The sequence below is a fragment of the Rhinatrema bivittatum genome, chromosome 3, assembly GCF_901001135.1.
Source record: "Rhinatrema bivittatum chromosome 3, aRhiBiv1.1, whole genome shotgun sequence".
Classification (NCBI taxonomy): domain Eukaryota; kingdom Metazoa; phylum Chordata; class Amphibia; order Gymnophiona; family Rhinatrematidae; genus Rhinatrema; species Rhinatrema bivittatum.
In genome coordinates, this window is record NC_042617.1 from 263,750,313 (window position 1) to 263,894,491 (window position 144,179).

Sequence of the window (144,179 nt, forward strand, 5' to 3'; positions counted from 1 at the left end):
TATTGAGTCTAAGCTCGTAAATAAACCAGATAATGTGACTTTAGATTCGCTATGGTCTGGAATAGCTACCTTAGAAAAAGCTATTATTACTCTTTCAACAATGGTGAAAGGATTTCAGGAGCAATTCAATGTAGTAAATCCAATTGTTTTGGCTAATACAACAAAAATACAAGAAATGGACACACAAATTCATCAAATTAAACAGGTACAAACCGAATTAATTCAAGGGGACTCCAGGCTGGAAAAAAGAATGGAACATTTGGAAAATAACCTCAGATATAATAATCTGAGGTTAATCAATTTTCCTAAATGCAAGTTAATCTCACCCAAAGAACAGCTAAAAAACTTTTTTCAAGAAATATTATCTATCTCTACCGGAGAGACACCGAAGATCCAGAAAGCTTATTTTGTGACAAAACCTCAAAAAAAAAAGGAAAATGGTGTTGAGAAAGGAGAGTTAGATCATCAAGATAGACGCCCAGAGATTTCCTCGCCATTAGTAGATCTGATGGGCTTCCTAGAAACAACTCAGGAAGAACAAATCGAGGAAAGAGGAATTTTGCTAGCAAAATTTGCTGACTCAGAGGACAGAGATATGATATTAAGAGCTTACTACAGAAACAGAAATAAGCTGTATCTTGGAGGGAAGATCTGGGTTTTTCCAGATATAATAAAAACTACACAAAACCGTAGGAAGAAATTCCTATCGCTTTGTCCGAGAGCACGCCAAATTGGAGCCAAAATCATGATAAAATTTCCCTGTAAATGTATCTTGAATTTTGAAAATAATAGATATGTGTTTACGGAGCCTGACCAATTAGGAATTTTTTTAGATTCTAAAAGTGAATCTCCCCCGGTTCCATCGAGTAGTTCCGGTATAAATTAAGTAACCAACTACTCTCTGTTTAAGTGTTAAGATAAGTTTGGTAAATTCTGCTCTGTTTTACTATAATTTTGTTCTCCCAAATTGCATAGTTAAATCAGATAGTAGAAGGAAATTTACATGTTAACATATTTGTGAGTAGAAAGCTTATGGATATAATTTAATTGATGTTTGAAAATTTTTTCTTTTATTAGTGAATATCTGTATCTCCTTTAGCTGTAAAGTACTATCTGAAATTTATGGCATGAATATAATGCTGGTTATAAGTTTAAAAATTCAATAAAGAAAATTAAAAAAAAAACAAAAACAAAAAATCCTTGGTACATGTGCTTGCAATTCACAGATAGCAGTTACATACATTACAATCCTTAATTAATAATGGGGACTTCCAGTTCCCCATTTTGTGCACCTGAGCCACCATTACGAGGGCGGCTCCCTCCACTAACTTCTTTGCCCACGACGGAGGATTCTCAATAACTGCAATCCAAGCAGTTATGTACGGTATATCCTCAGGGCAACCCGGATTCCCTTCTCGTATAACTATATTCTGGACCCTTGTGGCCGTTTGGAAATTGAAAGTCCCTACCGGAGGCCAATTTACACACAAACTGGGCCACCTATGGGTGCATCGTTGAATCATTCCGGGTTTTGTACATTTACGTCTATCAAACACTTCACTATAGTGCTCCGTCATGACTTTTAATGGAGTCGAACCGCCCCTCCCATTAGGATAGAATTCACAGACAGAGGAGGGAAGGGAAGACGGATAGGTAAGGGGTCCGTCGGTACCTCCTGGCTGAGCTCGCCAAATGTAACCGTCTCTTTTTAGTCAGTAAGGAGGTCCAGACAACTGATCCGTAAAGATAGACTTTTATTGCCAGCAAGATGCAGCTAAGACAAAGGCTCAGTACAACTGCATGCCCCTCCCCTCCAGGAGCAGACTCTTATGCACTTTACAGTTCTTATCTTTTACACATGCGTTCTAAGCATTGCTGAGCAAGCATATTCCAGCTGAAGGGGCTACTGACCCCCTCCCTAGACACCCTGGAACTTTCGTGAAACTTCTCCCATGTTCTGCAGGAGAGGCTGCTGGGACTTGCAGTTCTGGAAAGAAATTCGCGAGTCTGCAGTAGTACAGCCCATCACATAATACATCCATTGTTCTAATCTAGGTTACAGCAGTGAAAGCTTATCAGAGAATAAGAACAGCGAAGCCAAAAAAATGAAAATGTGCAATGTGCTGACAGAGAGTTTCTCAATGTCCCAATTACAGCTGTATTGCAGACTGTAAGTAAACCCGTCATGAAGCAGGGAATTCTGGTACATGAAGTCCTTTGTCAGGTTGAAGCCTTCAGACCCCTTCAATTCCACCAGGCTGAAGTAGATGGTTCACGCACCGAAGCAGGGAGAGCAGGCCCTTGAGGAGCAAGTACCTGATCCCAGTAAGGCACCTGAAATAAAGCAGAGGGGCCCCCAAGGAGCGGGTACCCAGGTTAGTCAATACCCCAAAGGGCAGAGGGAGAGCTTCCAGTGACAGCACAGAAGCAGCAGAGTAGCTTAGATCAGCCGAGACCAATCCTTGCCAACTCAATAAGCTAGCAAACAAGTACAGGCTATATACCCGGATGGCGTGACGTCACTTGAGGGGGACGCCCCCAAGGTTCACGCCATTGCTGGAATAAAGATATGGGTAGTGCACACGCACCCTAGTAGGCCCTTGGGAGGAACATGGCGGGAGGCAATGCCATAGCCGTTCCGGGGACGCCGGAGAGGGAGGCTTGCAGACGCGGCGGTAGCCATTTTCCCAAGGTAAGCGGGAGGAGCTGATAAAGTAGCCAAGAACAAGGAGAGGCATACGGGGCAAAGCAGTCTAAGACCAACGGCCACAACAGGAGCAAGCAACTGAACAGCCAGGAATGACCTGATTGCCAAGGCAAGGCCTGGGGACAGGGCCTCGCTTTAAATACGGCTAATGAATGATGTCATCGGAATGCGTCTGAGCTGAGTTTCCTGCGCTTGGCCCTTTAAAGGCAGAGACTTCGTCCATGTACCCGCCTAGGGGTGGGGCCGTGGTGATGGATGACACGACGGGGGCTCCACTGAGAGGCCTGCGGCGTGGAAGAGGCCGAGGATGCCTGGGGAGAGCGTCGGGAGCTGGTGGCTGCGGTAAGGCTGGAACTGGTGGAGGGCAGCACGAGGTGAGCAGGCCCAGCCATGGCACCAACGCGGCCAGGAAGCGCAACACTGAGTTCAAAATGTTTTAAAACAATTTTTAAAAAGCAGACAAAAGCTTTTTCTAAACATTTATTAGATGTTTATCTAAAAAGAACCAATTTTCTCATGAACCTGTATTTTAATCTGGACTCCAGAACTTACTTTTAAATATAACTTTTTAAATAAACCTTTTCAAAGTTTTATTTTCACATGAATCTTACTTTAAACAAGACTTTTCCTGACTACTACCGTACTAACAAAACTTTGAATTTCTAAAGTTTAATAATTACTTCTGACCCACTTCCTGCCAAGTATGAACATGAATGTATATCTCTTTAAAAATTTTATGTGAGCCTCTTCAACTTATGCAAATTAAAAACGCAAGGTTTTTAAATCTTAAAATGGCCCTAAAACTTTTATTTTTAACCAAAAATAGTTTACAGGCAATACAACAGTAATTCCCTGATGTCACTAATGATGTCATTATAGGGTCCTAACTCCCCATGTACCAGGAACTTCTTTCCACAGAGTGCATAACTTTTTATCAATTACTTTTTATTTCATTTAAACCTTCATTCCTTGCAACAGCAAGTGGGCTGCAGATAGACTCAGAGCAGCAGCAGTGCTGGCATTTGCCTACTCTGGCTGGCTTCAGCACGTGTGTGTGTGTGTTTTTTTTTCTTTATTATTATTTTATTTTCCTGTGCCGGCAGTTCAGCGCGTCAGGAAACACATCGGGCACCTCACGAGGCGCATCGGGAGACCTGGAGCAGCCACAGCACTAAAAAATAGCTGTCTGTTCCGGGCCTGATGCGAGCCTTCCTCTTCACACACGCGACACAAGCCGCTTCTACTTCAAACGTGGCTCAAGCCGCCGAAATCGCTCTGCACACGCGGCCCCCCCCCCCCCCCCCCCCGCCCCCGCTTCTAAAAAAAACCCCCACAACGTGGTTCTTCAGCCACCGCCACTGATTTCATTCCTCTCATGACCCCTCCCCTCACTTTCAAATCGCAGCGCTCATACCACCGGAGACTCCTTTGCGGCCGCTGCACTGCAAAACGTGGCGTTCAGCCGTCCGAACTCTCGCCTTTTTCTATTTTACATCATCCTTCATTATTTCTCAGCCAGCCCTCACCCACACATAGCAAGGCTAGCTCCCAGACCCAAACAAAAACGAGTCAGTACCACAGGCCTACCAACCCCCCCACAGATGCAGGTAATTTTATTTATTATTTCCACCTATCTATATTTATAACAGATTTTACATGAAAAAGGACCTTTAAACAGTTTTTTTTATGTTAAAAGATTACAACAACATGTATATTATTTTTATATGTACTGCTATGGTGCCAATCACAGCAGTGCATGCGGAACAGACACGTGGAACCCATATGGCATATTGTAAAGTTATGAGGGCTTGGCCTTCAGAAAGCCACAAGTAAACTCAATTATAGTAAAGCTCTCTTACCAAAACAGCACTAATTGCCAGTATGCACATAGTAACAACCCTACGTATGAAAAGGCAATACGGCGAATATTACCCCAGGCCCTAAAACTCCAATACACATCCCATTAAGAAAACAAAATAAGCTAAACTGCTATAGATCATTACACAGAAATTACACACATCTAAAGAAACTGCACAGAAACTTCACTTTGGTCATATATGTAGAATACAGACATTCTCCAAATATACAATAAAGTGATCATAAAGTATAGACAGACATGTGCAGACAAAAACTGAACTAGAAACCACAAGGAGCCAGACTATGCAGTGCAACAAGGGAAAAACAGAAACAATACCCTTCCTCATAAAACATAATAAAATCAAGAAATAACACATCAATCATAATAGTAAACACATACTGTTAAAAAAAGAATACATATTTCAAATCAGCTGACAAATCATAACTCATAACTTTTTAAAAGTTCTGAAAAACCAATATTTCAAAACATTACACTTCAAACAGCACCAAATAAACAAGCAATATGAATAAAAAAATTACATGTTCTCCATACTTGGGAACTTTGATTTCCAGTCACCCTGAGATTGTTATGGATTAGAGAGGGAAGGGGGCTGCCACAAACTTTGTCCCTCAAATACACATGCTCTCTAAAACACATATGCACATTTTCACACTTGCACGCACTCTCTCAGATGTTATCTCACACACACACATACACACACACACACACTTGTTCTCTCTTCTCCCCTTCTGGAGCTCACAAGTAGCAGTAGAAAGTTCCACCTTCCACCCACACAGCCGATGAGACTCCTCTTTCTTCCTGAGTTGTGGGCTGAAGCAACTCCTTTTCCATTCTTCTGGCCATGCATGCCGGCACTGCTCCTACTCCTTATGGCTGCAGAGACTGTGCATCCTTCCCACCTGGGCAAGCCCATACAATATAATTTCCTTTAATGGGCCCGCCCAGGCAGGAAGAACAAGAAGGTACAATCGTCACAGTCCTGACACAACAGTGCTGCCCCCAAAACTATAGCATCCTAGGCAGCCCTGTACTCTATCCCACTCACACACTCCCATACCTTCTTGCTTCCTTTCTAATTCCCACCCAGTAGTGGCAAACATCACTACTGAGGCATGACTCCACTGACTTTCCTTGCTTACTTCTCGTCAACAACTGCTTGGGGCAAAGCAATCAGGGGAAGTCAATGGAGTCATACCTCAGTGGTGGTGTTTGGCTAACACCACCACTGAGGCATGACCCCACTGACCTACCTTGCCTTCTTTGCTTCAAAATTGCTTGGAGCAAAGCAGGCATGGGAGTTCAGTGGAATCATGTCTCAGTGGTGGTTTGGGGGGAAAAGGAGGTAGAGGAACTAAGTGGAATCATGCCTTGATGGTGAATTTGTGGAAAAGGAGGCAGAGGAAATCAGTGGAGTCATGCCTTAGTGGTGGTTTTGGATAACACCACCACTGAGATATGATTCCACTGACCTCCCCTGACTGTTTCCTCTCAACAAATGTTGGGAATGAAGCAGGCAGGGGCCAACATACACTGACTCGATTCACCTGCCTTTGCCTTACCAATATCACCAGGGCCAAAATGCTCTGACACAATCTGCTGTCTTGCCCTTACCATCATCAGATGGGCTAACATGCACTGATTTAATCTGCCTACCTGAAGACTTATCCCCATCCACAAATCTGGGGCCTTTTATTCCTTGCTGCCTCCTGACTCGTCGCCCTCTACCAAACAGCCCTGTCACTCCCTGTTGCCTCCTGACTTGTCCTCATCGATAAAACTAGGGCCTGTCACTCCCTGCTGCCTCCGACTTGTCTCCCTCCCCGCTGCCTCCACCTCCGCGCAAGTTATAAAATCCAGGGTTGGTGCACGCAAGGGGGTGCACAATTGTGCACCTTGTGTGCTCCAAGCCGCACAGCCTTCCCCCATTCCCTACCCCCCCACCCCACCTTCCCTTCCCCTACCTCCCCAGCCCTTTCCCCCCTACCTTTTCGTCTTCATGCATCCCAGGGCTTTACGCACGTCGCCGGGCCTTTTTAAAATAGGCCCTGCACGCGTAAATCTGGAGGATTTATGCGTGTAACCTTTTGAAAATCTGGCCCTTAATTTGTGACCTATCTTTAAAATCATCCATTGTACCTGAAGACTGGAAGATGGCCAATGTAACCCTGATATTTAAAAAGGGCTCCTGGGGTGATCCAGGAAACTATAGACTGGTGAGCCTAACTTCAGTGCCATGAAAATTCATGGAAACTTATAAAGAAAAAAATCATAAAATACTTAGATGTTTGCCTGACATGAAGGAATTTGATCTGCTGCAGAACTGGAGAAAAGATGTTTTAAATTATGTCTTAAAATGAAGTGGATGTATGTGGGACACATTGACACTAGTGTGACTGCAGTGCTCTTTCTGTGATTAACGTTAAACAATACACAGGATGAATACACTACAGTAGAACTATTTAAGTATTTTGCTCTGCTGACTTGCACAGTGCACGTACACGAACACACACAGAAAAAGCAAGAAATGTTAATACGATAATATGTGTGTGATTACACAGCCATATACTAGTAATAAATGTAGTAACATTAAATTAATCCACAAGTGGTTGGCTGTACCTGTGGTGGGGGCTGGCACAGACTGCTCTCTTTGTGACTGCACTGACTCTTGTACACACACAGACGAAGACACAGAGTTAAAACAGTCTTTTTATCTTGGGTGCTGTGGCACAGCTAGTAGTGCTGGTATTAGTTACTCAACACAACAACCCTGCCAACCCGGTGAGCAAAGACAACATTTTTGAATCACTACCGTGTCAATGTTGGATCCCACCCCCATTCTTTGAATGTTCTAAGTGTGGCTCTCTGAACCCTACCTGGTGGAGATATGTGGTATGCCAGGTGGTGAATCCAGCATCTATTAAGACTTGCCTAAGCTGTGTTACACTCTGTATCTCTGACTACTATTGGGACTGTAGCAAATGTCAGAGCAGTAACTCACTGCTGTCTCTGAATTGTCTCAGGTGTATTGCTTCTCACCCTGACTTGTGGGATTGCCGAAATGCAGTTTTGGTAACTTCCATCAAAGTAAACCTGCCTGGGTTGTGATTCCTCTAAAATGTCTCCTAAGTTGCAAATGCTGTGGTCTGCCAGCATGCGATTTGCTGAAGAAGTTCCCAGCCCTGATCCTTTGAAAATTTCAGTTTCTCTGAAAACCATAGCTAATACAGCCACAATGTGCCAAAAGGGATTTAAACTCTGTACCTGTAAGAGCAAATCCTGCTCCAGCTGCAGTATAGAAAGCCATCCCTGACACAGCTCTGCATTCTGTTTGCCCTTGTTGTCAAACTTGGAACCCTTCAACCTTTCCAGAATGTCTTCATTGTCATATGCCTATCGCTGCCAAATAGAGGTATAAAAAGTGTTTGCATGCAAACTCTCATCACATTGAGACCTGTTGTAATTGTGGAGCTTTAAAAAGCAGTTTCTGCTTGCATGCAAACTTCTGAGGAAGATCCCAGCCCAGTTTATATTGTTATATTTAACCATATTATACCTTGCTAAATCTCATCCTATACTATATCGCCATATATAACTCCCGGCTCTGCCAGTTTACTGTATTGCGTTTCTATGATTTCTTCAAATGTATTGCGTTGTTCCAAATGTAAACCGGAGTGAAGGCATGAGATGGGTAATACAAGGCTGAACAAGGAAGGTTAGACGAGAAGGCTGGACGAGGCAAGGCAGGTTGAGGCAAAGTTGGATGAAGCAAGGCAGGTTGAGGCAAGGCTGATGAAGGATCAGGAATGCAGGATACAGGAACCAGGCCCTTTCTTAAATAGGCCACTCATCCTGACATCATAGGAGGGCGTTGTGCAGCATTTCCTGACGCACATGCACACCTAAGGGATGGCAGCAGGAGCAGTGGCTTTTGTCATTTAGAGCAGGAGGCTGTGTGCTGACTCTGAAATGGGTCCAGCCATGTCAGAGGTGCGTGAGCTGGCTCGTGGGGCACTCCCATGAGCCGCCAAATGTAACAGTGCCCATCTCCAAAGCCATCCTGGGGAATCTCCATTGGAACTTGTTTTCTTGCTGGAGGGCTTGGAAGTTGGAGGCTGGCTCCCAAGAATTCTCTTTGGGTCCATAGTTTTTCTATGAGATTAGAGACTGTAATTGATGTTGGACCCTCTGGGAATCCAAGATCTCCTGGACTTCAAACTGGGTGTCCTCTTCTGTGGAGACTTTTGTGATATGGAGAGGCAGTTGGCCCGGACAAGACAGAATTGTAGATTTTAACAGAGATACATAGAAGACATCATGGATGCACAGAGATGGAGGTACTTTGAGTTTGTATGTTATTGGATCAAGTTGTCATTCAATGAGGAATGGACCTATGAATCACAGAGCAAATTTCAATGAGGGCATCTTCAATCACAGGTTTTTAGTGCTGAGCCAAACCAGACTTCCTGGGCGATGTTGAGGGGCTCGACGAGATTTTTTGTCTGCTTGTTTTTTAAACTGCTCTGCTGCTTGCTCTAGGAGGCGGTGTGTCTTCTGCCAAAGTTCCTGTAGTTCATGCCTCATCAGGTTAGCTGTCAGGCAAGTGACTGAAATCAGAACAGGTCTTGATGTATGGAGATGATGTCTGAATACTATATAAAAGGGTGATGATCCAGTGAAACTGTTTACATGGTTATTAGGGCAGAATTCAGCCCATGGAGAAAGAAGACCTAGTTTTCCTGCCACTGGTTCACAAAGGCTCATAGAAAGGCCTTAAGACTCTGATTCTCAGTTTGTCCATTGCTCTGGGGGTGGTAGGCTGAAGTAAGTCCAACATAATTCCAAATTTCCTGCACAAGCCTTTCCAGAAGCAGGCCATGAACTGTACTCCCCAGTCAGAGAATGTGAATAGGGAGTTTAGCTAGTTTTGGTGCTGATGGGAGGTCCAGAAGGGGCGTGAAGTGTGCCATCTTAGAAAATCTATCCACTACCACCCATATGAATGAATTTTAACTGTATTTGCCCTATTTACTATGTATGTTCTGAGTTCTATGTATCGCCGTTCAGGCAATTTTCTGTTCCTTGTAAACCGGTTTGATTTGTATTTAATGCAGGAAGATCGGTATATAAAAACCAAAAATAAATAAATAAATAAATATGAGTTGTTTTATGTACTGGTTTTCAACTATTACTATCTTGTTTTATGTATAACGCTATGGCGTATGTTATTTTGTCCTCTGTACACCGACGTGATATCTCTGATGAGCGGCGGTATATAAAAACCAATAAATAAATAAATATGTTGGTGTTGCCACCAGAGAGGGGAAGGTCAGGGATGAAGTCAGTGGCCAAGTGGGTCCAGGGTCTTTGGGGGCTGGCGGCGGCTGTAACAAACCCCAAGGTCAAGTTTTCACAATTTTATTCATGGCACATGGGGGACAGGACTCCATGAACTGTTTTACATCATTCTTCATTTGGGGCCACCAGTAATATCAGAAGATTAATTACAAGGTTCAATATCTGGGTGATTCACTAGGCGAGAGTCATACACCTACTGAAGAAACTTTTGATGTAGATGCTGAGGCACCATAGTCTTGCCAAGAGGGACTGTGAATTCGGCAGCAATTACAATCTTCACAGGGTTGATGATATGCCATGGAGACTCCTCAGAGTCCTCAGACTCAAAGAGTATGTGAGAGTCTCGACCCATCGGTTGTTCTCTGCAGAGCACTACCACAACTTAATTAAAAAAACAACAACCAGCAGGTTTGTCAGGAGTTCATCCTTTTCACCTGTGCTAGGTGTTCAAGGTTTTTATGATCTGTGTAGATGGTTACTGGGTGCTTATTTCCTTCCTACAGGTGTCACCATTCCTCTAAGGATAGCTTGACTGCTAGCAGCTCACAATCACCAATGGTATAGTTCTTCTTTGCCAGAGAAAATGTTTTTGAGAAATAGGAGCAGGTCACAAGAGTACCATTACAATTATGCTGCAAGAGGACAGCCCCTATCCCAAGGACAGCCCCTATCCCAGAATGAATGGCTTTCACAGGTCTGGGTGGTGTAGACAGGGATCAAGGGTAAACTCCTCTTTGAGATGCTCAAAAGCTCGACAACCTCGTCTGGGGTAGGAACCACATACTGCTAGATGGATCGTTGGTTTGAGGGGGTGCTGGATTTGGATGGCTAGACCCACACTTTACCCTTCCTCTTGTGAGGCATATTACAGAAAAAATATAGAGGAAACAGAAAAGATTTAGGAAATCGCAGACAAGCAGCAAAATGGCATCCTTTTACGTGGCCATCTTGGATCCATCCCTCCTACTAACCATGTTTTGATGATTATAGATTTTGAGTAATAGACAAACTAAGACTTAATTGAAGAGGTGGTAATTTAGATTTATTATTGCTTAGGCTTAAACATAGTTATATTTTTAAATTCAAAACTGTTGCTCCATTTGGTCTTAACCGGAAGATTGATTTTTCTATTTTTTTTTAAATAGTTTTTCAATATGATTTTTTATGAGCTATGATTATGAACTAGATTCATGCATGCATATTATATTTTTTTTTTGAATAAGTTATCTAATTTTTATAACAAGCCCCCTTATTTAATAGGTTTCCATACACACATTTTTAATTTTATTATTTTTAGTTACTGAATCATTTTTTTGTTTATTTTTTATATATTTTATTATTAGTATTTTTATTGCCTTGTTAAATATCATCTTAAGATTATTACAGTATTTCATTTCGTGTTTTGAATTTTTTGAGTGATGGACGTGCAATCATTATTTTTGTTGTCCTAATTTTTTTTGTCTGTTGTACATACTTTAATCACAGTTGATTTTACTTAAAATGGCCTTTAGAGCATTCATCACTCAACAGTGATTCGGGTTTAAATGTGGGTTTTGGAATGGATTAATTATTTATTATGTATAGGAGTAAACGTAGGCACACAGTTTCTTCCAAGCAAAGAACAATAAATATAAAAATAATGTTAGCTTTGCGCTGATCGAATTTTTAATTTAATATATAAATATTTATTTATTTTATTTTATGGGTTTTCTAGACCGTCGTTTAGTAAAAACTTTCACAACGGTTTACATAATTAAGAAAATAAATACAACATTTCAATATAAAATTACATATAAATACTTGAGAATAAGAAAATTAAACAAGGTTAAAAGTCTTACTAAAATGCTTCGTTAGCAAGATTAAGAATAAGATGATATAAAATAAAGTTAAAAATAGTACCAAAGGATAAGTTTAGAATTATAAATTAGCCAGTAATGCTATAAGCTCTCTAAAATAACCAGGTTTTAAAATTCTTTTTAAAAACTTTAAAATCCGCTTGCAATCTTAATTCAAGTGGCAACTCATTCCAATGTTTTGGGCCTTCTAGTGAGATTGCTGTCTCGCGCACTAGAGTTAACCTTGCTGAAGTAAGGCCAGCATTGTTTAGGTTGTTTTTTTAGTGGGGTAAGCAGGGACATGGGAATAGAATTAGTGATTGCACTTACACTCACTCTTAAAGTTAATATGAGCAATTTTAGAAGAAAAAAGGAATAGTGATCTTTGCAATCCCTCGCCATTACTAGTGTGCCGTATCATTTTTTTGTCTGATGTGCAGGGAGGGAGGAGGAATAGCCTAGTGGTTAGAGCAGTGGACTATGAACCAGGAGACCAGGGTTCAAGTCCTTGTTACCTTGGGCAAGTCACTTTACCCTCAATTGCCTCAGGTACAAAAATTTATATTGTAAGCCCTCTGGGGATAGAGAAATACCTACAGTACCTGAATGTAAACCAATGTCGGTATATAAAATAAATAAATCATGAAAAGATTTTTTTCATAAAATGTCAATCAATCAAAATGACGTAATGAAAGCAGGAAATGACATAGGATTGGTTTTACATCTCTTTAAATGTGTTGTGCTCGGAGGTGGACCCTTGTCCTGGGGCAGTGGAGGAGCACCTCCTAATAGGGATCAGGAGGCAACTGCCCCCAGGGGGCGGAGCACTGGAGGAGTCAGAGGCTAGGATGAGCTTCACCACTGGAAGCCCGAGGTCTCCCCGGGAGAAGCCCGTAGGGACCCGGGTCACTTGGACTTAGGTGGGCCTCGCAGGGTCTCCTGGGAGAGTAGAAGTCCGGCATGCCCACAGACACAGGGAGAGCACGATCGGGTTCAAGACTAGAGGTCCGATGGAGCAAGGAGGACCAGAACAGCGTAGGTGATGACAAGGCAAGGAACAGAGCCAGAATCTAGGGACGAGGTCAGGCAAGCAAAGATCAGAGTCCAGAGGTCAGTCCGTGGAATGGTCAACAAGGCCAGAGGTCAGATTCGAGAGAGCAGACGAGGTCGCAGGCTGAAATCAGGAGGCAGGCAGCGGGCAGGTCAAGGAACAAGCTGAGGTCTTGAGGCAGGCGGTAGGCAGGTCAAGGAACAGGCTGAGGTCAGTACCTGTTAGACAGTCCGGAGGTACTACCTGGGGAGACGAACAGACGAACACAGGAACAAGACGAGCAGGAACTAGGATGCAGGAATAGGACTGGAACAGAAGGATCCTGGAACAAGACTAGGAACAAGACAAGGGCAGGAACAAATGCAAAGGCAATCTCGCACACACGCTGACCCAATTGCCAAAGCAAGGAAGCATAGACAGGAACTTCCTTATATCGGGGGATTAATCAGGGCGCGCCGTGGCTAGCATCGGTGAGGACGTCGAACATCGGCGTGGGGCCTGGCGTGCAGTGGAAGGCCCGGCGACTGCCGCCACAGGACGCCGGGGCCTAGGGCTGGCAACCACCGCTAGGGAGGCCGACCCGGGACCTGCCATGGAACTGTGAAGGTGAGCAGGCCTGTGTGTGGGACAGCTGCGGACGGGGCGCATAACAGTACCCTCCCTTCTAGGCCTCCCCCTATGTGGCTGTGGTTTGTCGGTAGGTTCTATGAAAAGCCCTCAAAAGTTCTTTATCAAGGATGTTGTGTGATCGTTCCCACAAATTCTCCTTGACCCCACAACCCTCCCAGGCAAGGAGGTATTCCCACTTGCCTCGACGTAGCCATACGTCGCTCTCTTCATATTGCATTACTTCCTTTAAATATTTTTTAAACATCTCAAACGGTGACAACAACCTAGTCTTAGGAAAGTTAATTAAACGCAAATTCTTGTTTCTCATTATATTTTCTAGATTTTCTAACTCCCTATGGATAGAAATGCTATCTCTAATATGAGCGGATTCAGTATTTTCTAACAGTTTAATTTTAGATGTAATTTTTCCCATATCTTCTTTTAAAGCATTTACTTCCTTTATTTGTTGTTCTATCTGTGTTTTGTTTGAATTAACAGTAACTGACATAGACTCATTCAATTGTAAGACATTATTATTTACGCTTGACATCAATTTCCATAGATCTTGCAAAGTTATGTTATCAGGGGGGTTGATTGGCCACTGCTCAGGCCTCTTCAGCCCCCCTGTCTCACAACCTGTAACAGATATAGATTGTTGTTCACTTATCTTTATTCCTCCTGAAACTGCAAATCCACATCCAAAGGACTGACTATCAGCTTCTAGTTGTAAAAAGTCTTCCCGTAAGGATGTCTTAGGTTGAGGAGGAGAAGATGGTCCTTCACCAGGACTCAGGGAAGCTGAAAATTGCTCCCCTTTATTGTCCTCAGCTGGTGAAACGATCCGTTTAACCACGTGATCGTCCATAGGGCCCCTCGTTGTTATCGGTGACATTGGGAAGCTTTTGATTTTTCTTTTCCTCCCCATAGAAATTTGGGGATGAATAGACAACAAAGTTCAACCAATATCCACTCCGAAACACCTATCCCTCCAAGTGCCGAACTGTCCAGACTGCTCCGGACTAAGCCGGACCAAGCCGCACGCCCCTTTGGAGCGCGCGGCTTAGGTGCGCCGTCGGCAACGGTGCGCCGTCTGCTGCTTGATTTTTAAAGGCAGGCACTGCTGGATGATGTCACTTTACCCCGCCTCCTCTCGGGTTCTCAGCTGTTCCTCCGGTGCGATTTTACAAGGGACAGTCCTCTCACAGTGCTCGGTTCGTTTGGGGGCGTCTCTCTCTGCTTCTCACATCGCTCCCCAAGCTTTCCCGGGTCTGCCGCTTGATTTTTAAAGGCAGGCACTGCTGGATGATGCCACTTTACCCCGTCTCCTCTCGGGTTCTCAGCTGTTCCTCCGGTGCGATTTTACAAGGGGCAGTCCTCTCACAGTGCTCGGTTCGTTTGGGGGCGTCTGCTTCTCACACCGCTCCCCAAGCTTTCCCGGGTCTGCCGCTTGATTTTTAAAGGCAGGCATTGCTGGATGATGTCACTTTACCCCGCCTCCTCTCGGGTTCTCAGCTGTTCCTCCGGTGCGATTTTACAAGGGGCAGTCCTCTCACAGTGCTCGGTTCGTTTGGGGGCATCTCTCTCTGCTTCTCACACCGCTCCCCAAGCTTTCCCGGGTCTGCCGCTTGATTTTTAAAGGCAGGCACTGCTGGATGATGTCACTTTACCCCACCTCCTCTCGGGTTCTCAGCTGTTCCTCCGGTGCGATTTTACAAGGGGCAGTCCTCTCACAGTGCTCGGTTCGTTTGGGGGCGTCTCTCTCTGCTTCTCACACCGCTCCCCCCTCTAAATTCTCTTTAATGTATTCAGACATAGCCTGGGTCTTAGGCTGAGACAATGGGTAAGTTCTGCCTTTGGGAGGTATGGTGCCCGGCAGGAGTTCAATAGGACAGTTGAACTTACGTAACTGGGGCAGGGTATCCGCTTTCTGCTTAGAGAAAACGTCACTGAAGTCAGAATACTGTGGAGGCAAGCCAGGTAAGGTAACAGATTTGAGAACAGGCATTACAGGAGAAACTGAATGCAGACAAGACTTTTGGCATTTAGAGCCCCACTGCACCAACTGCAGGGATTGCCAATCGAACTGGGGTTCGTGGGTCTGGAGCCAGGGCAGCTCCAGGATAACTGGATGGGTTGAACGCTTCAAGACATAGAAAGACATCTCCTCTTCGTGGAGGGTACCCACGGTGAGATGGATGGCCACTGTCTGGTGAGTGATGAGACCGGGGAGATATTCTCCCTGGATGGAGGTGATACGAAGGCTGACTTCCAGTGGTAGGAGAGGTATATTCAAGAGTTTGACAATGTCATCCATAATGAAGCTGCCGCTCGCTCCGGTGTCAACGAGCGCAGTTGTAGCAAAGGTGTGGGCCTTGATGCCCAAAGAAACTGGAAGTAACAGTTGAGGGCCAGAAACAGTTGCGCCCAAGCTCGGGACCCCCGCTGGGCTCATGCTTTGCAGTTTCCCAGCCGGATGAGACAAAACTGCAAGCGATGTCCAGAAGTGCCACAGTAAAGGCTGACAAAGATGCTCAATCGGAGACAAGCGCCCACTATTCACCTCCATGGGTTCCACCGTGGAAGGAGGTGGGGTAGAGTTCTTCACTGGGTTGCTGGGTACGCTTGAGGTATGTGCTGAAGGAGGGCGTGGAACCTTTACTTCTAGGTGTCTCTGCCGGAGGCAATGATTGATCCTACCGGCAAGGGAGATCAGGTCTTCTAGAGACGTTGGAGACTCACGGACGGAGAGCTCATCTTTCAGAGCACAAGAAAGTCCATCTAGGAAGATGGCTTGCAGACAATCTTCTTGCCACCCAAGTTCTGTGGCCAAGGTACGAAACTCCACTGTATATTGGGAGAGGGTCCTCGACCCTTGACGGAGGAGGAGTAGACTATGGCTGGCAATAGCCAGACAACCTGGGTCTCCGAAGGTCTGCTTGAAGAGAGCAATGAAATCGGATAACTTGGAGAGGATGCAATCAGATCGTTCCCATAAGGGAGAACCCCATGCCAGAGCTTTCCCTTCCAAACGAGACAGAATGAAGGTTACCTTAGTAAGCTCCTTCAAAAACAATGAGGGTTGCAGTGCAAATTGCATAAAGCACTGATTAAGGAAACCATGACAGGAGCGTGGATCCCCATTATATCTGGGGGGTGCAGGAAGTGCCAAAGATGCTTTGGGAAGTATGGTAGCCAAAAGGCCCACAGGGTTGGCCATTGCTATATCTTGTAATTGGGAACGCAGTTCTTCCACCGAAGAAGCCAACGTCTCTAATGCTTGATGATGTTGTTTCACTGTGGCAGCCAATCCTGGTATGGCGCTGGAGGCGGGAGACTCCGCCTAGTCCATGGCCTTGGCAACCCGTTGCGCTTGGAGGTGGACTCTTGTCCTGGGGCAGTGGAGGAACACCTCCTGATAGGGATCAGGAGGCAACTGCCCCCAGGGGGCGGAGCACTGGAGGAGACAGAGGCTAGAATGAGCTTCACCACTGGAAGCCCGAGGTCCCCCTGGGAGAAGCCCGTAGGGACCCGGGCCGCTTGGACGAAGGTGGGCCTCACAGGGTCTCCTGGGAGAGTAGAAGTCCGGCGTGCCCACCGACACAGGGAGAGCACGATCGGGTTCGTGACTAGAGGTCCGATGGAGCAAGGAGGACCAGAACAGTGTAGGTGATGACAAGGCAAGGAACAGAGCCGGAATCTAGGGATGAGGTCAGGCGAGCAAAGGTCAGAGGTCAGTCCGTGGAATGGTCAACAAGGCAGAGGTCAGATATCGGAGAGCAGATGAGGTCACAGGCAGGCTGAAATCAGGAGGCAGGCAGCAGGCGGGCGGGTAGGTCAAGGAACAAGCTGAGGTCTAGAGGCAGGCAGGCAGGTCAAGGAACAGGCTGAGGTCAGTACCAGTTAGATAGTCCGGAGGTACTACCTGGGGAGACGTTCAGACGAATGCAGGAATTAGGATGCAGGAACAAGTCAAGAACAGGACTGGAACAGAAGGATCCTGGAACGAGACTAGGAACAAGACAAGCGCATGAACAAAAGCAAAGGCAATCTCGCATACAAGCCGACCCAATTGCCAAGGCAAGGAAGCACAGACAGGAACTTCCTTATATCGGGGGATCAATCAGGGTGCGCCACGGAGCCGAGGCCCGCCCTTGGCCCTACGATAGGCAGGGCGATCCGCGTGCGTAGAGGCGTGGCTAGCATCGGTGAGGACGCTGAACCTCGGTGTGGGGCCTGGCATGCAGTGGAAGGTCTGGCGACTGCCCTCACGGGACGCCGGGGCCTAGAGGAGGCCGACCCGGGACCTGCCATGGAACGGTGAAGGTGAGCAGGCCCGTGTGCGGGATGGCTGCGGACAGGGCACGTAACAAAATGCTGACATTCTTTTGAGCATTGTTTCAATCCCAATGCATAAGATTGTTAGTTGGCGTCAGCACAGGTGTTTTTTAAGGCAAATCATTGCTACCAATTAAAAAACTATAGTGATTTCAAAAAGACTTGCTTATATTTATTATATTTTTCATAATGCAGAGACGATGGACAAAGAGGTTGCATCATTGGAGTTAATGCCTTCGGTTATAAAATAGTTAAGCAGATGAGCATGATCACACAGATCTTTCATCGTATGTATTGTATAGCAGCTTTATAAGAATTCATAATTGTAAATGCTAGTTTTAATTAAGTTTGCATTTGGGATGCTTAAATGACCTTTTCATATGCAGCGTTCATAATCTAATTGGCTTAGATTAGTCTTTTCAAGATCGACGCATAATATATGAAATGATCTGGGTTTTGAAATAATATTGGAACTGGCGTTTAATAAATTATTTGCAAATGTTCTTAGTGTGTCAAGTCAATAGTTTATTCTATAGTTATTAAAAAAAAAAAAACCCAACCATCTTTGTTAATACGTATTGTGTCTTGCGAATTATGTGAGCCCCATGATTTCATTCTTTGCCACTTTTCAATTTTTCCCTTCGGCCGTGACTGAATAGAATGGTCAAGCTGATGAGCTTGATTGCACAGTAGTTTCATCGCATGCATAGCCTTTCATAAGAATTCATAATTGTGCATATTAGCTCTATAAGAGTTTGGATTTGGCACACTTAAATGAATATCCCATTTGTCATAATCTAATAGTCATGGATTAGTTTTTTCTTGAGTAGTGCGGATTATGTAAGATGATTGAGGTGTTTATTATTAAAGTAACAGATTGTATGAAGTTTATGCAGTAACGGAATGGAAATAAACTTTGTCTCTTCTTAACAATTTATCTTGCATCAAGAGCAATAGTTTTTTTTATGAATTAGTCACATTAACAAGGTACCTTTATCTTCATATTTGTAATGATAATTTATTTTTTTGGCATTCATTGAATCATACTTTATATACATGTCCATCTTTTTATTCCTTTTTGAATTCTATAATATGTGTTACTTTGTTATGAGTGATTTTAAATTTTGTATATATCATTCATTCGTTTTTAAGACTGTATGAGGACAGATTGTGCATTTTATATTTGTTTAATTATTTGTTTATGTATTATTTCTTTGATGTACATATTATTATCTAATGAATTTAATACTAATATTTTACAGCCCCTGATGCAGCCCCATGTGGGGGGCGAAATTTGGCTTCTACTGGTTCCAGTCTGGTCTTTTTCTGCCATCAGTTCTCTGTTTCTCTGTTTCAGTCCCAGCTTAGGAGGTGAATGGGAAATCACTGGCAGCTGGAAATTTGGGGCGAGAGGGATGGGACGGCAAGCCAAGTCCCTTTCTTGGGTCTGTTCTTGAAACTGTAGGTCTAGCCAAATGGCTAGACTGATTAGGCCCTCCCCGGTAGCCGGTTTATCCTTTAAGCACTCTGAAAGCCCTTGCCTGAAGATTGAAGTCAGATTGTCACTACTCCACTGAAATTCAGAGGCCAGGGTGTGGAAGTTCACTGTGTACTCCCCAACAGACTGAGAACCTTGTCTGATCTGCAGGAGTTCGGATGCCTTGGAAGCTTTGTGACCAGATTCATCAAAGAACTGCCAGAATTCTTGCAAGAAGTGGTTCAAATCTTGCAGATCATATCTTTTTCCCAGAGAGGTGAGGTCCATGCCAGGGCGGAGCTGCTTAGCAAAGATAGAATATAAGTCACCTTGACTCAATCAATGGGGAACAAAGGTGCGTATAAGTCCCTCATGAGAAGCTTCTAAGAAAACTAAAAAGTCATGGGATAGGAGGCGATGTCCTTTCGTGGATTACAAACTGGTTAAAAGACAGGAAACAGAGAGTAGGATTAAATGGTCAATTTTCTCAGTGGAAAAGGGTAAACAGAGAAACATAGAAATGACTGCAGAAGAAGACCAAACGGCCCATCTAGTCTGCCCAGCATCCTTTTTTTTTCTTCTTCTTTTTTCTCACTCCCACCTGTTACTCTTGGCTTCCAGTACCCTCCAGCCCTATTTCCCCTCCACCCCTATTTTCCCTCCACCCAACCACCAATGTAGAGAGCATCGCCGGATCTGCATCCAAGTGAACATCCAGCTCAATTAGGGGTAGCAACCTTTGCAACAAGCAGGCCACACCCCTGCCCCTGTCCACCCAGACTATACGATCCAGACTCCGTTGATTGTTGTCCACACTCGGATCCTCCCTTCCACACTCCCCCTGCCGATGAAGCAGAGAGCCATGTGTTGAAAGAGAAGTATCAGACTCTCTCCCTTGCCGAAGCAGAGAGCTACACTGGTCATGCATTGAAAGTAAAGCATTGGCCCAGCTACACCTTGCTTCCCTGTGAATACAATTTTTTTTTTTAATTTATCTTCCACATTACCTCTTGCCATTGAAGCCCAGAGCTATGATGGAGTCTCATCAACCTTGTGTATGTACACTGAACAAGGGTATTATCTCCAGGTAGTAGTGGAGTGCCTCAGGGATGTGTACTTGGATCGGTGCTTTTCAATATATATATATAAATGATCTGGAAAAGAATATAACGAGTGAGGTTATCAAATTTGCGGATGATACAAAATTATTCAGAGTAGTTAAATCACAAGCGGATTGTGATACGTTACAGGAGGACCTTGCAAGACTGGAAGATTGGGCATCCAAATGGCAGATGAAATTTAATGTGGACAAGTGCAAGGTGTTCCATATAGGGAAAAATAACCCTTGCTGTAGTTACACGATATTAGGTTCCATATTAGGAGCTACCACCCAGGAAAAAGATCTAGGCATCATAGTGGATAATACTTTAAAATTGTCAGCTCAGTGTGCTGCAGCAATCAAAAAAGCAAACAATGTTAGGAATTATTAGGAAGGGAATGGTTAATAAAACGGAAAATGCCATAATGCCTCTATATCGCTCCATGGTGAGACCGCACCTTGAATACTGTGTACAGTTCTGGTCGCCGCATCTCAAAAAAAATATAGTTGCGATGGAGAAGGTACAGAGAAGGGCAACGAAAATGATAAAGGGGATGGAACAGCTCCCCTATGAGGAAAGGCTGAAGAGGTTAGGGCTGTTCAGCTTGGAGAAGAGACAGCTGAGTGGGGATATGATAGAGGTCTTTAAAATCATGAGAGGTCTTGAACGAGTAGATGTAAAACGGTTATTTACACTTTAGAATAATAGAAGGACTAAGGGGCAATCCATGAAGTTAGCAAGTAGCACATTTAAGACTAATCAGAGAATTCTTTTTCACTCAACGCACAATAAAGCTCTGGAATTTGTTGCCAGAGGATGTGGTTAGTGTAGTTAGTGTAGCTGGGTTCAAAAAAGATTTGGATAAGTTCTTGGAGAAGTCCATTAACAGCTATTAATCAAGATTACTTAGGGAATAGCCACTGCATTTAATTGCATCAGTAGCATGGGATCTTCTTAGTGTTTGGGTAATTGCCAGGTTCTTGTGGCCTGGTTTGGCCTCTGTTGGAAACAGGATGCTGGGCTTGATGGACGCTTGGTCTGACCCAGCATGGCAATTTCTTATGTTCTTATATGTTCTTATGTTCTTACATCCAACATTGATTTAGGAAGCCTCTACATTTCACTGGATCTCCATCATACCTCGGTGGCAGAGACAAGTAGGATGGGAGTAGTAGGCTGTATCATGGGTGCTGAAGTGGAAGCTGGAGCAGTATAGGCAGCCATACCTTGGTGGTACCCAGTCATGGTTTTCAGCTGATCCTGCGACTGCTGAAGCTGATGGGCTAGCCCAACAATGGCAGAGGTCTGAGGTGAATCTGCCGAGCTCATGGCCTCAGCAAACTTTGAAGTATGGCATATATGTGAGCCTTTTGTGCTGTGGTGTAGTTGACACAGCCTGGTAGATGAATCTACGAGGCCTATGCTCGCAGCTGGTGAATGCCCCCTGTAGTGGGACAGGCTGGAGCTTCACCTATACCAGCTGCCTCCTCCGCAGGTTGAACCATTGGGTTCTGATAGCTGGCAGGTCTTAGTCAGGTCCCTAAGGGGATGGCTAGAGCAAGAGTCCAATGGCATGCTGAGGTCAGGGCAGAAAGTGGGCTAATGGAGTCGGAGACAGGTCAAGTTCAGGGCAGGCAGCAAACAAGGGTGGTCAGGTGTAGGTGGCAGGCAATCATGGTCAAGTCCGGGCAAGACATCAGATTCGAAAGTCAGGCCAAGGATGGATGAGGACACATGGAAGACACTAAATGTGATGGACAATACAAGGCAAGGTTGGACATGGCAAGGCTGGACAGACAAGACTGGATGAAGCAAAGCTAGATGAAAAATCAGGAATGCAGGACATAGGGACCAGGAACTCAAAGGCAACACACACTGCTAAGGCAGGAGCCCTATTTCTTAGGTGAGGTAGTACTGCGAGGCCCTTGCTTAAATAGGCTGGTCAGCCTGACTTCATAGGAGGCCACACCCACTCTGGAGCCTATATAAATTGTGCATATGCACATGTGCATACCTAAGGGACAGCGGCGGGAGTGGTGGCTGGTGACATCTTAGGCCATGCTGGGTAGCATTCAGAGCAGGAGGTGGTGTGCTGATCGTGGGATGGTTCTGGTCATGTTGGGGGTGAGTAAGGCGCTCACGGGACCCTCCTGTGAGCCACCGAATGTAACAGCTAGTACCTATCTGTTGCAACCACCATGGCAAATGGGACCCAGGAGGAGAGGGTCTTAAAGGAGGCTCTACTGTCACAGCTTTGCCTACTATGCAGTCTTCTCATGCCAAGGTTCCACTTGCTGAGCAACCTTCCTTTCACCAAGTGTCCTTAGCGAGCCTCGCTCAGAGCACTGGCAGTTACCGCCTTACTGGTTACACCATGCCTCAGCCACAGGCCTACTTAATCCAGCCTGCTCAATACCTCAGGGCCTTTTCATTGCTTTACCTTGGTTCTCTGACCCTGCACTTTTTCTTGGTTATCTTGTCTTGCAGCCTACCCAGGCCTTCTGCCTTGCTTTGTAGCCTGTCTTGGCCTTATGCCTTGCCGAGTGGTCTCTCTTGGCATCTTGACTTGGTCTGTGGCCTCTGACCTCCTTGCCTTGCTCTGTGTCCCCCTGGGCCTCTCTGCCTTAGCTTACGGCCTCCAGGCCTGCTAGATTCTCCTAGGCAGCCTTGTGCCTGTTATGTTTTGTAGGGTTTGGGTGGACCCTTGGACACTGTGGTAGCTGACCATGCCCACAGGGGGAAGTCCCGTGAGGGGCCACAGGTCAGGCTCAGCTCCAGACACACAAACATAGATTATATCTTTTATTAGACAGTTTATGAAGACACCAGAGGTGGCAGTAGTGAGTAGAAGATGGAGCCCAGCTGGGCTAGTATTCCTCAGGACGCTGGAACAGCAGCTTCTCCAGTAGCAGTGCTATAGGAAGAAGAACTGAGAAAATGAGTACACTGAGATATTCATAGAGTCCCCAGTATGGGGAAGCCCTGAAATAGGGAGAGCTGGCCCTTGAGGAGCGAGTATCAGATCCCTGGGCACAGAGACTCGTTGGCAAGTACTCACGCAGCAGTTCTCCATGGAAGATGGCACTGGTGCTGGAACGGAGGCAGGCCCTCGAGGAGCGAGTACCTGGTTCCAGGGAATCAGCTTTGAGGAGTAGATGGTAGTAGTACTCACAGATGGTGTCTGTAGCAAATTCTTCCAAGTAGAAGAGGAGATGGATACAGGCAACGAGTCAGGGAACATGGGCCCTCGAGGAGCGAGTACCGGTTCCTGATAGTGACCTGAAAGAAGCAGAGAGGCCCCCGAGGAGCGGGTACCTCGTTAACAGCAAAGAGTCCAAATAGAAGTTGGAGGCAGAGAAGCTGGGTATGGAGAGCGAATCCCATCCTTAGGAAATCCCTTGCTAACTCAAAGGCTAGCAATAAACAACAGGCTTAACTATCCGGGCAGCGTGATGTCATCACAGGGGGATGCCCCTGAGGTTCGCGCCATAGAGGAAATAAGAATGAGGGCCGCGCGGCGCACGCATCCTAAGGTACCAGAGGAGCATGGTGGGAGGCAGCGCCCAAGCCAGTCCGGGGACAGTGGAGAAGACGGCGGGCAGATGCTGCGGCAGCCAGACGTCCACAGGGAGCAGGAGGAGTCGCAGAAAAAGGCAGAGTGAAGTCGTCGGGCCGTGATGGCTGCAACAGTGCCCTGTTGGGCTTTCCTGAATTTTGTTGCCAGTTCTGTCCTTATCTAGGCTCTGTCCTTGTTCCATTCCATATTTGTCCAGTCCTTGTTCTGTCTTATGCTGCCTAGTCCAGTTCCTTTTCTGTTTCCCAGTGCTTGCTTTTGTCCCTGGTTCAGCCCTGTCTGTATTCAGCCCTTGCCTGCCCTCAATATTTGGCTCCAGCTCTCAGCCAGTCCCTGGTTACAGCCCCTAGCCTATGCTCTATATCCAGCTCCTGTCTGTACTCTATGCACAGCCCCAGTCTATGCTCTGTATCCAGCTCACAGCCAGTACCTGTGTTCAGCCTATTCCTCCTCTCAATTTCCAGCCTGTGCCTGACCTCAGTTTCTACCAGTGCCTGACTCCAGCTCCCAGCTTGCACAGATTCTCCTAGGCTATGTCTGCACCATGAAGTTCTGCTGGAGAGAAGTCATACTAGCACCCAGAACCCAAGGGATCAACCTGCGGGGAAGGGGGTTAGTTAGGCAGAAGACCAGCCCTAGTCTAGCCCTGCGGTCCTGCAGTGCTTCTGTGGGGGTACTATCTGAATCCAGCTCGCTGCCCCATGACACAACAGAAGTTTGTATTTTGTAGGCTGAAGGTTCTCTCATGATTGCTCTGGTCAGCCCTTGGGCCCTGTTGTATCGCACCTCCACGGCACTCTGTGGGGTGCTCATAGGGATTATGAGTCAGGTTTTAAGTGGCTAGCCTTTGTCTCCTATAAGGGAGAAGCCAGAGGAGAATGTTAGGATAGGCTTTGAGGTTGGACAGCACATTAGGGGATTAGGTTGGGTCCGAGCTTTCCTCCTAGGCAAGCAGGCCAGCTAGCGATGTGGGAGACCCATAGACAAGGTTAGTTGTGATATGGTGTTAGCAATGAATGCATTCCTACCTAGTAGCCAGCCCCGGGTGATGCAGCCTTCCTGGAAGTGGTCATGAATTTCTGACTGCGAGAAGATGTAAGCATCATGAGTGGATCCAGAAAACATGGGTATGACATCCAAGATGAAGCCCTTACCATCACAAACCACTTGCATATTAAGGGAATGGAAGCTCTTGTGGTTACGATAGGCAGCCTCATTTCTCCTTGGTGCCCTTATAGGCATGTGTATGCCCGGATGGAGGGAAAGTATGCCACTTGATAAAAATCCTGCATGATTTGTTCTTGCTGCCTTCTTCTCTGAGGGAAGGATATATACTGATGTGTTCTCCTTACTAAGGTGGCCAGGACCTGATTGATTCACATGGAGATGGTAGAATGGCTGTTGCTGGCTATGACCTCAAGAGAAGTTTGGAAGGTGCTGGTAGCAAAAAAGGTTAGGGCAGTGGTGATCTTGAAATGTTTTGGCAAGGCATGGCCTCTCTGGCTGGTGGTTTGTAGGTCTGGCTCTAATTGCTGGCATAGATGTATGGTTTCCTTTTTAAACCTGAAACTGCGCATGACTACCTCCTATGGCAGATCTAACTTCCGCCTTAAAGCCATGAGTACCCATGCAGTGATTAGAATCATTTTGAAAGGATAATCGAGGATCCAAGATGGCCAAACCTGCTGGTTGTGTGTGAGGCTGCTCCATGTGGGTTAATTTTTCTTTTGCCTTGACATGCCTCATTCAGCAAGAAAATGGCAGGCTAGGGAGAGAGAAGCCCTGCCGACTTTTTCTGCTATGATTTCCAGTCCGATGGACACCCATGTGCAGCGGAGAATGACAGGACCAGGAGTAATCTCACTGGGGAGTGTCCGGGAGGAAGTTGCACTCAATACCTCCCTTGAGCTATGTACCACACTGTCTCCCGAGGAACCCGCGGAGAGTAGGCCTCTTGCACAGTCCTGTGGGTCCATGGCACTTGATGGTGGTCAGACTCCAAGAGGGCAATGCGAGGCAGGAACATCAGAGCTGAATTTTGGACCTTCCTTGTTACTATTGGAAGCCAGGGAACAGCCCAGAAGCACTGTGCCTCAGTCGGCAGTTGGAGAAACGCAGGTACTGCCTGAGATTACAAGAATGGATCTGGTAAGACCATCAGTCATATCTTTGGACTCAATATGGGAGGCCATTCAATTATTGAATTCAAATATCTTTAATCAAATGGCCCCAGTTTATACTTGTTTGGATACCCACATAAAAAATGTGGAAAAAGAAGCTTTTATGCATAAGACTGCTATTGAGTTTTTGCAACAGGACTTTAATAACAAAGCGTTACTTCATGCTTCCATGATTAAGGACAATCAACTGTTGTCTGTAAGGTTGGAAAACATGGAAAACTCGATTAAGGGGAAAAATCTACGCTTTATCAACTTTCCCAGGGACCAGTTAATCCCTCGAAAGAAAATGTGGAATAAATATATGCTTGAAGTACTTAAAGTCCCTGAACAGGCATTACCATTAACATCAAGAATTTATTATATTCCTCCCTTCAAGAAAAAGGATTCCTTAGATTAGAAAGGGGTTCAAGTTCTTATTCCAACCGTGCCCTCACAGTTGAATCTTACAAATCTTACAGATATCCTGGAATCTACTCAAAAGGAATCGATTACTCCTGCCACACTAGTGGTCTCTTTTCTTCTTGAAGCTGACAAAGAATGGACATTAAGGATGTACTTTTATCATTGGACAGAAATGTTTTGGATTATAAAATTAGTATCTTTCCAGATTTATCCAGGATAACCCAGAAAAGCAGGACATAATTTCTATTAATGCGACCTAGGGTAACTGAGATGTATAGTTAAATGTATAGTAAATGTATTGTAAATGTATAGTAAAATATCAAGGCTTTTCCTATGTTTTTTTCCAGCCAAATCAGCTTTCCTCTTTTCTTTCAGATAAAAGTACACCTGTTACCAGCTCTTCTCCAATTGCAACTGAGTGAGTGATATGTTGGGTATTTAGGTCTGTTATAAGCATTGTATTGGTACTCCGCACAGCAGTTCTTTTTCCTTTCTGATTAGTCAGATTACAATATATCTGAGGTAGAGAGATAGGATCCTACATAGAGGACTGTGAGTTAGAACAGAGATATTGTTTTGTATTTCTTATTTTGTGCTGTGTTATAATGCCTGATTGGATTTGTATCTTTGATTTCATATCAAGATGTGTTTTTCTTGAAAATATTGCTAAACTTATAAACATTAAAGAAAGAAAGAATAATTTTGAAAGGACAGTATGACCCAGTGTCTGCTACTCTCCCTCCAAAGCCCCCCATGGCTCTTAAGGTCCCTATTTACTCAAATTTGTTCCTCTAAGGTCCAGTGGACTGCAGAAAGTTGCATGTAGCAACCTGATTGGCCCGGTCTATCCCCTGTACTCTGATGACGTTCCCGCGCAACTCTGGCTATCCCTGTTCCCACAATGAAGGAACAAGGCTTTCCCAGTATCCTCCAGTGGGTCCCAGTCTGCACCAGGAGGTCCTCCTTCCTACCCATTGGGTAGTTCTTGCTTCCACTTGGCAGGAGAAGCTGGCCTGGCAAATAGAAATTGGCTAATCAAATGTCTGGCAGCTGTGCATGTAAACCAGCTGTAGCAAATTTGCATGCATAAGTGTGTGCCCATCAATGCATAGGTCAATTTTAAAATAGTCATTAAGCGCATATGTATATAGTCATGTCCTTTCTTACATTTGTCCTGTAGCCCTTGCACGGGCATATATGTGCATACTTCACAGCCTTTAAAATGCACATTGATCGTGCTTGGCCCAGATACGCACATAACAGGGCCTTTTTACACGAGCAGTGCTTTTAAAATTTGGTCCATTGTGTATGGAGCGAGAGAGAGCACATAACTGTGTTTTGTGAAAAATTTAATGTTATGTCTACTTTATTATTTAAATCTATCTATCTAAATCACTGATAAAAGTTTGTTCCAGAGAAAAAGGATGTTTCTTAAGTTTACAAAAAATAAAAATGCAATTATTGGGAAATAAAGGTTTTTTTTAAACTAAATAAAACCTAGTTAATATTAACAAAATAAAGTATGTTTTTTTCAGAATTACTATGTATTATTTATTGGGCAATTTGGTTGGGGTCCAAAAGGATTCCAGAATTGCACTAATATTGATTTATAGTTTCCAAATGTCCCCCAAAGAATATTCATAGTAATTTTTTCATGACAGGCAGTTAAAGAGAGAAATCTTTCCCTGGAAAGAAGCAGAGGAGTTCTGCTCCAGAGGGTCAAAGGGAGAGAGGGGAGAGGGGGGGGGAGAGAGAGCAAGAGCAAGAAGAGCTCTTCTGGAGCCTGTAGAGGAGAGAAAAGAGTCATTTATGGCTGAAGCTCATTGCAGTACTAAAATCACCAGTGCATGAATCTCTGAGTATATTTAAACATAGAAAGAGCGTTCCTGATCTGTCAGTAGTCATGCTTCCATGGGAGAGGAGTGAGAAGCCAAAAGTACTCTGAGTGGCCAGGCCATGATCCACTATTTGATCTAAGAAATTGGGTTGGAAGTAAATGGAGATTGTGCTGTACAGGAACAGGACTTTTACCTACTTGTCTTGAATCTGATGTTTCACAAGAGACCGAGATTGATAACTGTAATTGTCCTGTTATCATAGAGGTGCAGGAGTAAAGGACTGAAATTTATTGCCAAATGTCATTCAAACTCTATTGAACTGGATTACAAAAAGAAAACAACAGATATATTGACTACATGCCTGCCTCCTGGTGAGAACATCAAGTCCATCTGTGGAGTTTTATTTAAGAAAAATTAGAAGTATATGGTTCCTCCCACTGAAGTGTAAACACCCTTGGGCACCAAATTATCTTGGGTATTGTCACGTGTGTAGACAGATGGTAAGGCTATTGGGGTTTCCACTTTTAAAGATGGTATAGAGATAGTTTGCACACCCAGAGTATCTTCACCAGAAAATAAATCAAAATAGATAAAATGATTTCAGAGGTACTTTTATAATTAAATTAAAATATTTTATTTTGCTGACATATGGATAATTTTCTAGGTTCTTCACTTCTAGAAACAAATGTAATCGTTGAACAAACAAACCTTTCAATAATTTCATTGAGAAATAATTTACTTCTTGTGCACAAAAACAATTTTCCATATGTGGCTCTCACTCTAATTCTTAACACAGTTTGAAATAGAAACTGGTTCCAGTACAAGGATTATTTCTTACTAAGATACTTTCAGATAAGTATTTTCTCAGTTGGTTACTTCATTATGAGAACAAATGTTGAATTTCAACTTTAATTTAAGAAATCTGATTGCTCTTCAGGCAATTCTGGAATTTTCCAGGTAAGTATTAACTTTTGGGGTAGAATTTAAAAGGATGCGCACAGGCATACATCTGCGCGTGCTACCTGGTGTGCACACATGTACGCCCGATTTCATAACTTGTGCTTGCAAGTTAAAAAATCAGGGGTCGGCGCGCGCAAGGGGGTGCACAATTGTGCACCTTGAGCTTGCCGAGCCGCGTTGCCTTCCCCTGTTCCCTCCTAGGCTGCTCCGAAATCAGAGCGGCCTCGGAGGGAACTTCCCTACCCCCCCCCCCCCCCCCCCCCCCCACCTTCCCTTCCCTTCTCCTATCTCCCCATGCACTTTCCCTCCTACCTTTTTTTTGTTTTCGTTTTTGTTCCAAAACTTACTTCAGCCCTGGGGCTGAAGTAAGTTGCTCACACCGGCAGTCAGCCGGCACGTGATCCCCGACACAGCGGCAAATGGCTGCTGTGCCAGGAGCCTCTGACCCCGCCCCTCCCTGTCCCCGGACCACACCGCATACACCCTGCCCCCTTCCCACCCCTTTAGTAAAGCCCCAGGACTTACATGCGTACCAGGGCTTTACACGTGTCACCGGGCCTTTTGAAAATAGGCCCGGCACGTGTAACCTTTTGAAAATCTGGCCCTTTATCTTTAACCTGTTTTAACTCAATGACTTTGACCTCATGTATGTCCATGTTTTTTGCACTAGTGCAATTTACCAAAATTATGTCACCGTTCATTGGTGTGCACTTATCTTTGATTGCTGGGCAATAATTTTTGAGAGTGCTGCTTGGGAATGCTGGGTAGAGAGTGCTGATGCAGGATTTATGTGAAGCTTTGGTGGCTTGTGATGGAGGAATAGCTCATGCTGCTTGATGGTGCAGACTGGACATGATCTACCACTCTTGACCATGAAGACTCAGAATACAGTGGTTCACCTACTACGCTATCTCAAACCAAATCAATAATAAAGACTGATTGCCTTACATTGCCAATTTTGCACAGTCTGCAATGTTGCTAGCATGTGTGTCTAAATGAGACTGGAGGTCTTGCTAATAGAAATCCAAAAATAATTATTTCAGCCCTATCTAAGGATGTTGGCTTTGAGAGAACTCACATAGTTAAGAAATATTTAACCTCTCTCTCTCTCTTTCTCACATTCCACACTTATTTTCCAATAAATTAAGGAACAAGTTGTAAGGATTCTATATTCCAAGTTATTTCAAAGATTATTTTCCTCTAAGGAAACAACACAGAGGTACCTTTATCTACAGGTGGAGTGTTCACAATCTGAAGTCTGTGGCACTTAATGGAAATTTTTTCTTTCTGAGGTAGAGTGTACTTCATTTAAATCAGCTTAGAATCAGACCATCAATCATCCACCTTTCTCATATCCAGTTATCTATCAAAGCTGGTAAAAACACCACGGATCAGCTATAGAAAATTAGACTTAATTTTAACTAATTCCTTACCTCGGAAAGGATTAGAATTACAATAAACACCACTTTCGCACACTGGGGTAGATTTAAAAAGAAGCACGCTGGCATACATGCGTGCGTGCTATCCAGTGCGTACACATGAAAGCCTGATTTTATAACATGCACGCACCTATGCGTGCATGTTATAAAATCAGGGGTCAGAGCGCGCAAGGGGTACACAATTGTGCACCTTGTGTGCGCTGCCGCCCACAGCCTTCACCCATTCCATCCCTTCCCCCTAATCTAACCTTCCCACCCCTTCCCCTAACCTATCCCCTCCTAGCTCTATCCTAACCCCCCAACTTTTGTTTTACCTTCTGCGCCTGCCTCCAGGCAGGCGCTGGTTGTACGCACCAGCAGCCTGCCAGCACGTGATCCCCTCCATCCTGGAACTTTATATATGTCACCGGGCCTTTATAAAATAGGCCCATCATGCGTAACCCCCCCTACATGTGTAAATCCTCTGACTCAGCCTTCACCTCAGATTTCCAACACAGTTCTCCCTCTGCAGTCTCCACATGTTTTCTAAAAAAATCCTCAGAAGAGATCCTTACTCCTCTGAAATCTTTTCAAGAAATAGTTCTCATCTACTAAAAAAAACCTTCTTATCCAGCAAGAAACCATTTAAAAACTCCTTGACTAAGGAACACAGTTTTCAAAAGAATTTTTAATATATTCAAAACATTCTATTAAGGCAAATAACTTCTCAAATCTTTCTGTGCTTTGCCTCAACTTGGTGTTGCTATGCAGACCTGATCACCCAGCTGCTTTGCATAGACACTAAGTTGGGCTAGCATTATTTTGGTGTTACCATGGCATTGTCTAAAGGATAGCAAAGAGTTTTCTTTTTTATCTCTCTCTCTGAGAGCTGCATGGAGCTTGATTTTACCACCTTTTAGATTGCCCATTAAAATGAATGGAAAAATGAAACTAATAAAAAAAACCTCCATTTGCACAGTTCAAAATCAAACCAAACTTTCAGGTTAGCTTCTAAATAAATGTAACAGTACTCATTTGTCTTTTCAATGCCATATTAGCTATTTTAACATTTTTACAGCTAATTATATTTTTAACTTACATAAACATTTTTCCCCAAACCAAAGATTAAATCCATATTTATATATCACATCACCTGGTGACCACCACCAGCAAACTTCAGTTTGACAGGTTTTAATTACTTCAATCACAGGGACCTCCTGCAAAAATGGGTGGGATATTCACTACTGACCCCAAACTCCAGATGTGATCAAATCACAAGCACACCTAATTCATACCAACACTTGCAAAATGTTAATTTTTATTAATAGGAAAAAGTGTATTAAATTTATTGGTTCCGGGTTCACCAGAGTGCTTCCCAGGGGCTGACACTCGGGTGGGAGCCTCTCTACATGCTCCCCTTTGGAAATGTCACATTTTTACACTTTTAAGGTCATTAGTTTAAGTTTATTAACTTTTAAACTTTAATTTTCCTACAGTTACTGTTTAGGTAGCCTCTTGCTGATGTCACTGCCCCACATCTGTGAGGACCCCTTGCCTGCCCTGTAATTGTGCCGGGGCTTTAATTACAGCCCTGATGCTGTACACTGGCTTAAGCTAGAAGTGGCAGCATTCCTAGCACTGCTGCTGCAGTAAGACACCAGATGCACTGAACAGCATTTATCTATTTAAAAAACAAACCTCATTGTGGCACTTCTTGGCTCTTTCTGGCTGCCAGGAGCTCCCCAGGATCCCATGGCCTCAGCAATACCCAGGCAAATATTTATTTACCCCATTATAGAAGGGTCTTGGAGATTATTCTCCCCCACTATGAACAAGAACCCCTGGTACCATCTCATATTTAAGAGTGAGACAAGGCTATAATCAAAATAATCTTTCTCTATGACTTTGCTAAGTTTTTCTCTCTTAGACAAAAACTATGGTTTAGTGGACATTCAATCCAGAAAATAAAGTCCATTAAACATCGCAGTCTCAGTCAAGTCATGTCATACATCCCTGGCAATGTTAGGAAAACCACTCCTAGGCACCTCCTCTGCTAATGTCTGCATTTCTAGATGCAGGTCTCTTAAATTCAGTAGAAACATAGAAACATAGAAATGACGGCAGAAGAAGACCAATCGGCCCATCCAGTATGCCCAGCAAGCTTCAACTAGATAAGCCTCTGACTGATGATTTTCTCAGATGGCAGCTCTATGTGACTCTTCCTTGCAAGGCAATGTTCCCCAACTTCCCACATAGACAAATCCTCTCCATAACCATTCTTGAAGAAATCCATTTTTGGACAGAAGAGTATAACCCTTCCCACAGACCTCTTCCTTGGATCTTCAGAATACCTCAGGAATGCCAAACTCTTTGATTCCAAGACAAGACTTTTCTAGTTCTGAAGCCCTGGGCACCCCGAACTTGGACTCCAACCACTTTCCCAGGATTGGAGGAGAGTGTACCTCCCTAGGATTTCTCTCTATGAAAGTAGCACCCCGAATAAGCCTATATCAAGAGGGTACAGGAGTTTTGTTAGAACATTTACAACTCCCACCTAGGAGTGGCAAGCATCTTTTACCACTCCTACTTTACTTTGACATCACATCAGGGTCTGATGAAACTCTGAGGCCTACTAGCATGGGACAATTTTGTGACACCCCCCCCCCCCCCCCCCCACCTTACACATAAAATGAGAGAAATTCCTTACTAGATCAGACCAGTTTTTCTTAAATGATTAAAGATTTTAAAAACATGATTAAAATCCTTGAATGGCTATTAATAATAGGGTTTGTAGTAGTAATTTGAGCACTGAGCAACTACTTATTCATGATTGTTTTGAAGTTGAATGTTAGGGAGGGCAATTTCTAAAAGCCATATAGTTGTTTAAATACTTGTTGCGATGCTGTTTGCAGCCGGAGCTACGGGCAGCCTCTTACCTTGTCTCCACCAGCCTGCCTGATGCCATGATTTGGCCCTGTGGCCTGGAGCCGCTGCCGATGTTCTCCCGCGGCCTGGAGGCCACCATCGTGCCGGCACGGCAGGAGCCGCGCCGGGGTTCTCCTTCGTGGCAGGAGACCGCCGCCGATGTTCCTTTGTGGCACTGGAGGCCGCCTTCTTTTTCAGCATGGCAGGGCTGTGCTGGCGTCCTGGAGCGGCAGGAGCCGCTGAGGTCATCATCCTTTTGCGGCTAGGAGGCCGCAGTCCCCGGACTCCCAGCAACCGCTTCACAGCTCGGAAGCCGCCTCCCTCGTTGGGGCCTGCCTGCGGCCCAATCTTCCTGCTCCAGTGTCTCAGCGGCAGCATGGCCGCTGTCCAGGGTCCTGCAGTCTTTCCTCTTAGGCACAGGGCTGCGCCTCTCTGCAGGCTTTAAAGGGCCAGCAAGGGAATGGTTCCTCTGGCTCCACCTGGATGACATCACATGGGTGTTTCCTGTCCAGCCCTACAAAAGGGCTCAGTTGCCATTCCAACTTCGCCTTCACAAGGAGCTAGTTCTTCTCCTGAAATCTTCATCTCCTGTTCCTGCCAGGTTTAATTTGTTCTTCGTGAGATCCCTCATCGTCGTCTGTTCCTGGTCTTTCCTGATGACTTGTCTTTCCTGATGTCTCCATTGTTCCAGTCCTGATGTCTCATGGTCCAGTCGTCTTGTCCTGATGTTCGTTCTGTCCAGATGTCTTCCTAGACTTCACCATGATCCATCCTAGCGTAGTCCGTGACCAGCCCGGCTGGGCTGAGTAGGGCGCGCTGCGGCCCAGTGGTCCGCGACCACCCCCGCTGGGGTGTTTAGGGCGCTGGTGGGTCTTATCCATCTAGCAGAGCCGAAGTTATCCGTGTTCCTTCCTGTCTCCTCCGGGGACCGGAGTCTTCTAGATGTCGTGCTTGCTCGTCCTGGCTGCCCTTCACTGTGTGTTCGAGGAGTTCGTCATGATGTCTGGGATCTTTGTTTTGGAGGCCCGTCTTGTAAATCGTCCTCCGATGTCTTGGACTCCGGCTATGCCAAGCCTCCGGAGGACAGTGCTCCAGTGGATAGTCTCAGGGCCGGTCTGGCCACTGCAGCCTCCCTTCCGGCTATGTGTGTTAGTGTGATATCCGAAGTTCTTGCCACCCTGAGTTTTATCATGATTTTAGCTTGTCTCTTCCTCATTTCAACTGAGTCCATCTGATCATCATCTGAGTCTCCAGTGTGGTCCACGACCAGCCTGGTTGGGCTGTGTAGGGCGCCTGAGGGACTTTGCTTGTTCTTCGTCTGAGTCCATCTGATCTTCATCTGAGTCTGTCTTCTTCATTAATGGCATCTTCAACAGAGTCGTCTTCACCATGTTCCAGTGTCTTCATCCGCCCTTGCCTCATGTCCAGCCTGCCGCCTCTGCCGTTACCCAGCGGCAGGTCCGAAAGGGCTTGGAGTGGTCGCAGGACTACTCAGAGACCAAACTTGCATGTTGGCCTCACCAAGGCTGTGCAGGTCGGCGGGGGCTTGGGCACATCTTCAGTTCCTGTCTCTCCCAGATGAGGCTCCGTTTCACCGCAAGGGCACTCACCACTCATTCCACAATGGGAAGCACCCCCTAGAGCTCCCTCCCTTCGTATCCAGAACAATACAGAGTTAATGGGTTGAAAGAAATGTCTGAAAATTGTCCACCATTTACCTGGCTAAAATTACATGTGAGATTCTACAACACTCATACTTTTAGCCACATTAGGCGTATGCATTCCTGGGGGCATGATTAGGTCACAGGAAGAAAATAATGCATGTAAATCAAAATTTTAAATCTATGAATGTTATTTTCCTTTCAAAAAGAGGTGAATTGTCAAAGGAACTCATGTGTAAGTAGCATATAACATAGCAATATTCAAAAGCCCAAATATGCATGTAAAAACTTTTAAAAATTCACCCCCATAGAGTGAATTTTCAAAGGAGTTACACATCTAAAAGTAGAAATTTTCAAAAGTCCATTTATCCGCATAGGACCTGATTGCTAAATAGATACTAGGGGCCTCATTTTCTAAAGTATCGCAGGCCTGCGATACTTTAGGAAATGAGGGGCGGGGGCCGAAACGAGGGGGGGGGCGGGCCTATGCTAGCCAGCAGCAATCGCACCATCGCGGTGCGATCGCTGCCGGTTTCGCACCCAATAGCGCCACCAAAGGAGGTGTAGCTATTGGGAGCGAAATAGGACGCGAAAAGGGCCTTACCTTTTCATCGTCTGCGGCGGCTTCACGGAGTCGGCCTCGGTGAAGCCCCGACTCCTCCTCTTCCGGGGCCGACTCCGCCCCCATTGTGGCATCGCACGCGAAAAGGAACATTTCATATGCGAAATGTCCCTTACCGCGTGCGATACATTTAGAAAATAAGGCCCTAGATCTCTATAAAATCTGCCAAGAAGTCTTATTTCTATAACAGGATTGCAACAGCAATGCATAACCCTAGAGAACTGTATTGGACTTTATGTAATATTTTAAATCCTCCTAATCACCTGCATGAAGCTCCACAAGTGGGAGGAACTGATTTTAATTTATAAGAAACTTTGGCTGCATTCTTTATTTAAAAAATCTCCAACTTATGCTCTAATTTCTCAAAAGATGTAGTACTGCCTGTAGATAATGTTTCCTCAGGTGAAATGAGATGAGACTAGTTTTCTATTGTTTCTCAATCTGAAGTTTTACTAATTATTTCTAGTTTAAACACCTCTAATTGTTCCCTGAACACTTTCCCTACTGCCCTTCTCAAAATTCTACATCAAGTTATTGCAGCCTTTATTGAAAAATATTGTTAACATCTCATTGCAGACGGGTAATCTGCCTGACTCCCTGAAGATGGAATCCATCAGACCTATATAAAGAAGTCAGATGCCAACCCTACTATCCTCTCTAATTATTGTCCCATCTCATCTCTGCCCTTTCTTGCTAAAGATATCGAGTCCACTGTCCTTCATCAATTATCAGAATTTCTCGATGAGCACGCAATACTTAATCAATACCAATTCGGTTTTGCAAATTTCACAATTCTGGGACCTTACACCTCTCAAGCTTTGACACGGTGAAGCGCAGCTTTGACTCTGGGAAAGATTATACACTCATACTCTTAGACATTTCATCTGCATTTGATACTGTAAATCATGGCATCTTACACTTTCTTGCCACCCTTGATATAACCAGGACCATACTGGCCTAGTTTAGGTCATGTCTTCTATACCATTCACAATAGATCAGAGTTAACAATGAGACTTCAGCTTGGTATCCTGTTGAGACTGGCATGTCTCAAGGAGCTTGTGGAATTAGAATAGAAAGACACTGTGGGGCAGATTTTAAAAGCTGCGCGTGGGAGCAAATTTGTTCGTGCAACACGGCGTGAACAAATCTACGCCTGATTTTATAACATGCGCGCACAGCCCCCGGATCGCCCACGCCCTGCCCCTTTTTGCAAGCCCCGGAACATACGCGCATCCCGGGGCTTGTGCGCGCCGCCGAGCCTATGCAAAATAGGCTTGGCGCGGCAGGGTGATTTTTTTAAGGGTTACGCGCATAACTCTTTTAAAATCCGCTCATGTTTTTGTAGGGTCTTAGGGTCTCCATCTAGGTCAGTTATGCAGAGAGTGATACAGTGGAATATATAATGCTAAGCTCAGCAGGTAGTTGATTATTTTTTTATTTTAAAACACACATTACATGCCCTTCCTACATTCAGGGCGAGGTACAATAAAATACACATAATAGGTAACAGTTAAAAGACAATGTTACAATAAAACTTAAAATTTGTTAGAAATATAGCACAAATTAGTATTGCTTTGCTGAAAAGTAGTTTTGTACACTGGATGAAATTAGGGTGAAAGAGGCCATGGAGATTATATGTTGCAGGCCTGATTCGAGAATGCTTTTTTGAATAGATATGTTTTTAGGGCTTTTTTAAAGAAAAGATTATTATAGTTGCTAAAGTTATTATAAGTTGCTAAGATCTGATTGTGAAATGTGTTGAAATAAAAGAAAAACAATGTTATTTTAGATCTGCACCTAGAGCTTTAGTCACAGTGAAAATTGCAGTGCTTGCTGTTTGCTATAATGAAAACATCACGAGATATAGCATTAGTTTTATTTAAGACATCCACCATGAGGTACCTCTCAAAATGGAGGACCTAAGTCCAAGTCACCTTAAAGCATGAAATGGCAGACGAGACCTAAAATGGAGGTTTAGCATTAGGGTATAGGTAGATGCGGCATCGTGTGACTGGGTGCAGATTTTAGGTTGATCCATGATTGGACCAAATGCATGGTAACAAATTAGAGTATGTAATGAAAGGAAACTCGTAATTTAAGAATAATGCAATGATTGATCATATAGGGCCTTATTTTCCAAGGCTATCTCAGGCTTGCGCTAACAGCGCAAGACTGCGATAGCTAGCAAAGGTAGCCCACACCTGCGCTACCTACATCGGGGCGGAGTCGGCCCCCGGAAGAGGAGGAGTCGGGGCGTCACCGGGGCTGATTCTGCGAGGATGGCGCGGACAGCGAAAAGGTAAGGGCCTTTTCACTGCCTATTTTGCGTCCAATAACTACACCTTCTATGGTGTAGTTATTGGACGCAATGCCGGCAGCGATCGCACCGTGGAGGTGCGATTCCTGCCGGCTAGCGCAGGACCGCCCCCCTGTTTCGGCCCCCCGCCCCTCATTACCGCAGTTTTCTAAAGTATCGCAGGCCTGCGATACTTTAGAAAATGAGGCCCATAATCTTTTAATGATGAATAAGAAGTATATTAGGGCCTGTCTGTGATTCTAAAGACAGAGCAACTTGCTATTGCCTTGTCGCATGGTCTGTTTTTTTTCTTTTACTAAAATCCACAATAGAGGAAGTGTTGGTTTCCTATCTGAATCTTTTTTATCGCTACATTATTAATTATAACTGTTCCTCTGTGGAGATTAAAAAAAAAACAGGGCTCTTTCAGCTGCTTTTAAGCTGCTTAGGTCTTTTTTGATCGGAAAATTCTACAATATGACTTCGCTGCTGCTTTATTCAATGTTTTTCTTACACTGCTATGCCGCCAATTAGACAACCTTGGCATGCACTTTAAGTTATATGTGGATGATATACAATTATTTTTTCCACTTTATTCCAACTGGGCTCTCACTTCACAATTCACTTCTCTCTGCCTTTCTACTTGGCTCACACATAACAGGTCGTCCCTTAATGTATTCAAAACTGAAATAATTATTCTCTCATTTTCCAAGTGACAACATTCCCTCCGCTCTGACCTTTCAGGGTAATTCCATACCCATTTCTGAGACATGGCGGAACCTAGGTGTCATAATTGACCCTGCTCTTTCAATGAGACCACACGTTAAAACCGTAGATTAGTCCTCATTAACAAGGTTTTGCATGTCACAACATCTCGGACCTTTCCTTAATCCAAATGATTTTTGCATTGTCTTGCAATCCCTTATTTTTTTCGAGGCTTGACGATTGTAACTCACATTATACCTGTCTTCCTCAAATAATGCTCAGGCCATTTCAAATGATTCAAAAATGCTACAACTTGGGTTATCACAGGGGCCAAAATACAGAATTTTATCACCCCCACCTTCACTACCTTCATTGGCTTCCAGTTTCAGCTCGTACTGAATGCAAGTTAGCTGTTACAATTCATTACCTTCTTCAGAATATTAAATCCCTTTGGACCATGGACATGCTGAAAGTCCATATGCCATCACGTTCTCTAAGGTCTGCCAATCAGAACTTCCTTGATATCCCCTCTCCTCGATTGACACACTTGGCAGAAACTCGTGAGAGAACATTTTTCTTGGCTGGCCCTAAATTGTGGAACTCACTACCAGCAAAGATTCACAACATTCCAGATTCAAGAGCCTTTAAAAAAGCTCTTAAAACATTTCTCTTTAAGCGAGCTTATAAATACAAGAGCTGACGTCTAATTTTCTCCCTCTATTATTTCTTTTTTTAGGCAGTTCCAGGGCCTTTTTTTCACAATTAGTTATTGAAATGTGCTTTTATGAATTTTATGAATATGTATTGCTGGTCTTACTGTCAGTTTTCAATTGTATATGTAACTTTTGTTCCCTGTCCTGAACTACCGGATGGCAGGGAACAAATAAAAAATAAGTAATATATACATTTTCAAAATCACTTTAAAGTATATATAATACTTTTTTTTAAATTATCTATTTATTTGAATTTTTCAAATTATACAGAACAAAGTTCAGAAATAATAACATTATAGATGAGGTTTTACATAGGAAATTTTTGAATTATAATAAAGAAACATACAATCCCCATTCTATATATGTATAATAATACAGGTAATTGAGAGGGGACAAATGTCTTATAAGCAGAATTGCAGGAAATACAATAAACTTATACAACCATTGCTTCAGAATGACTAGTGTTACTTATACTCTATGTCAACTTCCCCTTAAAGATTAATCAGAGTGAAACACACATAACTGTTCTGGCTCACCAAATCTATATCTTGAATTTTTATATACTATTGTACACATACATGGAAATCGCAATGTATACTTAGCTCCCTTAGCCAAAGTTTGTTCCCTCATTTCTAAAATTTTTTTCCTTTTGATTTGGGTAGCCTTTACAATATCAGGAAAAATTTTTTATAGGGTAGCCATAAAATTTCAGCGATTGATTACGGAAGAATGTTCTCAAAATTAAATCTCTTTCAGCGGATGTTGCAAGTTGTTGCATAGGCTCGGCGGCGCGCGCAAGCCCCGGGACTCTCCTGGGGGGGCGTGTCGGGGGACGTGTCGCGGCCAGCGTGTCATCGGGGGCGTTCCGGGGGTGGGGCCGTGGGTGTGGTTCCAGCCCATGGGCGTTCCGGGGGCATGGATGCGGCCTCCGGACCAGACCCCGGACCGGAACATGACGCACCGGCGCGCGCAAGTTATGCCTGCCTTGGGCAGGCCTAACTTTTGAAATAAAGGTGGGGGGGAATTAGTTAGGGCTGGGGTTAGTTACCAGCAGGTAGCTAGGGTTAGTTAGGGGAAGGAAAGGGAAGGTGGGGGGTGCCGGAAAGAAAGTTCACTCCAAGGCCGCTCCGATTTCAGAGCGGCCTCGGAGGAAATGGAGGCAGGCTGTGCGGCTTGGCGCATGCAGGCTGCCGATTTTGTGCAGCCTTGTGCTCGCCGACCCCAGATTTTAAAAGATACACACGACTATGCGCGTATCTTTTAAAATCTGGCGTACTTTTTAAAAATCTGCCCCATAATGTCGCTCTATCTTCCACTACTAATTCGTGGGATTTTTCCAGGATAGATGATAAATCAAACATGGCATCTTCCTTCTCTTTCTGTTCTCCATTATGTCTTACTCCAGTTGGTTGAGAAAAATAATAGATTTTTTCAATCTTTGGTAAATCTTGTTCTGGAAGTTTTAATACATTAAGAAGACAACTTCTAAAGAGCTTCCGATGTGCAAGTAATCTCATTTTGGGAAAATTAAGAATCCTTATTTTATTTCTTCTGATTAAATTCTCAAGGTTTTCCATCTTCGCCATTTGAATATTCTCTGACTTTATCAGATTTACTTGAATCTTTTCCATTTCCACAATTTTCTTTTCCATTCCATCCACAACAAATTCATTTTTTTCAATTATTCCTTCCAGAAGTTGATTCTTAGAAATACTCTCTCTAACCATAACTGTTAGGGATATTATTGCTTTTTCCATAGAAGAAATAGCCTTCAGAATATCCTTTATTGTTGCATTTGAAGAAATAGATTTGAGAGCTTCACAAATCATGTGAATCTCTCCCTCTCTTCCCTCTCTTTTCAGGGGGTCAGCTCCCATGGTAGCTCGCTGCGGTGCTTCATTGGTTAGGCCTCTGGAGCCTGATAACTCAGAGTTTACCGAGGGTAGTGTCTCACGTTCATTCCCTCTCTGAGATCCTACCTCTAGCAGTGTTGGCGTTTTCCCTTCCAGCAAGGTAGATATTATCGGTTCGAATTCTCTCCCCTCAGACGGGCGCGCTGGGACTCAGCGATGTTTCCAAGGCCAGGGGGCTTAGCGTCTGCTCTTCGCTAACTCCTCCAGCGGCCCCTCCCTCTGGCATCGACAACACTAGTCCAGCAAACGCTTCCTCAATCCGGGGTTGCCGCAAAAGTGAAACTGGAGTTGAGGTAATATCTTTCAGCTTTGCCTTTCGTTCGTGTGCGGCATTTCGACAAGGGAGTAATTGAATTTCAGGCAATATCTAGCAAAGCAAACAATTCTTCTCGGGAGCTCAGAGTTCTACCGTCCTTCCTCGGCGGCCATTTTGTCCCTCTAGGTCTGTATATAATACTTTTAAATGCATTTTACTCATGTTAGTTGGTTTTTAAAAATTGCTACAAAATATGCCATTGAATTGTCAATAGATTTTACCCGTGCTAAGTGCACTTAGGGGTAGATTTTAAAAGGTGCGCGTTGCATGTTATAAAATCGGGGGTCAGCACGCACAAGAGGGTGCACAATTGCGCACATTGGGCCAGATTTTCAAAGGGGTACGCGTATAAAATACGCATGTACCCCCAAAAACCTGCCCGAAGTTTCCCCTGCGTGCTCCGAGCCTATGTTCAGTAGGCTTGGCGGCGCGTGCAAGCCCCGGGATGCGCGTGTCGGGGGGTTGTGTCGCGGCAGCGCGTCATTTGGGGTCGGGGCCACGGGCGTGGTTCTGGCCCGGGGGCATTTCGGGGGCATGGCCGAGGCCTCTGAAACGGCTCCCGGGCTTGAGAATCGTGCGCCGGCGGCTGGCCCGGGGTGCGCAAGTTACGCCTGCCTCAGGCAGGCGTAACTTGTGTAACAAAGGGGGGTTTAGGTAGGGCTGGAGGGGTGGGTTAGGGAGGGGAAGGTGCGGGGGCGAGTGTAAGGGAAGTTCCCTCCGAGGCCGCTCCGATTTTGGTGCGGCCTTGGAGGGAACTGAGGCAGGGTGCGCGGCTCGGCGCACGCAGGCTGCCGATTTTGCACAGCCTTGCAAGCGCCGATCCCGGATTTTAATGGCTACGCGCGTATCTATTAAAATCCCGCGTACTCTTTTTTGTGCCTGGTGCACGATCAAAAGTATGTGTGTGTGTGCAAATTTGTAAAATCTACCCCCTTGTGTGCGCCGAGCCGCTCTGCCTTCCCCTGTTCCCTACCCCCACTCCACCTTCCCTTCCCCTACCTCCCCCGTCCTTTCCCCCTACCTTTTTCTTTTTTTTTCTTGTTTTCAAACTTACATCAGCCCTGGGGCTGAAGTAAGTTGCACACGCCGGCCAACTGCCGGCACGCGAGCCCCCACACAACGGCAAATGGCCGCTATGCCAGGAGCCTCTGACCCCACCCTGCCCCTGGACCGCCCCGCCCCTGGACTGCCCCGCCTCCTTCCCGCCCCTTTAGTAAAGCCCCGGGACTTACATGCGTCCCGGGGCTTTACGCGCATATGCCGGGCCTTTTGAAGATAGGCCCGGCGGGCGTAACCCTTTGAAAATCCGGCCCTTAATGTGGGTAAATGATTTTGAGAATTGCTACGACAGTGTGTTACATTTATATGAGTAACTCCTTTGAAAATGTACCTGTTAAAATCCAGTTTTATGCATGTAAACCTTTTGAAAATTATATCCAAAGTATCCATAGAAAAAATAGGTGGACATGACTGCAGATACTTTGTCCTTGTAGCAGTTTTCAAAGTGAAAGTATCGACATACTTTCAATTTATTATTTATTAGCATTTAAATCATACACATGAGTTAAAGCCAGGAAAATCAATGGATTACAATGAACAACCCCAAGAAGTAATCTAAGAAAAATAACAAAATTATAATATATTCCAAATCGCCATAATAAGGTGGGAGGGGGCTTAAAACTATGTAAAATAAAATATTACGATATGAGACATTGCCCAAACATTAATTCTAAATCCCCAGTACCCCACAAAGGTATAATAACAAAAAGGGAAATCCTTAAGTTATAGATGATTTATCCAAAAGAAATGACAAGATATGAACTGGGTCAGAAAAAATAAACTTATTACCCTGATATGCAATAATACATTTACAAGGAAACTTCAAAAAGAATGAAGCAAAGCAAGTGTATTCTGTTTAAGCTGCAAGAAAAGAGTCCTCATTTGGGTCTCCCTAGCTTCACTGGGGAATGTCTGAATCTTCTGACCACAGAAAAGTTCATCCTTGTACTTAAAGTACTGATTAAGAACCAAGTCCTTATCCTAATCTAAAGCAAAGGTTATATAATAGGTGTTGCTATAGTTGCAATATTATCATGACAATTTTGTAAAAAAAAAAAAAGGACAAATTACTATTAAAGGGGCAAACAGATCCAGGGCACTTTAGCAGGATTTTTCTTCTTATTGATATATAATAACACTTAGATAAATTAAACTCCTTATCTTGAGAAAACTGCAGGACTTCAACCATATACTTAAATAATTCATAAGCTGAAATAATCTAATCTTATGAAAATTCAGTAACCATACATTCCGAGATCTCATCATATTTTCCAGTGATTCAAGCTTGTTATGTAGAATCAAATTATCTTTAACATTAATCACTTCGTTGATTGCAATGTAGTAACCGTATTTGATAGGGATGCCACCTGAATTTCGATAGTCCCCACTCTGTGCTTCAGATTAGTTAATATGGACCAGGCTCCACTGGAAAAAAAACACAATTGAGAAATTGTTTGCGTTAAGGGGGATTTCAGTGTGTGCTACCACTCTCCAGATATCCTAAGAGTAATATGGGCTGGTTCAGACATAGGGGCAGATTTTCAAAGGGTTAGGCGCGTAACCCCCGAAAAGCTGCCCCGGGGCTTGCAAAAAGGGCAGGGCGTGGTGGGGCGTGGCCTGAGCCTCCAGGCACAGTGGCCATTTGCCGCTGTGGCCGGGATCGTGGGCCGGCCATTGGCCGGCGCGCGTAACTTCTTCAACAAAGGTAAGGGGGAGTTCTGGGTAGGGCTGGGGGGCGGGATAGGTAGGGGAAGGGAGGGGAAGGTGTGTGTGTGGGGGGGGGGGCGGGATGGAACGGAGGCAGGCTGAGCGGCTCGGCGCACGCAAGTTGCACAATTGTGCACCCCCTTGCGCGCGCCGACCCTGGATTTTATAACATATGCGCGCGGCTGCGCGCACATGTTATAAATTCAGGCGTAGATTTGTTCGCGACAGATTGCATGAACAAATCTGCACCCGCATACAGGTTTTAAAGTCTGCCCCATAGTGTCTTCTATCTCCAGCCTACCAGGCCCTGAGATGAGGATACAGCTTCTGGTACGAGGATCCCTTTTTATTGCTAACAGGATCACTTCCACTAACTGTACACAAAAAATTGATAATGCTATGCTTCACAGTCAATCAAGTTGGGAAGAGGGCAACATCTTGTTGTGGCGATTCTAAAAATAACCAAAAACAAATGTTAAATCACTATTGTCCACCACACCAGTCTCCAGGAAGGCACATCTCCCTGAATCCTTCAGCTGGGGGTACTTGCATATTAACAGTATTGCCTCACCACAGGAACCCTCCCGGATCTTAAAACATGGAATCCCTAACCCCTCTCCTAGTAGAGGGGGTAGGAGTAGAGGTGGGGGAGACTGCATGCTGGAGCTGAGGGAGACTTCAACAGCATCCACAATGAGACCACTTGAGGGAGAAAAACTGAGATGCTGTAAAAGAACATTCAGAGGTCCTCTTCCCGGCATAGATGTGGTAGGAGAAGCCTTTCCTTTCTTCTTCCTTCCCATGTCCAATGATCACAGTGAAATTCTTCTCCAGGGACACGTCCCTTTGGTGCATGGCTTTGGCTGCACGATTTTGTAGGCCTGGGCACCTCCTAGATAACATCACAAGGCTCCCCTCCTCCATATGGGCCCAAATGCGGGTGATGACTCCTTCAGTAGCAGCCCCCTGTACAGACATACTTTCACTATGAAACCTTGCACTAAGACTGTGGGAAAAAATTATCCATGAACTTTGCAGCAATGCAGGCAGTTTCAAAATTGTCCCATTACAGAGCAATCTGTCAAAAGTCTTAATAACATAGAGCTATAATATGCAGTATACCGATAATTTTACCACCTCAGGATATAAAAGTAAATGGAAAAGAAACGCTCCACAAGCAGCAAGCCAAGGGCCTCATTCACTAAGGGGTCAATTTTCAAACCCATGCACGTGCGTCCACGTGCGCGTAGTTCCCGGCACGTGCATATGGGCACAGCTATTTTTTTAACATGCGCGTGTCGGCATGCTCATGTTATAAAATATGATTTCCACGTGCACATACGCGCCAGATTTAAATGTCTACGTGCGCATGTGCGGGCGGTGGCCTTTCACACGTGCAACAGGAGGATTTTAAAAATATATAGCAGTGACACAATAGGGCCTTCCCCAGTTCCCTAACCACCCTTCCTACCTTTTCCCCTCTCCTCTCTCTCCTCTCCTCTCCTCTCCTCCCCAACCCCTAACCACTACCTAGCTAGGCTATTGTTTTTTTTTTGTTTTAAAACTTACTGCTCCTTCGGAGCAGAAGTATCTTCAGCCTGCCGGCTGGCTGCTGGCTCACGCTTCGCCGGCAAGGCCTAATGGCCGCTGTCCCAGTCAGCCCCTGCCCCGCCCCCACCCCTGCCCCACCCCTCCCTGCCCAGACCACGCCTCCCACCCGACCCCTTTGAGACAGGCCAGAACTTCTGCGTGTACTGGGAGATTTGCTCGTGTCTGGGCCATTTTTAAAATGTGCTCGGCATGCGCAGGGCCCAGCCACGCGCATATCCCCTGATTTTAGTGCTCAGCATTTTAGTGCATAAGCATTTTTCCCTTAGTAAATCAAGCCCCAAGAGAAGGAAATAAGTTTCAAGTAGAAATGTCTTTGGAACTGTTTAGCCAAATCTGAAGATCAAAAACAACAGAAAAAAATAGTGTTACTAAAGGAATAGATAGGAAAACTCTGTTGGCTACAGGAGACACCACAGCCCAGTGGCTGAGCTTAACAGAGTATTTCAAGCAGGAAATAAGGAGCACATGTAAGTGGGGCTTTCAAAAAGCTTAATATCATGCAAATGAAAATAATTTATTTTTACATAGCAAGCCTGGTTAGAGGTGTAGGAAATGAAAATAAGTCAAATTTAATTTTTTTTTTAGACTGGCAAGACTCCCACTTTAATGTAACAAGCTAACAAATACATTGTGCAGTGAATTAACCCACTCCATCACCATTCCATTATCATCATCATCATCTCTATAGCCAACAAGTATAGATTCTTAGGCAAAATGGAAGATAATACAGTTATTTTCTCAGAAAATGAATGTCATTCATTATTCATTGCTCCTAATGATAATCAAGCTAAGGGAACTAAAAGTAGTAAAAATATCCAAGGCACGCAACATTTTGATAGAAAAAAGGAGGATAGCAAGTCCCTATTCCGGGGGTTAAAAGTTTAGATCTATGAGTTATAATGAAATTATTTAAACTGGGTTAATATTGACAGCAATTTTCCTTCTGCCTTATGGAGCCTATGTGCTGAGTTTATGATTAAACCTAATGTCTGAGTAATAAATAGAAGCCTATACACTAAATATTACATTAAATACTTTTATGCTGTCATGAGCTACAAATTATAGGAGGTCATTTTAAAAGGAGTTATGCGTGTAAATGTAACATACTGTCATAGCAATCATTAAAAGCACGTTTATTCACTGTAAGTTGACCTATGTGTGTAAAATTCCACTTATACAAGTAAAGTGCATTTACACATGTAAAACTCAATTTATGCATGTAAATCCTTTTTAAAATTACCCCCTGTGAGGGCATGTTAAAGTGACACTCAATGACCTATGCACCAAAGTTTGCTTGCAATCACAAAAAAATTGATTTCAAAATAATCGTATATGATGTACAAGCATGCTACCATAAAAAGCTTGAATCAAGACAATAGTGAAAATATTCCACTATAGAATAAAGGCTTTTATTATACGTAAAGAGTCACCATCATACAGCGCCCTTGCGACTGGAGGCTTATGTGTGTAAGCTTTTACGAGTGCTGGGGCTTTATAATCATGAGTCACTTCTTATGTGCTCAAATAAGAGACTTTGGGCCTCATTTTCTAAACGGATCGCACGCGATAAGGGACGTTTCGCATGCGAAACGTCCCTTATGCGTGCAATACCAAAATGGGGGCGGAGTCGGCCCTGGAAGAGGAGGAGTCGGGGCGTCACCGGGGCCGACTTTGCGAAGATGCCATGGACGACGAAAAGGTAAGGCCCTTTTCGCGGCAGAGTTCGCGCCCAATAGCTACACCTTCTATGGTGGCGCTATTGGGTGCGAAACCGGCAGCGATCACACCGTGATGGTGCGATCACTGCCGGCTAGCGCAGGCCCGCCCCCCGTTTCGGCCCCCCGCCCCTCATTCCCTAAAGTATCGCAGGCCTGAGATGTCAAAAATGCAGCTGAACTTGAATCTTCTGCACTTGCCCTTTGAAATTGCAGATCAACAGTGCAGCAATATTAAATTCTTCCTTTGTGTCTACCGACACTGCAATGTTTCGAAGTGGTATATACTTCTTCTTCAGGGAACACAAAGCTGTAAGCTGCAAAAGGATAAATTGTTTGAAAAAGTGCGGTCAATATGCCATCGAGAGTAAATATTCATTGCGTCTTTGATGCCACAAGCTACCTGTCAGGTTTGCTTCCCGTGCTTCCTGTCAAGCAACGCTGACAGGTAGCTTGTGGCACCAAAGACGCAATGAATATTTACTCCCGATGGCATGTTGACCGCACTTTTTCAAACAATTTATCCTTTTGCAGCTTACAGCTTTGTGTTCCCTGAAGAAGAAGTATATACCACTTCGAAACATTGCAGTGTCGGTAGACACAAAGGAAGAAATTAATATCGCTGCACTGTTGATTTGTGATTTTAAAGGACAAGTGCAGAAGATTCAAGTTCAGCTGCATTTTTGACATCTCATTGCAAGATAAGTGCATCTCCATACAGCCCCTATCAACTGTTATAAAAAAAATAAGGGGGAATATACTAAATCTCAAAGTCTCTTATTTGAGCACATAAGAAGTGACCCATGATTATAAAACCCCAGCGCTTGTAAAAGCTTACACACATAAGCCTCCAGTCGCAAGGGCGCTGTATGATGGTCACTCTTTACGTATAATAAGAGCCTTTATTCTATAGCGGAATATTTTCACTATTGTCTTGATTCAAGCCTTTCCCGCTATTTTATGGGATAATTGTTATTACCATAAAAAGCTTAGCATGCCTACAATGAATCACAAAACAGAAATAAAAGACAAGTTAGCATGATGGATTGCACCTCCGTACCCCCCCCCCCCCCCCCAAACCTCTCTGATCATCATGAACCCCTCCAAGAAACTCCAACTCCTATATGAAAGTATACTCCCCCAACACGCTTGCCACCTCTCAAGAATATTGTTGGCAGGAGAAGCATGAGACTCCTCCTATTGGCACAGCTGCAGACTTTCGAACGATGCTGCTTATTGATACTTCATCATTAGGATGGGTTGAAACAGGGGTCAGGAATCAGCACTTTTTGTTGCAGGGTTCAGCCTTTATGGTCAGGGGGGACCAGAACCTCTTGGGGTATGGTCCTTGATGTTTTGGGGTACAGCATCTTGATAGGGATATTAGGAGTCTTGATGTGGGGAAGGGATTGGTCTTTTAGGAGAGGAGCAAGATTGATGGGTAGGTGGAAGATGAAATCTTTTATGATAATTTCTCATTTCACTTTGGGTTGGCTATCACATTGGATTCTGAGATGCAGTGTACAAGTAAAAGATTTAGTACATGCTCTAAGGCAGGTGTTACATTTTAGGATTTAGCAGCCACATGCGAAATACTGCATGGAGGACAACACACCATACTATTTCACACATGTCCACTAAATCCTAATTTGTATGTGCCATTGCTTAATTTACATGTAGGCACATGTAATTTTAACATATTGGGGGAGTAGTTTAGCAAATTTGCTAAGCAGTTAATATATAACATGGAATTTTGGGTACATGCTAAACATTCATAATATGGATGCTAAACTTTAAGAACATAAGAATTGCAATATTGTGTCAGACCAAAGGTCCATCAAGCCCTGTAACCTGTTTCCAACAGAGGCTAATAGAGATCTGCAGAAGGAAAAACATGTTTTCAGTTCGTTCATTCGGTTCATTGGGACCCATATTTGTTTCATTAGTTTCAATATGAAAAAAATAATTTCATTTGTTTTCTATTAAAAGCTAAGGAGGAAGCATTACAGTCTATTTTGGGCTTCAGAATAATATTTTTTATTTATTCTAATGAAAGTTGTGAGAAGAAATTATCAAAAGGGGGAAAGAACTGCAAGGTATTTAGAATGTGGCAAAAGTGGCATAAATAGTAGTCTAAGGCTCCACAAAGGGGCAAAGGGGTACCAGGCTTACAGGATTGGCAGGAGCTCTCTAAATCAATATGGGGCAGATTTTAAAAGCCCTACGTGCACTGAGCTTATTTGGCATAGACCTGGCGATGCGTGCAAGCCCCGGGACGCGCATATGTCCTGGGGCTTGAAAAAAGGGGCAGGGTACGGGCAGTCTGGGTGGGGCAGGGGCGTGGCCAGAGGCCTCCGTAGGGCCTCTAGGCCGGGGGATTTTGTGTTGGCACTCGGCTGACAGGCGCAACTTGCCAAACAAAGGTTAGGGGGGTTTAGGTAGGGCTGGGAGGCGGGTTAGGTAGGGAAAGGGAGGGGAAGGTGGGGGGTGTGGAAGGAAAGTTCCCTCCGAGGCTGCTCTGATTTCGGAGCGGCCTCAGAGGGAACAGGGAAAGCCATCGGGGCTACGCACGTGCAAGGTGCACAAGTGTGCACCCCCTTGTGCTCGCCGACCCCGGATTTTATAACATGCGTGCGGCTGTGCGCACATGTTATAAAATCGGGCGTAGATTTGTGCGCGCAACCCAGTGTAGGTACTAAAATCTGGCCCTAAGAGTAGAAAAAAAAGAGTAGAAAAAAGAGTAGAAAAAAAAAAAAAATGTACATATGTATATAATCCACGTATTATCTCCACCACCCCCTGTTTACCGACTCCTTGTTAAAAATTTATATTATTGTAAAGCTTGTTGCTAGGTTATGTTACATTGTGAACCGAGGTGATGTTTTGCAAACGTGCCTCGGTATATAAAAAACCCTTAAATAAATAAATAAAAATAGAGCAAGAGGAGGAAGAACACCCCAAGGTGCAAATAGAGGATGGCAGCCCAGCAATAGTGTCATGAACACTTGATGGCATCACAAGGGGAAAATGGCACCAAAAGTGGCATCAGCACCCTAAGACACCATGAAAGGGAACAAAGCAGAAAACATGGCAGGAAAAATTCCAAGGTACAGATAAAGGGACCAAGAATCAGAAAGAGTGATATCAAGATTTCAAAAGCATAGGAGAGGTACACAGCAGCACCCCAGATTGGCAAGAAGACCTCCAAATGTAAGAGCTGGAGTATGCCAGGATGGTATAGTGGCAGAAAGAATATAAGAACCCCCAAGGTATAAAATCTGCACATGACAGATTTGGGTCAGTACTACATTTAGGTAGCATGGCATGGGAGATACCAGTCATTCTGTTCAAGTATACAGACAACCGGAGAAGGGGATGCTTCTCCCTGTTGAGGTATGGCTGCACCTGGTTGATCCACCAGTCCAGAGGCATATATTTGTATCATGGAGTAAGCCAAGCTACACATGTCATGGGTACCCACATATGCAGTACAGTGTAACTGCAAATGGGCCATGAAAATCAGTTCTGGTTCATGGAGTGGTGTAGCAAGTGTACAGAACAACAGATAACCATGGCAAGAGCATGAGATGGCAAGAAAGTGAGTATCATAAAGGAAGAATGGTATGAAAAGCCGAGGAGTGTTTCTGTAAGTTTGAAAAGCAATGTATGGCTAGGGAAAGATGAAAAGTGGGCAAGTACTCTAGGAGAAGGGGATTTGGCAAGAAACTTGAACACAGCTGGAGCAATGGAGGAATCATTCTAAGGGACTAAGACCAGCTTGGAATGGCAGCTGCAGCTATGGAGCAGATGGTAGGCCCGGTAGAGGGACAAAATGGGCCATCTTTGAGAACCAATCTATTGTTACCCATATAATGGTATGGCCCTTAGATGATGGCAAATCCACGACAAAATCCGTAGACAGGTGGGTCCACGGTTCCTCAGGAGCTGGAAGTAGTTGCAGCAAACCCCAAGGTCCACCGACCGGGGGTTTTTGTTGAGCACAAGTGTTACAGGATTCAACATAAGCTTTAGCGTCAGAGACCATAGTGGGCCACCAGAAGAACCGCTGGAGCAGCGCCAAGGTTCGCGCTCATCCTGGGTGACCAGCAAACTTCGAATCATGTGCCCACTGGAGGACTCTTTCTCGGAGTTGTCGAGGCACAATAGTCTTCCCAGTAGGGACTGGGTGAGTTGCAGACAAGCAGATACAGGCTGGATCTATTATATGCCCGGGTTCTTCCAAAGTATCTTCTGGCTCAAATGAGCGAGATAAGGCATCTGCCCGGAGGTTTTTCCCAGCTGGATGGTAGCAAAGTACAAAGTTGAACCTGGAAAAGAATAATGCCCATCAGGCCTGGCGGGCCTGTGGAGACATTGGGCATGGCTCTAATGTTCCAGATTCTTGTGATCAGTTAACACGACAAACTTCTGTTATGCGCCCTCTAACCACGGGCACCATTCTTCAAGGGCCAGTTTAATGGCGAGCAACTCGCGATCTCCAATGCTATAATTTTGTTCTGTGGATGAGAACTGTTAGGATTTGTAAGTATGTGTGCCGAGGTGAGAGATGGTACCGCCCACAGGGAGGAGCCCTGTGAGCCTCACCGTCGGGAAGTGAGGTCTCAACGAACGTCAGACACAGCTGTGGAATAGAGTCTTTATTAGAGAGATAGAGAGGCACTGCCTGCGAAGCGGGGAGTGCAGGAGAAAGAGACAGAGTCTGTGCGATGGGGTATACCCAAGGGGAATACTTCTGTAGTGAAGATACAGCAATGGTCCGCGGAGCGGGGTACATCGATGAGGCTCCTCAGTAGAGATGATACAGTAGTGGTCCGTGGAGCAGGGCACACCAGTGAAGGGTCCTCAGAAGAGATGATATGGTAGTGGTCCACAGCACGGGGTACACCAATGAGGATCCTCACTTAGAGATGACAAGGTGGTGGTCCACAGTGCGGGGTACACCGATGAGGGTTCCTTACTTAGAGATGACACGTTAGTGGTCCACAGCACGGGGTACACAAATGAAGGTTCCTCACTAGAGATGGTGTGGTAGTGGTCCGTAGAGCGGAGGTACTCACAGTAGCGAAGGTTCCAGAAGAAGCCCCGGGGAAAGGGGCAAGCAGTAGTCCAAGGCAAAGGCCCTCTGAGGAGCGGATAGCCAGAATGTCTCACGCCAAAGTAGCAGGAACTGGAACTCCGTAGTGAGCAAAGCGGATTCAGCAATGAGGGAACTCGTTGCCAAGTCTTAGGTAGGCAGGGCCAGCCGCCTTAAATGTCCTGGAAGGATGACGTCATCCGGAGGGGACGCCTCCGAGGTTCCCGCCATGACGTGCTTAAGACTGGCCCGTGCATGCGCACACGCCTAGAGGATTCCGAGGGCAAGATGGTGGTCGGCAGCATCCGTGGCGCCAGGGAGGCAGTAGGCAGGCCGGCGATAGCTGGCAGAGGCCGCAAGTCTTCCCAACGGAGTCAACGCTGCAAAGAAGGAGGTGAGCAACAGTGGTCGCAGCCGTCTGCAACCGGCGGGCGTAACAAGAACTTGTGAGAGTAGAATGAACACGGGACTACGGATCCAGAAGCGGTGCATTGGCTCAAGACTGCCCCGGCCCCAATTGCGGAAGCGTCTACCTCAACCAGGAAGTGGCAGTTCAGGTCTGGGATGGAGACAGGAACCAGCTAAGAAAGCTTCTTTGAGGCGATGAAAGGCTGTAATAGCTTCCAGAGTCCAATTTCGAGTATCTTGGCCCTTGCGAGTCAATGCAGTCAGAAGGGCTGCCAAGGTTGAATAATGTGGAATAAAATGACAATAGTAATTTGAGAATCCTAATAATTGTTGTAGGGCCTTAAGCCCCACGGGCTGCGGCCAATCTTGGATTCCTCTGAGCTTGGCGGGATCCATAAAAAATCCTTGTTGCGAAATAATGTATCCGAGGAAAGGCAAACTGGATTTCTCAAACAAACATCCAATTTTGCGAATAAATGATTCTCACGGAGACGTTGAAGGACAGTATGAACATCGTCTGGAAAAGACGAGGATGTCAATAAGGTATGCCACAACCTTGGTATACAGTAGGTCTCTGATTAATAGCCGTTAATGGACTTCTCCTCCATGAACTTATCCAAACCTTTTTTAAACCCAGTTACACTAACTGCACTAACCACATCCTCTAGCAACAAATTCCAGAGCTTAATTGTGCGTTGAGTGAAAAAGAATTTTCTCTGATTAGTTTTAAAAGTGCTACTTGCTAACTTCATGGAGGGCCCCCCTAGTCCTATTATCTGAAACGGTAAATAACCGATTCTAATTTACCTGTTCTAGACCTCTCATAATCTTAAAGACCTCTGTAATATCCCCCTCAGCTGACTCTTCTCCAGGCTGAACAGCCCTAAGCTTTTTAGCCTTTCCTCCTAGAGGAGCTGTTCCATCCCCTTTATCATTTTGTTCGTGCTTCTCTGTATCTTCGCCATCACAACTATAATCTTTTTTTGAGATGTGGTGACCAGAATTGTATACAGTTAAGTACTCAAGGTACAGTCTCATCATGAAGCGATACAGAGATAATATGACATTTTCCGTTTTATTCATCATTCCCTTCTTAATAATTCCTAACATTCTATTTGCTTTTTTGACTGCTACAAAACAGAGGAAGTCTGTGGAGTCATGCCTCAATGGTGGCATTTCACAATCACCACCACTGGGCATGACTACTGAGATCCTCTACCTCCTTTTTCCCCAAAAGACACCACTGAGGCATGACTTTACAGAGTTCCTCTGCCTCCTTTTCCCCAAACACCACCACTAAGGCATGACTCCATCGACTTCCCCTGCTTGCTTCACCCCAAACAGTTTCTCAGGTATAACAGGCAAAGGAAGTTGGTGGAATTATGCTTCAGTGGTAGTGTTTGGCAAACACTACCACTGGAGCATATCTCCACTGACTTCCTCTGCCTGCTTTGCCACAATCACCACAACTGGGCTTTACTCCACTGTGATCCTCTGCCTCCATTGCTCAAAATACCACCAATGAAGCCTGACATATTCTGAATAAGCCTGTCTTACTCCAGTCATGAGTACTTAGCCTGACACTTCCAGCTGCAGCATCCCATGCTCCACCATATTCACTCAGACTGACATATCCTGCATAAAGCTGTCTTGTTCCAACCATGAGCACCATGGCCTGAAAATTCCAGCTGCAGTATCTTATGCTCCACCATTTCCTCTCAGGCCTGGCATTTCCTGCATAAGCCTATCTTGCTCCAGCTTTGAGCCATGGCCTTACACTTCCAGCTGCAACATCCCATACTCTACCACAGTGGTTCTCAACCTTTTTTTCTGTCAGGACTCACCTGACAGATGGTTCTCACATGCATGACACACTGACCCATGATCGTCACGGGGCTAGATGTAAAAGTACAGTTTGCATCCACGGGAACCCCCCTGACCCACAATAATGGATGTAAAGCAGAATTATGACATTCCCCATACAACTCACCCTACAAAAAGATATTCTGGTTCTGGTGTCATCATCAAACAGCAACTCAAACTCCTTCTACTTCCAGGCTCAATAGCCCTACTTATGAAAAGACAGCAGTTTACCACCAATGCATGTCCTCTTGAGAAAACACAACAAATAAAACTGATACAAATGCTTACATGCTAGTAAAATATCTCATCTCGGTAACAGACACAGAACCGACCTAACATACTCCCAGGATCTGTAGTAATGCACATAAACTAATCTGCACATAGTTACACCTATATTATGGAATACACTCAAACAGGAGCAACCCTATCTATGAAAAGGCAACACTACAAATATTAAATCAGGCCCTAAAAACCAATACACCTCTTATTAGGAAAACAGAACTAGCAAGCAGCTATAGATCCCCACACAGAAATAATTGTAAAATTATACTAATAAGCAGAATAAATGTTTCAAAACAGCTATGAACAGAATAACATCCAACAATTAAAAACTCATAAAAACTATTAAACATTCTCCAAACACCAATAAAATATTTCAAAAAAGTAGACATCACATAATATTAAATAATTAAAATGGCAGTCAATCAAGAAAAATAAACTTAAAAAGCCACCTTTACTTAACCCCTCCAGCAGCTCTCCTACTCCCCTTCCATGCAGGCCGTGGCACACACCAGAAGCAGCAGTAGAAGCTAAACTCTATACTCATGGTCCTCTTCCTTAGTGCCCATGTCTCTCACACACACACCATACCAGTCATGCCCCCATGACCAGTTTCTGTCTCTCACACCCAATCATCTCCCAGTCTTTGACACACACACACCAGTCACCTTCCTGAACAGTTTCTCTCATGCCATACACACACAGGCTTCCCACGGCCGTGTTCTACTTACATATATGGGCTTCTCACTCTCATAATCACTTTCTCTGTCTCTCATACACACACACACTCACCAGTCTCTCACTCCCATGCTTGTTCTCTCCACATGCACAGGCTTCTCATTCCCATAATCACTTTCTTTCTCTCATACACACACACATCAGTCACCTGAACTCTCTCATGCATACACACACAGGCTTCCCAATCCCATGTTCTCTTTCAGATATACAAGCTTCTCACTCCCATGCTGTGTCTCACACACACCCAGGTTTCTCACTCCCATGCTCACTCTTCACATGCACAGGCTTCTCATTCCCATAATCACTTTCTTTCTCTCTCTCTTTCTCACACACACACAAACACACACCAGCCACCTGATCTCTCTCATACATACACACACACACACACACACACACACACACACACACACAGGCTTCCCACTCCCATGTTCTCTTTCAGATATACAGGCTTCTCCCTCCCATGCTGTGCTTCACACACACCCAGGTTTCTCACTCCCATGCTCACTCTCTTCACGTGCACAGGCTTCTCATTACCATAATCACTTTATTTATTTATTTATTTGTTTATTTGTTTACTTATTTATTTATAGGTTTTTCTTTGCCGACATTCGTGAAGCACATCATACCAGCTTACATTGAACTGAAAAAGGAGGAAATACAATGAACAATAACATATCATAGTTAAAGGCAAACGGTGTAAAATATGATCAACATAAAAACATTATAAGATTATATATAATATCATAAAAACTGAATAGGTAGGGTGGAAAGTAGAAAGAAAGAGAAACTTTGTACAAAAAAACAATTTTATCTTTAACATTGAGAACGTGATACAGGGGTTGCAAAATGTAGAAATTCCAGGGGGATAAGGTGAGGGTACATATGGAAAAGGAGAAAGCGGGGAGGGTGAGGGGGCATAAGAGGAGAGGGGAGGAGTGAGGGCTGGCAGTGGGAGTATTAGAGAGGAATACACACACTTTGTTACACACACACCAGTCTCTGTTACACACACACCAGTCTCTCTCTCATTTCTATGCTCGCTCTCCACATGCACAGGCTTCTCATTCCCTGAATCACATTCTTGCTCTCACATTCACACACACCAGTCTCTTTCTCTCACACACACCGTCACCTTACCAACCAGTCTCTCTCTCTCATGCATGCACACACACACACAGGCTTCCCTCTCCCATGCTCTCTCTCACATAATCAGGCTTCTCACTCCCATGCTTTCTTTCACACCCCCCACCCCCTAACACCAGGCTTCTTACGCCCATGCTCTCTCATACTCAGATTTCTCACTTCCATGATTTTTCTCTCTCACACACACACATCAGTCACCTCCCTGACTAATGTCTCACACTCTCACATACACATCAGTCATCTCCCTGAGCAGTCACTTTCATTGTCTCTCACATATACACACACATCAGCTCTCTGACCAGTTTCTCTCAATCACACACATGCTCTCAATCACACACAGGCAGGCTGGCTGCTTCTTTCTCTTTCTCTCACTCACTTCCTCTCCCCCCCCCCCCAGCACAAATAGTAGCTCCAGCAGCCTCCTCCTCCAGCCCCCGCAGGCCAAGAAAGAAGAATCCCATCGGCCGCGGGAGGCTCATGCTGCTGTCTCCTTTCCCGATTACCGGCTGCTTCGATTGCTCGGGGGCCGATGCTGCTGCTGCCGCTGCTATTTTTCCATGCGGCACGGCTCTTTCTCCTTCCCGCGCACTGTGTATCACTTCCTGTTCCGGGTCACGGGGGGGGGGGGGGGGGCGCGGGAAGAAGAAAAGGCCAGCCGCAAGTGCCACTGCTTCTTCTACCACTGCTGCCATTCCCACTGGGCTTGAACGTGCTGATAGCCCGGTGGCAACGGCAGCAGGGAAGGAAGAGCAGCGGGAGAGACCGGGAGCACATGACACAACTGCCGGTGCTTGGCGACAACTGGTGTGTCGCGACACACTGGTGAAGCGCTGCTCTACCATATCCACTGAGTCCTAACATATCTTGCATAAGCCTGTCTTGTTCCAAACATAGCCTCTGTGGCCTGACACTTCCAGCTGTAGCATGCCATGCTCCACCATATCCACTGAGGTCTAATATATCCTGCATAAGTCTGTCTTACTCTAATTATAACTATTTTGTCCTGACATTTTCAGCTGCAGAATGCCGTGCTCCAACCATTACCATAGTGGCTTAACACTTCCAGCTGTAGCATGCTATGCGCCACCATTTCCATAATGCCTAACGTATCCTGCATAAGTCTGTCTTGCTCCAAACATAGCCACTGTGGCTTACACTTCCAGTTGCAGGATGCCATGCTCCAACTACCATATCAAAACCATGTTAGAGAAACTCATGATTCTTAATATTTTCCAATAAGCTTTGCAGTCCTTAAGAATGCTACATTTTCTACTTGCCTAGGTATTTCACAAATACTACATGGACCTCCATGGACCTCACTGAGTTGATCTGCCCTACCATTCAAGTTTTTAAAAAGTATTAATTAACACCACTTCTGCTGTCACTGCTCTTAGCCATTCTTGCTTACGCTTACGAATCGAGTTAGCAAGGGATTGATTGCAGGGATCATCTCGACCTGCTTCATTCTCCGCTGCTCTGCCTCTTCGAACTTACCAGCGATACCTGCTCCTTGATGGCCCCGCTCTCTCTTCTTCTTTTCAGATTGCTAAGATGGGATCCGGTACTCGCTCCTCGAGGGCCTTTGTCCCTGAACGCTCAGAAGACTCCCTATTGCCTGGAAGCGATCGCAGACGTGAACATTGTGAGTTTCTATTCCAGTTGCATATAGGAACTGGTACTCGCTTCTCGAGGGCCCATGTTCCTAGAACTCTGAAGATTCTCTTCTGTCTAAGACGCTATCGCAGGTACGGAGATCATGAGTTATTACAGATTGCAGATAGGAACCGGTACTCCTCCTCGAGGGCCAATGTTCCTAAAACTCTCCTCAGACTCTCTTCTATTTCAGAAGTTATTTCATATACAGATATTGTGAATTCTTATTTCAGTTTGCATATAGGAACCAGTATTCGCCTAGAGGCTCCTGTTCCTGAATATACTAACTATTCTCTATTGCCTAGAAACCATTACAGAGATAGATAACTGTGAGTCACCATCGCTCTCTCAGAGCTGTCCCTGGAACCAGGTACTCACTCCTCAAGGGCTTAACTCTCTCCAGCTACTGAGCCTTCTTATTAATCTATGTGAGTGTATCATCTACTTCTGGTTATGTATCCAGCATACCCTGTCTACTCACTATATATGAGTCTTTCTCTACAGGTCAGCAAACCCGGAGATAGCAGTTCCAGGATCTGAGGGACTTCAGCCCTGTCGGGCACATCAGCTCACTACTGCCACCTCTGGTGGTTCTACTACCTGTCTAATAAAGAACTAGCTGTGTCTGTCTCCATACTCCAGCCTAGTTGGTGGTCCCTCTCATGATATCCTCCTGAGGGTGCTGCCATCAGCCCAAGGATTCACCATTCTACATTAGAGTGCTCATCTCTCACACTTCAAGAGCTGAGTATAACAAACTGCTAACTTGCAGTCTACCCTCAACTGTTGCTAACATCTCCTTCCTCAGGAACTGTATCATAACCAATTGCTACTTCTTAGCAGGAACCATACAGATGGCCAACACCTCCCTTCAGGGGAACTCTCATTTATCCGGTTGCCACCCATAACTCTCGTATATCAGGTTACCACCCATAACAGATCCTCCCCTCTGGAAGAACAGATCTTATATGGTTGCTGACCTCTCCCCTCTGGGGGAGCAACTCTAATACAGCTCCTACAACAGATTGAAACTCTGCAGTCCTAACCTATAACAGATTGCTAACCCTAGCAGAGTCGCTAACAGATTGCTAGCTCCTCTCCTCTGGGGGAGCAAAGCTCAACAGGATTGCTATCTCCTTCCCTTGGGAGGAGCATACCTTAACAGACTGCCAACTCCTAGCAGAAACTCTAACAGATTGCTAACTCCGCCCTCCTGGCAGGGTGAGCGCCAACACTACTCCGTTGCCTCTCTCCAGACCCAGACCTCTGCATCGCCTGACTACTCCATTGCCTCTCTCCAGACCCAGACCTCTGCCTTGCCTAACTACATTTGACTTTCTCCATGATCAGACTTCAGCCTTCCTTGCCACTGCTTCCAGATTGCTGCCAGCCCTGACTCCAGATTGCTCTACGAAGCCTCTTCAGCCTATGTCCTGGACTTGGCCTATTCAGGTTTCGGCCTGCTCTTGCTCGGCACCCCCTGTCTGACTTTGTTCCTTTGGCGCCCAAGTCTCCGGGACATTACCTCGTCCAGTACCAGACTGTACCATCTCTCTACTGCTGTCTCTGGGATGACCTTGATTCCCCCATCGATGACAACATACGGAGGCCCACCTAAGTCCAGCCGGCCCCGGCATCGAAAGGCTCAACCCTCGTTCTCGGGGAGAACGAGGACTGGTATTGGTGAATGGATGGCCCGCACCATTTTTTAAGATGGTACCGGCCGTCAATTGCTCCTACCATGTGACAGAGGCTGGCCATTGGCACCGATAGCCCCTGTCACATGGTAAAGGTAAAGGGCCATCGGCGCCATTTTGATTACTGGCAGCCGATGGCCCAAGAGTGGGAGATCGCTCCCGGGACCCCCACTGGACCACCAGGAACTTTCAGCAAGTTTTTTGGAGGTCAGGAGAGTTGGGGGTTTGTAATTAATTAAGTTTGAAGGGTTGGGGCGGGATTCAGGTTTTGTTTCGGGGCAGTCGAAATAAAATCGGCCCGAACTGCGGGAAAATGAAATTTCAACGCGGCGGGCCGATAACGAAGGCCAAACCAAAAGGTTCGGCTGAATCACATCTCTAGTATTTGCTACCTTTACTGCACTAATGGTTGCTTACTCTGCCAGTGCTTTAGGTTTTACCATTTGCACTGCAACTTCTACAGGCACTGTAATGGTTGTACCCAATAGCTGCTGCCTGCCCTTTCCCTCTCCTCCCACACAAATGGTTCTGGCTGAGATACAGCTGCTGCTGGAATATCCTCCTCCCCAAATTTCAATTTATTGTGACTTAACGTTTACATGCCTGCCTCTCCTGTTGATGATTTGAAAAATCCCTCTTTTATTTGGTTGGGGGACTCACAGGGGTGGTTCTATAATGAGGCAGAGTGAGGAAGCCACTTCAGGCGGCAGAATTTGAGGTGGCAAAAAATGCCCCTCTCAGAAAGCCACTGCGGCATCTGCCTCACACTGCTGGCCCCTGACGCGGCTGCCTCACACTCATACTTGGGAACTCTCTGGATTTGGCCCGGAGACTCTGGAATTCTGAACGAATTGCTGGGTCTCAGCGCCAACACCCGAAAAACTCTGGGTGCCCTGCTGCAATGGGAAACGAAAATGAATGAAACTAATGACATAGTTTCATTCATGGGACTTGCTCATTTGTTTTTGGGGGGACAATGACTCAAACAAAAGGGGCATATTTGTCATGGTTTGGCCATTTGTTTTAGACAAATGCACATTCCTAGTGGCTAATCCAGGTCCCAAGTGTCTGGCAGAATCCCAAATAGTGATTAGATTCGATGCTGCTTATGCCAAGGGTTAAGGAATGGCTTTTCCAAGTCTACCTGGCTAATAATGTTTATGAACTTTCATCCAGGAACTTGTTCAAATCTTTTTTAAACCCAGCTACACTAACTGCCTTTACCACATGTTTGGCAATGAATTTCAGAGTTTATCTGTGCATTGAGTGAAAAATATGTTTTTCTGATTTATTTTAAATGTGCTACTTTAATTATTCCATTTATTTATTTTTACTTCATGGAATTTCCCCTAGTCTTTTTATTTTTTGAAAAGTAAACAACCTATTTCCATTTACCCATTCCACTCCACTCATGATTTTATAGACCTCTATCATATCTCCCCTCATCCATCTAATCTCCAAGCTTTAGCCTTTCCTCATAGGGGAGCTGTTCCATCATCTTTATCATTGCGGTTGCCATTGTCTGTATCTTTTCTAGTTCCATTATATCTTTTTTGAGATGTGGCGATCATAATTGTACATAGTATAGGTGCAGTCAGGCCATGGAGCTACAAAGAGGTTTTATGATATTCTCTGTGTTTTATTTTCCCTTCTTTTCCTAATAATTCCTAACATTCCGTTTGCTTTTTGGAATGCTGCCACACACTGAATGGAGAATGTCAGTCTATTTTCCATGATAATACTTAGATGCTTTTTCTGGGTGCTGACTCCATATATGAAACTTAATATCATGCATCTATAGTTTGGATTATTTTTCCCTACGTGAATCAATTTGCACGACTACATTAAATTTATCTGCCATTTGGATGCCCAGTCTCCCAGGTCCTCCTACAATTTCTTACAATCTGCTTGTGATTTAACAACTCAAAATAATTTGACATCTGCAAATCTGATTATCTCACTCATTCCTTGTTCCAGATCATTTATAAATACATTAAAAAGCACTGGCTCTTGGGGCATTGCACTGTTTAACTTCCTCCTTTGGGTTAACTGACCGTTTAGTCTTACTCTCTGCTTCCTATCTTTTAACCATTTTGAGATCCACAATAGGACATTAATGGCCTTCTATCCCATGAATTTTAATTTGCTCGTGAGTGTCTCATGGAAGACTTTATCAAATGCTTTCTGAAAATCCAGATACACTATATTCATTGGCTCATCATTATCTGCATGTTTATTAACTCCTTGAAAGAAATATAACAGATTAGTGAGGCAATCTGGATACATCTATGTTGCCTGTGACCTATTAAATCATGTCTGTCTTGTATGTGCTGCTGCGTTCATGGACCCTTGGGCCGAGGTAGGATTGGTAGGGTTCCTTCCTGCAGGTTCCCACCATCGACAGGCAGACCCAGACGAGGCAAGGGCCCAGCAGGAGCTTCACCTATATCAGCCCTTGTTCTCCGCAGACTGAGCCTTTGGATACTGGGGCTAGCAGTATTTAGGTGGGGTCTCTATGATGCCAGAAGAGGGATTGTAGGCAGGCAGATGTCAGGTAAGTCTGAGTTTCGGGCAAAGGTCAGAGGCAGGCAGCAATCAGGCATATCCGGAATCTGGAAGAGGTCAAAACCAAGGAATCCATCGGAGAGGAAGGACAGATAGGCAGGGCAGGTAGGTGAGGAGAAGAACAGGCAGGTAATGAGGAAGAAGCTGAAGAACTGAAGACAAGGACACTTGAACTGAAGAACCAAGGACAAGGACGCTGGAACTGAAGAACTGAAGACAAGGCCGCTGGAACTGAAGACAGGATGCTGGTTTAAACACGTTCTACTGAGGATTAGGTGGAGCTGTTGCTGAAGTAATGAGAGAATGCCGGCTGCAGCCTTTTATAGGCCTGGAGGAGTGATGTTATCATCTGGCACCTTCAGGGCTTTCTCGCCACTGACCCTTTAAATGGGGGAGCACTGAGCGTGCATGCTTAAGGAGAAGTGCATCAAGATGGTCCGGCAGTGTCCTGCTGTGAGTGAAGCCAGCAACGTGCTGCAGCATATGAGGAGGCAGCATCTGGTCGCAACAGAGCACAATGTCCAGCTGTGTGGGGGGCTGGAACCTGCAGGTCACATCAGAAGAGAAGACGTGATCCAGCCAGGGAGGGGAGTGCAGCAGTTTGCAAGGCCAGCCCGCGGACTACCAAACACAACAGGTATGAGTGCACATATGTAGGAATTTTAAATCTGCGCAATTACGAGCATACTATTTAAAATACACCTAATGTGCAAATGGGTGCTCCTAATTTATGTGATTACATGATTAAACATTAATCATGAATCTTCCTTAGGAATTTGTTGGCTTTAACATGTGCAGCTAAGCAGATTTTAAAACATGCATGTGTGAAGGAAATAGCCAGCTTGACCAATTAGTCCACCTATTGTCCCAGTCTATCTCTAGGTTGTCCAGACTCTTCTGGTTCCTCAGCCTGCACTCTCCCAGGTTTACCCAGACCTTCACCCAGTTGTTTTAGGATTAAAATGTTTTCTTCTGACTTATCCCTCATCAAGATCAGAAGTAAATAAATGTGGGTAACAACCCAATACACGCTGTGTGCAAGGGATTTATATTCTGTATTTACACGTGTAAATGTTGTCCACAACCCAGAACTCCCCTGACACCATCTAACTCTGCTCCTTTTCCCCCATGCAATGGGTTGCTCGCGTATACGCATATAAATGCGTAATTGGGCCATTTTAAAATACGAGTTGCTAGCGATTGGCCCATATATTTGAGAATTTTCTCAGATTAGTTTTAAATATCCTACTTGCTAACTTCGAGTGCCCCCTAGTCCTTCTATTATCCGAAAGAATAAATAACCGATTCAAATCTACCTGCTCTAGACCTCTCATGATTTTAAAGAGCTCTCTCATATCCCCCTTCAACCATCTCTTCTCCAAGCCTAACAGCCCTTTAGTCTTTCCTTATAGGGGAACTGTTCCATCTCCTTTATCATTTTGGTCGCCCTTCTCTGTACCTTCTTCATCGCAACTATATCTTTTTTGAGATGCAGTGACCGGAACTGAACACAGTACTGAAGGTGCCGTCTCATCATGGTGCAATACAGAGGCATTATGAGTTATGACATTTTCCATTTTATTCACCATCCCCTTCCTAATAATTCCTAACATTCTGTTTGCTTTTTCGACTGCCACAGCACACTGAGCCAACAATTTCAATGTATTATCCATTATTATGCCTAGATCTTTTTCATGGGTGGTAACTCCTAATATGGAACCCAACATCGTGTAACTATAGCATATATTATTTTTCCCTGTATGCAATACCTTGCACTTGTCCACATTAAATTTCATCTGCCATTTGGATGCCCAATCTTCCAGTCTTGCAAGGTCCTTCTGCAATTTATCACAATACACTTGAGATTTAACTACTCTGAATAATTTTGTATCATTGGCAAATTTAATTACCTCACTCCTCGTATTCCTTTCCAGATCATTTATAAATATATTGAAAAGCACCAGTTCAAGTACAGATCCCTGAGGCACTCCACTGTTTACCCTTTTCCACTAAGAAAATTGACCATTTAATGCTACATTCTGTTTCCTGTCTTTTAACCAGTTTGTAATCCACAAAAGGACATCACCTCCTATCCCATGCCTTTTAAGTTTTCGTAGAAGCCTCTCATGAGGGACTTTGTCAAACACCTTCTGAAAATCCAAATATACTACATCTACTGGTTCACCTTTATCCACGTTTATTAACCCCTTCAAAAAAATGAAGCAGATTTGTAAGGCAAGACGTCGGACAGCGACGGACACAACAGCCTCGATGTCATCATCATCTGAACTACCATCGAAGAAATCCCGTCCAGAAAAGGCACCGTCCTTATCTGGTTCAGGGTCACCGAGGCACCTTCACCAGGACTGGTGATAGGAGCTGTGATTCCACCTTCAACGGCATCGGGGCTCCATGCTCTAGGTTTCCGGGAGGAACTGGATCAGATGATTCAGGGGCCATTGGCAGAGCGATGCAAGGCTTCAAGGTTCCATTGATGCCGATACCGGTACCTCAATGCCTAAACCGGTAACCGATCCCATTCCAGCAGCACTAGCACTGTTACTCACAAGAATGGAAGCGCTGATCACTGCTTTTCCTCTGATGGATCCGACGACTCCAATGAACCAGTGCCTTCCTCTCCGATTCCTCTTTTATCGACAGAAGAAGGAGAAACACCGTTCCTTCCGCCATCGGGAGTCCTTCCGATGCCTAGATCATCGGTTTCACTGATTGCATCTTGTTTCCATCGGTGCCACCGACCCATCCATCGATGCCCTCGGTGCCAACATCGGTGCCACCGGTGACACCTTCGATGCCTTCGGTACCTCGCCCGGGACCTTCAGGTATACCAATTTTTCGTCCCTCCAAGGATACTGGGGATGCTGGAGATGATCCTATGATACCTGGACCGATGATTCATCCCAGGGTACTGATGACTTGCCATCGCCACCCTCTCCTGCTGAAAGCAGGAAGCGTTCTCCGCCAGAGGACTTGTCCTTCATTAATTTTGTGAAGGAAATGTCTGAAGTGGTTCCTTTTCAACTTCAGACAGAACAAGATGATAGACATCAGATGATGGAGCTTCTTCAATTTTTAGATGCTCCTAAAGAACTAACATCTATTCCCATCCATGATGTCCCCCTGGATCTTCTGAAAAGAAATTGGGAACATCCTGGTTCTGTGGCACCAGTCAATCGGAAAGCTGACACTACATACCTAGTCCAGTCAACTCCTAGTTTCCAGAAGTCCCAATTGGACCACCATTCAGTGGTTGAGTCAGCCGAAAAGAAAGCCCAAAGATCCAAGCCTCATTCTTTCTATCCTCCAGGAAAGGAACAAAAATTCCTAGGTCGCCGTATCTTTCAAGTGGCAATGCTTATATCCCGCATCGCCTCTAATCAACTTTATATGACCCAGTACAACAGGGTCCTCTTTAAACAAATACAGGACTTTGCTGAGTCCCTACCTCAACAGTCTCAAGACCAATTACACGCCCTAGCTCAAAAGGATTTAGAAGCGGGCAAGCATGAGATAAGATCTGCCTATGACATTTTTGACACCGCTTCTAGAGTTTCAGCAACAGCCATTTCTGCAAGGTGGTGGGCCTGGCTGAAGTCGTCGTACCTACGGCCTGAAGTCCAGGATAGACAATCTGATTTGCCTTGAACTGGAGATAATCTTTTTGGTGAGCAAATACAAAAGGCAGTGGCACAACTCAAGGATCACCATGAGACTCTTCGCCAACTTTCCTTGATACCTTCTGAATATCCTGCTAAGCAAACATTCAGAAAGGAGCCCAAGAAATCCTTTTACTGCCAAAGGAAATCTTATCCTCCTCTGTCCAAAGGTTGCTCTACTAAGCCTTACGAGAAAGGCCAGTCCAGCAACCTAGCAGGCAAAAGCCGCAAACAACTCCTCAACCAGGTCCAGCATCTGGTTTTTGACTTTTTTCTAGAGAGCAGCATTCAGACTCCACTAAGGAATGTACCAGTGGGAGGCCATTTGTGCCACTTCAGCCACATCTGGCACTCAGTCACCACAGACCAGTGGGTTCTCACCATAATAACTCAAGGTTATCATCTCAACTTTCTTGCCATTCCACCGGACTCCCCACCTCGGCTGACGTGGGGAACATCAGACCATTCACCGCTCCTGGAAGGAGATTTCCCTCCTCCTCCAGTCCAGAGCAATAGAACCAGTGCCCTATTCCCAACAGGGCCTTGGATTCTACTCTCAGTATTTTCTAATCCCAAAAAGGTCAGGTGGCATTCGCCCGATACTAGATCTTCGGGCCTTAAACAAGTTCCTACAAAGAGAAAAGTTCAAGATGGTGACCTTGGGTTCCCTCCTCCCCCTTCTACACACATATTGCAATAACTCCGTCTCATTGCAAATTTCTGTGATTCCTCGTAGGCCCAAAGCACTACCAATATCGAGTGCTACCATTCGGCTTAGCCTCTGCTCCATGAGTCTTCACCAAGTGCCTTGTAGTAGTAGCAGCATTCCTCAGAACTCAAGGTGTCCACGTCTACCCCTACCTCGACAATTGGTTGATCAGGGCTCCCACACAGCAAGCTGTTCTGACGTCCCTACGTCTCACTTTGCACACCCTGATCTCTCTAGCGTTTACTCATCAATTATCCAAAGTCCAGCTTGGTCCCATCGCAAACCCTGTCGTTCATAGGAGCAGACTTGGACACCCTCAAGTCGAAGGCATTTCTTCCTTGAGAACGAGCTCTCATCATCTCCTCTCTCTCGCCCATCAGCTGCAGTCTCGACAATGCTCCACTGCACGTCACTTTCTAGTCCTGCTAGGACACATCACTCCCATGGCTCGTTTCGCCATGAGTTTGCTACAGTGGACTCTAAGGTCACAGTGGATTCAGTCATCTCAACCACTGTCAGCTGTTGTCCACATAACCAACCCACTTCGTCTATCTCTAGCTTGGTGGAAGAATCAGGCCAGTCTCCTTCAAGGCCTTCCTTTTCAAGCTCCAGATCCTCAAATAACCCTTACAACAGATGCCTCCAACATCGGTTGGGGAGCACACGTTGCCAATTTACAAACTCAAGGGTCCTGGTCTCCAGAGGAAGCCAAACACCAGATCAATTTCCTGGAGCTACGAGCAATCAGATATGCTCTCAGAGTATTTCAGGATCGCCTCTCCAACCAGGTCATCCTAATTCAAATGGACAACCAGGTGGCTATGTGGTACATCAACAAACAAGGAGGAACAGGCTCCCGCCTCCTGTGTCAGGAAGCTGCACAGATATGGGCGGAGGCCCTCTCCCACTCGATATACCTCAAGGCCACCTACTTGCCGGGAGTGGACAATGTGTTGGCAGACAAGCTGAGTCGCACCTTTTGACCACACGAGTGGTCTCTCAACCCCACAGTAGCGGACTCGATATTCCAATGTTGGGGTTACCCTCACATAGATCTCTTTGCGTCACCTCAAAACCGCAAAGTAGAGAACTATTGCTCTCACTCGCAGCCAACACTCACAGCCAAGAGATGCGTTCTCCCTCTCATGAGAAACCGGTCTCCTGTATGCATTCCCTCCACTTCCACTTCTCTTGAAGACTCTTGTGAAGCTATATCAGGACAAGGGAAGCATGATCCTGATAGCACCTCACTGGCCACATCAAGTTTGGTTTCCAATTTTTCAGGACCTCTCCATTCGCGGGCACATTCCCCTGGGGAAGGACCCGCTTCTGATCACACAGAACAGGTGCCTACACCACCCCAATCTTCAGGCCTTGTCCCTGATGGCCTGGATGTTGAAAGGTTAATCTTGCAACCTCTCAACAGTTTCCCGTGTCCTGATTGCTTCACGGAAGCCTTCCATGAGAAAATATTATCTTTACAAATGGAACAGGTTTAAATCATGGTGTTCTTCTCAATCCCTTGATCCCTTTACCTGTTCCACCACGAAGTTTCTAGACTATCTCTGGCACTTGTCAGAATCAGGTCTAAGAAACTTCCTCCATCAGAATGCATGTCAGTGTGGTCGCCGCCTTCCATAAAGGTGACGGGGATGTTCCTATTTCAGTACAACCCCATGTAACACGTTTTCTGAAGGGCTTGCTCCACCTCAAGCCTCCACTGCACCCTCCGGCTCCTTCTTGGGACCTTAATCTGGTTTTAGGTCGGCTCATGAAACCACCATTCGAGCCTCTCCAATCCTGTGATCTTCGCTTTCTCACATGGAAAGTGATTTTTCGTCTGGCAATAACGTCTGCCCGCAGCGTTAGTGAGTTACAGGCCCTAGTTACCTATCCGCCTTACACAAAACATCTGCATGACTGGGCAGTACTCTGCACTTACCCGAAGTTCTTGCCTAAGGTAGTATCGGAGTTTCACATTAATCAATCCATTATACTACCCACCTTCTTTCCCAGGCCCCATTCCAATCCAGGAGAGCAGGCTCTGCCTACCCTCGACTGCAAACGGGCTCTAGCATTCTACCTACACCGTACAGCTGCCCACAGGCAAAGTACTCAATTGTTTGTTTCCTTTGCTTCCATCAGATTGGGTCAACCTGTGGGTAAGCAGACTCTCTCCTCCTGGTTAGCGGACTGCATTTCTTTTTGCTATCAGCAAGCAGGCATTCCACTTCAAGACCGTGTTAAAGCACACTCGGTCAGGGCCATGGCAACTTCTGTAGCGCACCTTCGCTCGGTGCAGCTTCCTGATATTTGTAGGGCTGCTACCTGGAGTTCTCTCCATACCTTTACAGCCCATTATTGTCTAGACAAGGCTGGAAGACAAGATTCCATCTTCGGCCAATCTGTCTTGCGCAACCTTCTTGCAACTTGATGTACTAACACCCTTCTGCCTGCCCATTAGGGTTCAGGATGCCCTCTACCAAATTCCTCCCCAGTTGTTGTGCCTGTTGCACATTTTTGGGTACATTTGGTGCATGTTTGGACATCCTCAGCTCGGTACTCACCCATATGTGAGGACTACCATCCTGCTTGACCTGTGAGAAAGCAAGTGTTGCTTACCTGTAACAGGCGTTCTCACAGGACAGCAGGATGTTAGTCCTCATGAAACCCGCCCGCCACCCCGCAGTGTTGGGTTTGTTACGTTTCTTATTTTATTTTTTGGCACTTACTTTAGCTTTTAAACAAGACTGAAGGGGGGACCCCTGCTGGCTGCAGGGTTAGTGCCATGCTGGGCATGCCCAGTAGGTGCCAGTCAAAGTTCTAGAAACTTTGACAAAAGTGTTCCGTGATTGGGCTCCATCTTGTGATGTGACCCATATGTGAGGACTAACATCCTGCTGTCCTGTGAGAACACCTGTTACAGGTAAGCAACACTTGCTTTACGATCACTTACACCAGATATTGAGCAGGAGTAAATATTCGCAAATAAAAGACTTACGCGCATCACTTTGGCAGGTTGTAAAATAACAACTTGTGCACATAAATGTTGATTCCGCCCCAGAAGGTCCCTGGCATGCTTAAATTTACTCATGGACCCTGATTTAGGTGCGTATTTTGCAGTTTTGAAAATACAATATATTCACGAATGCGCTTTTGTACTTGTGCACATTCTATTTTTTTATGTACAAATCTTTTGAAAATTCACCTCCATATGTTTTGTTTTAAAAATTAATGCTGTCATTGCCACCCAAAACAAACAAAATACTCTTGGGCCACTGCACCCTCATCCCAGAACCTCTTACCCTGTATTAAAAATTTCTTCATGGGGCAGGAATGATCCCTGGTCACTCCTGCCTAGTTGCTGCTGCTATTGGAAATGGCACTGGAGGACCAAGGCTGGCACCACTGTATGTTTTTGCTGCATAAAATTGTGCCGGTCTGGCCTAGTAGTTAGAATAATGGATGGAGAATCATGGCAACAAAGGTTCAAATCCCACTTCCCCCTTCTGACACTACTTATGACTTTGGGCAAGTCACTTTATCGCCTGTTGCCTTAGGTACCAAAAGCTACCTGAGGCAACAGGAAGCAACTTATTATACTGCAATTCTAAGCTGCCTTATACATTATTTAAAAAGGTGGGTTAAAAAATCCTTGGCGTTTATAATCTAGTCCAGACTAGAGATGTGCTTCGGGTAAAAATTTCGCATTGGGCTTCGTTTCGGGGCCCCCCATGGGAATTTCGTTTTTCCTGTGGTTCAGGGCTTTTTTTGGCGGAGGCCCCGATTTTTGGGTTAGTACACACTAACCTGGCAGAGTTAATGCGTGCTATTGGGAGTTAGCGCGCGCTAACTTAAAAATGAATTTTTTCTGAAATTTCGGAAAAAATTCAATCGTTTTTCGGATCTCCCGAACCATTCCGAATTAGGCAATTTTGTTGACATTGCCTAATTCGGGAAAAACAATTGCACATCCCTAGTCCAGACAGACAAGACACATAGGCAAGATCAAATAAAAGGCTTTTGAGTCAAAACACAGAGATCATGATTGAGAAGAACTAAACCGGGTAAATTATTGGTGGAATTGAGGAAGAGGTTACTTTAATCGAGCATTTCTGCAAGGACTGAGGCCACTTATAGAGCAGAATGGAAGAGAAGCCTAGTGGTTAAAGCAGTGGGCTGTAAGCCATTGAAGCCAGGATTCAAATCTCACTGCCACTCCTTGAGAACTTGGGCACCCTCCATCTAAGACTGTGAGCCCTCTCTGGACAGCAAAATACCTACAGAACCTGAATGTAATCTGCTTTGTAGTACCTGAAAAGCAAAATATAAATCAAATAAATATATAAATAAAAAAAACAGCCGGGGGAGGGGGGGGGGGAGGTAGATGTGAGCAACACTATACTCTGACACCCTGCTTTGACACTTAGACTGATCAGCATTTCCAGCTAACTTAATACAGTTTCTGTAATTTTAAACAATCCACTAGAAACAAAATAGTAGGGGAAAATAATGTTAAATCAGCAAATAAAATACCCATATTACCAGCTGAAAATGGCACCTTGCAATCACAACAAAAATACAACTACCTTACCTAAAAAAAACAAGATAATTTCTCTGTGAACAGAAAAACTTCAGTAGCCATCCCATCCACCTTAAAGCTGCAAGAAATCAGGATTCTACCCCACGAACAATCTGTAAAAGAAGAAGCTGGAAATAGACTGGGTGGGTATGAGTTAGGGAGGGAAGGATTTTAGGTAGGATCAATCAGCACTTCAAAGGACCCTTAGATTCCAATACTCATGTAGCCAAAGTGCATTTGCTGTTTTTCCATTTTCTGGATACCCATTCATCTTTTGGGTGATAAAAGCGCCAGAGAAGGGACAGGGAGGAGTCAGGATTTGGTTGAAAGAAGTAAGGAAAACGGGATGGAACCAATTGATACCATTCTTACTTCAAGCAGGGAGAACAGCACCCTTGCCTCAACTCATTTATTTTGGTCCCAATTTTCAAAAGCATTATGCATATAAAATGCAATTATTTAAGTAAATGGGATTTTAGAAAATGGCCTCAGAGGCTGTGCATGGAAAACTATGCACACAAGTGATTTTGTGCTTACTTTTACGCATACTAGAAAGAGGTGTTCCTGGAGGCAGACTTGGGGCAGGGAAGCCATATACATGCACTCAGAGAAGCCATTTTCATGCACATTTACATCTGCTTCCAACCAGGCGGGAATGTGTGTGCGTATGCCGCACAGAGTTCCGCATATAGCTGCTAATTTTCGAGTCTGCTTGGAAAATTCAGGCTGAAGTCTGCATTCACTGACTTCAGTCCCTTATTGACAGTTCTTAAATTAACCTGTTAGAAGGTAACAACACTGCAGCCTGCAAAGTTGTTGAGCTCATATCATAGTTAAAAAAAAAAAAAAGAAAAAAAGACATGGCACAGGTAATTTCCTTATTCCCTAGGGCAAAGATTGTTTGATCTGATATCCTGAGGCAAGTCTGGAAATCAATATGTGCATGAATGGTGAAAATCAAAGAGGAATTGGAAAATTTCAAAATTCATCATCATTATCGGAAGGCTAGCAGTGAAATGTGAATTAATAACTCAGGACTCTTTAGGCCTGTATTAGTCAAATGGGCTGCTTTTGTCTGAGACTGGCATGGTCATGGATATTTTGTGAAATGCTTTTCAGGATACACTGAAAGCAGACTTATTAATATCATGAGGCTGCAGCGATTGGGGCCAGAACTAATTCAACCAAGAAGCTGCTTTCTGAGCTCTTGGCGGGAGTAAACAGAGAACCCAAGTTTGGCATAGTATCATGACAGACTGTGACTAATTAAAGTGCCCTGTTAACTTGCTCAGTGTTGTCAACAAGCAAAGAGCTGCCAGCATTGCAAAGCTGGCAGTCTGGCAGTCTGGAAAGTCTTAGTAGCATCATAGGCAAACATAACTGGATCAGTTTGGTAGGCTATGTGTACAATTATGAGTGGAAGTCCTAGTGGAAACACTAATAGATAGCACTGATCCTACCACAACTCATGGAATAAATATGCATACTAAAGAAATTGATAGATGGCCGAGCTTTGAGGAAATTTCAATAGAAGAAATGGAAAAACTCGTAATGACCCTTAATCCCACCAACCATCCTCTAGATATGATCCCTCTATTTTCATTAAAAGCAATAGCGAACACCATTGCTCCAGGCACAACTTTCATAATTAATCTTTCATTAAAAGAAGGTATAGTACCTGAGATAGTAAAGTGTGCTATTATCAGACCCATACTAAAAAATCAAAATTTAGACCCAACTATTTTAAATAATTTCAGGCCAATATCTAATCTTTCATTCCTTTCGACCTTGGTGTCTGTGACAGGGATCAGACTGGGCTCCCCACCCTGGCCAGGTGGTAACCTCGATGGGCTCTTCCTCTCCTCTTCAGCAGACAGGGATTCAGAGGTCTGCAGGCCAGCTGGTGGTGGTTGGAGAGGAACAAGGGGTTTCCTCTGCAGTTTGACCAGAAGGAGGATTTCTGTCCCCCTGAATCATAATGGCAGAAAGAGGATCTCACCAAAGGAGATCTGCTTGGGGACTCGCTCTGCCCACAAGAGCTGATGTTTCAGGGATCGGGCCTCTGATGATATAACTGCTTTGGGGGTCTAATGTTTCAGGCCTCTTCTCCAGGCCCTTGCTGGTAATTTGGCCTGGATTCTCAGAGTCCAATTCCGAGTCCCTTGTCCCATAAGGGACCCACATCCTCCTCCTGACTTCGGGAGCAGGCTTTTCCTCCCCTGTGCACTTGCCCCACACTCAGTCCACCCCTGGCTCCTCCGTTTCCCTCTTTCCAGTCTTATTTCTCCTCCAGCAAAGGTGTTGTCAAGGGAAGAGATGACATGGAAGGGGTCGGGAGGGTTTGATGCTTCCTCCATGGGGATGGACTCAGGTGTGGATATTGACAGGAAAGGCATTTGTTCTCCTTCCTTAAGCCGCTTCATTATCTTTTTGGCAGCAGCTGGATCTCCAGAGGCTGTCTCCACCCCCCCCCCTGCTAAAATTGGTGGTGGCGGGGGGGGGGGGGCAGCTAAATTCTCTGCTGATAGCGGCTGCATTAGGGTGGCAGTCACATTCTCATTAGATGCAATCCCTTCACGACGGAATTCGCAGGGGTGGCTGCCCCATCAGTCTCCTGCAAGTTGGATTTTGCAAGGGTGGTTGCCAGTTTCTCTTCTGAGGCAGTTCCCTGCAAGTTAGAATTTGTGGGGGTGGCTGCCACATACTCATAGGGGGCAGACTCCTTTGAGATGGATTCTGCAGGGGTGGCTGCCTCATTCTTAATAAATGTTCCCTGTGAGGTATTATTTGCCGGGGTAGTTGCCTCAACAGTCCTGGGGAGAGGAGCAGACCTCTTTGGGATGGTGAATGGAGAGACTACATTTTCACTGTCATTCTGGCAAGACCTGTTGGTTTTCTTTGTAGCTTTTTTGGGCATGCTAGAGGAAGTTGTCAACTTATTGCCATGTTTGGCAGAAGGGGTTCTGGCTGTGATGTTCCTGTGGACCTCTGAGATGGTTTTAGAGGGCCCCCCCCCCCCTCAAGGCCTGCTGTTCCTCAGCACTGGCAGTTATGTTAAAGTGATTGGAATTTGCAGTTTTGGTGGTGGAGGGGAAGGCTCGAGTGGCGTCAATTGGGCAGGTCCTAGTACATGTGGTAGGGATGCTAGGACCTTAGCCCCCAGAGGTACAGGTGGAATTTGGGGTGGAGGGCTTTGCAGCTGTCAAGGTTTTAGTAGCAGCTACAGATGAGGGGGCAGCAGAGGAGGGCAGCTCAGGGGCGGCAGACTTATTGGCTTTTTCATGGGGTACACTTTGTGGGTATGCCCCACCTTCCAGCACAGGAAGCAACTCACCTCCTCTGTGCTGTAGTACATAGTGTGTGGGGCCCCATCATGATGGATAATAAAAGAGCCCTCCACTTCCTCCCTTCCCTGAAGCAGCTTCATGGTCACCTGCAGTCTATGGGACAGGGCGTGGCGTATAGTCCTGTGCCTGCACCCCAGGGATATCACAGTGATGGGAGAACAAACCTCCCCCAGGGTGTGCAGGTGACCCATTATTACTGCCTTAGGAATATAGGGTGGCACATTTGATAGTACCATCTTGGTTCTGGGGACCTCCAGAGGCTCAGCTGGTACAAAGACCCCCCCTCCACCACTATGCCCTTTACAATTGCCATATGTGTGGCGGCCAGTGTATGGAGGAAAAATACTATTTTTCCATACATCCTGCCAACCACCACAATGGCTGCAGGACCCACCACGTCAGCCAGTGCCATGACGTGGTCCTCAATAGCTGCCTCTCCCATTGTGGACACCTTACCCCATGGGTAGGTGACATTGTATTGGGTACGGGGCTCTACTGCCCGATCCTGGCTGTTGTGCTTGTCCTACATCCCTCCCAGCAGAGCCATCAGCTGCTGCACCTGATTCCGCCACCGCATATGATCTTGTTTGTGGTAATTTGACTGCAGCAGAAGTGGAAGCAATGACCAGGAAGGAAACTGGACTCTGAGCTTTGTCTTTATTGTACCCTGCTGCTGCTTGAGATGTTTTATTAATTTCCGCAGCAGCAGGGACATCGCTTGTCTCTCTGTCCGGTGACGTAGCCACCTCTGAGGAAGAAGGAAGGATAGTGTCGGCTAGAGTGGCCACCTCAGTGGTGGAAGGAACTGAGGCAGGAATAGTGTTTTCCATGGCTGGCGTAGTAGTGCCAGCCACTAAAAGGTCCCCTAAAATAGGGGTCTTTGTCCCAGCAGATAACAGTGCTGGGACAGGAGTATTGTGCCCAGCAGCAGCAGAGATGTCATTATCAGCTGATGCTGGGTTAGATGCTGCATTTTGAGGGGGTGCAGCAATAGGAGGCTGGGGGTGAAGCTGCAGCTGATGTTGTTGCTGCAGCTTTTGGGGTGCCAGCCAGAAAGTCACAGATGTTCTTCTTTGGTATTGACTTCCAGCTGACACCTTTTTTGCTTCTTCCCCATTGCTCATGCTGTTCTTTCTATTGTGGAATAGGCAACGGGGACTTGGATTGAAGCAGTCTCTACTGAAATTAAAAGGGAGGTGATAAGGGTCACTTAAAGAGTGATTTTTTTATATTTAAATTAAATGTGTAAAAATAAGTAAAATGACAGAAAAATTGGTTCTTACCTCCTAATTTTTGTTCCTGTAATACTGCAAATCATTCCAGACCAGTGGGTTTATATCTCTCTACCAACAGATGGAGGCAGAGAACAAAACCTTGAGCACTGCTACATAACCAAGAGTGCCCCCTGTAGTCCCTCAGTATTAACTTGTACCCAAGCCAAAGAAATATCACCCCCTAATAGCAGGGCGAACTAGAAACTAGGGTTGGAATACCCCAAACTGAACAGTGTCAATGCCGCAGCCAACTGTGGAGCTCAGATTAAAAATTCTCAATAGCAAAACTTTTTTTTGTTTTTCTTTTGCAGAATGCATTTGAAACCCAATCAGGAATCAGTCTTTCAGCAGCCATACCAAGGTGGGCCTCTAGAATGATCTGCGATATTACAGGAATGAAAATTAGCAGGTAAGAACCAATTTTCCTTTCCTGGACATACCCACATCATTCCAGACCAGTGGGATGTACCAAAGCTCCCCTACACTGGGCGGGAACCCAAAAGATCCACTTTCCCTGAAATTAGCCAAATCCAGAGTGCGCACATCCAGGCAATAATGCCTGGTAAAAGTATGGAACAAAGACCAGACGGCTGTCCTACAAATCTCCTGGGGAGAAAGCAACTGATATTCTGCCCAAGAGGTCACTTGTGCCCGCGTGGAATGCACTTTAAGCCAATCGGGACAGAGTGGCCCTTGCAAATATAGGCTGAATAAATCGTGTCTTTTAACCAGCAGGCCATGGTAGCCTTCGATGCCCTTTCTTTGCTCCATCGAGCAAGACAAAAAGGTGGTCTGACCATCGGAAAGTATTAGTGTCCTTCAGATAACGCAACAAGACGTGACGAACATCAAGGGGGGTGAAGGTCCCTGCCCATCGTAGGATCCCAAGACCATTCTGGGAAACCCGGTAATTCTACCTTCTGATTAACATGAAAGGCTGATACCACTTTAGGAAAAAAGCAAGGCACAGTACGCAAGGACACCTTGTTGCTGGAGATCCGCAAGAAAGGGTCACAACACGAAAGGGCCTGAAGCTCCAAAATTCATCTGGTGGAGCAAATGGCCACTAGAAAGACCATCTCCAATGTAAAATCCTTCAGGGTGGCCTGATATAAAGGCTCAAAGGATGCATCACAGAGAGCCCGCAATACTAAATCAAGATTCCATTCCGGGCAGACCTTTCTAACTGGAGGCTTTAAATGCTTCACTCCTTTCAGAAATGCACTTTCAATGCATATCCAGCATAGCTCTCTGCTTCAACGGCAGGGGAGAAGAAAAACTGATACTTCACGCATATCCAGCATAGCTCTCTGCTTCAACGGCAGGGGAGAAGAAAAACTGATACTTCACGCATATCCAGCATAGCTCTCTGCTTCAACGGCAGGGGAGAAGAAAAAAGGATTCGCACTCACACAGCGGGGAGTAGCTGGCTTGTTACGGCGGTTACTACCCCAAACCAAATAAGCCTGATACTTCACTTTCAATGCATATCCTGCTTCAACGGCAGGGGTGAAGAAAAACTGATACTACAAGCATATCCAGCATAGCTCCCTGCTTCAACGGCAGGGGAGAAGAAAAACAACCAATAAGGGCTGAATAACACAGTCTGGGTGAAACAAATAAGCATGGGTGTAGCTTGCTTACTGCGGCGGTTACTTCCCCTACTACCCATAACTAATCAAGCTTGATATTTCACTTGGTTGCAGCTCCATCACTGCTCTCTACATTAATGGTGGGGGTGGAAGGGAAATAGAACCAAAGAGCTAAGAGAAACAGATAAGTATGAGAAAAAAATGTGAAGCTTGCTGGGCAGACTGGATGGGCCGTTTGGTCTTCTTCTGCCGTCATTTCTATGTTTCTATGTTTCTATGAATGACACCCGGATGAGAGGCCAAAGGCTTGCCCTGGACCTTGCCTCGAAGGCAGCCCAGAGCTGAAACCTGGACCCGCAGCGAACTGTAAGCCAGACCTTGGATTAATCCTGCTGCAGGAAGGATAAAATGTGTGGAACAGAAGCCAACAGAGGATACAAAACGTGCTGTGTACACCAGGCCTCAAACACCTTCCAAACCCTGACATAAGCCAGGGAGGTAGCTGGCCGCCTAGCCTGGAGAAACCAGAAAATAGTCTGGATTCTTCTACACTTTCAGCTGACATGTTTGCTAATCATTTTTCTTTGAAATTAGAAAATTTGCTTTTGACCTTTAAAGATGTGGATCATTGGTTTTCAGAGATAACTTTATGCACCACGAGTTTATGGTCTGAGTTTGAATTGGTTTCTTCTGTAGAAATCTTAAATGTAATTTCTAATCTTAACAATACTCTGGGCCTCATTTTCCAATATCGCATTGGTAACGCATTAGGGGGCGTTACCAATGCAAATGAGGCTTCTTTCGTGCAGTGGGGAAACATCGCGTGCGGCGATGTTTTCGCCATTCGCGAAAACATTAGCACCGCACGCGATGTTTTCCCAGTGTGCGATGATTCTTCCAGTTTTTGCACTTCAATCATCGCGGTCCACGATAGTTCTGGACAGCCCGTTTTAGGCTCCCGGGAAGAGAGAGAGAGAGAGAGAGACTCCCCTGTTTGGGAGACCCTCCTAAGCTTGGGCCCCTTGGAGGAGAGGCCCCCCCCCCACCGAGGCACAACCTGTGCACAGGGAGAGGGGATTAAGGCAGGTGGACCAGGTCCCACAGGCCTTGCAGGCTGCTGTTCACAGTTTTTCTGCCATCTCAGCAGAAATTCAATCTCCCCGTTAAGCAGATGCACTGCTATGTGAAGTGGGCTTCACCACATGGGGCTGAGCCGCCCGGAAGCGTTGCCACGGAGCAACTGTTGGAGCATGGGAGAAAGGCCGAGATGGGCAGGTAGAGCCCACATAACGCAGGTCTACAGAAAAAAACTGCGGCACACTGAAATCGCGCATCCCCCGTCGGGAGAAGGCTCCTGTACCTGCCCACACTCCCTTACTGGCTCCAACAGCTCCAGAGGCCGGCTGCCCCCGGTACAGCCCCCTCAGGTCGATTATCCTGGGCTGGAAACTCTCCACAGAAACAAATGTAGGCTTTTTTTTTTAATTAGCTTTACCCATAAAGAGAAAGAAGCAAAAATCCCCAACAGGGATACTTCCCTGGAGAGTCCAGCAGTGGGTAGGAGGGGACTTCAGGGCGCCGAGAGTGAGCCAGTCCCCTGGCTATCAGGGGCCCCAGAAACAGTGGGCTGAAACAGCCAGGGGTATCCAACCCCCCGCCCCCTCCCCCGTTCTCCTGACTCGACCCAAGGGATGGCCCGCCAATCAGAACCTGGCACCTCAGGGAGCTGCACCACTTCACAAACTTCCAAGTTAGTCAGGACTGCAGGTTTGCACCTCTACCATCTTCTGGAGACAGAGAAATACTGGGGGACTAAAGGTGGCACTCTCAGTTATGTAGCAGTGCCTCATGGTTTTGTACTCTGCCTCCATCTGCTGGTAGGGAGGTATAAACCCACTGTATGTCCAGGAAAGTGAAGTTTTAAAAGAACAAGTGAACCTGTGCTCCAAAATTAAAAAGAGAGTGTACAAGGGAGTGAGAAGTACAAAAAAACTGGAAAAAAAATCTACTTAGAAAAGAAGGCTCCTTGGCTGCTCCAGGAAGGCTTACAGCAGGGGTCTGATTAGAGCTCAGCTGGGCTTCAGAGCTTGTGGCCCGGCTGAGTAGCTGTGCCCTCCCCCTCCCAGAGCACCAGGAGCCCCAGTGATTAAATAAAGAAAGTAAAAAGGTAAGAGTTTGCTGCTCTTTAAAGTTATAAAACTAAAATAAAATTTAAAAAAAGCAATTGTTGGGGGAAGGGATGAAATTAAATAATTAAATCAAACAAAGGAGTTTAAATAAAACTCTCCCTTCAGCTCTAATGGGAGGCTGAAGGAAAGAGCACAATAGAACTTAAAACTATAAAGGAAATAAGAAAGGAAATGTGCTTTGAAAATAACCCTTCCTAAAACAAAGCTCACCCTAAAACTAAATCCCTGTAAAACTGTCCCTGCCTAAATAAAACGTCACCCTAAAACAAAGCAAAGTGTGTGTGTATGTATGTAAGTGAATGGGGGAAGGGAAGAGAAGCAGCAGTCAGTATACAAAGAAGCTGCCTTCCCCTCAAACAAATCAAAGTCTAAATAAATTAAATAAACTCTAAATAAAAGTGAGGACTGATGCCTCAACACTAACGTAACTAAAATGTCAAAATTATAAATCTAAGTAAACAAAATATATGAAAATAAAGGTTTGAAATCTCTGCTGTAGGAGCACAATGTGAACACAGCCTCTCTCTAGGAGGGAAAGCCAGGATTGGATCAACCTGTGCTGCAAAAATATTTTATTGGTTTTTGGAGAATTTTTAATAATTTTAAAATTATTGGAAGTTAATCTATTCATCAGTTGTTTTAAAACATTTATTCTGTTTATTAGTATAGTTTTACAATTATTTAATATTTTTGAGGAATGTATAATTAAGAATGTACAGACAAAAACTGAACTGGAAACAGCAAGAAGCCATAGTCTGTATACAGTGCAACAATAGAAAAACAAAAACATTAACTTTATGGCCGCTTTATTCTGTATTTATTTGGTCAGAGTCTGTCAGTGTTCTTCATGTATGACCAAGGTAAGGGTATTCTGCAAGCTTGTAGTTTCTGTGTAGTTACAGTGATCTATAACTGCTTGGGCTTGGCTTGCTCTGCTTTCTTAATAGGAGGTGTATTGGTTTTTAGGACTGGTTTAACATTTGTAGTGTTGCCTTTCCAAAGGTAGGGTTGTTACTGTTTGTGTGCGTTCCATAATACAGGTGTAAATTTGTGCGATTTACAGGTCGATCCAGTAAGGCCGCGGTAGAAATAGTGAGGTAGTGTCAGGCGCACCCTTCCTCCCCGCGCGCACAGTTCTCTTCACTAACTCCCCGATACTCTCCTCTAATCGCATGCAAATGCATGCCACGGCTTTAAAGCGGTAGGGAAGGGTTATGCCCGCGTAACCCATTTTACTGTATAGGCGCTGTAACAGCGCCTATACAGTAACCTGGGTGCGCTGGTACCTGTCATTTCAAATGACATTTGAAATGACAGGCACCAGGAAGTGTAAAAATCAAAATTTTTAAATACCTGTCGGAGGGCCGCGTGGGTCCAGGCGGCCGGCGGGATCCGGGGGGCCGGTGGTCGCGTGTTAAATCTAGGCCGCGGGCGGGTGGGCGCGGCGGCAGCGGGGGGACACGCGTTAGTTCGAGACGGCCGGCGGGTGGTCGCGTGTTAAATCTAGGCCGGGTCCGCACAGGCGCACATTCATTCATTCACTGCCGGTGGGGGCTGCCGGAGAGGCAACCCCCACCGGCAGTGAATGAATTCATTCATCCAGGCGGAGGAGCCGGCTGCTTTCGCCACCGGCTCCTCCACCTGGATGAATGAATGCGCGCCTGTGCGACCCCTGCGTTTCGGCGCTCAAGGCAGTCACATGCCGTGACGTCACGCCTTGAGCGCCGAAACGCAGGGGTCGCACAGGCGCCCATTCATTCATTCACTGCCGGTGGGGGCTGCCGGAGAGGCAACCCCCACCGGCAGTGAATGAATTCATTCATCCAGGCGGAGGAGCCGGCTGCTTTCGCCACCGGCTCCTCCGCCTGGATGAATGAATGCGCGCCTGTGCGACCCCTGCGTTTCGGCGCTCAAGGCGTGACGTCACGGCATGTGACTGCCTTGAGCGCCGAAACGCAGGGGTCGCACAGGCGCGCATTCATTCACTGCCGGTGGGGGCTGCCGGAGAGGCAGCCCCCACCGGCAGTGAATGAATGCGCGCCTGTGCGGACCCGGCCTAGATTTAACACGCGACCGCCCGCCGGCCGTCTCGAACTAACGCGTGTCCCCCCGCTGCCGCTGCCGCCGCCGCCGCCTGGAACAGGCGCCCACCCGCCCGCGGCCTAGATTTAACACGCGACCACCGGCCCCCCGGATCTCGCCGGCCGCCGGCCGCCTGGACTGACGCGGCCCTCCGACAGGTATTTAAAAATTTTTTTTTTCTTCTGACAGGTTTTATGTGTCCCACATCATTACATTTTCTCGATCATCTCTGTATCGCTTTTTTTTTAAATTGTGTTTTATTGTTTTTGAGTATCTTAAGCGGTGTCGATGGATTTGTTACTAGACTCAGTCCTAACTCCTACTAGGGGGAGGCGGTAAACTAACACGTTAGGGCCGCGGCAAAACAGTGCGTTACTAATGAGATAACCTGAGCGCCCATTACGGTATGGGAGGGGAATAGCTAATTCCTTCATTATACAGCTAATTAGTTCATTTACATGCCGGGTGCGGGAAGGGTTACGCATCTGTTTTAAGAAGCGCTACAGACGCGCGAAACTGGAGACTGTATGGCTGATTTGCCTTACGCGTCCGAATTGTGCGCAGGGAGCTCGTTACAGACGAGAAAACTTCAACTGAACTTTACTGTATCGAGCTGTAAGTTTGTGTGCATTTTTGCAAATCCTTGGAGTATGTTAGGTGTTATAGTTCTGTTTCCATTTCTCCAGTTTTGCATTGCTTGTAGAGTGGCTTTTTTGCGTTTCCATTCTGATTGTAATTTGTGGTCTTTCTGTATTTGATGAAAGCCAGTTCTGTGTGTGTGAGTAGGGCTATTCCATCTGGTAATAGAGGGAGTTGTTGTTGTTGTTAATGGGATCAAACCAGAATATATTTTTTTTCAATGGTGAGTTGTACAGGGAATGTCTTAGTTCAATTTTGCATCCATTGTAGGGAGTCAGGGGATTCTTGTAGATGCATAGTGTATGTTTACATTAAATCTCATGACAGTCATGTGTTCAGTGTGTCACACATGTGAGAACCATCTGTCAGATGTGTCCTTACAGAAAAATGCTGAGAACTCTCGCTCTGCTTTATTATGAAGGAACACATTGTTTTGAATCCTCCCATCATTGACGTCAGTGGTGTCCAATCTCTTTTCTGTGATCATTAACTTTAATTCTAACTCTCACTTTAGCAGGAATATATCGAATATGAGCTAAGAGATTTAGTATCTGAGCGGACAAAGATTTTTCCAGATCCACTATTGCCTGCCAGATCCCCTCCAAAAAGTGAAGGGTGTACCACAAATTCCAAATCTTCAGTCATTCCATTCTAACACCCCGCTCATTACACATACCAGGGCTGTGTTGACTCCAATTCCGCTGCAACTTAAACAGATCCCCCTCCTGCAGCGAGTCAGCATCTGACATCATATGGCAATGCCATTGCTTGACCTCCATTGAGGGATCTCACCCGAGCTAGAGTAGCAGGTGGCTCTCGTGCCTTCAGGCTCAAAGATACATCAAAGTTCAGAGTCTTCATTGACACACCTTTTCCCGACATGGACGCAGAAAGCTCTGGAGGATTCCAGCTGTCCCATTCTAATAACATGGACATCCATTGACCTGGTGGAGACTGCTGAAGCCGAAACTGCAAGGTAGGCCTAACAATGTTCGATGTAAGTCGGCATGATGTACCTACGAATGTCGGCATATAAAAATCCTTAAATAAATAAATAAATAAATCTTCCCTTTGCTTTTCACTATTGGGTGGTTGACTCAATGGAGCTCGTGAACCTCACTGTTTGATCGCTGACATCTTGACACACTATTGTTGTAAGAATTATAGTGTTTTCATTATGCTATGAAGATTAATCTTGTTTTGTGCAACTTAAATAGTTATTAATATTGTGATGCAGTACAACACAGCCAGGGGCAGAAGCAGCCTAGATATTGAAAAACCGAGGCAGGCAGTACTAAAAACATACACCAGAGGGCAATCAGGAAGGCAGCTACAGCTCCCAGGTTCCCAGAACCGTCACCTGACTCCTGGGTTGAGGAAGAGCAGGATCAGGTGTGGGAAGTAAAGAGTAATGCTTCTGACTCAGCTGAGTCTATGGAGCTGGAAGAGGAGGGCGTGCCAGCTTAGTGGCGTTGGACATAAAAGTGTAGCTCCTCAGAATCAAAGGAGGAGGAGATGGAGGTAGGATTGGAAGGGAAGAGATCCACCAGCTCTGTTATGGAAGTGGAATAACCGTGAGGTTGGGGGATGGTAAAGGAATGATACTTTAAAAAGAATGTTTTGGATAAAATGTGTGAAAAAAATGTTTTGTTTAAAAACTTTCCACACCTGCTTAGCTGAAGTGAGGTGAAAAGAATATTGGTACTAGAATGGCAGCACTCCTCAGGCACAAGCAGCTTGGCAGAGGAAGGCCCTAACTGCGCACGAGGGGAGTTAGGGGAGAGTTGTGTGTTTCCCTAACTGGGAGTGGTAGTGGCTGGCTAAGGATAGCCTAGTGCTTGGGACTGGTGCTATCAAAACGGCCAGGTCGTCCCATATGGCCAAAAGAGAGCAAGGTTGTTGAAACTGCATTAAAACCTTGTTGTCATAAAGACTTTGTGTTATACAGTTTGGGACTGTCGGGGCTAGGCCCGGCACTCTGACTAAAGGAACTTGTGAATCCAGAGAACCAGGGCGAGTGGACGAGGAGAGCTATGGTGGTGGCGTACACGTGACACTATGTAAGGCGTTCCATCTTACATAAATAGAAATTTTAAATAGACAAATTATCTGGCAAGCACATTTTCTATCCCTTATTCTAGTTTTCTCTTTCGCCCATTGATAACTTGTCTTTCTACTTGTTTCTTCAGTAAAAAACTGCTTTAGGAAGCATATGCCCAAGAATGATTGGCATCAGGCATAATTACAATCGATATGAAGCGAACGCACGTGGATTCTCAATGACTGACGTGACAGTTCTTTACAGCATAATGAAATGAGTTATGCCAATCATAAGCTTACTATCAGTTCAACTGCACCTCTTTCACTGCAGGCTTCATTGACATCTGAAATATTCAAGCAGAGCTGTTAGGCTCTGGAGGTGAAACCTACAGTAGAAACTGAATCATAGCAATAGTAAGGTAAATACGATTTAGCATTACTATTATCATCATCAACAACAACATGTTTTGTGTTTTACAGCTGAGGACATTTAAGGCATACCACACTGAACATAAATAGAGAAATATAGAACAGTAGAGATGTGAATCGTGTCCTCGATCGTCTTAACGATTGATTTCGGCTGGGAGGGGGAGGGAATCGTATCGTCGCCGTTTGGGTGTTTAGAGTATCGTGAAAATCGTTAAAATCGTGAACCGGCATACTAAAACCCCCTAAAACCCACCCCAGACCCTTTAAATTAAATCCCCCCCCTCCCGAACCCCCCCCAAATGCCTTAAATTACCTGGGGGTCCAGCGGCAGTCCGTAGCTAAATCGGGGGAAGGGGGAGGGCAGGAAAACCGGCACACTAAAACACCCTAAAACCCACCCCGACCCTTTAAATTAAATCCCCCACCCTCCCGAACCCCCCCCAAATGCCTTAAATTACCTGGGGGTCCAGCGGCGGTCCAGAACGGTCTCCTGCAATTGAATCGTGTTGTCTTCAGCCGGCGCCATTCTGCGCCGCCATTTTGCAAAATGGTGGCGCAAAATGGCGGTGGCCATAGACCAACACGATTTGACTGCAGGAGGTCGTTCCGGACCCCCGCTGGACTTTTGGCAAGTCTTGTGGGGGTCAGGAGGCCCCCCCAAGCTGGCCAAAAGTCCCTGGGGGTCCAGCGGGGGTCCGGGAGCGATTTCCTGCCGCGAATCATTTTCCGTACGGAAAATGGCGCCGGCAGGAGATCGACTGCAGGAGGTCGTTCAGCGGGGGTTCCGGACCCCCGCTGAATGACCTCCGGACCTCCGGACCCCGGCTGAACGACCTGCAGTCGATATCCTGCCGGCGCCATTTTTCGTACGGAAAACGATTCGCGGCAGGAGATCGCTCCCGGACCCCCGCTGGACCCCCAGGGACTTTTTGCCAGCTTGGGGGGGCCTCCTGACCCCCACAAGACTTGCCAAAAGTCCAGCGGGGGTCCGGAACGACCCCCTGCAGTCGAATCGTGTTGGTCTATGGCTGCCGCCATTTTGCGCCGCCATTTTGCAAAATGGCGGCACAGAATGGCGCCGGCTGAAGACAACACGATTCAATTGCAGGAGGCCGTTCCGGACCGCCGCTGGACCCCCAGGTAATTTAAGGCATTTGGGGGGGGGGTTCGGGAGGGTGGGGGATTTAATTTAAAGGGTCGGGGGTGGGTTTTAGGGTGTTTTAGTGTGCCGGTTTTCCTGCCCTCCCCCTTCCCCCGATTTACGATTTTTTGACGATAAATCGGGGGAATTGGTATTGTATCGTGGCCCTAACGATTTTTGACGATTTAAAATATATCGGACGATATTTTAAATCGTCAAAAAACGATTCACATCCCTACAGAACAGTACAGGCAATTGAAGCTAGCCAGATAAACTTAATCAGCTAATTTTGCCAAGGATGTTCAGTAGAAAACTTAACCAGTTAAGTCCCACTAAATATAATCAGCTAAAGTTAGCTGTTGTAAGTTTGACATGTTTGTGGACCCTTGGTTGCTGTATTGATGACTCCTCCCACAGGGAGGGGTCCCATGGGGAAAATACAGCAATATGCTGACTTTTCAGTAATGACCACAGAGAGAATAGAAGCTTTATTATTGTTGTGTTTGTGGCATTGTGGACCCTTGGTCGCAGTGGAGATGACTCCACCCACGGGGAGGGGCCCCATGGGAAACCACTGCGATAAGCTGAACTCAGATAGCAGACACAATATGGATAGAGGCTTTATTGTACTGCTGTAGATAGATGGTGAAAGCAGGAAGGTAAAGCACTGATCCACGAAGTGCCAGTACGTTCAACAGGCTCAGAAGTGTAGTCTCACCCAGATGTTCACAATAGGCGGGAGCTCGCAGTGCGGGTAACGCCGCGGCTGGTGGGTGTGGAGCTGGAGCACTGGATCGTAGAGATACTCACGGAATGAAGGCGTCTTCCTGATGGTAGAATGGTGGGACCGAAGGTCTGTGGTGCAGGATATAATGGCTGGTAGGCTCTTGAGGAGCGAGTACCCGATAGTCCGATATCCTGAAATGTAGAGAGAGAGAAAGACCCCCGAGGAGCGGTTGTCTTAGTTAGTGAGAACCCCGAAGGGTAGTTGGAAGCGAGAGACCCCCAAAGAGCGGGTGTCTAGAGTTTCTACAGGAGCGAGGCCCTTGGAGTGATAGCGGCGTCTAAGTGTGCAGCTTAGAGCGGTCAGAGTAGCTAAACCGAAGTCCTTACTAACTCAAGGTGGTAGCGGAAGCCGAGGCTTGTTATACCCGGAGGTACTGACGTCATGTGGTGGGGCCTCCCCCCGATGTTCTCGCCATGACGTGTATTTCAGCATAAGAGATGTGCGCGCTCACGCCCTAGGAGACCACGGAAGTAAACGTGGCGGAGTGGATGCCCATGCTAGTTTGGAAACGCCGAGACCCTCGGCACTTGACACCGGAGGCAGCCATCTTGCCCAAGGAGAGTGAAAGAGGAGATAAAGAGGTAAGGCAGAGCAGTCGCAGCCATCTGTGACTGACGGACGCAACAGTACCCCTCTTCAAAGGGCCCCCTCCAAGACCTCTTCCAGGTGGTCTGGGTTTGCGTGGGTGTGCCAGGTGGAATTGATGTACCAACTCTAGTCTGTAATATTGGCCAGTGGTTCCCAGGAGTTTTCCTCTGGGCCGTAGTTCTCCCATGAGATGAGATACTCCCATGTCTTGCCTCTTTTACGTACATCAAGGATGTTGTCTACGGCATATTCAATGTCATCTTCTGTATCCAGGCTGGTAGGCTCTGGATCTTTCCTGGAGAACTTGGAGAGTATCACTGGCTTTAGTAGAAATACATGAAATGCATTGTGTATCTTCATTGACGGAGGCAGTTTTAGACTGTATGTTAGGTTTCCTAATTGCCGAAGGATGGCGAAGGGTCCCACAAAGCGAGGTGCAAATCTTGCAGAAGGAAGCTTAAGTCGAAGGTACTTGGTGCTTAACCAAACCTTGTCTCCAGGCTGAAACTGCGGTGCCTTTTGATGATGAGCATCACAGGTTCTCTTTGCCTTTTGTCCTGCTTTGAGGAGAAGCTCCTCCGTCTGTCTCCAAAGTTGGAATAATTCTGATGTGATAGCCTGGGCAGCAGGAGAGGCTACTGACAATGGAATTGGCAGCGGAGGTAATGGTTGTCTACAGTAGACAAGCTGGAAAGGGGAAGACCCTGTTGAAGAAGCAGGCTGTGAACTGATGGCAAATTCTGCCCAAGGCAGTAATTCAGCCCAATCATTAGAACATAAGAACATAAGAAAATGCCATACTGGGTCAGACCAAGGGTCCATCAAGCCCAGCATCCTGTTTCCAACAGTGGCCAATCCAGGCCACAAGAACCTGGCAAGTACCCAAAAACTAAGTCTATTCCATGTTACCAATGCTAATGGCAGTGGCTATTCTCTAAGTGAACTTAATAGCAGGTAATGGACTTCTCCAAGAACTTATCCAATCCTTTTTTAAATACTGCTATACTAACTGCACTAACCACATTCTCTGGCAACAAATTCCAGAGTTTAATTGTGCGTTGAGTAAAAAAGAACTTTCTCCGATTAGTTTTAAATGCGCCCCATGCTAACTTCATGGAGTGCCCCCTAGACTTTCTACTATCCGAAAGAGTAAATAACCGATTCACATCTAGACCTCTCATGATTTTAAACACCTCTATCATATCCCCCCTCAGTCGTCTCTTCTGCAAGCTGAAAAGTGCCTAACCTCTTCAGTCTTTCCTCATAGGAGAGTTGTTCCATTCCCCTTATCATTTTGGTAGCCCTTCTCTGTACCTTCTCCATCGCAATTATATCTTTTTTGAGATGCGGCGACCAGAATTGTACACAGTATTCAAGGTGCGGTCTCACCATGGAGCGATACAGAGGCATTATGACATCTTCCGTTTTATTTACCATTCCTTTTCTAATAATTCCCAACATTCTGTTTGCTTTTTTGACTGCCGCAGCATACTGTACCGACAATTTCAATGTGTTATCCACTATGACACCTAGATCTCTTTCTTGGGTTGTAGCACCTAATATGGAACCCAACATTGTGTAATTATAGCATGGGTTATTTTTCCCTATATGCATCACCTTGCACTTATCCACATTAAATTTCATCTGCCATTTGGATGCCCAATTTTCCAGTCTCACAAGGTCTTCCTGCAATTTATCATAATCTGCTTGTGATTTAACTACTCTGAACAATTTTGTGTCCTGCAAATTTGATTATCTCACTCGTCGTATTTCTTTCCAGATCATTTATAAATATATTGAACAGTAAGGGTCCCAATACAGATCCCTGAGGCACTCCACTGTCCACTCCCTTCCACTGAGAAAATTGCCCATTTAATCCTACTCTCTGTTTCCTGTCTTTTAGCCAGTTTGCAATCCACGAAAGGACATCACCACCTATCCCATGACTTTTTACTTTTCCTAGAAGCCTCTCATGAGGAACTTTGTCAAACGCCTTCTGAAAATCCAAGTATACTACATCTACCGGTTCACCTTTATCCACATGTTTATGAACTCCTTCAAAAAAGTGAAGCAGATTTGTGAGGCAAGACTTGCCCTGGGTAAAGCCATGCTGACTTTGTTCTATTAAACCATGTCTTTCTATATGTTCTGTGATTTTGATGTTTAGAACACTTTCCACTATTTTTCCTGGCACTGAAGTCAGGCTAACTGGTCTGTAGTTTCCCAGATCGCCCCTGGAGCCCTTTTTAAATATTGGGGTTACATTTGCTATCCTCCAGTCTTCAGGTACAATGGATGATTTTAATGATAAGATTACAAATTTTTACTAATAGGTCTGAAATTTCATTTTTTAGTTCCTTCAGAACTCTGGGCTGTATACCATCCGGTCCAGGTGATTTACTACTCTTCAGTTTGTCAATCAGGCCTACCACATCTTCTAGGTTCACCGTGATTTGATTCAGTCCATCTGAATCATTACCCATGAAAACCTTCTCCATTACGGGTACCTCCCCAACATCCTCTTCAGTAAACACCGAAGCAAAGAAATCATTTAATCTTTTCGCGATGGCCTTATCTTCTCTAAGTGCCCCTTTAACCCCTCGATCATCTAACAGTCCAACTGACTCCCTCACAGGCTTTCTGTCTTGAGTTGACGGAAGATTGCAGAAATTGTTTCAGTGTTCTATTTATCCTCTCAGTCTGACTGTTAGACTGAGAATGGTAGGCAGAGGTTAAGTCCAAGGCGATATCAAATTTTTGACATAATGCTCTCCAAAACTTTGCAGTAAATTGCACTCCCCTGTCAGATAGGATATGTTTAGGCATCCCATGAATACGGAAGATGTGTTTAATGAAGAGATTTGCTAACTCGGTAGCAGAAGGTAATCCTGGTATTGCTACAAAGTGTGCCATTTTAGAGAAACAGTTGACTGTAACCCATATGGTGTTATTGCCGTTGGATGATGGCAGGTCCACTACGAAATCGATAGTGATATGGGTCCATGGTTCATCCGGTGATGGTAGAGGCTGTTTTAGGCCCCACGAACACCTGGGGGGTGGCTTTTGCTTGGCACAGACAGCGCAGGAACTCACGTACGCTTGTATGTCCTTCTTCATGGTTAGCCACGAATAGTATCTTTGCAACATAGCTAGGGTACGACTATGTCCTGGATGGCCTGCCAGACGGGAATCGTGTGCCCACTTCAACAGTTTTTTTTCTTAAACTTTTGGCCACTACCGTCTTCCTGACAGGTACCATGTGGATGGCTACAAGAACCACTCTTTCAGGATCTATAATATGACAGGGTTCATCCGGCACATCCTGAGGTGAGAAGAACATAAGAACATAAGAATCGTGATAGGGCATCAGCCTGAGTGTTCTCCCGGACGGTACTTCAGAAGGAAGTCAAATCTGTTGAAAAACAGAGACCATCTGGCTTGACAGTGGTTGACTTGTTGAGCATGTCGAAGGTACTCTAGATTCTTGTGATCAGTGTATACCACTATTTGGTATTGTGTGCCTTCTAGCCAAGGACGCCACTCTTCAAAAGCCAGCTTGATTGCGAGAAGCTCCTTTTCTCCTATTCCATAATTTCTCTCAGCAGGCGAGAATCGCCTAGAAAAGAAGGAACAAGGATGGAGCACATTGGATTCACTGTACTGACTTAGAACCTCTCCCACACCCAACGTCAGATGCGTCGACTTCCACGATGAAAGGACAGTGTGGGTCAAGGTGGCGGAGACACGGCTTCTTTTGAAAAGCCTCTTTGAGCATCAGGAAGGCTGAGATGGCTTCTGGATACCAATTGGCAGGGTTGGCTCCCTTCTTGGTCATAGCAGTTAGAGGGACTGTCAATGATGAGTAGTTTTTAATAAAGGATTGGTAGTAATTGGTGAATCCCAAGAAACGTAGCAATGCCTTCAGGCCTGTGGTTTGAGGCCAGTCCCGGATACTCTCAAGTTTCTTGGGGTTCATTTGAAAACCATTCTTAGAAACAATGTATCCCAGGAAGGGTACAGCTTCTTTGTGAAATTCGTACTTCTCAAGCTTTGCGTAAAGGTGGTACTCACGCAGGTGTCTTAGGACTTTCTTAACATCCTCCTGATGATTTTGTGGCTCTTAAGAAAAGATCAGAGTATCATCGAGATATACTACTACTACTACTACTACTACTACTACTACTACTACTACTACTACTACGCATTGATACAGTAAGTCCTGTAAGATGTCGTTCATCATATTTCGAAAGACTGCAGGTGCGTTACTTAAACCAAAGGGCATGACGAGGTATTCAAAGTGTCCATCACGGGTATTAAAAGCAGTCTTCCATTCGTCTTCTTCTCGAATACACACCAAGTTGTAAGCTCCTTTTAGATCTAATTTGGAGAATATTTAACTCTAGATGTCCCTGTTCAATCTTTATGATTAACAAACAAAGGGGGTCATTTTCTATAGCTTTTGCATGCAAAAAGTCCCTTTTCACGTGCAATAGCTAGATCGGGATTGAGTCGGGGCGGAGTCAGCACCGGAAAGGGAGGAGTCGGGGCAGCACTGGGGCAGACACAGCGAATACATCGCTGACAGCGAAAAGGTAAGGCCCCTTATCGCCTCCAGTAATGCGCCCAATAGCACCACCTTTCATGGTGGCGCTATTGGTTTGCAAAAGCCGGCAGCGATAGCACCGCAGTGGTGTGATCGCTGCCGGCTTTCACAGGCCCACCCCCCACTTCCCCCCACTGCCCCCCGGTACTGCGCGATTCACTAAGGCCTGCGATTTTAGAAAATCCAAGCCAAAGCAATTTAGCGGTACCTTCATTGCCCGAGATGAGATAAGCAGGTATTTGGGGTAGAATCTTCGCATGTGTTGCCCATCATCTGTGGAACTCCATTCCAAAGGAAGCTTCCTTAACTAATAATTGCTTGAACTTTGGAAAACTGGTTAAAACCTGGGTCTTCCAAAAAACCTTTAAATGATGGTCTTACTATTATATGGTATCTGGTTTGTAATTTATGCTATTTACTTTTCAGATTTTTAATTTTTAGATTGCATTTAAGGACCTTTGTTTTCAGTTTTCATTTTATTTTTCCTTGGAATTAATCAGTGTTTATTAACAGAAAAATAAATAGGGAAGAAAATGGAAAAAAATTGACTTGTTTTTCTGAGTAAATATCATTTTTGTTCTTGTGGTAATAAACACACTGAGAAATTCCTGGAAAAAAATAAATTAAAACTGAAAACGAAGGTCTCTGTGTCCTAGATTGTTGTAGGGTTTTTTGTGGGTTTTAGTTGTAGATTTTTCTAATTTTATATTACCTTATGATTGTTCTATCTTGCCTTATTCTGTTAAGGAAGTACAGGTTATAAAAAAAACCCCTGATTTTGTATTTAACTTAAATATGGCCCTACTATTCTTCATCACTTTTTGGTTTTGCAAACTTATGTGCTATTGAAAACTGAATAAATATAGAGATCCTAAGTATTTACATTACATACTACATGTTAAGGAAGATATGTTTCTGTAACAAAGCACACAAAAGGGAAATAAACTACAATAGTCATGTACCCTGCTGGTCAAGCCATACAAATACAGCCATGAAGCCTGCCAAAATCCTGTATTCTGAGGATTACTTCCCCATCCCCGTGTTAGCAGTAATTTTGTTATGAGTTTTCACAGTTGATTGGGGGTAACCTCTACAGAGTGTGTTTATAGTCCCGAGGGCGGCTGTCTCTGCGACTATCTAGTTATTACCTGTCTTACCAGCAGGGCAGTTACTACCCTTAACATAAAGCCTGGGGGTAATCTATGTGGAGGAAAACAGAACAAGGCAGCCTGCTATAGATCCTTGCACAGAAACTACAAACTAACAGAATATCTCACCTCAATCACACATATAGAACACAGACAGACCCTCACCAAATACAGAATAAAGAGGCCATAAAGTATAAAAAGAAACATGTAGAGAAAAACTGAACTGGAAACTATATCAAGCTTGACTGTATTCAGTGCAGCAATGAAAAAATAAAAATACCATTCTTCAAAACAATAAAATCAAGGACTATAAAGCAATCAATCATAATAGTAAAAGAATACTAATAAATATTTCAAAACAGTTGATGAATAGTACAACAGCCAATAATTAAAATATCATATGAAATTATATATATTTTCCCATATATCAATAAAATACTTCAAAATAGCAGACACTTCAAATAACACCCAATAATTTAAACTAATAAGGATAAGAAATTCCCCACTTTCCTTTCCTGGGAAGGTTGGATTTCCAGTCACCCTGAGATTGCCATGGATTAGTGCATGGGGCAGGGAGGGGGGACTTTTTTCTCTCAAATACACACACACACGTGTTTGTGTATATAAATATATATATATATATATACACATAGATGCTCTTGACATGCATGTTCACACATACAGATGCCCTTTTGCGCACACACACACACACACACACATGCTCTTTCGCACACAGATGCTCTTACACATTCTCTACAAAAAATAAAGAATCCCGTATAAGTTGAGCGGCGGGGACGCTCAAAGAGACCTCATAATAGATGTCAACTATTTAAGCTGACATGAAAGCTTATAATGGCTCAAGCTTTTCTTTGCTTGTAATCATCGGTCTCTATGAGCATGTGATGCTCCTGCAATAAGTAGCTATCTCACGGCACAGTCAGTCTCTATTAGTACTCTGATATAGAGTCTCTTGATATACTTAACTTGCGATTTTCGTGTCCGTAGACAAACCAGTGTTGTTAGTACAAGTGTAATCCGACGCTGTTCCGACATGGCGTGTTTCGGAGGAAACCCTCCTTCCTCAGGGGCTCGGATTTCACTAATGCCGGTTTTTCACATTGCTGCAATAAAGTAAATATAGACAAGACAGTGCCAAGATACCCGCAAATTTTAGGCTAGCATGAAGGATGGAAGAAAGCACTTACTTTGTGGAAGGCAAGTTATGCGGCTGTATTATAGCGTCTCAAATGGTTCTGTAAAGCAAAGTGTGCAGGTTGATAAAATATCCACTTTATGTTGAAATGAACAAAGAAATACCTTGTCCCCATAGAATACTGACTTCCAGTGATGCTGAACTAGCATTCATGGAGCCGTGCAAGACGTCTGTCAGCGGCCGGCGCGATGCAAACGCTGGCTTTTAAAGGGGAAAAGGGCGCCAAAACAGTGTCTAAGTCCTGAAATGGGCATATACGTCACTGACGGGCGCCATTTTAGATCTGAACTATCCAAAAAAGGAAAGTGACGTCATCGGACACCATCTTGTAAATTTCTCGACTTCAGGATACCCCCATATCTATCCATATATGGGCTTATGCGTCACTAAGAACGCCATCTTGGCTGAAGAGGAATCGGTGATAACATAAAATCCCAAAAAGATACAGTTAAATCAAAGTGTACCACTCGATCCTTTCATTTAGACCATGTGGTTCCACAGATTTGAGACGGTATATCCACTGTTGTTCTTTCAAATTTAAGATTGAAATTCTGTCCCCACCTCGCCATGATTGTACAACCTGCTCTATAATTAACCATTTAAGCTGTTCAAACGTGTGTTGCTGAGTAACACAGTGTTGCACCATGGGAGCCTTGAGGTCCTGGTTCTTGATCTGACTTTTATGTTCAATGAGGCGTATTCTGATTTTGCGCTTGGTCCGACCTACATATATTTTGTTGCACGGGCATATCAGTCCATATATGACAAAATCTGAATTACAATGGACGAGATGTCGCCGTGTGATTCGCACCTGCGTGTTAGTGTCTAACCATTCAATGCCCGTAATCGCCTGAACACAAAAACTGCAATTGCCACATTGTATCTGGCCAGGAGGACCTGTGGTTTGATCGAGCTGTTGAGTAGCCCGAACCACCTGTTGTTTAATATTAGTGCCCCGGCTGTATGCAAACATCGGCTGGTTGCAAAAGATGGGGTGGGGACTTAGGACATGCCAGTTGCATTGTATAGATTGTCTGATTCGTTGGGTGAGATCAGTGTGTTCCAACACCCACACTAGTTGTGACATCTGTGTCTTACTCTTGTAGTGTACACATTCTCTTTCATACACAGATATGCTCAAATATTCTCACACACACAACATATGCTCTCTCATACATATATATGCTCATATTCTCTCTCACATATGCTGTCCCTTTTTTTTTTCCTGTGGGCAGGTTTAGCAGGCAGTGGAGTGGAGACCTCTCATTTTCTTCTGCAGGGCCTGTCTTCTTTGCCTCTGCCATCCAGCATGGCCTCCCTTCTTCTTTGCCACTGGCTGAACAGGTTCTGCCAGCAGGCAGCATGGCCTCTCTCTCACATCTTCGCCATCAGTGGGTTGGGCTCCACTGATGGCCTACAGGGCTTGTTCAGTTCTTCAGCATCTCTTCTAGCATGCGGGCATCTCATTTATTTGTGCCGTGGGGCTCTTCTTTTACCATGTTAGATGAGTCTGGTGACAAGGTAAGGCGGCCTCTAGAGGATCCTTTTGGGTGACATATTTTGTTGCTCCAATATTTTGCTGCCTGAGGCAGCCATCTCACCCTGCCTCATTATAGCACTATGCCTGTTTAGCTGTTTATCATCCATAAACACCAATTACCTCATGGATTTTAGATTGGATTTTAAGGAAGTAGACACTCATTGTCTCCTGTCTTCTATTTTTCTTCTTATTTGTGAGAAGTAAGGAATTTCCTTTTTTGGGGTCAGCCTCCCATCTGACCTGATTCAGGCTTTTTGTGGACTCTTGTAATCCATTTTTGGTGAATTCCTTGTGAGAGCTGGTCTCCCTTGTTATAGTGGATTGGGGAATCCTTGTACTCAACGCTGGATTTGGGGTAGGGAAGACCTATAGTGTGTTATCTATCCTTTAGAGCAGAGCTTTCCAAACTTTTCATGTTGGTGACACACTTTTTAGACAAACATAATTTCACGACACGGTAATTCAGTCTACTAGTAAACCAGAGGTTAAAGGTTAAACGAACGAAACATATTTCGACAATTTATGTATGTTTCCTTAAATATATACATAAATAAAATGTTTCACGACACAACCTATCTCATGAAAACCTTAAATTTATATTAAAAATATATATTCCAAGATTCATGTTATTGTTATAATTTATGAGAAACAATAATAAAACAAATTGTCTGTCCCCCACACACTCATCTCTCTCCTCCCCCCAGCACATGTCTGACCCCCACACACTCATTTCTCTCCCCCTCAAGCACATGTCTGTCCCCCCAGCACGTTTGCCCCCCACTCACTCATCTCTCTCCCCCCAGCACATGTCTGGCCCCCACACTCATGTACCTCATCTTTTTGATTGTTGCCAGTTAAGTGCTTCACTCCCTTCCATGATCACCAGACACTGCTGCTTGCAGTCAGTACTCCTCATGGCCAGGTGTCATCGGCAGCAGCAGCCAATGCAAGGATGGCTGGGCTCGTTCCACCCACCAAGCCCCCCAAAAAAACGCGATTGACAGCAAAAATCACCCAATAATAAGCAACCCATAAACCGAAAAAAAAAAGTGAATCTCTAGAAAAAAAGAAGCCCAAACTCGCATCAGAGTTGACCGGGCTTGCGCGACACACCTGCACACTGCAGGCGACACACTAACGTGTCCCGACACACAGTTTGGAAAGTTCTGCTGTAGAGGATAGACCTGACAGTCACCTGATGCAGAGGAGATTCTACTTTGAATTAACTGTCTTTTTGCACTACCACTTCTGTTTGAGGCCAGAAAGTTTTATTCCTGTCTCTTGCTTGATTTTTCCCCCCTGTTTTGGGGTTCAGAAACTATTTTTATTCCACTGGGAGCTGATGGCCCTTGGTTCCCGGGACTCAGTAATCAAACCTTTGGGACAGTGGTATCTTTCACTCAGAAGCTGGAAGTGAGGCGGGGTTCATCTGGAGGAGAGGAATCCTGCAATGGCATACGAGGAAAGAAAACTAGAAGATACAAATGCTATTAATTGCATCAGTAGCATGGGATCTTCTTAGTGTTTGGGTAATTGCCAGGTTCTTGTGGCCTGGTTTGGCCTCTGTTGGAAACAGGATGCTGGGCTTGATGGACCCTTGGTCTGACCCAGCATGGCAATTTCTTATGTTCTTATGCTGCTAAATTAACTAGGATACAAGCGAAAGTTAAAGAAGAGTTTAAGAAGATTCAGAGAATGTATTAAACCTGGGACTAAGATCTGATGAAGTATTGGACCTAAATTATAACTGCCTACAGTGGGGAGAGTTGAGAATATAAATTGAGAAGATTAAAAGAGGATTAAACTAACTTCAACCTGATAAATCTGGAGTAAATGGGAAGAAGGAATTGAGAGACTTTGCTGGAGAAGTGAAGTCACAAGTTTATTCCTCTTCTTGTTGTCTTATTATTTATTGACTTTAACTGAAATCTGAATTGAAGCTGTAAATACTGTTCAGTCATCTAATCAACTATACGTAAAAGAAGTTGGAAAAAAACCTGCTTCTCAGTGTGCTTTTAAGACGAGAGACTGTGATATTTATCAGTGTGGTGCTCAGAGGACGGAGAAGGGCTTGTTTTACAAGAAACAGGTATTAATAGTATTGGTCGTCCCCTTGTAGAATCCTGGAAATCAGAATGTTAATGCTCTCCATGGAAAGAGAGTGAAAGTGCAAAGAGAGTCCATTCTGCCCCTGGGTGCCAGCAAAAAGATACATCCTGCCCAAGGATTACAAATGTATGGAGGTAGGGAAAATGAAATATTTTATGTATTCTTCAACGCCTGAAAGTTGAGCATCTCCTCCCATGTACGTATATCTCCAAACACACAGGGGTAGATATTCAAATGCTACTTAGCCGGAGAAGTCAGACTTCTCCGGCTAAGTGGCAGCCGCTGAATCTGGCTATACCACTTAAGCCAGATATGTCAGTGGGCATTTTAGGCAGTGCTACAAGTAGCATTGTTCATCCTTATCCAGTTAAGTTAATCAGAAAAGTTAGACATGACCCATAGCAGGTCTAAAATTAAGCAGGCAAGCTTATCTGGCTAGCTTTAATACTTATCAGGGTATTATATTCAGCAGCATTCCCGTGCCACTGAATATTCTTTATAAGTTAACCACTATTCCCATCCAAGTAGCAGCAAACAGGAGATGGAAAAAAAATCAGCTCAATATTCCAAATTCTTAAGTACATGCTGCCAGATATTTAAATTTTAATTTTTTACCCCTCTTACTGTCATTGCTGTTCACTGCCCTGATAGAGGGAGTGCAATTGTCGAGAACTAGTCAAACATGCATTCAGTTAGTCTAGTATAAAGCTACCAGTTACAATGGTTTGACCTTTGTTAATTATAATTTGCATACACGTGATCCTCCTCATGTCTGTAGGATCTGCCCTCCCGCCTCCTTCACTCTTTCCTAGGGGGAAGCTAACACCCCTGTTTGTGCTGGTTATCATGGAAAAATGAAAATATGATCATCTTCCCCTCATTCCCCAGTGCACCTGTTCCACGAAGTAGCAATGCATTGGGGAATATGAGTAGTTTGCCTCAGTCTTTTCAAATAACACCATCATTGTAAACCAGGTGAAGAGACTGGTGCATATCTTGGCTCAACATTCAGAAACATGACTCCCTATTGGAGAAACATAAAAGTGATGCAAAGCCATCACTTATTTATTTATATATTAATAATAATTTGATATTCTGCAATTTCCAACAGGCCCAAGGCAGATTGCATTTTTTTTTTTTAAAGTAGCACTTGTAATGCTACCGTGACTCAGTATACCGGGGAAAAGACTCACAGATTAACATTACTTTACTGGCATGACAGTTTCACACACATACGTAGTACCTTGAGCCCGACATATTTACTGTTCTACCCTTTAAGTCCAACAGCCACCAAAATTTGTATTCATGCATGGCTAAACTTCTGCAAGTTAACAATAACATGGTGGATCAAATACTGCCATCTGCTGGCTATTAACAGGAACAGTCACTCATCATTTGTATTCTGTTTTCTTTCATAAAACACTTCTATGTGTGCTTAAGTGTGTTGGACAGAAGAGTTCACGTCCTGGATATAGACAAATGTTTGAAATATTTAATGGGGCATTGCCTGGTATTACAATGAATACTATAATTCCTATCAGGGAAAATACTATGATATTTTAATGGGAATGGGTATTGAATGGGAAGTGGTATCTCTTGCATGGCAATAATGGTTTCTGTTAAGTTTGTGGTTGATATTGAAAAATTAAAAAAAACAACCACCCACCTCTGTACAGTTATTCTCCATAAGTGCCTGCCCTGGCAGTGAAATCTGTGACCTTCCCACTTCTTTTCTGCAGCTGACTGTACAGATTGAAGTGATGCACAGAGGAGATTCTACACTAGAAACAGTTTTAAATAGTGGAGATGCCATGGAAGCTGGGCTGGTGCTCAGAAAAGGTTTTCTCTCAGCAAGATTGCAGGCAGTCCTTGAAGCAGCTGATATGAGTGGACTGTACCAGCCGAGCCAGGAGCTTTCCTGCTGGCATGGTGAATGATCAGTAGCTGAAGGAAGCCATCCTTTGCTGGGACAAGTCAGGAGAAGAGAGAGAGTGGAGCAGGAAGGCCAACAGTGATTATTTTAGACTTTATCTGAATTGTTATTGAGGACCTGGAAAATTACATCTCAAGGTGGTTGGATGCTTTTCCACTTCTTCAAATGAATTACAATTTAAAGAGAGGTGTTTAAAATGATGATTTATTAAACCATTCCTTTAACTTGGAGTCTCTGGAATTCTCAGTTGCGGAAATTCTGTGTGAATTCTGCTTTGTTTAAAGATATTTTGTTTCTAAAACTGAAAGTCTCAAGAAGTCTTAAGAAGCTTAATTTAACATTCTTGAACTTTCCTAAGATTGGTTCAATATCTGTGAAAGAAATACTTATCTCATGGAGTTCTTGGAATATCCAGCAGAAGCTGTGCCTTCAGTTGCTAAAATTCTACTGCCTGCACCAGAGGAAAGTTAAGAAGTGTAGTGTTGATGAACTTCAAGCTGGGCAGTTCTCGAGGGAGAGCTTGGACAATAGCCAGATCTTGCAGACTTTTTTTTTAAGGTGGAAGCTGTTCCAGCTCCTTTATTGGTTTTCTATGTTCTTAGGCCTGATAGGAATTATACTCTTGCATTGTTTCCATCGAAGAGAAATGATTTTTTCGGCTTAGCAACTTGCAATTTCTCCCATATCTTCTTGAAGGTGACCTAGTACAGACATAAGGAATTGCACAGTGTTCAGCAGCTTTGTCAACTGGGGACACAGTTCTTTCTAAGGTACCCATTTACAAGTTTATTAGATATCAGGGGGATAAGTACATTCTTGTTGACCCTGAACAATTGCCTCTTGAAGATAAAGATTTGGCAGTACCTTCTCTTAGTGCTACCTTTTAATGTTCTCTTCTAATACTTGTGGGTCAGAAATGTAACTTCAAAGAAATGTGTGTAGCACCTCAATACTATTTATTTATTTAAAACTTTTATAAACCGACATTCGTTTGCACGTCACATCGGTTTACATAGAACAAGTATAACTTTCAAAAGGTTAAGAACATAAGAAAATGCCATACTGGGTCAGACCAAGGGTCCATCAAGCCCAGCATCCTGTTTCCAACAGTGGCCAATCCAGGCCACAAGAACCTGGCAAGTACCCAAAAACTAAGTCTATTCCATGTAACCATTGCTAATGGCAGTGGCTATTCTCTAAGTGAACGTAATAGCAGGTAATGGACTTCTCCTCCAAGAACTTATCCAATCCTATTTTAAACACAGCTATACTAACTGCACGAACCACATTCTCTGGCAACAAATTCCAGAGTTTAATTGTGCGTTGAGTAAAAAAGAACTTTCTCCGCTTAGTTTTAAATGTGCCCCATGTTAACTTCATGGAGTGCCCCCTAGTCTTTCTACTATTTTATTTATTTTATTTAATTTCTTTTCCTATACCGATGCTCAAGACTAGGTCTTATCGTACCGGTTTACAATGTAACTGAGGGGAAACCAATTAACATCAAGGTAGAAAGTAAAGTTACATTAAACAGGGAGCATAAAACCTGGGCAATGGAAGACAGTGCAGAGTTTAAACTGAGCAACAATTAGAGAGAGATAAATATATAAATCAACAAAAACTGTAAGATACAAAAACATAGGTTGGTCCTAGGCAGTTATTAGCCTGGTATGTCCAGAGGGAGAAGGAAAGGGTGAGGTTGGGTGGGGGGAAGGGATTGGGGAGGGGTGGGGAGTGAGAGTCAGTGATGGTTGAGGAGATCCTTCAGCGGTAGGCTTCTGCGAAAAGCCAGGTTTTCAATTTCTTTCTGAAAGTTGAATGGCATTGTTCTTGGCGTAAGTCTTGTGGAAGTGAATTCCAATGTAGTGGACCTGCTGTTGAAAGAGCTCGCTTGTGAATAGTGTTGTGGACCGATGATTTGTTGGGGGGGGCCTTGAGCGAACCTTTGTAGGCAGTTCTGATCGGTCTTGCGGAAGTATGTAATTCGAGTGGGAAGGTGAGTTGGAGAGTGGATTGCTGGTAGACTGAAAAAGACTGAAAAAGACTGAAAAAGACTGAAAAGATTGCTGGTAGACTGAAAAAGTATCCAAAAGAGTAAATAACCGATTCACATCTACCCGTTCTAGACCTCATGATTTTAAACACCTCTATCATATCCCCCCTCAGTCGTCTCTTCTCCAAGCTGAAAAGTCCTAACCTCTTTAGTCTTTCCTCATAGGGGAGTTGTTCCATTCCCTTTATCATTTTGGTAGCCCTTCTCTGTACCTTCTCCATCGCAATTATATCTTTTTTGAGATGCGGCGACCAGAATTGTACACAGTATTCAAGGTGTGGTCTCACCATGGAGCGATACAGAGGCATTATGACATTTTCCGTTTTATTCATCATTCCTTTTCTAATAATTCCCAACATTCTGTTTGCTTTTTTGACTGCCGCAGCACACTGCACCGATGATTTCAATGTGTTGTCCACTATGACACCTAGATCTCTTTCTTGGGTTGTAGCACCTAATATGGAACCCAACATTGTGTAATTATAGCATGGGTTATTTTTTCCCTATATGCATCACCTTGCACTTATCCACATTAAATTTCATCTGCCATTTGGATGCCCAATTTTCCAGTCTCACAAGGGAGTCAAAAGAAACATTGATGATATAAGGAAGATGGCGAAGCAACATCTCGAAAACATTAAAACGGATGTTACAACGTTAACAGCAAGGAATAAATAAGCATAGTAATTAAATACACAAGTAATAACAGCAAAAGGGAGAGGAAAAGTACAAAAAAAAAGGGGGAGGGTGAACGAAGATTACATTAAAGGGATGATTAGGGGAAGGGGAATAGTACTGTGGCAGGAACAACTGACTAACTGTTAAGAGATGACCAGGGAATTATTTTCATTTCAGTTTGATTTTTTTTTTCATTTTGGGTTGGTTTTTATTCAATTTTTCATTTCACAGACTTTTTTTTTCAGTTTTACATTTTTAGTTTGGAAAAGAGCACACAAAATGTTACAAATAGTTTGCAAATAATGCGTGCTATTTTCCAAAATGAATGATCTCAAATATTTTCAGGATTTTTGGCAAGATTCATTTTGGGGTAAAATGAACCAAATTGAAAATATCCGCTTCAGTTCGGATTATCATTCTTTTTAAAATGAATGCACAACTGCACTAAATATTACCTTGCTTTCTTTTCTATATCTTGGTTTTCCCTTTTACAGTGGGCTACAAGATTACATCATGATATTTGCGTGAATTGTGCCTCTGTGTATAGAATGAAGGATTTTTTAAAATTTTGTTTGTGATTAAACTTGGTGTTTTATTCAAATATACATTTCTAAAACAAAACAAAACATCTTTACTGTTTAAATCCTTTGGGGGTAATTTTCAAAAGGATTTATACATGTAAATGTAACTACTATTGTAGCAATTATCAAAAGCCATTTACCAGTATAAAGTGAGCTTACGCAGATAAATCCTATGCACAATTCAATTGAATATATTGTAAACATTTTCAAAAGCCTATTTACATGGGTAAGTTGCATCTATATGTGTAAAACTCATTTTTAAGCATGTAAATGCTTTTGAAAATCAGGCCTGTTATGTCTGCTGCCACTTGAGGCTCACTGTGCCACTCACTCACTGGTTGGCATGTTTGGTCCTATAAACCCTCTTTTCTAGGAACACTTTCTCCTCCAGCATTCCCCAAGGAGTAACAGCTCAGCTCTTAGGTGTACTATATTTTTCAGCAGAGAGACATTAAAAACTGCAGCTGTAATAGTTTATTCTTGGATTTGCTCAGAATAAATTAAGGCACAAAGAAGTGCATAAAATATTCTCCCTCACAAATACTCCTGTGAATCCACATTTTGATAACAGCGCTGGAGTTGTTGCATGACTATGTTTTGAAAGAGCCCAGTTGAATTTTTATTTTTATAATCTCTCATTCTCCACAATACATAGTTTTATGTTTTAAATAAACAATTTTTATTGTCAAAATATGCTACACCAATATAAAGGCCCGGATTTTAAAACCCCTACGCGCGTAAATCAGCTTACGTGCGTCGGACCTATTTTAAAAAGGCCCAGCCATGCGTGTAAAGCCCCAGGGCTTCGGAAAAGGGATAGGGAGGGGGCGGTCCAGGGGCGTGGTGTGGCTGGGTCAGAGGCTCCCGGCACAGCAGCCAGGCATTTACTGCTGTGCTGGGGGATCGCATGCCAGCACAGGTTGCTGGCCCCGAGGCAGGCGCAGAAGGTAAGATAAAGGTTGGAGGGGGGGGGGGGTCTAGGTTAGGGCTAGGGGGTGGGTAGGTTAGGGAAAGGGGAAGGGAGGTTAGTTTAGGGGGTTGGGAAGTTCCCTCCCAGGCCGCTCCGAAATCAGAGTGACCTGGAATGGGGGAAGGCCATGGACGTCGGCACACGCAAGTTGCAGTAATGTGCACTCCCTTGTGTGCACTGACCCCCGATTTTATAACATGCACACACCGGCGCGTGCATGTTATAAAATCGCACATCCATACGTGCGTGCCGGGTAGCGTGTGCACATGGACGTGCGCGCGTACTTTTTAAAAATGTTCCCCAAAATGAGCAGAAGAGTTATTCACACCACCCCCAAGCCTATAACATGGAACCCCCCCCCTTAGCTAGGGTCACAGCCCTGGATAGTACCATATTCATTCAACCAGGGTGCGGGAATACTGTCTCTGGGTCCTGTGGATTTAGGGAAAGCTCTCCTGCAAAGCCAATTAGGCACAGGTTACCTTGAAGAAAATTACAGAGTGCAGACAAGGACTAGTGCTGCAAACAAAAAAAAAAGCTTTAAAAAATTAACCAGATTTCAGCCAGATTAACAGCCCCTTGCTGTCCCTCCCTGTCTCCCAGAATAACACCACCATTCCTTTAACTGCAAGATTCTTCACCAACTCCTTCAAATCCTTTTCCAAGACTCCTCCTGTGCTTTATGAGAGGCATATATTATTATCCCTAAATATACATCCCCTTTGGGGGAAGAACCACCCTGTCACCTAGCTAAAATACATACGCCCCCTCTGAACTCATGTACCTCCTTTGTCAGAAAGTTCCCAATATTTAAAGATAGCTCACACTTTAGGACACTTCTACTCGTCAGTGAACCTCCACTACTGGAAGATTTTCAGTTTTCAATCATAGATTTACACTCTGCTACTCTCTAATAGGCAAGCAGGGACCACAAACTCAATTGTCAATTCTCAGAAAAAAAGTATAAGATTCACAGTAGCAACTGAAAAGCAGATACCTCAATGTATTCCAGTAGGACAGATAATAGAAAATTAATGCATCATGTTTGACAGCATAGAGCTATTAATCTGCCCGTACATTTTTCATGAAGATTCATTAACCATGATAACAAATACATTGCTGAAGACAAGAGATTAGAGCTGCTAGGAAATTGCAATTCGACCCAGCCTGATCATTTTGAGCCTGTTTTTCAAAAGCATTTACATGCTTAAAAATGGGTTTTGAAAATTGCTATAATATATGCCATTGAATTGTCCATAGAATTTATTTGTGTAAATGCACTTTGCACACAAAATTAGCTATTGAAAATTGCTAGGATAGTATGCTACATTTTCACGCACAACTCCTTTGAAAAGTTAACTTGGCCAGATATTTTTGTCTGTTTCCATTATATGTGCATTCTTGCACTCCATAGGTCTATAGTTGGTGCTTCCAAGTGGATTCAAGACAATGGGTTACATTTCATCTTGGAAAAAAAGATCAGTACATATGTAATGATTTGTTATATTAATATATAGTAACTTTCCCTTATTATAAAGTAAATTTGCCTTGGTATAGAGAATGTACTTGCTTTCACAATATCTTTTGGGAGTATAGTAACTGGAATCCACCAGTAATTGTAAGGAGACTAGTAGGTGCCAGTAGAAGCGTAGAGACCACTAAACATTTTCAAAGCCTGTTGCCTAGCAGAGAGAAATTTGGGTTATCAGGGTGTTTATAGGTTTCAAATATTAGCCTCTGAGACTATGGAGAATTAGCACAATATCTGGACTTACTAGCTTCAACTAGCTAAGTACATAAATTAAAGATCGAAAGGTATATCTCATGCCAGGCTTTTATCATATTAGTTTGAGAAACAATAAACAGTCCAGTGTATTTCAGTGGTGGATGGAAGATACCATTTTGAACATAACTTGCTGGATGGGCAGTTGGAAGAAAGGAAGAGTAATACAAATTATTATTACATAATGTAAGGCTCCACATTAGAAGTCACCAATCAGGAAAAGGATCTAGGTGTCATTGTTGATATGTTGAAATCTTTTGCTCAGTGTGCAGCAACAGCAGGCAAGAAAGCAAATAGAATGCTAGTGTTGCATACCCGGCCCGGCAGGGGCCTGCTCACCTTGCCAGCTCCTCTGCAGATCACGGGTCGGCCTTCCAAGCAGCAGCCGCAAGCACCTCCAGGCCTCGGTGTCCCGCGGTGGCGGTCTCTGGGCCTTCCACTGCGCACCAGGCCTCATGCTGGAGTTCGGCGTCCTCGTGGCATTGGCCACGCCCCTATGTGCACGCGCGCAGACCGCCCGGCCTCTTGTAGGGCCAGGGGCGGGTCCTAGCTCCGCGGCGTGCCCTGATTGAATGTACGATATAAGGAACTCCCTGCCTGCAATTCCTTGCCTTGGCAATCGGGTCGTCACTGTAAGTGTACTAGTTTGCCTCTGTGTTCACAGTCTTGTTCCAATCTTGTTCCAGCGTCCTACTGTTCCAGCGTTTTACTGTTCCAGCCTTGTCCAATATCCTTCTGTTCTCTCTAGGCAGTACCCTCGGACTGTCTCTCTAGTACTGACCTCGGCCTGTTCCTTGACCATTCTGCTTGCTGCCTGGATCCTGACTTCTGCCTGCCTTGTGACCTCATCTGACCTCTGGAATCTGACCCCTGCTTCGTTGACTACTCCTCGGACTGTTCCTTGGATTCTGACCCCGGCTGCCATTGACCACATCTCCTTATTCTGGCTTTGACCCTTGTCTTGTCATCGCCTACGCTGTACTGGCCTTCCTTGGTTCTCCAGACTTACAGCCTAGTGACCGACCACATTCCCTTGCTACTCGTGGGCATGCTTCTCTACTACCTCTCCGGGAGACCTGCGAGGCCCACCTATGTCCAAGCAGCCCGGGTTCCTATGGGCTCCAGCTGGGGGGACCGTGGGCTTCCAGTGGTGAAGCTCATCCTAGCCTCTGTCTCCTCCTGTGCTCCACCCCCTGCAGGCAGGTGCTTCCTGGTCCCTACCAGGGAGCTGTTCTACACTGCTCCAAGACAAGGGTCCACCTCCAAGCGCAACAGCTAGGAATTATTAGGAAAGGAATAGACAATAAAACAGAGAATATCATAATGTCTCTGTATTGCTCCATGGTGCAACCTCATCTTGAATATTGTGTGCAGTTCTGGTCACCAGATGTCAAAAAAGATATAGTAGAATTAGAAAAGGTACAGAGAAGGGAAAACAAAATGATAAAGGGGATGGATCTAGTCCCCTATGAAGAAAGGCTAAAGAGGATATGACTCTTCAGCTTGGAGAAAAAACAGCTGAGGGGAGATATGATAGAGGTCTATAAAATAAAGAGTGGGGTGGACCATGTAAACGTTAATCGGTTGTATATGCTTTCAAAAAGTACAAAGACTAGGGGATACGTACTGAAGTTAATAGGTGATATACTTAAAACTAATAAGAGAAAATAATTTTTTTATTCAATGCATAATTAAGCTCTGGAATTTGTTATCAGAGGATGTGGTGAAAACTATGGGGCAGATTTTCAAAGGGGTACACGCGTAACCCCCGAAAATCTGTCCCTTCCACCCCGTGTGCACGCCGAGCCTATGTTGCATAGGCTCAGCGGCGCGCACAAGCCCAGGGACGCGCATAAGTCCCGGGGCTTTCCTGGGGGGGGGGGGGGGGGGGGGGGGCATGTCGTGGCCGGTGCATCATCAAGGGCATTCTGGGGGCATGGACGCAGCCTCCGGACCGGAACATGGCATGCCGGCGCGCGCAAGTTACGCCTTCCTCGGGCAGGCGTAACTTTTGAAATAAAGGTAGGGGGAATTAGTTAGTGCCGGGGGGCGGGTTAGTTAGGTGAAGGAAAGGGAAGGTAGGGGGCACTGGAAAGAAAGTTCCTTCCGAGGCCGCTCCGATTTCGGAGCGGCCTCGGAGGGAACGGAGGCAGGCTGCGCAGCTCGGCGCGTGCAGGCTGCCGATTTTGTGCAGCCTTGCACACGCCGACCCCAGATTTTAAAATATACGTGTGGCTACGCTGGGTACATATGGCATATCTTATGTTCTTATGTATTAAGGGTCCATCAAGTCCAGCAACCTGTTTCCAACACTGGCCAATCGAGGCTACACAAGTACCTGGCAAGTACCCAAACACTAAGTATATCCCAAACACTAAGTAGATAGCAGTGGCTATTTCCTAAGTCAACTTGATTAATAGCAGATAATGGACTTCTCCTCCAAGAACTTATTCAAATCTTTTTTAAACCCAACTACACTAACTTGCAGTAACCACATCCTCTGGCAACAAATTCCAGAACTTAATTGTGCATTTAGTAAAAAATAATTTTCTTCAATTAGTTTTAAATGTGCTACTTGCTAACTTCATGGAGTGACCCCTAGTCCTTCTATTATCCGAAAGAGTAAATAACCGATTCATTTTTACCTATTCTAGACCTCTCAAGATTTTAAAGACCTCTATCATATCCCCCCTCAGCCGTCTCTTCTCCAAGCTGAACAGCCCTGACCTCTTTAGCCTTTCCCCATAGGTGAGCTGTTCCATCCCCTTTATCATTTTGGTTGCCCTTCTCTGAACCTTCTCCAGTGCAATTATATCTTTTTTGAGATGCAGCAAACAGAATTGTACACAGTATTCAAGGTGTGGTCTCACCATGGAAAAATACAGACTGAGGTATTATGACATTTTCAGTTTTATTCACTATTCCTTTCCTAGTAATTCCTAACATTCTGTTTGCTTTTTTGACTGCCACTGCACACTGAGCTGACAATTTCAATGCATTATCCACTATGCTTTCCTGGGTGGTAACTCCTAATGTAGAGCCTAACATCACGTAACCACAGCAAGGATTATTTTTCCCTATGTGCATCACCTTGTACTTGTCCACACTAAGTTTCATCTGCCATTTGGGCGCCCAATCTTCCAGTCTCACAAGGTCCTCCTGCAATTTATCACAATCCGCTTGTGATTTAACTACTCTGAATAATTTTGTATCATCTGCAAATCTGATTACCTCACTCATTGCATTCCTTTCCAGATCATTGGTCTGACCTAGCTTGGAACATCTAATGTTCTTATGTTCCTTTACAGATATCTGAGAGCAGGAAGCATGAATATCTCCAGGTATCCAAAATCTGATGCTCAAAACAAATGTTTTTAATATAAAAGTCCCCATACTCAGTAAAGCTGTTACAGATGAGAAAGGACATGATGTATCACACCCACCAATGAGTATTTATGATGAAACTATGTTACCGTAACTTGCTGGCACCTGTTTAGTGGATATAAATCAAGACATATACCAACATTAATATTTGTGCCTTGTTGTAAACCGTTGTGATGGTACCGAGCTTAACGACAGTATAGAAAAGATTCTAAATAAATAAATAAATAATAAATGTGTGTGACCCTTCCTAAAGGTACAATTTAGAACAAGGATTGTCAACTCTGGTCCTCAATTGCTGTAAACTGGTTGGGTTTTCAGGATATCCACAATGTACATGTATGAGGTACATTTGCATGCAATGTATATAGTGCATACAAATGCATCTCATGAATATGCAATGTAGATATCTTGAAAATCTGACCCACTTGCGGGCCAGAATTGCCTACTCCCGGTTTAGAAACAGCCACAGTCTCTATTCCGTAGGCTCTTTTTTTCCTGAGGCAGCCTATTGGCTGTCTTTTAATATGCCTTCATTGGAGGTGCCTTGACTATAGTCAGGGGGCTCCAGACATGCCTCCAGACATGCTCTTTTCCCAGATTCTTGCTATAGGGATCCAGCTAGATAACGTGTCTTTGCTCCTCACATCACAATTTAGCATTTTTCCTTCTCCTTGGGTTTCTCTTTTCTGCTGCTCTTATTAAACTTCCTGTGCAGGATCTGTGTTACCTTCTCACACCCACATATTCAAAGCCCTGCCTTGATGACATCAGTGCATAATTTTCAGGAGCACCTGATAGTTAGATTTACACTTCCAAGTTGACAACTAATCTAAATGCTGTTTCCATTGCAGTTTCCTTAAACAGCAGTGTAACTAAAGTAGGCTTGGCTTAAGATTCACCCAAGCACTTCTTTACACTGAGAACTGAGCCAGAGCCAGACACCTGGTTCAAGCTTTCACCAGTTCACCTAGGTCTAAAGGTAAAACATGTAGGTGATCATGGCATACTTAAAGGACTTGACACATCTGGAGATACAAAGTGGGTAAATTAAATTTCACTAGTATTTTCCAGCCTGCTCTTAGAAGCACTCCTAACCAGTCTGATTTTCAGGATAACCCCAATGAATATGCATGAGATCAATTTGCATGCACAGGCTCTCCATCATATTTAAATATATCTCATGCATATTCATTATAGTTATCCTAAACACCAGAACAGTTAGGTGTGCCTCCAGGAGAGGGGTTTCATACACGTAAAATTACAGCTTTCTGGTTTTCCAAAGGATGGCACTATCGTATACTAAACTCTTGATGGCAAAACTGGAAAAGAGATTTTTTAATGTATGCCAAGCTAGACTTTTGAAATATTACCAGTATATTGCTGATATTTTTATAATTTGGACTAAGAGAGAAGAAACTCTCAAACATTTTAACAATTTTTAATAAGGGTAACTTGCTGAGTAATTTCCATAGGCAAAACTGTGTTTCATGGGCAGAAATGGCCTTTTACAAAATTGGCATCCATATATGCAGGTCTATAACTTACACAGGTCATGCCTGTATGTATGTATATAACTTTACCCTTAGTGCAAGGAGATATTCTTGTGGGCAGGGTTGTGGAGGGGTTTGCACTTCTGCACATACTTTTGAATTTTCAAAAGTATGTGTGTATTTTTCCCTGAAAATCTACCGCCACCAATTAGGAGCTGTAAATGCGTGCAGATAGTTTTCTTGGGATAATTTTCAAAATAAACGTATGCGTGTAAATTCATTTTGAAAATTAGTGTAAATTCCATGGATAATTGACTTTGCAGCAAAGTGAGCAGTAAAAAAGTATTCCTAATCCCCTAAATGTATTCTATCCTTCAGATTCAAAATAGACTACCCCATGGAAAAAGTTAACTGGATACCATATCTCAATCAACAATGGCCATCTACAAACAAGGCTGTACAGAAAACCAAGAGACAGATATAGTTATGTTCACAGTTTCAGTTTCACCTTTCACATAGAAAAAAGTTCATTATGCACTGTCAAGTCACACAGTATCATTGTGAATGCTTTGATCCAAAAGACAGGGACAAACGCCTGAATCTTTCAGACAAAAAAAAAGCTACAACTATAAAATCAACTCTGGGAAGACTGCATCTTCACTTGAAACACACAAGCTAATCCTAATACAATACAAAGAAAGGAAGATCAGAGCAAGTACCCCTTGCAGCAACATACAATCCAGAATTGGAAAAACTGAGAAAAATCCCAAAAGACCTACAGCTGTTTCTCCTGGAGGATGAGTGGTTGAAATAAATCTTCCCCACTCTTTCGGTACTAGCCTTCCAGCAACCATCTAATCTGAAGCAATAAGTACTAGTAAGCATCAAATATCAAACAGAAGAAAGAAGAAAATGGTATAAATCCCAACAACTGTAACCTGAAAGGTTAGCAGGGTCACAGTATTTGTGGAATTGTCTTCACCGGACTAATTGAAGCCCTAACGAGTCAATCAACTTTTGGGGGTCCCATTAACAACTTAAAAAAAAAAAAAAGTAAGAATGAATTAACTGGTGTCCAAACTTTTGCACATGCCTTATTCACTTAAAGGTGAATTTTAAAAGCCCAACATGCACATTAATAAGAGAATGCAACAAATAGGTTGGGCTTGCGCGCACCGAGTGGATTTTAAAAACCACACGGATACGCACGTAAATGCCACAGTGCACATCTCAGAAGTTTTCAAAAAGGGGCTGGGAATAGGCATGGTCTGGGTGGGGCATGGGCATTTCAGAGCGTGAAGCTGAGACGTACGCATAAATGTTTACATGCTCTGGCGCGCACCAATGCCCTCTGCCACATAACTTCTTCAATGGATGCCGTGTAAGTTATCAAATAAATATAAATAGGCAGATCAGCGGGCTTTTAAGGGGCGAGGATAACTGGGGAGAGTGAAGGTTATCAAACCGGGGGGGGGGGGGGTTGGAAGACTTGTCTCAACTGCGTGAACTGGTAAAAAATGGAAATGGCGTTGACATACACGATTTTTAAAATCCCCCAATTAATGTGGTAGAAACAGCATTGGCGGGTGCCTATGCGCGCCCACTTAAAATTTAGTGCACATGTGCGCACGGCCAGACTATTTTATAACGGTGCATATATGCATGCAAGTTATAAAATAGCTGCAACCCTGGGCGTGAGTCAATGAACAAACGCACATGTGCCTGTGCACCAGATTGAAAGTTACCATCTTATTTAAATCTGTAAAAACCAGGAAAAAATAGTAAATTTGCATTAAAAATTGAAGAAAGATATCAAATTTAACTTTGTACCATGTAGAGGTTGCCTCAGCTTCTGTTCACTTAGGGGTAGATTTTAAAAAAGAGCGCGATCGCGTACTTTTGTTCGCGCAGCAGGCGCAAACAAAAGTACGCTGGATTTTATAAGATACGCGCATAGCCGCGCGTATCTTATAAAATCCTGGATCGGCGCATGCAAGGCTGCCGATTTTGGGCAGCCTGCGCGCGCCGAGCCACGCAGCCTGCCTCCGTTCCCTCCGAGGCCGCTCCGAGCCCTATCTAAACCCCCCCCCCCTTACCTCTGTCCCTCAATTTACGCCTGCTAGAAGCAGATGTAAATCTACGCGCGCCAGCGGACTGCTGGCGCATTGTCATCCGACCCGGGGGCTGGTCCGGAGGCCTTGACCACGCCCCCGGGCCGGCGCCACGCCCCCGAAACGCCGCGTCACTCGGCCCCTTAAAAAAACCCCAGGACTTACACGCGTCCTGGGGCTCTGCGTGCGCTGGCGGCCTATGCAAAATAGGCGCGCCGGCGCGCGAGGGCCCTGCTCACGTAAATCCGGGCGGATTTACGCGAGCAGGGCATTTAAAATCCGCCTGTTAGACATTCATATAATTTGACCAGGGGTGCCTACATTTTTTCATACAACTGTATGCACATAAGTTCATTCGCAAAAGTTACACTCTGGCTAGAGAAGGCATAACTTTGTGCAGCTGAGTTTGTGCACTTACCGGACCACTTATGCGGGAATTTTCTAAGGAAACATATGCGCATAAGTTTGCTTTAAAAATTCAGGGTAAAGTCTGCATGACTTTAGCTCTACCCATACATTTATTTATGTATAAAATTACTCTTGGAATGTATTAAGTGATATCTTGTTATTGGCTAACTTAAGTCAGAATTCAAGAAAGCATGGGATAATTACAGGCATCTCTAAGGAAGTGAGGAGAATTATAATGTTAAATTGATTGGACGGATGGGCAGACTGGATGAGCCATATGGTCTTTTTCTGCCATCCTGTTTCTATATAGATTTTTTTTCGACCTTTAATTCTGTGCATTGATGTGGAATAACATGACAGCCACAGTACTCTATCCACATGAAAAAACAAATGAGCAAATTCACCAAAAAGGAAACAAAACTGATCATCCACCTTTACTTTTCTTCACACTGTAAGGAGAGTAAATTTGTCTCTAAAAGCATGAGGATCAAAAATCCTTTAGTGATGACAAACATCTCTGAATATGTGTAAAAAAAAAAAGTTGTCTGAATGCACTAGTTAAAAACTGAGAAATGTACTGATATGCCAACTATACAAGAGAAAGACATGGATAAAACCTCAAAAACAAGAAAACATGAAGACCACGCAGGAGCACAATACCAACCTTACAAATCAACTGGAAAAAGCACCATGAGGAATCCATATTAAGAAACACTACATGTCTTCAGAAAGAAGGAAATGAATTCCCTTATCCACAGCCAAACCGTGAGCAATATCTTACCTCAGACTGCTAACAAAACTCTTGATGTAGAAGGCTGAAGTAACTGGAATAAATCATTCAATACTCTGCATTCATCAAGTACATGTGAATATCAAAACTTAAACACACAGCTACAAGAAGAACACGAGTATCCCCAGATCTCCTGTTAAACAAACTTCCACTGCCAACACTGATGGGAGCATACATCAAGAAGGTAACTTTCAAACCAGCAAGTGAGTGCACATTGGCGCGCATTCGTCAGTCTATGCCCAGGAATGCAGCCATTTTATAATCTATGCACGCATATGAGTGCTTATAATAAAATAGCCTGGCCATGCACACACATATCAAATTACATGCAAGAGCATTCAAATGCTGCTTCTACTGTGTAAATTGGAGAATTTTAAAAGGGACGTGCACCAAAGCTAGTTCCAGTTTTTTACCAGTATGTCCCCAGTTCACCCAGTTAAGAATAATTCCTCCAAATCCCACTAGTTTAATAGCCTTCACTCTCCTTAGTTAACTTTGACCCTTAAAACCTCACAGATCTATTTTTCTTTATTTTTTAATTTACACGTCATCCATAGCCAAGAAAAGTTACATGCCAGGGGGCCTCAGCATGCACCAGATCGCATAACTGTTTACAAGCACATCACAGGTTCATGCCCCGAAATGCCCATGCCCCTCCTAGACCACATTCATTCCCCACCCCTTTTGAGTACTTTCAAGATGTGTGCTCTTTGGGAGATACATGAGTATCTTGGCTGCTTTTAAAATCCGCTCGGTGTGTGTTACATTTCGTGGACCCAATGATAGTATAACAGTTTTACCTTGGATCCGACCAGAGTCAGGGACCAATGGTGGTCACCATGGTCCAAGTCCAAACAGGGTCAGTGGCAGGCAGCAGGCAAACAGAATCCAAGTCCAAAGCAGAGTCTCAGGGAATTCACAGGATAAAGCAGCACCAGCACAAGCAAGCCTGTAGCCGAGGCAAGGCTTGTTCTGGAAAGCTGGGTTTTGTTTTTTATCCACCTGTTTCTTGGACCTGGTTGTAGCCTGCTGTAAAGAAATGAGTGTTTTCTCATAAGTCCTTCAAGTTTTGAGTGGCCAGATCTACCGTGGGACAAGACGAGAATGTAACGATGAGTAGTGGTATCCGAGGATGAAGGTTTTAAGTGACTGATGAATCCATTCTGCCAAACCATTCATCTGAGGGTGGTAAGCTGATGAAAAATCGAGTTGTATTCCAAACCTTTACAAAGATCCTTCCAATAACGTTCAGTGAATTGAACTCCTCTTTATGAAAGAATATGTTGAGGGAGTCCGTGAATTCTGAAGATGTGTTGAACGAATAGTCAAGCTAATTCTGGTGCTGCAGGTAAATTAGGGAGAGGAATAAAGTGGGCCATTTTCAAAAATCGATCAACCACTACCCAGATGGTATTGTGTCCATCAGATAGAGGCAAATCTGTAATAAAGTCAGTGGCAATATGAGTCCACGGTTTGTCAGGTATTGGTAAAGGTTGTAATAATCCCCAAGGTCAAGCCCGGGAATTTTTGTGAGCAGCACACGTAGGGAAGGACTCTATGAATTTCTTGGTATCCTCTTTCCATTGAGGTCACTAGTAATGACGGATAAGGAGTTTCCTAGTGCGGTGAAGTCCAGGGTGACCCGTCAAATGGGAATCATGAGCCCAATGCAAGACTTTTTCTCTCAAACGTTGGGGAACAACCATCTTCCCTATTGGGAATATAAATGTAGCGGTAATCAAAATCCGGGCAGGGTCAATAATATACTGAGGTGGTCTAGAATCTCATCAGTGAGAAAGCTTCTTGATAAAGCATCAGCTCGCTGATTCTTCTCGGCTGAGTGGAAGAGCAGCTTAAAGTTAAAGCAGCTAAAGAATAGGGCCAATCAAGCTTGTCATGGATTCAGGCGTTGTAAGTGCGAGAGATATGCTAAATTCTTATGGTTAGTATAGTGATTGTATATTTTGCTCCCTCCAATAGGTGTTGCCATTCCTCTAGCACTAACTTAATGGCCACCAATGGCATCATTTTTCTCTGCTGAAGAGAATTTTTTAGAAAAATAGGCGCAGATGACAAGATTCCTGTCCTCCAACCATTGTAAGAAGATTGCTCAGACCCCTAGCGCAGATGCATCTACTTCAATATGAAAGATCTTGTAGGATCTGGATGCTGCAAGCAGGGATCTTTTATAAATTCTTCCTTTAATTGTTGAAAGGCTTGAACAGCTTCTGGGGCCTAATTGCAGACATTGGCTCCTTTCTTGGTCGTAGCCGTGAGAGGTGCCACTAAGGTTGAGTACCCAGAGATAAATTGCCGATAATAATTCAAGAAGCCTAGGAATCATTGTAAGGCTTTGAGAGACCTACTGATCAAGGCCAGTCCAAAATTGCCTTAAGCTTCTCTGGGTCCATTCAGAGACCGGCCTGAGAAATAATGTAGCCCAAAAAAGGCAGTTCTTTGTGAAACATACATTTCTCTAGTTTTGCAAATAACTTATTTTCTTGGAGACTTTGGGGGACTTGTCTACATGGACTAGGTGTTGGTTCATTGTCTTGGAAAAAATAAGAATATCATCCAAATAAACAAGTACATGTGAATAAAGGAGATCCTGAAATATATCATTTACCATAGCCTGAAATACTGCTGGTGCACTGCATAGAGCAAAAGGCATTTCTAGATATTCGTAATGTCCACCACAAGTATTAAGGCCATTTCCCACTCATCCCCTTCACACTAGGCTATAGGCTCCTCGGAGATCCAGCTTAGTAAATATCTGTTTGCCTTTAAGTTGATCAAACAGCTTGGTAATAAGGGGAATAGGATATTGTTTTTTTCGTGTGATAGCATTCAGACCTCAATAATCAAATCATGATCGTAGAGATCTGTCCTTTTTTTTTTAACAAAAAAGAACCTGGCCCTTGCCGGAGAAGAAGACAGCCTGATGAATCCACGGGCCAGGTTTTCTTGAATATATTTGATTCATGACCTCCGTCTCGAGTTTTGATAGTGAATACATTCTCCCTTGGGCGGGGGGGATTTTTCCATGGAGTAAGTAAGTCGATGCTGCAGTCATAGTTGAGATGCGGAGGTAGCGTCTCAGATTGCTGCTTACTGAAGACGAAGTCGACATATTGGTTTAGCAATACGGAAAGAGTGGGTTCAGCGCAGAAGAGGTTACAAAGAAGAGGTTTTACAGGAATCATACAGTTATGATGACAACTGGAACTCCAACTAGCCAATTGCAGAGTATCCCAGTCTATTCTAGGTTGGTGTAACCTCAACCAAGGCAGGCCTAGAAAGATCTGGTTTATGGAGGAGAGTAAGACATAAAGACGAATAGTCTCTTAGTTCAGAACCCCAATAGTCATGGTAATGGGTCTAGTGATACGCGAAATCCTGTCCACCAGGGGTTGTCTGGATACTGATAAAATAGTAAGAGACATCTTCAGTGGTTCTGTGGGAATCTGATAGTGCTGAACCAGACTTTCCTCAATAAAGTTCCTGGCTGCACCAGTGTCCAAGAAGGCCTGCAGGTGAATAGAATTCTTGGTGATGGATAGCATCACAGGAATTAAGATTTAAGGAGAGAAAGTCGCAAGACTCAGGGAGGCCTCTCCTACCAATCCTAGGTCCAAGAGTTTCCCGGCTTCAGAGGGCAGGTTTTGGCATAATGACTTGCTCCTGCACAATAGAGACACAGATTCTGTTGTTGTCACCACTGCTGTTCCTATGATAAAATCCTGAATTGATCAATCTGCATAGGTTCTTCTGTGGTGGTGGGTACTTCTTGAGGTTTAGAAGAGATGAGTGGGTGCTGAAAGGAAAGCGCTAAACATACAGGGTGAATAAGAGTGGCTCTTTCCGGGATCTTTTCTGAAATCAGAGATCCAGGCGAATAGCTAACCAGATTAGGTCTTCAAGAGAGTCTGGTGGGTCTCGTCCAGCCAATTCATCTTTAATGGACTCTGATAGGCCTTGATGAAAAATGGCAGTAAGGCTCTCCTCTCCCCAGTGAAGTTCAGTGGCAAGAGTCCATAATTGAATAGCATACTCTCCCACTGATCTAGAGCCTTGTTGAATTTGAAGCAGAACTGAGGCCACAGAAGCAGATCGCCCTGGTTCATCAAAGACCAGATGAAAGCCCTTAAGGAATTGATCCAAATTATTCAGTAGTGGATCATCACACTCCCATAGTGGAGAGGCCCATGCCGAGGCCAGACCATCTAAAAGGGAAAGAATGAATGTGACCTTGGTCTTATTGGAGGGAAATAATGGAGATTGAAGCGAGAAATGCATTTTATATTGGTTTATAAAACCACAACATTGCTTCGGATCTCCATTGAAATGGGGAGGAGAAGGCAAGTGCAGAACAGCACTGGGTGGGGAAGGCATCGGAGGTAATGGAGGAGCGGCTATGGCCAAAGCATCCATATGAGCTGCCAGTCTTTCCAAAACTCCCGTCACCTGATCCAGAACTCCCATTTGTTGGCATACTCATGTGGTGAGCCCTGGAATTGCATATAAGGCTGTTAGGTCTACAGGATCCTTGGCCTCGGCTAGCTGTTACATTTCATGGACCCAATGATGGTGTAACAGTCTTACCTTGGATCCAACCAGAGTCAGGGACCTGTGGTGGACACCAGGGTCTAAATCCAAGCAGGGTCAGAGGCAGGCGGCAGGCAAACAGAGTCAAAGTCCAAGCAGGGTCAGTGGCCAGGTGGCAGGTAGAGTCCAAGTCCAAAGCAGAGTCTCAAGGAACACAGAGAAACACAGGATAAAGCAGCACCAGCACAAGCAAGCCTGCAGCTGAGGCAAGGCTTGTGCTGGAACGCCAGGTCAATATACTCTGAATTTCCCGTGCTAGGGAGGGGGCTCTTGGGAGGAACATTGATGTACAGCGAGGGGAGGGGCCAAGCCATTGTGCGCGCTGTGCCATGCAGCGTGGCAATGACGCCGTCGATGATGGCTCGTGCCACCTCAGGAAGCCATCAACTGGAAGCAGGTATAGGTCCCCACTGCAGCAGTGTGCATGAGCCAGACATATTCATTCATTCATTCATCCCCTAATCAATGCGCACTTGGGCTTTTAAAATTCATCTTCAAATGGAGACAGTAAGCTTCTCTAACTACTCATTTTCACAGTATGAGTGCTCAATATTTTCATTTTACCCTTCCGCCAAACTGGGTGAAATTCAACTGTTCTCTGATGTGGAAGAATTTTTTTTAAAACTCCAATTAAAAGTACATTTTCACAAAAAAAAAAACAAAAAAAGAGAACATCTCAAACACACTGGATTACAATTTGAAAAGAAATAAAACTGATTTCATCTCACCAAGTGGGTAAAACAGTAAATTGGACAACTACATAGAAAGTTTCAGATTGAGGAGAAAATCACAGCTCTCCAGGAAACAGAAGAAAACTCTATACAACCTTTCTCCATTAGAATGAACTGCAATAAAAAGCTAAAAATCCTATAATAACCAGAAAATTGTCAAGCCAGCAGACAAAGAAGTTTCTTTAATGATTATGGACTTAGAAAAATACAGAGAAGAGGGGTACACACAGCTCTCAAACAATACATATCACAGGAAACAGGGAACCTAAGCAAGAATGTACAAAACAAAAGAAAAATCTTACCAGAACATTTCCAAAGTAAGTGAAGTCTAAATCTGCTCCTCTTATTGGTAAGATAAAGACTACAATTTTCCATGGATACCCACAAATGGCAGAAACTACTTCCTGCATATCCAGAGGGATGCACAAGACTATACCACTGTTTGTGTTAATACAGGAATCCCGAAATCTGGTCTTTTGAGGGCTCGGAACCATACTTCACCCGCATGAATTTTAAAAGGCACCCAAGTATGTACGTATCTCCCGGTACATGCACAAGTAAGAAATAGCAAAATGGGGCAGGGCATGGGCGTTCTGAGATTTTAATATGAAATGTGTGCGTAGGCATTTACATGCACAAGTGCATGCTGGAGTCCCCGGCCATGTAACTTTACTACTGCTATGGATGTAAATAATAATATAAAAATTTCTAGGCTAGTCAGTGGGGTTTTAAGGATTGGTGCTAACAGGGTAAAATGGAGGCTATTTAACTAGGGGGCTTAAGAAGTCCTATTCCTTACCTGGGTGAACTGGGAATGAACTAGGGAAACTGGTAACTGCGTCAGCACGCATGTCTATTAAAATCTCCCCACTTACGCGGTCGAGGCAGCCATTTGCACGCACATGTGTGCATCCATATAAAATTGTGCACACATGTACACATGGCCTGCCTATTTTATACCATGCACGCATATACGCACGTATGTTGTAATATGGTCGCATCCTTTGGAGCGAGCCGGCATTTGCAAGTACACGTGTGACTGCGTGGCCGTTTCATAGTTACCGTCCTTGTGTGTACTCACTTGTATTAGTGGGCACTAATTCAAAATTAATGTGCACTAAAAACAAAACAAAGGCAATTCTGCACATCCCTAATTTATAGTATGTTCTTTTAAATGTCACATGTTCATTTTGCAAAGGATTAATCAGTGCATATTGGCTCCCATTATATGCAATTTATTGATTTCTAAGGATAAATATATGGATGGGAAAAACTGAGGGTCAGGTGTATTTAGTTTATGCTGATTTTAAATGTGATCTAGGTTTGGCAGTACAAGCAAATACATCTCATGCGTATTCATTATGGTAATCCTTAAAACTAGATTGTTTTGCAGTCCTTGAGGACTGAATTTGGGGCTCCCTGTATTAAAGAATATCTTTACTCTTTTAATAAGGCAAAGCAGAGTCAGGATATGGACCATATTCTATGGGCTGGAAAAGGCAATAGCAAACTGAAGTATTATATGAAGAAAGGGTCATGGGTACCTTGATAGTGCCCTGATTGACCACCCTTCTATTCCCAGAAAAGAATAGGAGCTCTTACACATGTATTTCTGTCTGAGAGCTACTGGAGATAAATAAAAGGCACATATTTATTTGGGTGAACAGTTGTTTGTGGCCATCTTTGTGAGTGGCATGGAGGATATGAAAGGAGTATCTATTATTGTTTCTCCTTTTTGGAGTCCAGAAATCATTAATCTAGGCCATTCCAAATGTCTTTTAATTGAACACAACGATGAATTTCAAAAGCCCGGTGAGATATACTTACAAGTTGGGCCAGCACGCACTGAGCGGATTTTAAAGGCCGTCCGAGTATGTACATACTTGCACCTAGGCGCACAAGTGAAAAGTTTCTAAAAAGGGGTGGAGTATAGGCGTAGTCTGGGCAGGGCATAGGAGTTTCTGGATTTCACCTTGAAATTAGTGCGTAAATATTTACATGCACAGGCATGTGCTGGGGTCCCCTGTCGAGTAACTTTACTTCTGCTATGGATGACATATAAGTTGTAAAAAGAATTCGATGTAGATCAACGGGGTTTTAAAGGTCGGGGCTAAAAGGGGAGAAGGGAGGCTATTAAACTAGCAGGGATTGGAAGCCCTATCCTTTACCTGGGTGAACTGGGACCGAACTGGGAAAATTAGTAATAGTGTTGGCGTGCGTGTCTATTAAAATCCCCCCACTTATGTGGTAGAAGTGGCCCGTCCACTTAAAACTGCGTGCACATGTGCGCATGGTCAGACTATTTTATAATATGCATGCATATGTATGTGTATGTTATAAAATGGCTGCGTTCTTGGGTGCGGGCTGAAGAACTCATGCACGTGTGCACTCGCATGTCTATTTAAAAGTTACCATCTTAGCGCAGTATTTCCCAATCCTGTCTTGGAGGCACACCAACCAGTTGGATTTTCAGGATTTCCACAATGAATATACATGAAATTGCATACACTGCCTCTCTAATGTATGCAAACTGATCTCATGGATATTCATTATGGATATTCAGAAAATCTGACTTGTTAAGTTTACCTCTAGGAGAGGTTGGGAAATACTGAATATCTCCTTTTATGATAGTTTCTATTTGGCCAAACCTATGTATTGCTTGCTTTTTACCCTTCAGAGACCAAAATGATTTGGAGTGAATCAAGCTCAGTAAGAATTAAGATAGTGGCAGATACCCAGCTATGAAGGAAAATAAAAGGCTTCCTCCATAAATACATTGGAGCTGCTCTTATCCAACTGGAGGTGCATAACCACATGAGGAAGCACCCATTGGGGTGGTGTAACTGGCTCTTCCAGTTACAGCTGAAAATGACCCTTCCGCATTGCAGCCAATGGTGTTACAGCTAGATCAGCCCCCAAATCCTGTCTCCTTAATACCTGATTGATCAAGGTCTTTTCACATAGATGCAGAATAGAAGAAAAGCCTTAATGAATCCGTCTTCCAAAACAAATCTAAGAAGGCCTTCAACACGATTATGTAGTATTTGTCTTGGGGAAATACATATCTGCATCGTATGTGAGCGAACAGTTGCTACGGTAAGAAGGAATTCATTTTTAATGACCATAAGTGTTTATTTGTAAAATAGATCCACACAGATATTGGCTGGCATGCAAATCTGCACAGCTCCTGAAAGCTTTAACTTACATGCTAGCTGTTTTTAGGTTGGCAGGCTCTGCGGAAGATTTTGGCAGCCTATAGTTATGGTGCAGAAAAAGAAATCCAATGTGCTAGATTCTTATTTATTTTAAATTTATATGCTGCTTTATCCTCTTGCTAAAGAAACGTCACATTTCAAACTGTTGTTCTCCACAGACAGAGATAAGCTAATTTTTAAGATATAACAGAATTGATGTTAATGCAATTGCCTAGTAGCATTGATGGGGACTGAATATATCTAATATGGTTACTTCAGTAGAAATGCTTCTTAAATTCTATTTTTTTTTTCATTAAATAGTTTTGTTTGTTCACTCACTCTCAGTTGGGCTTATTAATTTAAACAGAATAAACAGTAATGTAGGCTTAATTTTTTTGTCTCTCTGTGAATCTCCCTTTTTTGATTTATTGATCTACTTAGATTTTAGAGGAAGATAAAAGGCCTTTGGGGTAGATTTTAAAAAAGAACGCATGCGCGTCCATGTGCGTCCAATTTAGGAGCGGACTGGGAAGGAACTTCTCTACCCTCTACCCTAACCTCCCTTCCCCTTCCCCTCTCCTACCCACCCCCATCCCTATCCTAGGTCCCCCCATTTCTTTAATTTACATTTTGCTCCTGCAAAGGAGCTGCAGCAAGTTGCGCACACCAGCACAGCAGCAAATGGCTGCTGCACCAGGTGCCTCTAGCCCCGCTCCGCCCCCCCCCCCCCCCCGGACCGCCCCTCTGCCGAGGCCCGGCTCTTGTGCACGTAACAGGGGGTTACGCGCGCGGCCGGGCCTTGCACGCGCCGTGCGCATTTTAAAAGGGGCCCGGCTGCGCGGGCAACCCCTGCGTTTTACGTGTGAGGGCCATTAAAAATCGGGCCATTAATATTTAGGGAACATGGAGCTTTGAAATATTGGAAATCCAATGAATACATATTTGTTGGCAGTTCCCATCTTTTCAATAGTTAAATTCTTCAGAGAACACACACACACCCACAGTTGATTCTTAGCTGAGCTAAGCTTTCTTTCCTTGAAAATGCTAGAGCTCATCCTTCATTGCATTAAGGCCAGAACCAATAACCAGTTTATTTATGGTCAGGCTAAAGCTTTACAAAAGAAGACAGAGGGAACATTGACTATATAACAGCTATGCTGAATTTTTGGTTTTGTAAAGTCTATGCTGGTGAAAAGCCTTAGAAAAGGTCATGAGAAATCTCTCTTTGTCTTATACACATCTTGCTCTGCAGTTTTCTTGCTGTAGTTATTACTACTTATATAGCTTTTGCGTGGGTTGGCTTTTTAGGAGCGCACAAGCTTCTTTAAAGTCAACCAGCTAAATCAGACATGTGCATTCCAGGTTATAGCTCAGACAAAATGCAGCTAGGCAAGTGGACACTTGAAAAATGCTGCAAGAGAGCTAAGATTTAGATGTCTGGATATATGCAAAATGCAGCAAACTGATTACTCCTCCTCTATCAGAAATTCACAAGACCTGAGAATATACAGAAAGTAAGAGGCTTATGTAATAAAATTTAATGTGCATGTTAAGGGCCTTATGTGCATGCTTAAAATAGCCTGTCATGCATTAAGACCTTAATATTCACATTAAGATGGTTCCCGTCACATTAATGTGTAATTGCTATTTGCTAAAATGAGTGCTTATCCATGAGTGAATGTGGGAACATCATATGCAAATTAGGTTTTACCAGGCTCATGGGAAATAGTGCGGTATGTTCTGCCCACCTGCTATTTCTATGGGCTTTGTGAAGCCAAAAAATGTAACACCTACCTAAGAAGAGATGTTACATTTTTTCTGAGCTCGAAAAAAATCTTGAAAGGGCCTGTTAGCAAGGAGATTTAATTTCTTATTCCCTCTCCAGAGCAAGAAAAAGGCCCCAATGGCCTTCAGAATGGGTAAAGGATGGCCTTCAGAATGGGTAAAGGATGGGGCCTGCCCTTACAGGCAGGCCCCATCCTTTACCCATTCTGAAGGGTTCAAAGTCTAAAGGAGGCAGGAGCAAGATTCCCTACTAACCCTCTCCTGGCATCTTCAGAACTGGCACTGGCTGAGCTAGTGTTGCACTTTGCCCCCCAAATAGGTTCACCAGACCTTTGTGCCTGTTGTCTTTTTCACAGGGGAGAGAAATAAATATCCCCTGCTAATCAGCTCTTTCACTCCAGAGAGAGAGTTCATGTCAGGGCTATTCTGGGTGTTAAACATTTAGGGGTACATTTTAAAAAACAGCACGCACGCGTACTTTTGTTCGCGCATCAGGCGCGAACAAAAGTACGCTGGATTTTATAAGATACGCGCATAGCCGTGCGTATCTTATAAAATCTGGGGTCGGCGCGCACAAGGGGGTGCACATTTGTGCAACTTGCGCGTGCCGAGCCCTGCGTGCGCTGCCCATTCCCTCTGAGGCCGCTCCAAAATCGGAGCGGCCTCGGAGGGAACTTTCCTTCCACCCCCCGCACCTTCCCCTCCCTAACCCACCCTCCCTGCTCTATCTAGACCCCTCCCCCCACCTTTATCTGAAAAGTTACTACTGCCTCCGGGCACACACTAAAACAACCCTAAAACCCGGAACGACTTCCTGCAGTCGAATCGTTTTTCCGTATGGAAAATGGCGCCGGCCATACAGCGTATGGCCGGCACCATACGGCGTATGGCCGATTCGCGGTAGGAGATCGTTCCGGACCCCCGCTGGACTTTTGGCAAGTCTTGTGGGGGTCAGGAGGCCCCCCCCAAGCTGGCCAATGGCAGTCCAGCGGGGGTCCGGGAGCGATCTCCTACGCTCCTGACGTCGAGGGACAAAAAAACAAAATGGCGCCGGCGCTACCTTTGACCTGTCATATGACAGGTCAAAGGTAGCGCCGGCGCCATTTCTACAGCGCACGGAGATCCGAGAGTAAAAGATCACACCGGGACCCTTCCTCTGGACCCCAGGTAATTTAAGGCATTTTGGGGAGGTTCGGGAGGGTGGGGGATTTATTTTAAAGGGTCGGGGTGGGTTTTAGGGTTGTTTTAGTGTGCCGGTTTTCCCGCCCTGCCCCTTCCCCTCCCCCTTCCCCCGATTTACGATTTTTTGACAATAAATCGGGGGAATTGTTATTGTATCGCGGCTCTAACGATTTTTGACGATTTAAAATATATCGGACGATATTTTAAATAGTCAAAAAACGATTCACATCCCTAATGCGCATAACTCTTTTAAAATCTGGCCCTAAGCTGTCGATGCCCATGTTTGTTCCAAGGCCATGCTATTGAAGGCCCCAGTAAAATATTTTGCATTGTACTGTCCTATTGCATTATGCACATCAAAATTTTACTGAGACACATGGCAAACTCTTTAGTGCAATTTTGTTGCAAAAGCCTCTAATTGTTGCATTCTTTACAGGTTGTTTGGTCTCCCCAGCTTTTGGTTTAGGAATTTCTGTCCAAATTCCTCCAAGTTATCTAGTTATATTACTTGAGTATATTACTGATCAATTCCCTACCTTTGGAGAGCTGAGAAATCTGTTAGTCTCATTCCAGCATTGAAGCTGAGACTGCATATATAGGCAGTGATTGGCTTTTCAATCTAACCTGTCCATTTGCTCGAGTGACAGTGCAGTGGCTGCCAGTTGGTGCTTTGTTATCTGAAAAGTTAGTACAGGAATCAAACTTTTCTATTTCAAAACTCTAGAACATTGAATGGAAGTTTGCCAAGATGTAACCTAAAGTTTTAAAGAATAGATTGTTGGGAATCCCGTCCGCGGGTGGCCACTGCCCTGTCCCCCCTTTCCGTCGGTCTTGCCTCCTTCACCGTGGCCTGCTCCGTCCCAGTTCCCCACGAGGGAGACGCTGCTGGCATCTTTGGGTGGCTCTGCCCCCTAGGCACGCACGCGTCTACTCGGGATTTAAAGGGGATGCGGTGGAAAACTTCGACCCGGCCCCAAATCCCACGTCATCGCTTCAGGCCTATATATAGGTTACCTCAGACCTCCTTGCCTTACCTTGGCAACAGGTTGACTCCTGGAGTATCTAGTTGCTATATCCTGCTTGTTCCTGACTCTGTTCCATTATCCTGCATGTTCCTGACTCCGTTCCAGCCTCCGATCCAGCTCCTTTCCTGCTCCCGAGTTTCGGTTCCTACTTGCTTACTTCTTCAGTTTGACTTTGGCCTGGTTCCTGGTATTGTCTGTCTTCTGCCTGCCCTGACCTCTAACCAGCCTCCTCGTCTTGCACCTCTGCTGCCTGCCTCAACCCCTGGACCGTCTCTGACTTCCCAAGCCTTCAGCCTGCCTATACTCAGACTGTTCTCTGGACTCCTCTTCGCCAGTAGATCTTCTCCTAATTCCTGCTGGCCCTGGTACCCAAGGGTTCAACCTGTGGGGAATGAGGGCTGGTATAGGTGAAGGTCCTGTCAGGTCTCCTGGACCTGATCCGCCTCCCGGCTACGAGTACCACTGCAGGCCTTCCTTCAGTGGGTCCTCCATACACTCTAGCTGGCCCAAGAGTCCATGTCCACAACATAGACAGACATGGGGAAGTCAAGATGGCAATAGTCTGAGCAGACACTTAAGAGTGAGCTTTGTCATTTCTTGATTTTTTTTCCCCTTATGTTTGTCACGGGGGAAGAAAAGGAAAGAGATTAGAGTCTATCCAGTGAAGACTTTGACACTGCTGGGGGCCTCTTGGATTCATGAACTCACTCTTTGGCAGACGTCCAATTTGAGGCTGCTTCACAGGCTGTGCCAATGGCAAGGGAAATGGTGTCCCAGCTAAGCCTGGATGTTTCTTTCAAACCTTAGGCATGGGTATCCTCTGACTCCAAACTGCCCTGGCAGTCTGCTCAGAGCTTCAGGCTGGTGGGTTGGCCACAGACAGAGAGCAGCTTTGTATGAGCTCCATGGAGGAGAAGGCAGAAGCACAGGCCCATTCTTCTAAAGCATACTCAGGGCTGTCATGGTGACAGGCTGGGTTCAGTGAGAAGAAGGGCAAAATGGCTGAAAAAATTGAATAGCCTAGAGCTTTACTACCAAAGATGGATTCCGTGCCCCTGCCATGCATGAAAGAAGATACTCCTTGGGTGTCCAAGCTGGTATCTCTGAAAGATTTAGTTCACGTTTTGGCATGAGTGTGTGTGTGTGGGGGGGGGGGGGGTCTTTGTTGATTGTATGACCAAACTGTGTCATTTTATATTGAATGTTGTTTCCAGATTTAAAGATTAAGATAAGTTGGAGCAATGTAGTACTCAGCTAAGTCTGTTTTCCTCTCAAATTTCTTTGCTTCAGTCATCTAAGTCTTCTCTGATAAAAGACTATTTCTCCAGAGGTGTTGGAGAACAATGCCAGATATGAGAACCACCAAATGTTGATTTTTCCTAGGTTTAAATCAATGAATCCTTATGAGATGGTCAATAAGGATTTCCTGGAAGTTTTAAAAATCCTCTTGCAGCAGCTTAAGTCTATTTCAATGTTTCTCAACCATCTCCTGGAGGCACACCTAACCAGTTGGGTTTTGAGGATATCTATAATGAATATGCATGAGATAGATTTGCATATATTAGAGACCCATGGTATGCAGAGCTATCTCATTCATATACATTATGGCAATCCTGAAAACCTGACTGGCTAAGTATGCCTCCAGGAAAAGGTTGGGAAACACTGGTCTGTTATTTGCCTCTAACCAAAAGGGGCTGTCGATAAACAGGATGGTGGAATTGAACCCCTGGTGTGTGTATATATAGTTTGGATACTTCAGCTTTGACAAAAGATTTCCTGGCGATGGCTGTATAAACATCTTTAAAGCAGGATTTAGTTTATGTTTAGTGTAAAGTTATTCTTTTTATTATTATTTTATTATGTACACGTGTGACAATCATTTTTATAAATGTTTATACATCGCTTTGAGCAACTTTGTCGAGGCTGGGGATGTGGTCTATGAATGTGTTAAAAACATAAAATAAAAATCCATGTCTTCCTTTTAGTGATAATTTATTGCATCAGCCAATGCTATTACTTCAATTTGCATGTGTCTGCTGTCCCATTACGGAGCACAAAAATGATTCTGTCACTGTTAACAGTTTTAAATTATAAATTAAGAGAAAGACTTTCATTAAGCCACTCGGCAGCAAAGCTAGCTGCATAATAGCCAGCTGTCTTTAAATGAAGTTTAGCTGGCAATCTAGCCACCTGGGCTGTGGCTGAAAATTTGCCTAAAAATAGATGGCTATCATATAGCTGAACAGATTTAAGCCAGCTATTTCTGTGCAAAGGGATAGCCAACTAACTGCGATAACAATTTGAACTAACCAGTTGTCTCCTCCCTCTCCCTGGGAATGTCCATATTTTGAGAGCTTATATTTAGATGCTCTCCAGGCAAACATTTTCAGAACTCCTAAAATCAACCCCAAGGATCAGGGATGGCCAACTCTGATCCTTGAGAGGGACAAGCAGGCCAAGTTTTCAGGATATCCACAAAAAATATGCATGAGATAGATTTGCATACAATGGAGGCAGTCCATGCAAATGTATTTCATGCATATTCATTGTGGACATCCTGAAAACCTGGCCCGTTTGTGGCTCTCAAAGACTGGAGTTGGCCACCCCTGCCATAGCTACTTAAGGCAAGGTTAAAGTCACCATCCTCAAAAGGCCTGAGGGTACCCCAAAAGCGTATTGGCAACCATTCCAGTGAGGAGTCCTCCTGACCAGGAATAGTCCATAAAGTCTTTTCTACCAGCTAAAAGATATAGATATAGATATACAGCCTAAAGGGAAGATGAGCACCTGAAGTAGCTAAACTAATCCTCTTGGAGATCTTTTTGGATGGGCTGGCCAATGCGAGAGTGGATATGCTGAACCCAGAAGCTCACCCTGGAGATCACACTGGAAGTGGCTGACGCCTTGTATTTTTAAATAGTCAGTCAATAAGGTAGCAGTAGGCAGGCAGTGAATAAACAAGTTAGACTGTATTTTTAGTCAGTCAATAAGGTAGCAGTAGGTAGTGTGTTTATTTTTAAAAGTCTGCAGAACCGAGTGTTCTCCAGACTTTTAAAGAACTGAGTGTTTGTATTTAATACTGAGTGCTTGTATTGAAAAAAACAAAAAAAAAACCAAACCCAAAAAGTAGCCAGAAGCTAGAAATAAGCTAGGAGCAGTGTATACCTAAGTAAAAAAGTTGAATAGTTCAGCTCAGTTACTCACCTTGGAAAAGTGTTGAGGTAGTGTGATTGGGTTTGAATAGGGACCAGAGCAGTGAGTCACTCAGGCTAAGTGTGAAGGTTGTGTGTTCCATGTGAATAGGTACTATTCTTTGTTAATCAGCACAGCACGGAGTCACTCAGGAAATCTAACAAGTGTACATCTCCTAAGGGATTGTTTGGCACTAATTTACCTTAGAAGCACATTATATATTACAAGGGAAGTGTTAAGGTTGTGTGTTTTATTTGATTAGGTAACATTCTTTGTTAATCAGAACAGCAGTGAGTCACTCAGGAAAACTAACAGGTGGATTTTAAAAGCCTTGCTCGCGTAAATCCGGGCGGATTTATGCGAGCAGGGCCTTGCGCACCGGCGCGCCTATTTTCCATAGGCCGCCGGCGCACGCAGGTCCCGGGGTTTTTGGAAGGGGGCGTGTTGGGGGCGTGTCGGGGGAACCCGATGACGCTGCGTTTCAGGGGCGGGGTGTGGCATTTCGGGGGCGGGCCCGGGGGCGTGGTCCAGGCCTCCGGACCAGCCCCCGGGTCGGAGGACAGCACGCCAGCAGTTTGCTGGCACGCGTAGATTTACGTCTGCTTCTCGGAGGCGTAAATCTACGGACAAAGGTAAAGGGGGGTTTAGATAGGGCCGGGGGGGTGGGTTAGGTAGAGGAAGGGAGGGGAGGGCGAAAGAGAGTTCCCTCCGAGGCCGCTCTGATTTCGGAGCGGCCTCGGAGGGAACGGAGGCAGGCTGCGCGGCTCAGTGCGCGCCGGCTGCCCAAAATCGGTACCCTTGCGCGCGCCGATCCAGGATTTTAGAGGATACGCGCGGCTATGCGCGTATCTTATAAAATCCAGCGTACTTTTGTTTGCGCCTGCTGTGCAAACAAATGTACGCGATCGCGGTGTTTTTAAAAATCTACCCCTAATTGAAGTGTAAATCTCTAAAGGAACTGTTTTGTACTAATTTACCTTAGAAGCACATTATAAATTAGAAGGAAAGAGCTCAGTAACCCACATTCCAGTGGGAACACTGAGAGGAGAGGATCACCTTGCTGGTGGCTGATAGGAATCAGTAAGTTTTTTGCTTGGGACATTGTCATTTTTAAAAGTATTGGGGCAAAGTTAACTATTTGGGAATATTATTTAGTGTGTTTGTGTGTTTCTGCCTTTAATAGTCAGAAAGGCAGTGAATAAACAAGGTAGACTGTTTGTATTTTTAAATAGTCAATAAGGTAGCAGCAGGTAGTATGTTTATTTTTAAAAGTCTGCAGAACTGAGTGTTCTCCAGACTTTTAAAGAACTAAGTGTTTGTATTTAATACTAACTGAGTGCTTGTATTGAAAAAAAAAACAAAAAACCAAAAAGTAGCCAGAAGCTAGAAATAAGCTAGGAGCAGTGTATACCTAAGTAAAAAATTTGAATAGTTCAGCTCAGTTACTCACCTTGGAAAGGTGTTGAGGTAGTGTGATTGGGTTTGAATAGGGACCAACATTTGTTAATCAAGAGAGCAGAGAGTCACTCAGGCTGACTAACTGAAGTTAGACTGTATTTCCCAACCCTAGTTCATCCCTTAATTTATAGGCAGGTGCCACTTTCACAAAAAAATTAACAAAAACTTTGAGAATTCGATCAGACCCCGGTAGGCCACTACCAGACACATAGTGAATTCATTAATACATTTAAAGGATGTTAGACACATTCCTACTCCCATAGCAACCTAAAACTTAACTAGGAACTGATCAAAATTGAGATGAAGGCAGCAGTCCAGCAGCAAGAGGGGGGGCTTCCCAGTCTTTTGCGAAACAGTCTGCGAAACAATGCGACAAGGCGATGGCAAAAGCCAGAAGAATGCTGGGCTGCATAGAGAGAGGAATATCGAGTAAGAAAAGGGAAGTGATTATCCCCTTGTACAGGTCCTTGGTGAGGCCTCACCTGGAGTACTGTGTTCAGTTCTGGAGACCGTATCTACAAAGAGACAAAGACAAGATGGAAGCGGTACAGAGAAGGGCAACCAGGAAGGTGGAGGATCTTCATTGGATGACGTACGAGGAGAGATTGAAGAATCTAAATATGTACACCCTGGAGGAAAGGAGGAGCAGGGGTGATATGATTCAGACTTTCAGATACTTGAAAAACTTTAATGATCCAAAGACAACGACAAACCTTTTCCGTAGGAAAAAAATCAGCAGAACCAGAGGTCACGCGCTGAGGCTCCGGGGAGGAAGACTAAGAACCAATGTCAGGAAGTATTTCTTCACGGAAAGGGTGGTGGATGCCTGGAATGCCCTTCCGGAGGAAGTGGTGAAGTCTAAAACTGTGAAGGACTTCAAAGGGGCGTGGGATAAACACTGTGGATCCATCAAGTCTAGTGGGCATAAATAGAGAGGAGGCAGCAAACACTGCACGGAGCGGCAGTAGCCACTGAGGCATTCACGGAGCGGGTTGCCAGTGGCCAGTAGTTGGTGTTCCACCTTCAGGCAGCAAAACACTGCACGGAGCAGCAGTAGCCACTGAGGCAGTCACGGAGCGGGATGCCAGTGGCCAGTAGTTGGTGTTCCACTTTCATGCAACAAAACACTGCACGGAGCGGCAGTAGCCACAGAGGCATTCACGGAGCGGGATGCCAGTGGCCAGTGGTTGGTGTTCCACCTTCACGGAGCGGAAGGATGGAGGGCTGCCATCTCAAAAAAATTTAAAAAAAAACAAACAAGCAAACAAAACAGGGGTGGGTAAGGGGCAGGGGTGTGGCCTGCTGGTTGCGGCGGTTGCTACCCCTGATTGAGCTGGATGTTCACTAGGATGGCGCTGCTCTCTGCATTGGTGGAGGGGTGGAAGGGAATTGGGGCCAGAGGGTGCTGGAAGCCAATAGAGACTGGTGGGAGGGAGAAAAAAGGGGGGAAAAAAATGGATAAACTGCTTAGCTTGCTGGGCAGACTGGATGGGCCGTTGGTCTTCTTCTGCCGTCACTTCTATGTTTCTATATGTTTCTATGTATGATTTTGTTACCAACCGGTGAGAAGTTGTACATGTGCATGCGATGCAAAGAGTTCCTGGCTCTCAGAGAACGAGTCCGATCTCTGGAGGCTAGAGTAGCAGACCTGGAGGAGCTGAGGCAGACAGAGAGGTATATAGATGAGACCTTCAGGGACATAGTAGTCAAGTCCCAACTTCAGACTGGCAGCCCTGGTGCTGCCTTGGAGGAAGAAGGTCTCATGATGGGAGAGCACCAACCAGGTGCAGCAGGAAAAGATCCTGTAGCAAGGACCTGCTCTCCAGGTGATGCATTGTCCTTTCGCAATGAGGATATCTCCCCAAGGCCTACTGCCCAGGAGGGAAGGGTTAGGTCAGCCGTCATAGTTGGTGATTCGATTATTAGGAATGTAGATAGCTGGGTGGCTGGTGGGCGTGAGGATCGCCTGGTAACATGCCTTCCTGGTGAGAAGGTGGCGGAGCTTACGCGTCACCTAGATAGGATTTTAGACAGTGCTGGGGAGGAGCCGGCTGTCATGGTACATGTGGGCACCAACGACATAGGAAAATGTGGGAGGGAGGTTCTGGAAGCCAAATTTAGGCTCTTAGGTAGAAAGATTAAATCCAGAACCTCCAGGGTATCATTCTCTGAAATGCTCCCTGTTCAACGCGCAGGCCACCAGAGGCAGGCAGAGCTCCGGAGTCTCAATGCGTGGATGAGACGATGGTGCAAGGAAGAGGGATTCAGTTTTGTTAGGAACTGGGGAACCTTTTGGGGAAGGGGGAGTCTCTTCCGAAGGGATGGGCTCCACCTTAACCAGGGTGGAACCAGACTGCTGGCGCTAACCTTTAAAAAGGAGATAGAGCAGCTTTTAAACTAGAACAAAGGGGAAAGCCAACAGTTGCTCAGCAGCGCATGGTTCGGAGAGAGGTATCTTTAAAGGATACTAATGATGCATTAGAATTAGGGCATCCTAATAGTGAGGTTCCAATAATTAGAAAAGTAGTCCAAGTGCCTGTAACTAAAAACTCACCTGAGCTAAAAAAATTCTAACTTATCCCTATCAATTAAAAAGCTGAATGAAAATACAAACAAAAAACAAACTTTGAAATGTTTGTATGCTAATGCCAGAAGTCTAAGAAGTAAGATGGGAGAATTAGAATGTATAGCAGTGAATGATGACATAGACTTAATTGGCATCTCAGAGACATGGTGGAAAGAGGATAACCAATGGGACAGTACTATACCGGGATACAAATTATATCGCAATGACAGAGAGGAGCACTCGGGAGGAGGTGTGGCGCTTTATGTCCGGGATGGCATAGAGTCCAACAGGATAAATATCCTGCATGAGACTAAATACAAAGTTGAATCTTTATGGGTAGAAATCCCTTGTGTGTCGGGGAAGACTATAGTGATAGGGATATACTACCGTCCACCTGGTCAAGATGGTGAGACAGACAGTGAAATGCTAAGAGAAATTAGGGAAGCTAACCAAATTGGTAGTGCAGTAATAATGGGAGACTTCAATTACTCCAATATTGACTGGGTAAATGTAACATCGGGTCACGCTGGATGGAATAAATGATAGCTTTATGGAGCAATTGGTTCAGGAACTGACGAGAGAGGGAGCAATTTTAGATCTAATTCTCAGTGGAGCACAGGACTTGGTGAGAGAGGTAATGGTGGTGGGGCCGCTTGGCTATAGTGATCATAATATGATCAAATTTGATTTAATGACAGGAAGAGGAACAGTGTGCAAATCCAAGGCTCTCGTGCTAAACTTTCAAAAGGGAAACTTTGATAAAATGAGAAAAATTGTTAGAAAAAAACTGAAAAGAGCAGCTACAAAAGTAAAAAATGTCCAAGAGGCGTGGTCATTGTTAAAAAATACCATTCTAGAAGCACAGTCCAGATGTATTCCACACATTAAGAAAGGTGGAAAGAAGGCAAAACGATTACCAGCATGGTTAAAAGGGGAGGTGAAAGAAGCTATTTTAGCCAAAAGATCTTCATTCAAAAATTGGAAGAAGGATCCAATAGAAGAAAATAGGATAAAGCATAAACATTGGCAAGTTAAATGTAAGACATTGATAAGACAGACTAAGAGAGAATTTGAAAAGAAGTTGGCTGTAGAGGCAAAAACTCACAATAAAAACTTTTTAAAATATATCCAAAGCAGAAAGCCTGTGAGGGAGTCAGTTGGACCGTTAGATGATCGAGGGGTTAAAGGGGCACTTAGAGAAGATAAGGCCATCGGGGAAAGATTAAATGATTTCTTTGCTTCGGAGTTTACTGAAGAGGATTTTGGGGAGGTACCTGTAATGGAGAAGGTTTTCATGGGTAATGATTCAGATGGACTGAATCAAATCACGGTGAACCTAGAAGATGTGGTAGGCCTGATTGACAAACTGAAGAGTAGTAAATCACCCGGACCGGATGGTATACACCCCAGAGTTCTGAAGGAACTAAAAAATGAAATTTCAGACCTATTAGTAAAAATTTGTTACTTATCATTAAAATCATCCATTGTACCTGAAGACTGGAGGATAGCAAATGTAACCCTAATATTTAAAAAGGGCTCCAGGGGCGATCCGGGAAACTACAGACCGGTTAGCCTGACGTCAGTGCCAGGAAAAATAGTGGAAAGTGTTCTAAACATCAAAATCACAGAACATATAGAAAGACATGGCTTAATGGAACAAAGTCAGCATGGCTTTACCCAGGGCAAGTCTTGCCTCACAAATCTGCTTCATTTTTTTGAAGGAGTTAATAAACATGTGGATAAAGGTGAACCGGTAGATATAGTATACTTGGATTTTCAGAAGGCGTTTGACAAAGTTCCTCATGAGAGGCTTCTAGTAAAAGTAAAAAGTCATGGGATAGGTGGTGATGTCCTTTCGTGGACTGCAAACTGGCTAAAAGACAGGAAACAGAGAAGGATTAAATGGACAATTTTTTCAGTGGAAGGGAGTGGACAGTGGAGTGCCTCAGGGATCTGTATTGGGACCCTTACTTTTCAATATATTTATAAATGATCTGGAAAGAAATACGACGAGTGAGATAATCAAATTTGTAGATGACACAAAATTGTTCAGAGTAGTTAAATCACAAGCAGATTGTGATAAATTGCAGGAAGACCTTGTGAGACTGGAAAATTGGGCATCCAAATGGCAGATGAAATTTAATGTGGATAAGTGCAAGGTGATGCATATAGGGAAAAATAACCCATGCTATAATTACACAATGTTGGGTTCCATATTAGGTGCTATAACCCAAGAAAGAGATCTAGGTGTCATAGTGGATAACACATTGAAATCGTCGTTGCAGTGTGCTGCGGCAGTAAAAAAAGCAAACAGAATGTTGGGAATTATTAGAAAGGGAATGGTGAATAAAACGGAAAATGTCATAATGCCTCTGTATCGCTCCATGGTGAGACCGCACCTTGAATACTGTGTACAATTCTGGTCGCCGCATCTCAAAAAAGATATAATTGCGATGGAGAAGGTACAGAGAAGGGCTACCAAAATCATAAGGGGAATGGAACCACTCCCCTATGAGGAAAGACTAAAGAGGTTAGGAATTTTCAGCTTGGAGAAGAGACGACTGAGGGGGGATATGATAGAGGTGTTTAAAATCATGAGAGGTCTAGAACGGGTAGATGTGAATCGGTTATTTACTCTTTCGGATAGTAGAAAGACTAGGGGGCACTCCATGAAGTTAGCATGGGGCACATTTAAAACTAATCGGAGAATGTTCTTTTTTACTCAACGCACAATTAAACTCTGGAATTTGTTGCCAGAGGATGTGGTTAGTGCAGTTAGTATAGCTGTGTTTAAAAAAGGATTGGATAAGTTCTTGGAGGAGAAGTCCATTACCTGCTATTAAGTTCACCTAGAGAATAGTCACTGCCATTAGCAATGGTAACATGGAATAGACTTAGTTTTTGGGTACTTGCCAGGTTCTTGTGGCCTGGATTGGCCACTGTTGGAAACAGGATGCTGGGCTTGATGGACCCTTGGTCTGACCCAGTATGGCATTTTCTTATGTTCTTATGTTCTTCTATCAGGACCAGTTGATGCCTCAGCAACTGCAATTGCTGGAGAGACAGCCTTCATAGGTCCTGTTGTCGGGCAAAACTCAGGCCTTGAGTCAGGCATTTATTGGAATCTTGCCTCTTTAATAAAATACTCCTGAGGACTTCGGCTTCTTTGTTTTATATTCCTCACGGCTTTGCTAGACCGACTTCCTTCCTGTTTTTTGGGCCCACTCAAATGTCTGCTACAGCCCCACCTTACAGCTATGATATTAAGAAAATTAACTTAAAAATACACATTTCCTCAAAAAAGGTATATTTTATTTTATTTATTTTGTTTATGAATTTTTAATATACCGACATTCGTGGAACACTTTACGCCGGTTTACAATTAACACAAGAATAGAAAATGACATTGAACAGGGAAAGGGGCGAGGGGAGCAGGCAAGAAAGGGAAGAGGAGGTGGGCCGGGAGTGAGTAAAGGAAGTGAAACGATAATAGGAAGAAATTAAGAGAGAGTGGAGAGAAATTATGATAACTTTCAAACATCACATCAAGGGAGGAGTACAAAATATAACTGGATTAGCAGTACAGGTATATACAAAATGCAGGGCGAGTTCTGAAAGGCAGAGGGGAGGCACTGGCTAGGTTTGGTTAGCATCTGGGTAGGCCTGCTTGAAAAGCCATGTCTTGATACCTTTTTTGAAATTATGTAAGGAAGGTTCAAGATGGAGATCAGAGGGAAGGGAGTTCCAGAGGGAAGGGCCGGCAATGGAGAAGGCTCTTTCCCTGGTAAGGGTAAGGTATGCAGTTTTGAGGGATGGGGTGTAAAGGGTACCTGCAAGGGAAGTTCTGGTGGGGCGGTTAGAGGAATGGAAATGTGGCATATCCTCGAGCCAGGGGAGATTGTTCTTGTAAAGTGAGTTGTGTAGGATAGTAAGTGTTTTGTTTTGTATTGAATACGAAAGGGGATGGGTAACCAGTGCAGATCCTTGAGTATAGGGGTGATGTGGTCCCTTTTACGGGTGTTGGGTATGATTCTCGCCATGGTGTTCTGCAGGATTTCTAGGGGTTTAATGGTAGAGGACGGGAGGCCTATAAGAAGAGAGTTGCATTAGTCTAGTTTAGATAGAATGGTAGTCTGCAGTACTAAGCGGAAATCCTGGGCATGGAGGAGGGGCTTACATTTTTTGAGGATATGGAGTTTGTAGAAGCCCCCCCTTTAGAAGAGTCTTAATGTGGGGTTTTAAATTGAGGTGTTGATCTAGGGAGACACCTAGGTCTCTTACAGAATGCAGGGAGGGTATGGGCTAAGGCAGTGTTAAGAGAGGTGGATTGTGTTGTGAGGTCCGGTTGCTTAGAGATGATGATGATTTTTGTTTTAGATGCGTTTAGAGCAAGCTGGAGGTTGGATAATAGGGAATTGATAGAAACAAGGCAAGATTCCCAGAATTGCAGTGATTCCTTGAGGGTTTTTTGAATGGGGATAAGAATTTGCACATCATCCACGTACAGGAAGAATTTCAGGCCTAGGTCAGAGAGTAGGTGGCAGAGAGGCAAAAGATAAATATTGAAAAGGGTGGAGGATAGGGAGGATCCTTGGGGGACACCCTGTATGAGGGGAATGTGTGAGGATTCAGACTTATCAATTTTTACTACGTGTTCTCTATGTGTGAGATAGGAGGAAAACCATGATAGTGCTGTGTCGGAGAGACCTATCTCTGCCAGACGGGAGATGAGGATTTGGTGGTTGACAGTATCGAAGGCTGCCGAGATATCTAGGAGGGCAAGTAGGTATGATTTATCTTGGTCCATGCCCTTGAGGATGGTGTCTGTTATTGCTAGTAAAAGATTCTATGTATTGTAGGGATGTGAATCGTATTTTGACGATTTAAAAAAATCGTCAGATATTTTTTAAATCATCAAAAATCGTTAGTCACGATACAATAGAAATTCCCCCGATTTATCATGAAAAATCGTGGAGCGGGGGAGGGGGGGAGGGCGGGAAAACCGGCACACCAAAACAACCCCTAAACCCACCCCGACCCTTTAAAACAAATCCCCCATCCTCCCGAACCCCCCCAAAATGTTTTAAATTACCTGGTGGTCCAGTGGGGGGGTCCCGGCACGATCTCCTGCTCTCGGGCCATCGGCGCCATTTTGGCTGCCACTAATACAAATGGCGCCGATGGCCCGATAAAAAAAAAAAACACCCGACCCTTTAAAATTACCCCCTTAGCCTCCCCCACTCTCCTGACCCCCCCCCCAAAAAAACTTTTTACACATACCTAGTGGTCCAGGGGGGCCGCGGGGAATGATCTCCTGCGCTAAAAAAAATGGCGCCGATGGCCCTTTACCCTTACCATGTGACAGGGCAAAGGTAGCGCCGGCGCTATTTTGAATATTGGCAATACGGCCCGCGTGCAGGAAATCGCTCCCGGACCCCCGCTGGACCCCAAGGGACTTTTGGCCAGCTTGGGGGGGCCTCCTGATCCCCACAAGACTTGCCAAAAGTCCAGCGGGGGTCCGGGAGCAACCTCCTGCACTCCGGCCATATTGCCAGTATTCAAAATGGCGCCAGCGCTACCTTTTTCCTCACAATGTCACAGGGGCCGACCATCGGCCCCTATGCTTTTTTGCTTTTTTTTTTTTTTTTTTAATTATTTGTTTATTCAATTTTACATTTTATACACAAAGAATCCTTTGCATTCAATCAAGAGGAATATTCAAAAGAAAAATGTTACACCAGATAAATTGTAATAATACAACTATTTTTAAACTGAAATATTTATCCCCATTTATTCTAGGTAATAGTGGGAAAGAGGAACAGGAAAAAGAAAAAAGGAAAAGGAGAGAAGGAAGATTTAAACCAATACTCTCTTAACAACCCATTCCTTTATAAATTAGAACCAGATCTTCTAGGTTATGGGGGTTTCCTTTCTGGCATCTATGAAGCCCCTTAACTGTTCTGGATTAAAGAAAATATATGTGTTCCCAGAGTATTTTACTACGCATCTTGCAAGATAACGCAAAAGAAAGTTTGCACCAAGAGATATAACTTCAGGGCGCATTGTTATAAAGGATTTTCTGCGTAGTTGTGTGACCCTGGAAAGATCGGGAAAAATACGGATTAATCCACCCAAATATGTTATATTAATTGCTTTAAAGTAATGTTTCATAATTAGGGCTCTATCGAACTCTGAAAACAGAGAAACAAAGAGTACAGTTCTTTCACAAATCTCTAGTCCAGAGCTTTCCAAATACTCAGATAAGTTATTAAATTCCAATATCCCCTACTGGGGATATCTGTATTTGACTCTGTCTTTGTCTTAAAATAAGATCTTTTTACAGCTGGTATCTGCTCTTCTGGAATCTGTAGGATTTCTTTCAGGTATCTCTTGAAAGTCAGTAATGGAATTTCCCCCACCACTTTCGGAAAGTTCAAAACCCTTAGGTTTAGCTGTCTAAGATAATTTTCCACAGATTCAAGCCGTCGTGTTAAGACTGACTGGTCTTTCACACATACAGCATTAATATCGGACATTTGTTTTAGATCTGTTTTTACTTGCTGTAATTCTTGTAATTGTTCTGTTCCCCTCAGATGTAATTGCTTTTCGATAGAGTCCATTTTGAGTGAAATTTCCTCCGTTTTTTGGGTTTGCTCATTAAATGCCATGGTTAACCCCGCAACCAAATCCCAAAGGGACTCTATTGTGATTTCCGCCGGTCTTTTCACCTCTATGGGACCTCTTACTAGGCCACCCGGTGCCTCTCCTCCACCCACGACTGTTCTAGTTCTCCGCAACATATCCTCATTTTGGTACTCACTCCTTGCTGCAGTTTCGAGAGGGCTCGAGGCATCGGGTGATCCCTCCACATTCGCGGTGCTTCCCGGCAGTCTGCCCAAAGAAATCGCTCCTGTAGCACTTCGCACTAGCGACTCAACTTGCCCGGCTGTACACGCTGAGGTAGCATTCGGCGGTAATCATGGTTCTGGGGGGGACAACGATATTCCCCAAGCGGAGAGGGACTCCTCTTCCCATAACGCTAGCGGGGGCTTTGTTGTTCCTGATGGAATGGGAGATGCATATTCAGTGATTACCCGCTGTCCTGTGGTTGGTGAGGGCTCGGGTAGGTAAACCCTCACCTTCCCCTTTCTTTTATGCGGCATTTAAGAGAAATTATTAAGAAAAGTCCAATTTGGAAAAACGAAAGGCAGGAGCGTCAAAAAATGCATCAAGTCAGAGAGCCATCTTAAATCCTCTCCGATTCTTCAAGTAACCAAAATTTTCCAGTCTATAGCGACACGCGCCGGACGGCGACAAGCGCCGAGGGAGACCGGCTTTTATGCTGCCAGTCCCCCGCTGATGACGTCGGCGGCGTCGACTCGTGGGCGGGGCTCCAGCGTCCAGGAAGACGCGTCTCCTCCACCCCTCCAGAAGGCAATCAAACTCAGCTGATCAGAAATTCGTTTACAGGTAAAAATTTCCTCTGCTCCGTCCACCAGACGCCGAGGGAGACCGGCTTTTTTGCTGCCAGTCCCCCGCTGATGACGTCGGCGGCGTCGACTCGTGGGCGGGGCTCCAGCGCACAGGAAGACGCGTCTCCTCCACCCCTCCAGAAGGCAATCAAACTCAGCTGATCAGAAATTCGTTTACAGGTAAAAATTTCCTCTGCTCCGTCCACCAGACGCCGAGGGAGACCGGCTTTTATGCTGCCAGTCCCCAGCTGATGACGTCGGCGTCGTCGACTCGTGGGCGGGGCTCCAGGGGCCAGGAAGACGCGTCTCCTCCACCCCCTCCAGAAGGCAATCAAACTCAGCTGATCAGAAATTCGTTTACAGGTAAAAAATTTCCTCTGCTCCGTCCCTCTTTTTTGCTTTTTTGACTGCCGCAGCACACTGAACCGACAATTTCAATGTGTTATCCACTATGACACCTAGATCTCTTTCTTGGGTTGTAGCACCTAATATGGAACCCAACATTGTGTATTATAGCATGGGTTATTTTCCCTATATGCATCACCTTGCCACTTATCCACATTAAAATTTCATCTGCCATTTGGATGCCAATTTTCCAGTCTCACAAGGTCTTCCTGCAATTTATTCACAATCTGCTTGTGATTTAACTACTCTGACAATTTTGTGTCATCTGCAAATTTGATTATCTCACTCGTCATATTTCTTTCCAGATCACTTTATAAATTATTGAAAAGTAAGGGTCCCAATACAGAATCCCTGAGGCACTCCACTGTCCCAATACAGATCCCTGAGGCACTCCACTGTCCACTCCCATTACATTATCTCTACCATAGGATAAACAGTCTCCAAGCAACAACCTATCATCAACAAATTATCTAACACGACATCTCCCCGTTGTTTCCAATGCTGACCTATAGATCTATCCTCCAACAATTATTCACCCTCTACTTGCAGTAAAAGAGAATTTAAACAAATTAAAGGAAGATGCTCCATTCAATGTCTACATTCAACCCAACCAGTTCTACTGTATTCCATTCATAAATTAATCTTTGCTCCTTGCATGTTAATATCTGCATGTTAATATCTTAGACATATCTCCACCCCTCTTAAGAATAGCCTATGTGATCACAAAAAATCTTAAATCTTCAATTTTGTGTCCCAGCGTATGCCAATGGTTGACCAACGGGGCCCCTTTAATAATAGCATTTCATAGGCCATTAATTTAATTAATTTGATGTAAGAAATATGCTTATTTTTTTTTTCAGATATTTATGAAACAGTACATGAAACATATGGACAACTATAATTCATTGATACAATTAATATAACTGATGGTTCATGTGTATGTAATCATGATATTGGCGATCAAACTGAAATATTAAAGATTGTTTGAAGCAATTTAGAACATTAAGGAGGTGGGGAGTATGTTTTTAATGGGTGGGTATCCTTTGAAGAAGATGGCTATGTGTCATTGAAACTAGGGTCCTAGCAGGGATATACTTGGGATTGTTGGATATGTTTTTATTTCATATGGATGTTCATTGTGCCTATGAGCATGTTAGATATGATATTGTAGTAAATGGTAAAAAAATATGTACTAAAATCATTGTATAATAAACAATATTTTATGAATTCCTGGTACCATTTATTTACATGTATGTGATAACATTAGTGGTGCCATTGAGTTACCTTCGT

General features: G+C 44.5%; 1 long non-coding RNA gene across 1 annotated transcript; it reads left to right on the forward strand.

Annotated features, from left to right (window-relative positions):
* Nucleotides 1–2,934: 2,934 nt before the first annotated feature.
* On the forward strand, nucleotides 2,935–110,650 carry LOC115088744. Its single transcript, XR_003855849.1, has 4 exons — nucleotides 2,935–3,081; nucleotides 26,880–26,922; nucleotides 77,305–77,402; nucleotides 110,400–110,650. It is a non-coding gene; the product is annotated as an uncharacterized LOC115088744 (long non-coding RNA).
* Nucleotides 110,651–144,179: the final 33,529 nt, after the last annotated feature.